The sequence below is a fragment of the Onychostoma macrolepis genome, chromosome 21 (genome assembly GCF_012432095.1).
Source record: "Onychostoma macrolepis isolate SWU-2019 chromosome 21, ASM1243209v1, whole genome shotgun sequence".
Lineage (NCBI taxonomy): Eukaryota > Metazoa > Chordata > Actinopteri > Cypriniformes > Cyprinidae > Onychostoma > Onychostoma macrolepis.
Window position 1 is genome coordinate 16,002,474 of NC_081175.1, and position 108,789 is coordinate 16,111,262.

The 108,789-nt window shown below is 36.5% G+C and overlaps 1 protein-coding gene across 7 annotated transcripts; it reads right to left on the minus strand.

Moving 5' to 3' along the window:
• Positions 1-2,612: 2,612 nt before the first annotated feature.
• gria4b (glutamate receptor, ionotropic, AMPA 4b) lies at positions 2,613-100,108 on the minus strand. Of its 7 annotated transcripts, none has more exons than XM_058758214.1 (16): positions 99,729-100,104; positions 95,344-95,502; positions 45,919-46,158; positions 40,533-40,717; positions 37,411-37,464; positions 36,810-36,968; positions 31,966-32,133; positions 30,877-30,981; positions 28,022-28,132; positions 24,420-24,626; positions 22,649-23,022; positions 13,196-13,394; positions 11,256-11,503; positions 6,012-6,126; positions 5,169-5,306; positions 2,613-4,508 (listed from the first exon to the last, which is right to left on the minus strand). In XM_058758214.1, the coding sequence occupies exons 1-16, from the start codon at positions 99,814-99,816 to the stop codon at positions 4,344-4,346; spliced, it is 2,715 nt and encodes a 904-aa protein (XP_058614197.1). In that variant the 5' UTR covers positions 99,817-100,104; the 3' UTR covers positions 2,613-4,343. The 7 variants fall into 7 exon arrangements, with proteins under 7 accessions (XP_058614197.1, XP_058614192.1, XP_058614191.1 ...); XM_058758209.1 differs by lacking the exon at positions 6,012-6,126 and adding an exon at positions 7,422-7,536 and having other exon boundaries at positions 99,729-100,056; XM_058758208.1 differs by lacking the exons at positions 6,012-6,126; positions 99,729-100,104 and adding exons at positions 7,422-7,536; positions 96,235-96,336.
• Between the last annotated feature and the right edge of the window lie 8,681 nt (positions 100,109-108,789).

Consider the following 108,789-nt stretch of genomic DNA (forward strand, 5'->3'; position numbering starts at 1 on the left):
ACAAATAGTAACTGAGTTAGTAACTGAGTTACATCATTCTAAAAGTAACTAATTACCAGGTAAAGTAACTATTGCGTTACTTTTTAAAAAAAATTTCAAATGTCAAATTTGGGTGCCCCCAATATTAAATATGTTAAATTAATGAAATGGACAATAAAAAGAATAAATTATTATTATAAAACATTGTACATTAATCTACACTATGTATCTACTGACACTTAGTATCAGTCAGTCAAGCATTATAATATAATATGATAATTTTATATTATATGATGATAGTACTTTAGTAATTAGTATGAATGCAAATTTGTCATCAATATAAAACGCACTAAGGATTAATGAGTTGCCGGGTTCATGAATATTAATCACGTTGTCTGCGTTCGCTCGAACTGATTTGCTGAAATCAAAACAGGGACGATAATAGGTGAGCGCCAGCCAATGAGATTGTCGCTTGCGCATTAGTTCCGCCCACTACAAGAGAACCCGGCAGTTCTTAAAAGCTGAAGAATTCAAAATTAACTCCGTTATTTTGACAGGAAAATACAACAAAGAATATCGTTTACATGTAGCGCGTCAGTTCTGCATGTTATGAAAGACTATTGTGCTCTGTATCTTTCTTTGCATGTATGTGAGAGAAAGCGACGGCGAGTCACTAGAGTTTATGGTACGTCAAATACAGCTACACTGCGCATCCATTCAGATGAACTGAACAATTAAATTCTAATATAATAGAGTAACGCCACATTTTATTGTCAGTAACGGTAACGGCGTTGTAAGGGGGGAAACAGTAATTTATTTGATTACTCGTTACTGAAAAAAATAACGCCGTTAGTAACGCCGTTTATTTACAACGCCGTTATTCCCATCACTGTGTATACCACTGTTCACATTATGCTTTTCTTTTTTTTCCTTTTTTTTTGTATTCATAGAATGATTTACATGTTGGATTAAAATAATATATATATTTATATAAAAAAAAAAGACAACCACAGAAATTATTAATGCATGTCAGTATGCTCTTCTGAACGTATCATTTTTGTTACTGTACAAAATGTTTTGTCAGATAACTGTGTATCAAATTAACTGGTTTTATTCAAGTCAAATTATTACTGAATCAACACGGTTACACCTTCAAAAGAAAAAGAGTGGACAGGTAGAAGTTGATAGTGAACGTAACAACTGCACGTATTCATTTTCACTGATTGCGCCATAGTGACCGACGCGCGCACAAACCACAGGCAGGAACGTGCTACAGGAACGTTAACGCAGCACGCATTAATATAGAGGCGGATTTGGATTTCTACATGCTCCATATTTAGGTGAGGCTCCTCACAGCTTCATCCTATTTGACCTTGAGGGTTAATAGTTCCTCGTGGTTTATATATCACTAGAGATCGCCAGGTGAATTTGTCCTAATATAAAGACCTAATAGGCTATACATTTAAAATAATAAATTAGTCATGTTAAGATTCTGAAGCTAAAACCTAAAGATGAATAGACATGAAATGTGGGATATGCACTGTGAGCCCACAAGATAACACATAAACTGATGAGTATCGTACAGAGGTGCACATTTTGAGATGGTCCTGGATGACTTACTCCTCAAGGTCATTATTAGCCTGACTGTCTGTGTTCTAACATATGTACCAACATCTGTTATAGGAGGGCATTTAGGGTTTCAGCACCAACCGCTGTTTTCCTGCAATATTTATTTGTATTCCCATCATGCACTGCTTTGCCCTTTCTGCAAGGATTCTTGTAAGGAAAGAAAATTAGACTATTTACTGTAATGTTAGTGCTTTGTGGTCTTTTTCAGTGACCCCTACAGCATGGCCATTTTTACCATCTGCTCTTCAAAGACAAGTGTACTTCAGACACTTGAATGGTTGAATATTATTCTCAAAAAAAACTGAAAAATAAATTATACAAATAAAAAATGAATAATAAGAACATTGTTTGTTTGTGAATAACATTTCTAAGTAATGAATAAATTCCGTCCCTCAAAAACAATGATCTTTTTGGTCGTACATCAGCATGACTACATGCATTGAGTTTTTAATGAATGCTTTCTGCATGGATATTGATGCAGCCTGCCTATAGTGCCTTTTTATCCTCTCCTAGGAACAATTATTGTCATTAAGCACTTTGGTCTAAAAAAATAAAAAAATAAAAAAGTTGTTTTCTCCCTTTCAGAACATGTCACAGACATCTCAGTGTCAGTGGATCGAACTTTCTTGACCCAAGATCATGTGTGCATCGTATAGTAGATACATACAGTACCAACAACTGTGTGCTATATTGTCTAGTATATATATTATACACACACACTTTGTCTATATATTGAGGAGGGTAAAATAGTCATTTTTACTTGGCTAAGACAGCACAATTATATTTACACACACAAAAAAATCAATAATAATATATAGGTATTGGTTGAGAAAGTACACGAATGCAGCATGATTTTACATGTTGTGTGCAAGTACATGTTGTGTTTTAAGTTTGTGGAACATAAAACTGGGGATTTTTTTTTTTACACAATGGAAGCAAATGGTAACCAAAACGGTTTGGTTACCAACATTATTAAAAAAAAAAAAAAAAAAAGATTGAGGGATGACAGAATTTTCATTTTTTGGGTGACTAATCCAAATAAAGACACAGAGGAGAAATTTCATATCCATTAATATTTTACTAAAAAATGATCAAAATAAATATTTACAATTTTAACATATTAACCTAGTAAGGACACCACTTTCATCACAGCATTAGAAACCATGGGGAAAAAACCTAATGCCACTCTCCAAACAGACTGATCTTCAATATGCATCAGGATCATTGTGTGCGTGTGTGTGTTTTTGAGACAGAATGAGAGAAGGCAGAGAGGATAGAGAGGAAAAAATACAATGAGAGACAAACATATTGTGTGCTTGAGTAAAAGTGCGTGTGTATTTAACCAGATGAGGGGTCGCCGGAACAGGAGGGACCATAAATTGCACTTTCCGATCAAATGCAAGTTAAACAGAACTGGGCAGAGAAAGACTGATGAGTATGGTGTCCTGAAGCTTTGAAATTGTCCACGTACTGTCCTTTCGTCCAGATGTCCGTTGCTACAGTTTTCTGGAGAACATGCTGAAGGCCTGAATGAGGTTACACAGTGTTTTTCATAAAAAAAGGCCAAAGCTGGACTCTGACCATGGCTCTCACGATACAAACAGTGTCTTCAGAGGCGGTCGGTGTTCTGAACACTTTCTATTCTATTTCTATACACGTTTGCGCAGTTAAGTTAGATTCGTTTCTCGTCCGATTGGATTTCATTATATCATTCATAAAGACGTCTGCTCTAAAATGAATGGATAAACATTTAAATACTTCTCAATATTCTCACTTTTTTCAGTAGTCACATAAATCAAAAATAAAATACGCTTCTGTGGAAAAATTAAAACAGTCTAGAGGGTACCATGGTCTACGACTGCACAGTGATTATGCAGGGCATGGCTTGGGAAAGAGCAGCGGCTGAGATGCACTGAGGGTGTGTGCCACATTCCCGAGAATCATGGGCGCATAGGTCACTGGCACTGATAACATGCCCATGTTATTAAATCCATAGAAGTTCATGTACATCTACATATATCAAATCTTTTCCATGTGTGTGTGTGTTTTTATATCGTTTTCTAATCATTATTGCGATGAATCCTTTTTCTAAAGATGATTTAAAAAGAGAATTACACTCTGTCCACTACAGAATCGGCTATTTACAAATTCGTTAAAAAGCAAGCGAGTTGTACAGTCTGCTATTTACAAAAAAATGTAAATAATTTACTTTAGGTATGATTTTATAGAATATATATATATATTTATATATATATATATATATGAACTCTTCTTCACAGTTTATTTAATAAGTATTCATTAATACCATATCCATGTTAACAATACCCTCTCGGGCAAACAAATGCCCATTTTTAGCTATGTTAAGATGTCGAGATGCGGCGTTTCGGTTTGGCGAGGGTTATAGCAGAGTGTTAGAACGAGCAGATCTTTTTTTTCGCCAAACAGCTACCAGTTGAGTTTGCTGTTCTTTCTTCCCACCCGCTTCTTCGCCCTCAAAGGCAGCACGAGTTCTTTGAATGTACATGATGGAAACACAGAAGTCTGTGCGATAACCACTGCACAGTATCTTGTGGTGGCACCCCAGTGCGTAAAGCCGTCAGGGGCCTCGGTTCCCTTTCAAAGTCTACCTTGTCGGCGCGATCGCTCAGCTTGGTGACGTCATTGCTGTAGGGTCGGTTTTCTGATGTCTGTTTTGCGGTCTTGCGGAGTTTAAGGCACTTGAACGTTTTTGGTTTTCACGGTAAGTCGGATGACACCAGAGCCAGTCCGGAGCTCTGCCGCAGTGAGGGGCCGGAGTGGACAGCCTTGGGGCAGTCGGGAGTCAGGACGCGCCCATTCTCGCCCACGCTCCCCGTAATGGACAGGCGCGCCTTGTTCCGCATGGCTTCGGTGAAGGTGAGCTGCGTCCGGAGAGAAAAGAAAGATGGGAACAGGGAGAACTGGAGTCAGCTGTGTGTATTTAAAAAGCCAGAGCATCATTATTTGAAGGAATGCACATTATCAGCAAGCACATACAAAACACCAGATTATGACACAGTTCAGCGATGAAGCGTCTTAAATGCATCTGGCATAGTCCTTCGGAGCCAAAGATTACTTGAAATTCACAACTAGGGGGTTTTTAAGACTATGCCTAGGGTGAAATAATCATCTCAAGCTTGGTTTAGCTATTCCTCTTTAGGTTACCGCACTGGCATGTGATTACAAATGTGTGCAGTCCAGGTACCTCGATCTTCAGCATGCGCAAATATGTGAATGCACGTCTCCGACTTGGAGTACAGGTGGAGGAGACAGAACAAGGACGTCACAAACACAAGAAGCTTTACCACGGCAAGCTACGGCAGCGAAAACAGAGGAGCTCCACTTACGACTGCCGGGCACCTACGTACATCTGACCTCCTACATCTCTACTCCTTCAGTGGCGTAGACGTTGTAACCCTCTCTATATGTGGCTAAACTCTGAGTGCTGTGGGTGGGACTGGGCCCTGGGGAGGGATGGGGGCTGGGGAGGGGGACGGACTGGGGAGAGGAGAGGAAGAAGGGCGACGTTCAGACTGTTCCACCTTCATTCTCTTGGCCTCGTTTCGGGACTTGTAGCAGAACTCGATGAGGGCCACCAGCATGGCCAGGCCCAGGCCCCCGACCAGAATGTAGAAGACCCCAGCCACATTACTGAGGCTGAGGGCCTGTGAGCTCTTGTCCTGGATGTGAGAGGAGGGAAAGGAACAAGAAGACAGGAAGTTAACGCGGCGGGAGCAGAGCCAATGTACACTTGCACGCACACATTCAGAGAACTACTCTATGAATCTACTCGCTACCAAAACACATTCACACACATGTACAGCTTACAGACAAATCAATGCATACTGTATCCTCCCAATCAACCTTTCGCTTGCAGGCTAATCTGAAAAGCTGATGTTTTTGTGGCAACTTCTATCAGGCATCGATGCTTTGACAGCATCTTAAAGGGTGACAATTAGTAAGTAATTACAGGGGATGTTTTCATTTTTCTCTCAAATGGATCGCTAGCTCCACGCTGCGACAGGGTTTTAACTTCTCACTGTGTTCTAGCTTATCTCCACATGTGGCGTGTTTCTCGCTCCACAAAAGTCGGGCTTGCTTGGGTTGTCATGCAAAGAGAAATCAATGGTACGCTCGGTTAAATAAATTTAGGATACCTTCAAAAGCCCAGTCACTTCCATTCCTCTCAGCTACTAGGTTATGTTACTAAAAACAGAGATGCATCTAAGAAGATATTTAGTGTGGAGAAGCAGGGCATGCTGGAACTATCCTGCTTGGTGCACGTCTGAAATCTCCCTACAGATGAGCATGCGCTAGATACTGGTGACTTTCTGCCTCACTGAGCATTAGACAACAGTGATGGTCCCAGACTTGTGGAGACTGACCTTACTTCCCGAGTCCTTGGGTCCACACTCGCCCTTATCGTACCACCATTTGTTTTTCAGCTTGTCTAAGATGCCTGATTCACTCAGTTTCAAAACGGCAAGGTTTACGGGGGTTCTTCAACCGCGCAGAGGAATGTAACACAAATAACATAAATAACATCATAGGACATGTTATTTTATGTTATTCACTCATAACAGCTGACACAGCAGTTGCACTGGCAAAGTGACCGAGCCGAGGGTCCCGTTGTGATACATGTCTCTGTGCTCTATTTATGGGAACAGTGTTTTAGGGCCTGGCACTGGAGCCACAGACATATGAACGGGACCTTGCTCCATCGCTTTGGGTAACGGGCGCATACTGCCACGGCCTGTTTCTCTACCAACGCTGGAGGTAATTACTGTTAAACCACAATTATTGGCGTATACCGTAGGCACCAACCTTTTCATATCCCTCAAACCAAGGTCAATTTAATTTCATTTATATTACAACTCTAATCCATTTTAGTTGTTACATTTATGCTTTTGGCAGATGCTTTTATGCAAACTGGCTTTGTGAAAAAAAAAGAAAAGAAGAAAAGTACCTAAAGTATACTTGCAATATATAATATAATATACTTCAGCATATCTTTAGTAGGACTTCAGCACCACGTCTGCACAATTAAACTGCATTAAGTACAAAATTAGTTGTTCCAGTTTAGCAGACTTTAAGTATACCAGTTTTAGTATACTAAAAGTACAATTGCAGGGTATTTTTATTAAGTACATAAATATGTAAATGTATTTGTAGTATACTTAGTATATTTATTTTTAACTAAGGTATATATATATATATAATTGTATAGATTTTTTAACAAAATATAGAAAATATGTATACAAATTTATGTTAAAAATACAAAAAATGCTTTTATAGTTTTAATGTTTTAGTGCCATTGAAATGTTTCAAATTTTGGATTCTCAATTTTGTATTGTCATTTAGTTTCAGTTTTTCTAATTTTTGTTTTTATTTTATTAAAACTACCTCTGCCTTTGACTTTGGATCATGTCTTTAATACATAATCATAATGCGACACTGCAGCACCTTTCAAAAGACAACGAATGTTCTCTGCATTCCTATAAAAAAATGCAGCTAATGCGCCTCAGGAGAAGAAGAACAGCAGCTAAAGAAACTGGAGGTAAAAAGACGCAACTATTTCAAAGGACAAAAAGTTCCTTGATGAATGCCAGAAGACCGACGAGGGAATCTGTGCCCAGTATTCCAGGCGAATATTTGTGCTCTGACAGTAATTGCGTTCCTCTCTCTCTTCAGGCTAAACAGGGTCAGGATGAAGGTCATGTATGCGCTTGCGCCCCGGCAGATGCTCCCGTTACAGAGGAAACTGTTTACCCGCGTTGGTTGACATAGTGGCTAACCTTCTCACCACCTCCTCCGCTGCCACACTCTCCTTTGTCGTACCACCACTTGTTTTTCAATTTGTCCAACAGGCCTTGTTCATTCAGTTTTAAAACTGCCAGGTTAACTGCACTTCTTGAAACGATAAAACATAGTTTGTCAGTAGCAGCAGTTTGTCATAGTTGAGCAGAATCCAATCAGGTTAAATTAAGAAAGAAAGGGGTGGAAAGTTCTATAGATTAGTCGCCCGGTCCCACCCCACTTCCCCTTAGAAAACACTAAGACACCGAACCACGGAGGACAAACCTCTCTTTTCCTGTTTTCATGTTAATTTACACCAGCCTTATTTGTCTACCCATACTACACACCTCCAGATGGGGGAATGGAAAAGTCAATATCTGCTCTCCACTTTAAACCCCCTCCCCAACCCAAGCTACCCTTATTTCCCGTCCTCACTCAACCGCTTTACTATGCACTCAATATTGCTGAGATGCGCAGAGGGACCTCACAATATTGAATGCCTGTTACTTTCCCTATATGCTGCTTACAGACGGTTTAAATGAGCACTGAGGGTTTAAGCCTCTGAAAGTGCTGAATGAGTTTGATCCTATTCCCCAGACCCCTGCATTCCCATCTCTGGCTCAGCCACAAGAGAGCTGGCAACACAATTCTGCTCCGAAACACCAGACACTATCTTTCCCTGCAGTTCTCAGAATGCTTATCATTCTGTAGATAATATTCTATAAATATAAGCATATCATATAAATTAATGTTATTTTACGTACTTATGACACAAACAATGGGGTCCAAAAGTCTAAAAGACTATGAATAATGCTTCTATTTAGAATTTTTCACTGTAAATCAGCATGGTCTTTGTAAAATATTGAATTAAAACATAAACATTCATATGTCTTTATGCGTGTGTCTATTTCTCTATGACATTCGCCATGATTTGACAATATTCATAATCATAATAAACATATTGTGCTTCAGTGAAATCAAGAATATCTGACCTTTTGAGATGTTATTATTATTATTATTTAATTAATGTTCTTATTTAACAATTAAACAAAAATTGTGCAAAATATAAAATATTTAGTAAATCAAATATTTAATAATAATAATTTTTGTTTTAAAATCAAAATCCTAAAACTTAATATTTTCAATGACAATAAACAAGCAAAGAGCACAATCTTAAATATTTACAAAATCAATTTAGTCAAATTAATTTAAATAAATTAATAAATACAAGTAAATATTTAATAATTTGTTTGTTTTCAAAATCCTAACAATTTATACATTAATAACAATAAATAAATAATTAAACGTGAACTAGATTTTATAATATTTACAAAATTCATAAATTTAGTCAAATAAATTAATAAAGACATATAAATAAATACTTAATAACAGGGATGCACGATATTTATCGGACCGATAAATTATCGACCGATATGGGTGAAAATGACGTCATTTTTATTGCTCCGATAAATAAATGAAATCCGATAACTAGATCCGATAAAGTACGCTTGCTGGTAAATCAATCAATCAGTCCGATTTATCTGAGATTCATCCACTTTCCGAGTGCAAGCGACCGCAGCTTTAAACTGCAGTGACTCTCAGCTTGTGTCGCGCTCATTAGGTCATCATTTGTGAACATGTCTTCGCCTGTCTGGAAGTTTTTCTCGGTGGCAGAGGAGGACAATACCATTGCTATTTGCAACGCATGTTGAGCAAGGATTCCGATAGGAGGAAAAAAGGCATCAAGTTTTAACACAACAAATCTTATATCTCACTTGAAAGGTCGTCATCGCGGTGAAGCTGTATTAAAAGAAAATAATAATTAGGGACTTTAAGCAGCCTCCACTGCTGGAACGGCAACAGCATTCCAACGTCATATTGCACATTCACGACTTCAGCTGCTACTTCATGGCGTTCTACTAGGGGAGAACAGCTGTTTTGCCGTAGTCATTACAGCATGACAGCTTATGTAGTTAAATGTTGCGTTTTATGGTATATTCCATTTAATTCCATCAGTATATGATTATACCATTAGTCTTTCATTTAATCTGTGTTGATTATGTTTTAAGCTAATTTTAACAATTTTATTCGTTTGTCCAAAGATATGTCTTCTGTTAGCAACAGCACCTCAAGTAGCACTGAGACTAAAGATATGTGAAGAGAACAATGTAATTATTGCCTAAACATCCTCCTCATAATCAATCATTTGTATTTAAATAAATGACTGAATGCCACGTTGCGCCGTCTTGTTTAGGTTGCTTAATGATTTTTATGTTCTCGGCTACGTCGGCGTAACAGCTTACTTCCGGTCAACGTAGCCGTTCCATTCGCAGCTGTTGCTTAAAGTCCCTATATAACTTCCTCATCCTCATGCACTAAAAAGGTTGAATAGATGCATTTCTTTATGCATGAAATATTTGAATATAAATTTGTTGTTATTGTGTTGATAATTGCAGATAAACCATAGTTCTGTTAAACCATTTCTGTTAATAAATATTGTGGTGCCTTACACAAAAAGTAAAAACAATTGAAGAGTCAGGACTGATGTTTGCTATTATAGTTAGGCCAGAGCTACTAAAATATCAGTTTAATCAGTGCATCTTAGATTTTGTATTCTCCTGGGGGCACAAACTGCAGATTATATGAAAATTATAATATAAAAATGTGAACTTATCGGTTATCGGTATTGGCCACGAGAAGGACTTAATTATCGGTTATCGGTATCAGTTAAAATTTTTCATATCGTGCATCCCTACTTAATAACAATACTTTTGTTTTCAAAATCCTAATAATTTGTTCAATAACAATGAATAAATAAATAAATAAGTGTGATCTAGAATTTAAAATATTTTTAGAAAAGTCATAAATGTAGTAAAATGAATTTAAATGAATGAATTCATACATTCACATTTAGTAATTATAATAATAATGCATTTGTTTTATTATAAAACTCCTATAAATGTATATTTTCAAAAATAAATAGATAGATAGATAGATCAGTCAATCCATCAATTAATTAATGAATCATTTACATTTATTACTTTTGGACTCCACTGTAAAAGTCTAATCTTGCAAATCTATGATCTAGTTAAGGGTCAAAATGTACATGATGGGAATGATTCAAGAGAGGTTTATCCTGATTGCAGTTTATCCTGAATGCAACATTAATAAACACACAGCCCACAGGAACAAAGAACGGGACAGGGAAAGAATGTAGTGAGATACATCTGAGCTGAGGAGGGGAAGAGAAAGAAGAGCATTAAGGGCAATGTGCTGCAGATCTGAAGCCGAGTGAATCTCCTGCGCTGGTCTGACATCACGACAGCAGGAGAAAAGCCGTTACGCCATTGGACGCTCTTCCCCCCGGTATCATGAGAAGAGTCAGACAGACCGCGGTAACTCCGCAACAAAATGGCTGATCTCGGGAGCTACCGTCATCTGTAACTGACTCTTCTCAACCTTTCTTTACATGTTTCATAGTACTTGTAATGCATTTAAATGTGCGTACCTCTCAGTATAAGTGGGAAAAAGATCAGACCAGGCAGAATATTCACAGGCTTGTCCATTCGTTGAAATTCATGTTCATTGTTAAACATCCAGACATTTCATCTCAAAAATTCAGTGGCATTAACATGCATGCATCAGTTTGAAATTATCTGCTTCAGGTTACATTAAAAACAAACAAACAAACAAACAAACAAACAAATAAACAAAACTGCCCACAAGAACACATAAGAAAAGCAAAAAGAAAAAGAGAAAACTAGAAATAGGCACGCCAGGGAAGGTGGAATACCATAACAACACGTGACATATTGTTATACTACTCCACCCACCTTAACTGTGAGCCCTTAGGCGTCGCCACCCCGTAGCCTTTGGAGTCCAGGTTTCCTCCCACTTTCATGGTGTCGCAGGGTTTGCGCTGCTCCGTGTACTCGTTCATCGTGGACTCCAGCAGGAAGGCGTACTTCCCTTTGGATTTTCTCACTCGTGCCACTCCCTCAGCCGTGGTCTTAGTGAACACCGTGGGCTCGGCAGACTTCATGTAGCTCCACATTTTCTCATAAACGGCGATCTTTGACCTCTGAAAGTTGGGGTAGAGGTGTAGAATGGCAGTGAAGTGTGCAGAGGAAGTGTGGAGGGTGCAGATTATTTGTTAGTCTCTGAATTATTACAGTTTATCGTTTGGAGGTTTAAAGGTTCTCAGCCTTGGGGAGATTTTTTATGAATGTACTGTATTTAATTATGTTAATTATGTAAATTATAAATTATTATACACATTACCGTTCAAAAGTTTGGGGTCTGTAGTTCTTAATACTTTTATTCTGCAAGGACACATTAAATTGATCAAAATCATCAGTAAAGTTACAAAATATTTCTTTCAAATAAATGCTGAAGCTTCTAGTCATCAAAGAATCCTGAAAAGAAATGAATCTATAGAATGATCAGAATCATGTGCCACTGAAGACTGGAGTAATGATGCTGAAAATTAAGCTTTGCAATCACAGAAATAAATCATAAGTATTAAAATAGAAAACAGTTATTTTGAATGTAATTAATATTTCACAATATTGCTATTTTGACTGTATTTTTGATCACATAAATGTGGCATTTGGTAAAAAAACAACAACCCCAAACTTTTGAATGGTTATATATATATATATATATATATATATATATATATATATATATATATATATATACACACACACTATTATAAATAATTTCTTAAATAAAAAGATAATATTAATATTTTATAGTTTTTCAAGTGTCATTTTTTTTTCTTGTCATAAGCTACAGGCATATTTATTATGGAAGACCCTTAATGCCACTGAATAAAAAATGTACAAAAAGGTAATTGCGACTTTTTATCTTTTCTTTTATCTTACAATTCTGTCTTTTCTTCTCTCAATTTTTCTCTCAATTGCGAGTTTATATCTCACTTTATATCTCTTATATCACCTTTTTAATTATAATTTTTTTTTTATTCAGTGGCGGAAACAGGCATCCATAATTTATATACACTACCAGTCAAAACATTTTGAACAGTAAGATTTTTAATGTTTTTTTTAGTTTTTTTAAAATTCTCTTTTGCTCACCAAGCACCAAATATTGTGAAATATTTTTACTATTTAAAAAACTGCTTCAGAAATCATTGTAATATGCTGATTTGCTGTTCAAGAAACATTTATTATTATTATTATTATTATTATCAATATTTAAAACAGTTGATTACATTTTTTTCAAGATTCTTTGATGAATAGAAAGATCCAAAGATCAGCATTTCTCTGAAATACTTTGAAACCACAGCAATAAATTACATTTTAAAATACATTCAAATAGAAAACAGTTCTATTAAATAGTAAAAATATTTCCAAATTTACTGTTTTTGCTGTACTTTGGATCAAATAAATGCAGGCTTGGTGAGCAGAAGATACTTCTTTAAAAAAAACCATTGTACTGTTCAAAAACGTTTGACTGGTAGTGTATAAAATATGCAGCTTTAGTTGTGATTATGTATATGTTGCCATTCAGAATTTGCCAGTTTTGTAATTATGTGTATGAGATCCCAAAGCATATAATTTAATTTTGTTTTAGAACCTAAAAAATTAATTGTGAACCAAACGAGACTGAGAACCCTGGTATACTTTATAAATAAGACCATATGTTCTTTGCTTGGTTTAGTAATCTTCTCGTTTCGGAGTCATTCCCCTTCACCCCCCCCTAAACAAAACAGCGCCGCCCTCCCCTCAACCCATTAGCTTTGGCCACTTACCCTGAAGAACTCTTTGGTGGATCCTGAGTCAAGAGTACCATACGCTATGTCTGTCTGCTTGGCCAGGTCCTCAGCGCTCTCAATGGGCGACACCATCCTCTCCACAGTGAGGAAAGCAGCCAGGTTGGCCGTGTAGGAGGAGATGATGATGAGGGTGAAAAACCACCACACTCCACCCACGATGCGTCCAGATAGAGACCTACACCGCCGGAAAGGAAGATAGAGGAGAGGAAAATGACCATGCAAGGAGGGTTTGAAGGAGTGGTGAATGACAGAGCAATGAAAGAAAGGATAACATTGATTTAAAAAAAAAAGGAAGGAAAACATTGGGGAAAAGGGAGTGAGGAAAACAGGAGGAAAAAAGGAGAGAAATGTTTTGTCAACTTTAAAAAGACAGAATTACTGCTTTAAAATAATTGAAAAATAAAATTTAAAGGATTCATTTATTTAAAAACTCCAAAAATGATGTCGCTTCAAACCTGTATGATGTTATTTTTCCATGTACACTACTGTTCAAAAAAATTTGGGTTCAGTAATTTTTCTTTTTTTTTTTTTAAAGAAATGAATATTTTTATTGAGGAAGGATGCATTAAATTGACCCAAAGTGACAGTAAATACATATATAACGTTACATGAGATATCTATTTCAAATAAATGCTGCTTTACTTTCTTTTCGTCAAAGAAAAATTATATGATAAAGAGATGTTATTATTACCAATAAGAGATGTTTCTTCAGCTCTGAAGACTTTTGAACAGTAGTATAACATAAAAGAAAACATTTCTGAAGAATCTTCACATTGAACTCCATACGACGACAAAAAAAGTAACAAACATCATAAAAGTACTCCACATGACATTAAAATGTTGGAAAATAACTATAAATATACCGCCATTAAATATGGTCAGGTTTGGTCTTGCAACAATGACATCCAACCTGCACCATAGGTGACATATTCAATAACAACTTAAAATATGATCTATTCATCGGTGCATTTGTAATACTTTTACTGTGCTTTTGTTGTTATATTTTCCTTTTTGGAGGTCACTATAAACTTCTTGTTTGGAAAAGAGCTGCATGAAGATTTCAAATTCTCATTTTGAGTTCAACAGATAAAACAACAACATACAGATTTGAAAGGACATGAATTAACAAATAAACGTCAAAACTTTGATTTCTTGCTGAACTCGCTCTTTAAATTCAGGTATCCAGGCAGTAGTTCCTCTATGGTGACCTTACAGAAGCTACTGTAGATCTTCAGTTACTTATAAAACACAGCCTGTCAAAACAGTCTTTCACCACAGTGATCATTTAATTGACTCTGTGTAGGTGAGGGTCTCCTCCACTAAGAGGGAGATCTCTTTGACCGGTTGCCATGAAGACAGAGTGGGCCAGCAGGGACGTTAACCACGAAGGGGGCGAAGTGCTAAAACCCGACACTGTTTAAATTCTCACCTTACCCTGATTATGCAAACCAGTTTACAGGATGGCGGTGCAAAATTTATGCAGGCCTGTCCTTCTTTTTCCGCTGTCAAGGAAACATTTCTGTATTAAGACGCAGTGGTTAACATAATTAGCTTTTAGGAACGGACTCAAAGCGGGCTGTCACCCACCTGAGGTTTGAAGCAGAGCACATTGTGTAACTTGAAATCCACCGCTAATCGCTAACCTGCATGCAGACACACCATTCAAGCCCGGTGACGTCTGAGGATCAGATGTGCCGGGGCTCGCGCTAACCGTGGTTAATCGATTTGACTTCACGAGACAAAGCCAATTTAATAAGAGCCTAAATTGAGTGGACACGAAACCAGTAAGTCACCCCTCGGGCCGCTCCACTGCCCTGCAGCTTGGCATACAGTATCATTCATAAAGACATATGATCCATGAACAAACAGGAATTCTCTCTGGTCCTCATAATGTCATTTCTTGTAAAACAGATCCTCTGATCACAGCTCAATGATAAGAATCAAACTGTCTCTGAAGATTTCACACATACACACAAGCACAAAATAAGCAAACTATCCCTCAAAGCAGCTCATTATCAAAGCAGTGCCATTAGAGTTGCGAAGTGGGATGTGCTACTGTCAGTGAAACCCTGCGCATTACTCACTACGCCGCTTTTATGCAGATTTCCCAGTGAGGAGGACACATCAGCATGCGTGTATTTGAGCGAGAGAATGTTTGGTGAATTTCAATTGCATTCTGAAATGTTAGCAGAGGTAGATTTGTGGAGGGAGTCGTAGAGAGAAAGCAAGTGAGACACAGAGAGAGAAAGGAATGGAGAGACCTTGACATGCCGTAGATAAATGGAAAGGTCACTGCCCGCAGCCACAGTGAGCCTCCGGCATTTTATTTATTCATGGCTTCCTCTCGACTGCTCTGATTAAGATTTAATACCTGCAAATCAATTTCGCCATGCGTGAGACTAGAGTCATTCACAATCACACTCCACATTACTGATGAAATTGGAAAAATAAAAAAAGCAAGCTCTTACATTAGCCCATTAAAAATACATTCATTCCTATTTGGCAGCAATTTCTATCTCTTGGTCGTTGTCAGATACAGCATGTGGCGTCTTCAAACACCTGGATGCCTCAGTGTGGCCTGATCATTAAAGAAACCTTAACGTGTTACTTATTAGAAAACATAACTAATTGCATTACGCTGTAACTTTTTCTCGTTCTGAATAGTTCTTTTTTTTTTACATTGGAAGTGATCCAGTGTTTATTCCCAGAACATAGTTTGTATGTATTGACATATGTGACCCTGGACCACAAAACCAGTCATTAAGGTAAATTAAAAAAATAAATAAATAGGCTTTCCATTGATGTATGGTTTGTTAGGACAGTACAATAATTGGCTGAGATACAACTATTTGAAAATTAAGTAATTAGCAATGCATATTACTAATCAAAAATGAAGTTTTGATATATTTAGGGCATTCAATTTAGAAAATATCTTCATGGAACATGATCTTTACTTAATATCTAATGATTTTTGGCATAAAAGAAAATTCTATAATTTTGACCCATACACTAATGTTGCTATTGCTACGAATATACCTGAGCTACTTATGACTGGTTTTGTGGTTCAGGGTCACATATAGGCTATATATCAGAAATGTTCAAAGGTTGTGATGTCAAAATTAAAATGAAAAAGGAATCTATACTGTCACAGAAATATTAAGCTGTTTTCAACACTGATAATATAAGCACCAAATCTGTATGATTTTTGAAGGATCATGTGACATTGAGGAAAATTCAGCTTTGCCATCACATGAATAAAATAAATTTTAAACTATATTAAAATTGAAAATAGATATTTTTAATGGTACACTGTAAAAAATGGAACGGTCTATATACGTAAAAAAAAATATGGTAACAATATTACACTTAATATTTTTGAGTAGTTTTAAGGCTTGTTTTTTTTTAATGGAATCTACCTGCATGCTGGGAACTAACAATCACCTCTAAAATAAAACTGCAAAATTGAGCTAATTCTCTTCAAATAAATATGTAGCCGCCTTTCCTTAATTTTTTTAAATTTAATCAGTTCCTCAATTCAAGCCTCAAAACTGCTTAAGTTTCCTTTAAAAAAATGAGGAAAACACATCTCTTGGTTTTATTAGTAAAAAGTCCTCAATATTTTCTATACAACACTGAATCACAATTTCTTTAATGAAATACACTCACTATTTTTAATTATCACCTTAATTTTTTTAATGAAAATTACAAGACCCATGATTCATTTTTTACAGTGTAACAATATTTCACAATGTTCTGCAAATGCAGCGTTTGTTGAGAGCAAGCCTTCTTTCAAAAACATTACAAACTCTAACAAAAAAACTTTTTAACAGTAATACATAAAATATATATACTATTATAAATATTTATTAAATCAACAAAAATAAATGAATTAGTTTTTTTCAAGTGCAAATAATTTTTATTGTCATAGACTACACTTCCATATAAAATGAACGGCTTATTTTACACATTCTAATATTTTTATGACACATTTCTTCGTATTATTAGTGTTGAAAACTGTTTAACATTTTATGGAAACCATGAAATATTTTTTTCAAGATAGTTAAGAACAGTATTATTATTATTAAAAAAAAAACTATTTAATGCATACTTGTTGACTAGAAGTATTAATTTATTAAAACAATTCTTACTGACCAAACTTGGTAGTGGTTATATTTTCATGTACAACAATTAATTTACACTGTATAAGAAATTGTAATCCAAATGTCATATAATATTAATATTAATGTTATATAACATTATCCTCAAAACCCTTTTTGAAAAGTCTTTTTCTTTTCCTTAATTTCCATGAACCTCCTAGCACCCACCACCTGTCAGAAAGCCCCTCAAAGTTGCATTTCATGACTTATTAATGTACAGTAGAATGAGTGCATTTACACAAGTATCAAAACCACAGGAAACAATGTATATCTCTCTGTACCATTTTTGACAAAAACATCTTAACAGCTGGCCTTTTTATTTTCATGCACAACAAAACAGAAAACAAGACTCATGCTGATTGCCATGACAACAGCAAAATTTAGGACGGCCGCACCTGTGAGTTCAAGGGCAGAGAAATCCACCGCTGCTCTGAGACAACAGCCAAATTCAAATAACCAGCTTGACTGGATTCCACTAAAACCATTCGTTTTTCGAAAATAAATCCAGACGTCACCGATAAGCATGACACACTCTCTAGTCTAGAACAATACCCATCAGCTTCTACAATGCATGTCATAAGCACAATTGCTTCCAACATGGGGAAAGAGAGGTTTTCAATTGCACTTGTCTACAAATGAATTACATAAAACAAAAAAGTTATCTTATTTGAAAAGGTCATATATTATATGGCATAATTTCACTGGAAAACAAGTCATCTAACTATGTCACGTGCATTACTTGTAATGCAGCACATAACGCGTGCTATTTTGGGCATGTGTTTCATCTGTGTATGGTCATAAATCCAAAAAGGAAATTACAGTTCAAGGGTATCAACTTCTATCCCAGAGTGTCTTATGTAGATAAATGATTTGTGGGCTGAAATGATCATTTTGGCATGAAGAAAACCTGGGGCAAAGCTTCCTCTGCTGTAGCGTAATCTCCTTTCTCTCATTTCCGTCACTGTTACAGCACTGGCCTGGTGAGTCAATCATATCCTTACATCACTCCCATGATCTCTCTCTCCTCCTAGCCCTACAATCATTTCCAAGCCATCTGAGGAATAAAAGAAGTCAGTGAATAGAGGCAATTATTGGAGCAAGATCGACCATAAAATACAAAAGTAGGGGCAGAAGAAGAAAGCAAGAGAGAGACAAAGTGTCTCTCAAAGAGACAAAGGAAAATTGTCCTTTGACACAAAAAAAAACACGTTTGTGTGTCATAGGTGCAGAGAAAAACTAAAATCATAGCTTTTTTTGATCAATTTTCCATACATCCCCTCCTCTCTTTATATCCAGTTAAGTACATGCTACACCTGCAAACACAAAAATCCTTGAAAACATTCGTCAGCTTCACACAAACTCGAATAAATATTACCCAGTCAGTGCAAGCGAAGCACTTCAAGGACTTGAAAAGGTTTTATATAAGGGCTGCGACACAATCTTACATGCCGCATACCGAACCTATGACTATCATTAGCATATCTTAATTCCCCATGATGCAATTTCAAGAGGCTTCATTCACCGAGGCTGTGTGTGTTCGAATCTGAAAATGAGTTTTTTTTTTAATCTTCCCATGTCTGATAGGGTCCGCTGCCCACATGCATTACAACTACAAAATCACTGCAATAGTGCACACGCCAGATGCTGGCTGTTTCCGAGGCTCAGGAAGCTGCTCTACCTGTCTGCTGATGGCACCTGCCAGCCCGCCTGAGCCAAAAACACGACAGGGAAAACAGGCAAGAGTTATGACCCTGTCCGGCCCCATCACACAAAACGCCCTCAGCATTTTCATACCCCATCATTCCCACATCATCCTCATCAATCATCTTCCTTACAAACTGTTTTACTCGCTGTGGAAACTGTGAACAAGGAGGATACACGGAAGAGAGTGGTGCTGAATGAAACTGAATTAATTACATGTAGCTCGACTGTAAGAAATGCATTAAAATAAGATGACTCAAAATGACAAAATCAATGCCTCACTCTGAAGTGCTGTGTTTATGAATCAATATTTCGATGGAGATTCAAGCTCGAACTGAGCACCGTCTTATTACACAATCAAAGTTGAAGTGTGTAATTTCAGCAGCACTAAAAATAATAACAGATAACAGAGACCTGAAATCAAATCTCTTAGAACGGGACTTTTGAAACTTTGATCTCCTTACTAAAATATAAAAGTAGCAATATATTTTCCTCTATAAAGATTGATCAATAATGTGTGAGAAAAACAGTAAGAGTGATATTAAGAAGACAACAAGATCATCTCAAATTTGAATAACTGGTTTGACATTCAACTAAACAACAACAACAATTATGAAAATTATTATTATTATTATTAAAAAAAAAAAAATAATAATAATAATAATAATAATAATTAATAATAATATTTCTGTATAAAGACTTAGAAATACTGTGATGATGACCATAAAATGTAATATTTTACTTATTATTCTTAAGTTCAAATGATAATAATAATAATACTTATTATTATTATTGGTGTTGCTGTTGTTAATAAAAATTACCCTAATCTAAATCTGAAACAAATAATTATAATAATAATTATTATTTTCCTATACAGTATAAAGACTCATTAATACTGTATGATAAAATTAATAATTGTGATATTATGAAGACAACATGATGATCCCAAAATTAAATCACCTAGACAACATTTACTTTGCATGAAGATAAATGTGTATCTTTATTTCTATACTAAAAAGGACAGTGACAGGGAAAACTACTACTTTTTCCCCCAACAAATAATTGTGCAGATTTGGTTAAAATTTCTTATTGTTAAAATGCATAAAAATAAAAATGGTAAAATATTAGTATTTTCTCTCAAACTCCCCCTCTTAGACACCTGCTTTACGAGCCCCTGGAAATCTCATGGACATCAGTATTAAAACCCCTGTCTTAGCCTATGATCTGTCTTGTGACAAATGGGTTTGGCTCCACTGTGCTCCACGGAAATGGAATGTGAAAATTAATATGAAATCAATCAAAAAAAAAAACTTTACTGCAGGGCAGTACAGTCCTGTGGGAAAAGAGAAACTATCTTAACGTCGAAAAATTACACACTTCAACTGTTAAATATGCATATAACTATCAAGTGCATAAGAAAAAGAAAGCAAATCTGCACATTTGAATAACCAGTAGGCTACTAGACAGAGAAGAGGAGGAGGAGGAGGAGGAGGAGGAGGAGGAAAGGACAAGTACCGACACCCGGGTAACGCTGCTGTGCAACTGCGTCATCTTGTCTAAATCAAGAACATTGAGGTAAAGGCACATGCTGACTAAAGAGAATTAATGGAATGTTCTAAAGAAAATGAATGGAAGTGCTTTTTTCCGCTTTTCCTGTCATTTATCATTGGCTCCTATCCAACTCATGAATCTTTATTAGTTATATGCAAAAACGATGAAAGCATGATTCTTATAAGTCCTAAATGGTTCCTCTTAAGCCAAATCAAAACCATAGGCCCTCTACAGCGCTGTGATGTACAGGCTATAGAGCAGAAGAGATAGACGCTATGGTTTTGACGGCTCTCTAAGTACCTGCTGTCTTCCGCCATGTGCTGTGCTTTTTACTGCTCTTCTCTTCCCCTTGGCCTGTCATGAGTGATTTCTTATCTGGTGGGGGCTGAAAAATAAAGCCTGTTTTTTTCTCTCTTCTCTTGATAACACTTCTTAAAGAGCTCTATCGTGGTCATGCAGGTGCTTATTACACAGAGAAAAGAGAGGGCGAGTGGGGGTGCGAGCGAGAGCCGGCGCTGCGGTGAGCCTGATGTTAAACCCGCAGGCGAAGGAAGGAGCAAGAGACAAATAACAAAAACAAACTGCCACACAGAGTAACGATGAATGACTAGCACATTTCCTGTGAGACTCCTGTGAGAACTAGCCGGAAGGACAGACGGGCAAATGTGTGGACATCAAATGGGACGATGAGCGATCGGACTGTTCCGCTGGACCCCAGACCCCCCACTTGCTTCACTGATGGTAAAATTCATCAAGGTGCAAAGTGGAATGACACCTCAGTTACTTACTGAGGAACCGGAGAGACAAAGTGTGATGTATTCGGTAAACACAGAGTACAACATGTTCAAGGGATAATTCACCCAAAAATGAAAATTCTGGCATCATTTATTGTTTTCAAAAACTGTTTGACTTTCTTTCTTCTGTGGAACACAAAAGAAGATATTTTGAGGAATGTTACAACTGCTTTTGTACGTACAATGAAAGTCGATGGGTTCCAAAACAACTTTGGTCTTAATTGACTTCATTGACAAGAAGTATTTCTTTTTGAAAGGTCTGGAATAACAACTATTTTTGTTTTGTTGTTTTTGGGTGAACTGCTCCTTTATGACTGACATTTGCTACATACAAATGGAATATGGCCATATCTATAAGTACGTTTACATGCACTCCATTCAATTTGACACATTCAAAATGTATTTAATTTGTTTAAATATTGTCATGTACACTACCGTTCAAAAGTTTAGGGGCCATAAGATGTGTGTTTTTGAAAGAAGTCTTTTATGCTCACCATTTATTTGATCAAAAATAAAGAAAAATAGTACTATTGTGAATAATATTACAATTTACAATAAGGATTTTCTATTTTGAAATGTAATTTATTACTGTGATGGCAGTGCTGAATTTTCTGCAGCCGTTACTCCACTCTTCAGTGTCACATGATCCTTCAGAAAGTATTCTAATATGCTGATTGCTGCTCAAGAAATATTTCTTGTTATTATCAATGTTGAAAATGGTTGTGCAGCTTAATTTTGTGGAAACCAGGATTCTTTGACAAATAGAAAGTTCAAAAGAACAGCATTTATTTAAAATGGAAATCTTTTGTCACATTATAAAACACATTACTGTCAATCTAATCTGAATAAAAGTATTTCTTTAAAAGAAACACCTGGCACCCGAAACTTTTGAATGGTGGTGTATATTTGAGAAAATCACACTAGCTTGATTATAACTGCATGTAAACGTTCTTAGTGATGGTTGCGACTGGTTGTTCCTCACTCCCCAAAGATTCAAAGCAGATATAATGAATAAACAGCAAGTGTTAATGCAAGTTCTCCCACTTGGCTGCTCCTCCATGTTCTTTAATTCAGATTCGTCATCAAATCACTATGGAAACTACAGCAATGACTCTATTTCAGGTATCAGATATTACCATATCAATGACATTATCTGTATTAATTCCCACTGCAATATACTTTTTTTTTTTTTGTAGTAGTGGTGGTGGTGGTTTGAGTTTGCTGACCTGGGCGAGATGTCGCAACCCTGCTGCATGAAGGCTCCAAGGGAGAACCAGAGACTGTTGAAGATCCCGAACTCATTGGGGGGCTGGTCGCTAGGCAGACCGTCAGTGCCCTCCTCGGGCTCCTCGGTGTGCCACTCGTACGGGCTGAAGCGGCTGACCAGGAAGAGCACCACGCTCACGCCGATGTAGGCGAACACAATGCACATCCAGATCTCGTAGGCCAGTGGGTCCAGGAAGGAGAAGACACCCGGTTTGGATTTCTGGGGCTTCTTTATCATGATGGAGATGCCCAAACTCATGAAAGGTTTCGAGAAGTCAATGACCTCCTCCCGGACCAAAGTAATAGTCAATGGGGCCACAGCGATTTCCGCTTTCTAGAGCAACAGAAAAGCATTTTTTGATTCTATAATCACTCCAAAATATGCTTGCTTACAAGCAAAATAGACATAATGACTTTGCTAAGTTTATTAACTGAGCCATTTGATTGGATAAGCTAACACTAAATAATTGCATACAAAGCTGAGATCTATTTCAACATTATACTTAGAGAAGAAAAGAGCGAATAAAAAGAGAAAATAAAGCATAATCTGCCGATTCCCACCTCTCTTCACATCATATTTTATAACTTCTCTAATTGAACAAGGCTTTGCATATTAATGCCAACAAATCCAAGGAGTTAATCCAAGAGGCTTAATACTGAGGTTTGGGGGAGAAGGATAAACTAATCAATGCAGAGAAGAAAAAAAAAGATGCTTAAAGCAAAAGACAGAAAAAAACTGTAGAGTCTAAAGTCGGGCTGCACATTTTGCTGCATGGTAAATCCAAAAACTAGATTATTGTTGGTGACTTAGTGACACTTTAGGCCTCGGCAGGACGGCGCAAGACTAATCCAAAAAAGAAATTAAAGTTTCTCATAACTGTTCGACATTTTCAAGAGGAAGAAAAAACTTTTGGGCTGTGTGTTTTCTGGTGCTCAGCAAAAATCTACAAGATGACAAGCACTGGCTGTATGCAGTGCTCATTAATAAACATCAGCCTCTGAAAGGTTGGTCTTTCTTTCTTTTTTTCTTTGTTCACCAGACACAGAACTAAAAGTTCACAATGAAAATTGCTTAGATTTTTATCTCAAATTCTCATCAGGCATTTGTTCTTAAAATCCATACACTTAGTATTTCCATTTTGAACTGTATAAGCAGTGTTGGGGAGTAACTAGTTACATAATTACGTTATTTAACTGCAAAATAAAGGTAACTGTAATCTGTTACAGTTACTGAGAAAAAAGTGTAATTAAATTAGCTACTTATGAAAATGTTAAAGATTACAAAGGGTAATCCCAGATCCAATTCTTTCCCAAATTGCATTGAATGATCTGAAATATGAGACTCCAATGTTTCAGGATTTTAGGACACAGAATAGGACACGTTTATTTTGATAACTGTTTTATTTCCTATTTAGTTTTAAGTATATGCCTATATTTTTTAAGATTAACTGTTTTTTCCCCAAAGCATTGATAGATACCAGTGTTTCCTGTCATATCAATGCAAAGATTTGATTTAGAAAACAGTTTCATAGCTATCAAACTATATCTTGTTATGATTTTAAATCTGTATTTAACCGCAGAACGATCTAAAAGTTAAAAAAGAGGTTTTAAAGTCTTATTTTGTGGTGGCGGAGCTTTAAAATTTGTGATGTAGGATTTTGAGAAGCATGTCATCTATAAATCTCATGCATAAGTCAGAACATTGCAAAAAGTAAGAAGAATATAATTTACCCCGTACACCAGCTCCCCAACCATCCCGTTCCAGATCTTTGTCTCTGGGTCCCGAGCTCCATACTTTCCATCAGGCACGATGGAGATCTTATACTTGAAACCAATGTGTTTAGCAATTTCATACGCCAGATCCACGCAGTATCCCTCATATTGCTCGTTCCCCTCATACATCTCCCAGTTCTTCTTCAGCATTACATACGGCCCTTCCTGAATGAACAAAACAACGAAGTACTTTCAATTGGCAACATGTCACACTTTCGAAAACAAGTAAAAATGATTAAATTTCCATGTTGTTGCATTTAATTTGTATTCTATATTCTAAATATGATGTATTGCGTAGTTATAGACGAATAAAGCTGTTGTAGTAGCGGTATTAAAGATAATTACAGTCATTATGATTGATTTGCTATTCAAATGCTAGCCATAAGAACATATTGCTTTTGTTTTAAATTGACATGAGTCAAAATTCTCCCACATAAAACCATCAAAACCAAGGATTTTCATTCAGGGATAAATGTTTTAACGCTTAAGAAAGGGTGTATGTATGAAACCATAACAAAGCATTCATACAAGCATTAAAATATAACATAAAGCATGTGTGCTGTACATGATTCAAAGCAATGATAACTGACCCATAAAATTCACAACCACAATTTATTACAATCGCATGCCTTTATCAACATTTGAACAGCAAACTGCTATTGCAAACCTGTCACACGCAACGACACAGAATTTTCTCCTAACTATCGCTGAAGCGTATAAGGGATCACAGTTCAGAGGACAAAAAGAAACATTTGCGCAGGAAAAAGCCACACCACGAACACAAACGGTCATTTTTAGTCATCAGTATGATGTACTGTCATAACAAACAATTTCTAACACAATACAGGTGCTATAGAGCAGCAAATAAAAATGTTTACTTGCAAGGTGATGGCAGAACATTTACATAAAAATCCTGAAAACCTGCTTCCCTTTTACAAATATTTTCTAAGCCATATGGCTGGCCTAAAATGATGAAAGGCAGAAAGCCCAGTAGGGAGAATTAAATATTTCACACACAGCAAATAGAGCTCTCTGCACTGAATGTCAACAGAAGATCCGTTTCATCTCAAATTTGTTTGATGTATGAGAATGCAACCTTCTCCTAAAATCTTTTTTACAAGCATAGGGCAGTGTTGTTCCTGGTCAGTATTTTTCTACAGGTAAAAACCGAAAAAAAATAGCAGGTAATGCCTCAAGGAGGGTGATCTGTACTGCAAGAATCATGTCATGCAAAATCATGTCTTACAAATACCACATAAAACATCTTCATCGCTCATAGTCTCTAAACTTAAAGGGATAATTCACCAAAACTGGAACCCATTTATACACCATTTGAGTTTCAAAACCCACGACTGACTTTTTTCTGTGGAATACAAAAGGAATGTCCAAGCTGCTCTTTTTCACACAATGAAAGCGAATGATGGCCAAGTTAAATTTCATTCTGTGGTCTTCAAAGTCATTACTTTCCTTGTGTTTTTGTTGGACAGCTCTATTCTCTATCCACCTTCATTGTATGTCCAAGCTGCGCTTTTGCACGATTAAAGTGAATGGTGACCAACCAAGATTTTGAGAGCAAGATTTTCCATTTAATATGATCAGCAACTTTTAATTGAATTCAAATAGCATTGAATACTTTTATGATGCATTCATGGTACTTTTTGGTCCCCAACCACCTTCATTGTATGGAAAATGAGCAGCATGAACATTCTTCAAAACTTTTTTGTATTCCACATTAGAAAGTCATGCAAGTTTGGAAACATGAGGATCAGCAAACAATAGCTAAGTTCCCATCCAAAGTTACGAATTAAACTTGTGCGCAAAATTGGAATATTGCATAAAACATTTACAAATAAAGCACCATTTCCATCCAGTGAGTTAAAGAGAACAAAATTGTCACTTCCTGATTAAGTTACGCTAAAAAAGAAAAACGGTATTTTCTGCAGTAGGAGAAGGCACTGCATATCAAATGTTTTGTATACAATAAATTACGAGCTTCAGAGTGCGCAGACGAAACGTGGTAATGTTATTCTATATTCGGAGCCTGCTGTTTGGGAGCGCAGTTCTGGGAGTTAATTATAATAAAGCACTTTGACGAGGCTTTGCTCAAGCATTTTAGAATGTCAAAGCTAGCATTTAATGCACTATGCAATGAGATAGGTCCTTTAGTTAGTCCAGTTTTATGCTGTCCCATTGCAAAGTCACATGTCTTTTTTGATGCGCATTAAGGAATTTATTTGGTAAAAGTGTTTCCATTGTAGTTTATGTGCATGTTTTCTTACAGGATACAAAATTGATCAAACTTAGTTGAACGCATACGTTTTTATGCAGATTTTTAGAATTTATGTGCATCTTGGCGTTTCCATCCAGCGTGTGTTTTTAATGTGATATCCCAAAATGCGCAGAAAAATAGGTGGATGGAAACATAGCTAATGATCATTTTCTTTTTTTGAGTGAACTGTCCCTTTAAAATGTATAGAGCATAATGTAAAAATGAGAATTCCTTATGAATATCCATGATATGCTTTGAGAAGTCTTAATGAATGCAAAGGGGCAGTAATGATGATTTTATATACAGTATGCTATATACAAAACCTGCATGCTATAAAAACCTGGTCCTTCTGTTTGCAAAACAAGTGATTTAAATTCTAAAGTAAAGACTTTGTTTGGCTTCCATGGGTCCATCCAGTTTTCCAGTTCTGGCAACACTACAGGTCTTCTCCATTCATGATTGAGTTGCTTATTAGAGCTTGTCTTTGTCTTCATCCACGCCTTGATTTCTCATTGTGGCTTTATTTTGGCTCAGGTAGTAGCATCCATGTTTTTACCCTCAGTTCTGATTTGTCTCTCTGTCTGTCGGAGCTTCAGTAAGCGCTTGATTTCACCTCTGCAGAGTCCATCAGCTGTTCAGTTTCTTAATAAGGGGTTCCTCACCAGGGGCTGAAAAGAGGAGGATTTGGCTTCAGGTGCGACACTCCAAAACCTTAGCATTTAGTAAATATGTGTCCATTACATCCTTGAATCAGTGCATATACATGGACGATACTTTCATTTATGATCTCCAAAATATAATACAGAATGTGTCCCATTCATGCAGTGTTTCAATTCACACATAAGATTACAGTTGACAAAATGAACAAAACAAAATACAGAGAGTTCAAGACACCAGTTCTGGTAACTTTGACAGTACGTGAGAAAGGCAGATGATGCACACGGCGTGTTCACGATGCCATGACAGCACTGTTGAGGGATGCTATTCAGCACATGTAAAAACATTTGGGTTATCTGAATGGACAGCAGTATGACTGACAGGTCACACAGAGAGAAAATGCGCTATGATGAACAGCACGGCGCAACTGTGAATTTCTGCAATGTTTGCAGATTGGAATCTTTGTGTGTGCAGGTTATGAAGAAATTCATCGCCATTGAGAAATGTTCATTTTTTCACCGTGTGTATGAGAGGGACTCTTGGTATATGGAAGCTTTCAGATGAAGGACAAACACCACAAGTTATTTTATTGTAAAATGTGGCAAATAAAGTCTCAGGAAATGCTGCTACTCACCATGATAGTCGTTACAACCACGGTTCTATTCTCCATGCCAGACGTTTCATTGGGAAGCAAGGCTTGGTCCTGGGTCAGAACCAATTTATCAGCATCATTCCAATATCCAATCTGGAGATGGGACAAAGATGAGAATGAGACTCCAGACCCAACTGAGAGCAAATGAATACATGCAAGCTTGCCCATATGGGTAAATGTGCGGAAAGTATTTTGTCTAAACCGTGCTAAACGGTCACATTTTATTTTAAAGGGATAGTTCACCCAAAAATTAAAATTTGATGTTTATCTGCTTACCCCCAGGGCATCCAAGATGTAGGTGACTTTGTTTTTTCAGTAGAACACAAACGAAGATTTTTAACTCAAACCGTTAATGCCGTGCACACGCTCAGGGCAGTTGGACATAGTGGTGTATTAGAGGTAAAAAATGATAAAAATACTGTTCAGTTTCTTGCACAAACCGATCGTTTCGTGTCTTAGGACATCAATGTATCGTCACGAGCCGCAGGGTTTAATTTGGATTTGTCTGTGCATGTTTTTTTTACTCTCAAAGATTGTGTGCCCATTGACTTGCATTATATGGCTGACAGACTGCAACGGTTTAAGTTAAAAATCTTTGTTTGTGTTCTACTGAAGAAACAAAGTCACCTACATCTTGGATGCCCTTGGGGTAAGCAGATAAACATCAAATTTGAATTTTTGGGTGAACCAAAATTGGAAGGTCCAATTCTCGCTATTAACAAACCAATAACTACCACTTTTGCTTCAATAAACTCCTAATCTGATGCTTAATAGCTAGTAAGGTAGTTGTTAAGTTTAGGTATTAGGTAGAATTAGGGATGTAGAATATGGTCATGCAGAATATGTGCTTTATAAGTGCTAATAAACAGCCGATATGTTAATAATAGGCATGCTAATAAGCAACTAGTTAATAGTGAGAATCGGTCCCTAGACTAAAGTGTTACCAGCTAAACTATTTATTTTTCATCTTTACACTTTTGCCATTAACATTCATTGTAAGGACAAAAATGTTTAAAAATACATTTAAAATATCTTCTTTTGGGTTTCAAAGAAGAAAGTAAGTCGTCATGGGATTGGACGGACAAGCGGTGAGTAAACTATCCATTTAAGACTTGTTTCAGAGTAAGGACACTACCGTTTAGGATCAGAATTTTTTTATAAAAGAAATTAATACTTACTAGTTAGAAGTGACAGAAAGCTATTTATAATAGTACGGAATATTTATATCTCTATTCCATTTATCAGAAAATCCTGAAAAAAAAAAAAGTATCACGTTTTCCAGAAAAATATTCAGCAACGCAACTGTTTTCAACGCTGACAATAATAAAAACAAATATTTCTTGACTGGAGTAATGCCTTCTGAAAATTCAGCTTTTCCATCATATAAACTGCATTTTTTTAAATGTAACAAGATTTCTCAATATTACTGTTAATCAAATAAATGCACAAACGCATTTATAAATCTTACCAACACAAACTTTTGAATGGTAGTGTATCTTCAATATAAGTGTATTGTGTCTTTGACTGACAGATTTTCTTTGTCTTATTTCAAACATTGCTAAATTTATTTTATAAGTGTTTATGTAGATGCTAAAGACGAATGTTGTTATTTTGTGTGGTTTAAGAGCACGGTGTCACCGTGTGTAACATTTTGCTGTGGGTTGATAAACTGTCAGGCTGAGGAGACGTGAGCAGCGGCGTGTGCCCGTGTCCTTATGAGACCCAGATGAACGGGGAAAAAAGAAGAGCCAGGCTCCAGTATCTGCCTAAAGCAAGGCTCACGACCGACTGATAAATGAGTGCCAAACCCTGGCGGCTCGTTCCTGTGCTCCCCTCCTCCTCCTTTTCCCATCACTCTTCCTCTGGTGCACTGCTCAACAGCAGCCAGGAGCCGCCACACTCCATAAAGCACACCAGAGGCAGAGGGCTCCCCATAACTTTAGAAGAAGGTGTGTGACACGAGACCTTACGGTACGTACATAGCTCTGCTGCTAAAGCCACCAGACCATTCACGGCGAACTTTGTGCATTATTTAAAAACTGTACATTTGGTTGCAATTAACTACAATTTTGCAAACAGTTTGAGAACAGACTATTTGAATATAAATCCACTCTCTTATTTTTATGTCCCTCACATTGAGACTGTTTCTTAACTAAATATAATATGAACAGATTTATTCATTTGATTTCCCACAATCCCACAGGGGCATGATGGTCAAAGCCTGCTTGTCAAATAGCCCACTCGCTCCATCAGCTAACGTGGGTAGAGAAAACACTGTCTCACGGGAAATACTGTGTGGGAGATTTGGTGCCAGAGTAGAAATTATGACCGTTTCTGTAAAAATTATCATCCATCGTTTGTGTGAGTCTTAATGATTCATATGGGTTTATAAGGCAGATAAAATGGCTGTAAAACACGATACCGTTTGTAAAATTTGCAAAAACATGATTTTCACCATGTAAAGAGATCCATAAATGCATGAAATGGGAATGCGGTGGTGAAGTTCTGTAAGAGACTTACAAGATGTTACATTGTACAAAAGAAAACGCTGACTATAAAATAATAAAGACTCATCAGGGTCTCCTGGGATTGTTCTCGCAGAAACAGCTGCATCAAGTGAAGCACAGAGCGTTAAGCACATCAAGAAAGACAATGAATTACACCGAAATGACACTCGACAGATGTAGAGAGACAGACCAAAAGCAAAGCATGATTACGCTTTCTCAGAATCAAAGATAAATCTAGACAGAAATCACCCAGACAAGCACTTTTTAAGTCAGACATACAATATCAAAGTGGAAGAACTACCAATGCTTGATACAAGAATGACTTCTTACCCTTCTGGGGCCATTACTTTTTAATTCGAAAACATCCATAGTGTAGTTGACTCTGCGCCCATAGTGGTCGAACTGGACATTTCCTGTTAATCCTTGGAGGCGCACCTGGATTGCAGTGATAAACAATGTAATTACAGGTTATCCAACCACTGCAAAGCACCTCAAAACACATTCATTTACACATTCACTTGCTTTCTTGAACTTTAACATCTCTTTCTTCTGGAGGTATTACCCTACACCAGTGTTTCTCAAACAGGGGTCCATCTAAAATAGACATAAAATCCTTTTAACCATGAACAAAAATCTAAAAATCTGAAAACCAATGCAATATATACAGTAGAGCCAAATCATCAGCAACTAAACTGTTGAGTTTACAGCAGGACTAAATATAAATACACAAAAGGATCATAAATTCTGCCCGGACTCTTTTAGTGACGAGGCAGCAGAGCATGTTAAATGTGAGAGAGACAAACTCAAATTTATTTCTTATCTACTGTATCTGTATATAATTAAAAGCAATTAAGTAATTTCCTGCTGATATACATGATAGTTATTTATAGTATTTTTACATGTTTGACATGCACGTCCTAATCACTGATGCATATATAAGTTCAGTTTTTTAGATTACTGTGACAGTATTTACATGGTACTGTAAATATCAAGTATTATTGAATGTTAATCAATGTCTTTTATGTATTTGTTTGTGAGGTGGGTTGTTGGGGTCTGAGAACAGTTTGTCCTTTTAAAAATTTGACACACACATTTCTCATCTTTCTTTCTCTCACTGTGTCTCTATCCGTCTTGTTTTCTGCCACTCTCTCCTGTTTGGTTCTCGCTTTCTCTATCCTTATAGTTTCCTCTGTTACACCTTTCCATTTCCCCTGTCATTTTCTACCTTCCATCGATTCAAATTTGGGCATTTCACATTTTTCAGATTTTTGATTACTGTTCTGTTCAGCCTCAGCCCTCTGTCACCTCACAGCCATGTTTTTCCACATTTATTTCTGTCTTCCTCCCATTGAAACGCTGCACAAAGCACCTCTTCCCCATCTCATACAAAGCCTGCGTTTGCTCATCTGTGCATGTGACCTGTTTGAGTGTGCGCTCCATGTCGATGCCCTGGTTCCAGGGGGCAGCGGGGTTGGCAAGGCAGTCTCCAGCGTTGCCCCTGCGGGAGATGTCCACCTTCTGTCTGCGAAGGTTCCTGAAGGCTTCTGCCATCACCATCACTCCGTCATATGTCAGAGCAGAAGTGTACTACAGAAACAGAGGGTCATGGAAAGATCAATATATACATATACAGTAACACTTCACTGTGAGATGTGAAACTAACTGAGCAGTGTCCACATATATAGGAAAGTGCCTGTCAATTCAACTGTGTAGTAGTCACTATGCAAAATTCCACTGTAGAATAATATGGCGATTGACCAATCAGAATCTGTTACTCCAGCATAATGTTATTTATAAGTGCTTTGCATATTCACTTCAGTGTCTGTACTATACCAAAATCAACCTGACTACATCAGGTTTATACTAATGAACGCCATTTTTAAAAAAGGCTGGCGTCCTCATGAGCAGAAGACAACCAAGTGGAATCATAGGGGACAGTAGTCTGTGTTTTGCAGCTGCATCAAAGGAGGGAAAAAAACAAAAACAGAGCAGTGGACAAACCAAAAACAGCAAGAAAAAAAGAGGAGAGCACATGCTTGTCATTGCACATATTAGGAGCAGACAGAGCATGTGAAATCAGTGAGCTCTGACACAGTAGCTGTGAGGCACTTCCTGCTCAGTCTCTGGTGGGTGGGAGTCGGGGGAGGGCCGGTCAGCTGCTATCAGAGGCTGCCCTGATTGCACCAATAAGTGGCTTGTGCTCTTTCTCTCTGTCTCGCTGAGATAAACCGGCACGGAATGAATCACTGCAGGCAACGCATGGTATTTTTTACAAAGAAACACGCGTGTGTCCTTCAGAGGCCTGATGCTTCGTGCCCTTGTTTTTCATCTGCTGTTGTGTTTCTTATTGCTATTTTAGAGAGTCTGACGTGGTTTGTTTCATCACACTGAGTCAGATGAGGTCACCTGAGTTAAACGTACATATATGCACACTGTTACAGGAAAATACCCCTCTGTGTTCAGAATGTCCCACTTGCTTGATGGTTGACGGTTGAAAGAAGCCACTCTGTCTGTGCTGTGAGAGGGTTTTTGGTATTCCATCAGCAGATCTCTAGTGTAATAGCTGGGACTCTTTGTACCGTTACAAACACAACACAAAACACACAGAAAGACCCCTGGGCTACAATGGCATACAGGGAGCAAGAGATGGAACGACAGAGTGAGTTTGAAATAGAGAGAGATAACAGGAGATTTAAGAAGGTATTTAAAGAGATAGTTCATCTAAAAATTGTTTTTGTCATTATTTGCTTACCCTCATGTGATTTCAAACCTGAATGCTATTGTTTTTCTGCATGCATGTACCCCACCATTCAGAAATTTGGGTAAGATTTGTTAATGCTTTTAAAAGAAGTCTCTTGTGTTCACCAAGACTGCATTTAATCAAAAATACAAAGTAAAACAGTAATATTTTGAACTATTACTGCAATTTAAATAATGGTTTTCTGTTTTCATATTTCGAATTTATTCCTGACGTGGCAAAGCTGATTTTTTTCAGCCAGTCTTCAGATTTCTTTAGAAATCTTTTTAATATGCTAATTTGGTGCTCATTTCTTATTATCAATGCTGAAAACAACTGTGCAGCCTAATATTATGGATAATGTTTTTTTTTTTTTAGTATTCTTTGAATAATAGAAAGTTCAAAAGAACAGCATTTACTTAGAAACATAATAAATGTCTTTATGGTCATATTTGATCAATTTAATGAGTCCTAGCTGAATAAAAGTATTAATTTCTTTCAATAAAAAAATCTTGCTCACCCCACATTTTTGAATGGTTATAAAAGCACCATAAAATAGTTTAAAAGCCCTTTTGTGAAGAATGTGAAGAAATTTGGGTCACTGCTGAGTCACATCAGTCTGATTCGTGAATGACTTTTTAATAAACAAATTTCAGAAATTGGATTGAACAATTTGTTTATGAATTAAACTGCTCTGGTTCTCATTTAGACTTTTTTGTTAATTTTTAAAGAACTGAAGTGGTCACTGTGTATATATATTTAATGGAAATTAATGACTCTCATAAAGTAAATAATTACAGGATTTTCATTTTTGAGTGTACTATCTCTTTAAGGCAATGTTTTTAAATTGAGTCTACCCACCGTTTCATGGCCCGACATTAATTATCAAAGATAACAGGACTATCTTTTGATTCCCGCAGGACAGAAAGGAAGTACTGCAATAGATGCAGTTGAATCACTCCGACTAATGCCCTGTGCTCCCCAAAGCCCTAAAAACACATGGATTGATCCCTGGAGAAGATGTGTCCTCACTAGACAGTGCCTTCGGGACTCTTCCGATAGCCTCAGCAGGAAAGGCTAACAGCTCGGAGATTTTACGAGGTTTTGGGGTGTCAGTCGTGCTGCTGTCTGAGAAGGGCTTATGGGAGTAGCTTAAAGTATTTGGGTTGAAAGACGGAGCAGCCGAGTCGAAATACCACAGGGCCAGTCTGTGAGAGTGTATATGTGGATCCGTGCATGTGTTGACATGGTTGGACCACAGCATCTCATTTACACCCAACAGTGTCCCTCCCCAGCATCCTGCTCTGGCCTGCAGTGTGCAGTGAGGAGCAGCCGCCTGGTAAAGCGATGTCCCCTCAGGCCACGCCTAAGGGATTTCCATTCCTGCGGCGCATCACCGGGTGGAGATCAATGCAACCGCCCTCCAAAGAATGTCATCCTCATGGGGCCCCAAGGGGAAAGTGAGTCCCAGTAAAAACGGATCAACAAAGACCTTGCTTTCACGACGCAGACATGAACAGGCATATCAAATCACGAGCACGATTCTTCTGGTGAGACGAGGATGAATGAAGCAGCTTATGATAATGTAGGTGTATAATTCACAGTACGGGTCGAAGTGATACGTTTGTTACACAATGTTTCTCTTCTGTTTTTGAAATTCCAGTTCTGGTATAAAATGTGCAGTTTATATTTCTTGTGACTGTGTGCCATTCTATCTTTCTTTTCTTATTCTATCAACCCATCCTTTCTTCCTTCATCTCTCCTTCCATCCATTATTTCTTTCTTACTGCTTATTTCTACAAACTAAACCACCAACATTATTCATCCCTTCTTTCTCCATTCATCTATCCTTCCATCCATTCCTCTTTCCTTTCTTTCACAAACCCAACCATCCATCCAACCATCCTCCCTTGCTTTTTCTGTCTCTATTTCTTTGCTTCCTTCTACCCATCATCATTTTTCCTTTGTTTATATTTCGTTCTTTCCTTCCTTCATTCCACAATCCCAACCACTCACATCTATCCATCATTCCATTCATTCATCCTTCCTTCGTCCATCCATTTATCCTTCCTTCCTTCAACAAGCCCAACCACTTTCCTTCCTTCTTTCCTTCCACCATCCATCCCTTCCTTTTTCCTTTGCCTATATTTCTTTCTTACTCTCCTTCCTTCATTTCACAAACCAAACCACTCACATCCATTCATATTTAATCCTTTCTGTCCTCCTTCATCTATCCTACCATACATCCTTTTTCTTCCATCCATCTATCCATCCATACTTTCACCAACCCATCCTCATTTCTTCCATCCCTTCCTTTTTCAGCTGTCTATATTTCTTCTTCCCCCATCCTTCATTCTTTCCTTCCTAAAACCCATCTGTCCTCCCTTCCTTTTTGTGTCTATTTCTTTCCTTCCTTCCACCCATCCCTTCATTTTTCCTTTATCTATATTTATTTATTTCCATCCTTCATTCCACAAACCCATCCACTCACATCTACCCATCCTTTCATCCATTCATCCTTCCTTCCTTCCTTCCTTCCTTCAACAAACCCAACCTCCCATCCTCCCTTCAGTCGTTTATATTGGTTTCCTTCTTCCAACCATCCATCTATCCCTTCCTTTTTTCCTTTGTCTATATTTCTTTCTTTCCTTCCTTCCTTTCTCAAACCCAACACCCACATCAATTCATACTTCACATTCACCCTTCTCTCTTCCTTCATCTATCCTTCCATCCATCCTTTTTCTTTCACCAACCCATCCTCCTTAGTTCCATCATCCTTTCCTTTTTCAATTGTCTATATTTATTTATTTCCATCCTTCATTACTTCCTTCCTCCCTAAAACCATCTATCCATCCCTTCCTTTGTTTATATTTCTTTCCTTAATTCCCTCCTGCCACATGCTCCTTTTTCTTCCTTTTTGCTTACATTATTCATCCATCCTTTCCTTTCATACACCTACCATATCATCCATCTTTCATTTCTTCCACCCACTTATCCTTCCTTTCACCATCCATCCTACCTTTCTTTCATCTTTTCTTCCTTACTTCCACCTATACTTTTTTCCTTCCTTGGACTATCCATCCATCCATCCTTCTACCCATGCTTTCTTCGTTCCTTGATATTCATCCGTCCGTCCGTCCATCGATCCATCCATCCATCCATCCATCTATCCATCCATCCTTTCTTTCTTCCTTCCTTCCATGCATCCTTTCTCCCTTTCTTGCTGACATTATCCATCCATCCTTCCTTTTTCCCTTCTACCAACCCAACATTCTCCCTTCCTTGGTTACATTATCCATCCATCTATCCATCCATCCATCCTACACTTTTTCCTTACGCTGACCCGTTCATCCAAAATGTTAAATCTTTCTGCCTTACAACCACTGGATTTGATCATCAGACTCATTCCAGAGATTCAAGTGTTTTCTCAAAGTGGCTGGAGGGACTCAAACAGGGTGTTTATGCATTTTTGCTAATGTATCTGATTCAAAGTGCTTCCACACTGTACTGGACCGTGCGACCGTACCTTGGGAGGAGCGTCAGAGCCAGGATACTCGCGCTGGTCCAGCTTGTTCCATCGCTGCATGAGTTTAATAACCATGGGATTGCTGAAGTCCACCAGCTGAAAGCCTGTCACATTGGCTCCCCCATGCATGAAACGCTCCAGATTGATGTCCTTAAAACCCTGCCAGAGCAAAGAAGGGGAAAGAGTAAGAAATACAGAGGGGAGATTATTAAAACGTAGTTGGCAATGCAGCGCTACGATAAGAGAAATTCCACAAACATTCATATCCAGCTCGCCTCTGTGAGCCAATTCCGTGCACAGCCAGAGAGCAGCGAGAGAGAGCACGCTCTGCAGCTCGCAGCATCATTAAAACACTGTCACCACCGCTCACACTGGAATACGAATTAGTCTCTCAAATTGACGTATCTTGCTTTAAGAAAAGCGAGGATTAAGAAAGAAAAAGAACCAGCGAGGGCAGGAGACAGAGAGGCAGAGACAACTAGAGAGAGAGAGACCAGTGGAGTGGAGAGGAATATGTAGAAAGTAAGAGATAAAACAGAATATGAAAGGAGGACAAGCTGACAGAGAGAATAAGGCGATAAAGGAATACAATTTAGCTCACCAAATTTGCCATGATGTAATGGTAGCCTTTGACATGCTTGCCGACACTCACAATCTGCGGAGATAAACCAGACATTGCAGTGAGGGCAAATCTTAAAAGCAAATACAGTTGTCGGCATTCACCCAGTATATGAATGTACAGCAGTGCTGTAAGCCTTTGGGAAAGCAGAATTCTGCTGTTATTAATTATTTCTAATCAAACAGGCTGCCTTTTCCCATAATGCTCTGTAATTTGAGGAATATTGAAGCAAACACCAGCAAGAATATCGTAAAATGATTTTGACAGCTACAAAATGTTGCAAAAGGAAATATCAAGGGATCAATTTGCAGGGAATAAAGAAATATGCCCTTCTAATGTGTCATTTCTGCAACTGAATTACTTGAGGAAATCTGTTCTTTGTTCCCTCAGGACCTTGTGCTTGTGAATGTTTAATTCTGTTTAGTTAACCCTGATGCACAGTGTACAGTACAGTTTATAGACCTCTACAAATATTTTTAACCATTCTGGGTGTGGTGTTGCATTACCTTTGAACCTGTCCCATAATTGTCTATGACTGTGTATTTTATATGACTTTGTGTTAATACATAACACACATTTAAAATAAAATAAAACAAAACAAAAAACAAAACAAAATACCTCTAGAATGTCTGTCTTTTTTTTTTTTTTTTAGGAAATACAGAAAGGTAAAATATAAATATAATATAATATATATGTACATATGTACAGTGTATATATATATATATATATATATATATATATTAGTGGTGTCAATCAAATAAAAAATTAATTAAATTATTAATTAAAAAATAATTAAATCGCACATTTTTCTGAAATTAATGACAGAAAGCCAGCACTGATGTACGACGGCGTTTTAGTGTCACGTTAAAAAAATATGAAAAATCTAAGATTACGAGATTAAAGTCGTAATATTGCCAGAATAAAGTCGAAATTACGAGAATAAAGTTGAAATATTACGAGAATAAAGTCGAAATGTTTCGAGAATAAAGTACAAATATTATGAGAATAAAGTTGTAATGTTTCGAGAATAAAGTCGAAATACTACGAGAATAAAGTCGAAATGTTACGAGAATAAAGTCAAAATGTTTCGAGAATAAAGTCGAAATGTTTAGAGAATTTAAATAGTAGAAATTAAAGTTATAATATTTTGAGTGTATAGCCTACATTGCACATGGAAATGGCCTGCATTGAGAGCACCGGGAGAAGTTGCCAGGCCATCGGAATTGATTTGAATATTGTTGCGTCCGAGTGGCCACATCATCTTACTGGGATGTCAATTTTAAGAACTCGCGGAAACAGCTTAATATCAAGAATATGATATTTATTAACAGACGGAACAGGAACAACTGTTTATCTTAACATCAGCTCACACACTCAATCGACATTCCTTTGGGGGCGCTGTAGCTCTCTTATTTAACCCTTTTTTAATACACTACAAATATATGTGGGATTATTAGCAGAAATCATACCATGTGTCATACTCGCGGGGACAGTATGCTTGGAAATAATATTTCATGTCTTCCATTGCATTCGTTATTTGTAGTGCGCCAGCCACCCAATAGCACTAGCTAAAGCTTTGTGCTTTTAGTGCATTAAAAAAAAGTCTCAGCTTTCAAAATCAGTTTTATAGCGAAACACATTATGTGCTCCCAATCCGGGCCATTTGCATGCGCAAAAGGCTAGAATAGCCTTAATATCTCAAAATATTATAACTATAATCTTTATTCTCAAAACATTTCGACTTTATTCTTAAAACATTTCGACTTTAATCTCGTAATATTTCGACTTTATTCTCGTAATTTTTCGAGAATAAAGTCGAAATATTACGAGAATAAAGTCGAAATATTACGAGATTAAAGATTATAGTTATAATATTTTGATATTTTAATCTCGTAATTTTAGATTTTTTTTTTTAACGTGGCACTAAAACGCCGTTGTACTGATGCCAATACTGATTTCTCTATAAAATTGAGAGCTATCAATTTTAACATTTATTAGACTTTTAAAAAATTACTTCTAATTTAAGTGAACTTAAAACAATCTTCACATAAACCCATTATAATAAATGTCATATTTACCTGTGCCCTTCAGCAGAAATATACAGAAATTGAAATGATCAAACACTAAATACTAAATTAAATATAGATGAATCCTTAAAGCTATAAAAGTTATTTTTTTCCTTTTTTTTTTTTTGTTGTTGTTTGATTAATAGACATCACAGCAGCTGGTTATTAGGTTATTTTGGCTGTTATTTCTTTAAGAGCTGATGCTGCTGAACGTGACATGGCTCTGACAAGCATCATATTTTCTCTCAACTCTTTTTACCTTTTCTGACCCACTTCAGGTCTTAAAGTCTCTATTAATGAGCTGACGAGTTGAATTGGGTGTGTTAGGTGAGGGAGACAGTGCCGGGCTGTTCCAGGACAGTTTTGAAAACCATTTCATAGACATGTTCTTAAATGTTACTTATATAAAATATATTACATGCACGCACAGTTTTAAGGCAGCTTGAATCACCTTTTTGGTAACATCATGACTTAACTAACCACGACATTGCATGCGCGTTGTTTATTTCACGCTTTGATATGAAATGATACAGGCTACAGCGCGCCCGCACCTTTGTGCGTGCAATTGAGCACGCGCTGCGAACACAGTACCGTTTCCGCACTCGTTCGACTCGCGCCTACCGCTGAAGTGAAGTGGAGCACACGTCTGAAATGTCTCCTATTTGATGTGGTCGTAAAGACGTTCTGTAACTGAATAAATGTACTTTTTGTGAAGAGAAAAAGTGACAGAAACAGCAGTTATGAGTGGGGTGAACAACCCTAGCTCCGCCCCTGCTTTAAATATTTTTAACACGCTAAACTGAAAATATTAATCGCCTGCATCAACGCTGTAATTTTGACACCACTAACATATATATATATATATATATATATATATATATATATATATGTATATGTATAATTTTTTTAAAATATATAAATCATGACATCATGATACAGTATTTCAATATTTCAATTACATGTTATTTGCCTTTTTTTCATACAATAATTTATGCATTCGGCATTGCTTTTGACTTGACAACCATCCTCTTATCTCACCTGTTCCAGCATGTTGTTCAGTCTCTCTGCCTCCAGGTCTATAACAAACGTCTTTTCCTGCCTGCGGTCCAGGTCTTCGAGAAGCTGCCGGTAACTGGCATCATTAAAGTTCTCGACACATATGGCGCTGACCTGCCAACCGTTCTGGCCCGCCTTTTCCATGATAGCCTGCAGTATCGCATACCCTATGACAAAAAAGTTACAGCGAGGCATTTGATCAGCATGTGCATCAAACCACCGAAGGCTTGAACCATTGAGCCGCGGCTCTCATTTATTCAGAAAGGATGTGATTTGTGGCATTGTCAGTGAGTCATTCCTGCACCAGTGCGGTACTCTCTCATCTGCAACTGCAGGCCTGTGAGCGATCACATGGCACAGATCGTAGGGCACTGATACGGACCTCCTGTCCTTCCATGCGGACTCATTTTAGGCCTCGATCCCCACAAAGCTTACAATCCCAGAAGCCTGAACAGTACACAGATAAATGGACAAATTTGGCATCTCTTCGGTTGCATGAAACGAATCTCCTGCATCCCTAAAATAGAAGTGATACACATGTCGGTTAAATTGGAAGACAGTAAGAGCTGCGTTTTGTCACCTCCTCCAAGGTGTGATTGAGGCTTCCTGAGAGCTCCATTATGGCGCTTGTGATTCTAGCTACTGGCCTCAGTGCTGCTTGTACTAATCAGACAGGGCTGGTGTTGGATATGTTAATCTAGCTGTTTGAAATAGGCACTCGGAGCCTCTGAGGCCCACTTGACTCCAAGATGAGCAGATGTCCCTGTAAAACGGACCCTTATGGTCACAATCAGAATTTGGCAATGCAGCTCTCTCGACTCCACTATTTAATAGATTAACCTGTGCTTGATCTGGCAACCCTTTTGCTCAATCGGGTATCTGTTTGCTACCTGCTTCTACCCTAAACTGCCAAATGGGGCGGTATTTATGCTAATATATGGGTCTATCTATGTCCAAGATAAAGAAAAAAAAAAAAACATGAACATATTTCATTACACTGTATATATAAAATAATACTCAATCACTCAACTTCACCCAAAAATGATTATTTTGTCATTATTTACACCATCTTGTCATTTCAAACCTGTATTTTTTATTTTTTTGTCCATTCATTGAAAGTCAGTAGGGTTCAGTGCTGTTTTGGCCTCCACTAACAAAAATATATTTCTAAATATCTAGGTTATGTAGAAGTAAATCAGAAGTAAGTCAAAAGTTTGGAATGACATGAGGGTGAGCAAATTATGATAATTAAAGCTTTATATATATATTATATATATATATATATATATATATATATATATAATAAAATTAATTTTAATTCATGTTTTAACACGTTTTTATATAAACTAATAGATAAAAAGATAAATAAATGAGTATTACAAACACTGAGACATGTTAGAACTGCATTTAAACCATTTGTGTAATTGGCAGATGCTTTTATCCAGAGTGTTTTAAGGTACATGTTTTATTGGCATGTGTGAAAATCAAATCCACAACCTTGATGTTTCTACCATCATGCTCATACCAGTTGAGCTACAGGAACATTATACATTAAATGCTGGCTGAGCAACCACAGTGTTTACCAATGCCCTGATGCTCTCAGGATACGTGTAACATAAATAGCTATAAATTAGCATATCAAAGCACTGTACATTATGGCTGATGTGGACATTTTAACATGCCAGTATGTTAAACAAACAGCAATCAGTCAAGTAGGCTGATTACATAAACATTCGCAAGCAAACGTGCCCAACTGCACGCACTAAACCTGCTCTAAACTCTCAATATCTGCAGACACCTGCAGTATCGACCACTAAATCTGCCATCTATTTCAAATCACAGCCTCTGCTGCTAATAATTCAAGCCCCCCAGTGGAGAATCCAGCTCTGATTAATAGCTGATAAATCAGTTGCTTGGGGTGTCATGTGCATATGTGAATATCCATGTATGTGCAAGAACCAACCAGAACCAGAATCAGCATTAGAGCTGCCAGAATCCTCCCTTCCCCCTCATCTCCCATCCAGCCCAGCAGGGGGAAGCAGCCCTGTGTGTGTGTGCGTGTGTGTGTGTGTGTGTGTGTGTGGTAGTCAGAGGTAGAGAGAGAGAGAAGGGATGGGGAACAGACCATGAAAATGCAGTGAAGTGCCAACCTCTTACACTAAACCATTCATCATGTCCACATCCCGCTCAGATTGTATCTGTTCAGAAGCTCTCACAGCACACTGAGTCTAAAGTAACTCAGCCAGTAGTCTAAACAAGGACCATCAGGACAAAATCTGTGCTTTTCAAGAGCTCCAAAGCACTAATATTGGCCAACTGGTAGGACTCATAAAATTATACCCTGAATGTCTTCTGACATTTGTCGCAATCATTTCAGAAGTGAGGAAGGCAGAATGTTCACAGTAGGAGTGTTTTTTCTGCCCACTGACCAAGTTTTGTAATGTTCTTTTGTCTTAAATGAATGCATTGTTTTGTATTCGATTCAAATTCAATTCAGTTTTGTATTCAATTCAAACGGTTATTAATTTATATGTATGTATATATATATATATATATATATATATATATACAGAATATATATATATTACACACATGCTCAACAACAATAAATAGCTTTGTTTTTATTCCAAATATTATTATTATTGTCATTATTATTAACAGCAAAAAAAAAAAATAATAATAACCATTATATTATAAACACACATTACTTATACTAAACATACTCTATATTAATACACTGCTTTGCAACCATAAACATTCTGTAGTTTTTATTCCAATTATTATTAATTTACATATGTATATATTTATTTATAATTAAGACAAATAAAATAACAAACACACCAGTTTATTATTATTGTTACCAACAATGTAATAATAATAACGATAATAATAATAATAATAATAGAAAACTATTATTATTTATTATTTTGTTATTATTATAACTATTATAATTATTACATATAATATTAAATTTTTAATTGTTATCATACAATTTTATTACATTTACTATATTTTATAATATTGCTTTTGCTGCTGTTTAATACAAGCAATGAACCTCTCAAGGCTGTGCATTACAGAAGGCATCACCAATAATTTGTATGAAATGTATCATTCTATATGACAGGAAATCTATTTTAAACGTGTTTTAAAAGAAATAAAAAAACAATGTGTGGAGAAGTTGGTCCATGCTCCACCTATGGATCTTATAATGGTACAATATAACAATGGATGGGCAAACATTACTTCCCTGTAGAAAATTCACTGTGGCTTTTTGTTCTATATAAAAAAAGGCTTATTTACTGTATAAGCACTTGATAAAGTAGAAACAAGGTAATGCTCTAATTCTGCTAACATTTCAAAAATATTTGATTAAACTCACCATATGGAAACTTTGCAAATAAGTGGCCATATGGGATGTGAAGGAAAAACACATGCCTGTGGCGGATGTGAGAAGACCAATCATAGAAACTCTAAGAAATCTGCACATCAGGAACATTCGTGAAATGACAGAGAGGAGCGCGTATTATACACGCACAAGACAACACAGATCACTTGTGTTATTTATAGGATACTGTGCAATGAGCTCTTATGATTTACAGATTCAGAAGACAGGAGGATATTGTGCTCGTCTTTCAAAGGAAGTCGGTGCATTTCAGAAGTCTGTCAGACCTAAAGCCACAGCTCACCTCTGGGGCTCCTGGGATAGTCTCAGTCTAGCACAGCAGAGCAAGACGAGAAAAGAAAAGACATTGATGGAGAGAATGGGAGAGAAAGACAAGTAAGAAAGAAACAGAGTGACTGTGATTCTGACCAACAAACTGCTCATTAGTGTAACAGAGAGTTTAAGACCTGTCCCTGCTCTCCAAAGAATAAGCCTCTCTTTTAATAACAGGCTCCTTGGAAATAAAATTCTGAGTGACTCTTACTCACCTGACTCCATGAGGCAACCAATAAAGTAGAGTTTACATTGTAAACTCATCCACACATTGATCAAAACCTGTATGACTTTCAATCTTCTGTGGAACATAAAAGGTTTTTTTCTTAAAGCATCATAAGTGATTCATACGACTCCTTATGACTATATTCTAAGTCCTCTGAAGTCATGTCAGGTTTTTCTGAGGAACGCTATTCTCTTAAAGTCTTGACATCTGCCCCTAGATCTCTTTGAAAGTTCAAGACAGTTCATTCAAGAACTAGCAATGACAGATTCCTATCTTTTTTTAACGAATTAGTTGATTAATTTCTGAATCTGACTGATTCTGTTCTCTAATTCAACTTACTGACTCACTTGTCAGTTAACAGCCTTTGGAGAGGAAGATTATCCATCCTTTTTAAAGCTTTAAATCTCCGTCCTCATTCATTGTAATTGCATGAAAAAAGTGACCAGCCAGATTTGTGAACTAGATCAATTGGTTCACTGAAAAGAACTGACTCAAAAGAACACAAATCAGATAGGTTTGATTCTCAAGTTTGGATCACCAACTCAAAAATGACAAATTTGGGTTTGTTGTATACAAGAATTGTATAGCTTCACACTTTATGGTTCTTCCTATGGTCCTTTTTTATCCTTTTTGGAGCTTGGTCACTATAAACTGATGCTGTATATAAAATAGCTGTGTGAAGGCACTTCAAAAATTATTCTGTATGTGTTTCATGGAAGATAGAAAGTCATACAGGTTTGGAAGAACAGATTAAGTCAAATATGACAGAATATTAGCATTTTTATTTTTGGTGAACTGTTCCTTTAAAGGAACAGTTCACCAAAAATAAAAATGCTAAAATTCTGTTTACTAACTCTCATGTTGTTCCAAACCTGTAGATTAAGACATTATGCAGTACACCATTTAAAATTCAAGTCTATATGTATGCTTATTAAAAACTTCCATTGGCACTTAAAGGGTTACTCCATCCGTGTGGCGCAGCTGACACAGTACAGCATATGCTATTTGCGTCCAGTGGATACTCTCCAAAATGGTGCTACGGTGACGTGGAGGAGACGAATTGTTGAATAAAGTCGTTATTTTTGTTTTCTTTGCGTACAAAAAGTATTCTCGTAGCTTCGTAAAATTACGGTGACTTTTTTTGATGTAACAACGTTTTTGACGATGTCTTTCATACTTTTCTGGGCCTCGACAGTGTTATTTACTTGGCAGTCAATGGGACAGTCACAAGCCTTCCGGTTTTCACCCAAAATATCTTAAATTGTGTTCCGAACACGAACAAAGCTTTTACGGGTTTGGAAAAACAAGGGGTTAAGTGATTAATGACAAAATTTTCATTTTGGTGTGGAGTAACCCTTTAATTACATTTCGCAAATTATCAAATGGAAATGTGCATTAACGTGAGTGGGTGTGTTTTATTGTCTTACCCCTGTCGGTATCGTAGAGAAAGACAAATCGATTCCAGTCATAGTGGTCTAGCAGGCTGAGAAGGGCCCCTCGTATGGAGGGCCGCAGCTGTAAGACGAACTGGCTCTCGCCCTCGGTGGGAAAACTGGGCGTGATGAGAGAGATGTGCAGCGCGCCGCAGAAGGACGTTAGCGTGTGAACCGACCTCTTGTCGTACAGGCCGAAAATGGCGAACACGCCCCGCGAGTACTGCGAACAGACTGCAAAACACAACAACACAGAGGAAGAGAGAGAGTTAGATGCTTAAAAGATTAATTACATAAAACCCGAGGGAGTGCTGAACGTTTACTTCACTTTAGAACAGTAGCTTACGGTAGTGTTTACGTTAGGGCTTTTCCGTAGGTGTTTGAAATATTAATGAAACAGCCTGGGAAACTCTTTCACCACCTGAATAAGTATTTATTCTTTACATGATTTCTATTAGCAGGTCAACTTATTTTTGTAGCTCTTAATGTTACACAAGAATGGCTGATTTACAAAATACAAAAGTAATGGTTTAACACAAGCCATTTATTTATTTATTTTTTGTAAGTGTAATGTTAATAAAAATGACACCCATGCAACACATGATTATATTAATTATTACCAATACAAAAAAAATAAAAATAAATAAATAAATATATATATATATTTTTTTTTTTGATGTTATGATGATAACAAATAAATGGTCAATAATAAAATGTATTTTGATATAAATAAAATCACAAATTTTATATATGAATACTTTAAAAGTAATTTTCAAAGTAAAATCCAACATTTTAAATGCTAGAAGTAAATTAGGCATCAAAAGCACTGATATAAAGTATGAAAAAGTAATTTTTGAGATTACATTTAACATTGTCATTAAATTATTTTATTTTATTTTTAAAAGAATAACTTTAAGGGAGCAGTAATGATCTTTAATATCTAAACACAAATATATATTATATCTAAATGTAAAAATATGGAAAATCTTTAACAACATACTAATTTAAAAATAAACTTAAATGTACTTAAAAATAAACTTCTGCAATACTGGTTGATAACCTATGAGGTACGTACACACAAACACACAATACTGTTCAGAAGTTTGGGGTCGATAAGATTTTTAAAAAATAAATTAATACTTTCATTCAGAAAGACTGCATTAAATTGATCAAAAGTGACAGTGAAGACTTATAATTTTACAAAAGATTTCTATCTCAAATAAATTATGTTCTTTTAAACTTTCTATTCATCAGAGAATCCTGAAAAATAAAAATAAAAATGGTTAATATTTATATGAATAAAAAACAACTTTCTAAGTAAAACTGTAACAACATGTCACAATATTACTATTTCACTGTATGTTTGACCAAATGCAGTTTAAATGAGCGTAAGAGACTTAGCAATCTCATATACTGTGTATACAGTATAAGCTAACGGAACCATGCTAAACAGCTAAAACTTGTCCCCTTGATTTAACACTGGAAATAGGCTACAGGTTGCTTGCTTTCTAAATGGGCTTTCCACAAAAAACACAGAAGAAAGAAAATTGAAAATTGGATCAGTTCTATGTGGACTTGCTCATTATTGAGTCAGAGCTGCATCTGTAAAAGCCTGCAGTTTCCAATATACACTTTATATGCTGTATGATAATGAGATCCACGCTGCTCTCCCTGTGTTTTTGCAATTCTGAGAAACTTCAGTGGCTGCTGAGGCAATGTCTGATCTACTGCCTCAGTCTGAAGTGAGTAGTTAAGCAGGCCTGTCTCTGAAAATGTCTCTCATGTCTGACAGTCTTGCAGTTATTGTCAGTTTTCTCCTTTTCATATTTCTTTCTTGCAGCAAGTCCGACTTCTCAGCTTTGAAGCTTAACTGCGGCACGCTAATGGAAAAACCACCTGGCTTTGATGATTTCCGTTTTCCCGTTTCTGTTCTGAACAAACAGCCAAAAAGACAGCAGCATGTCAAAACTAACAACTCGCAATGTACACTCATGGCAATGAGGGCATTCTTGTCATCGTACACAGGCTCGTTTAATCTATGGTATCGTAATTACATATCGCTGAACGCACAGCATCTGAAGTGCTTTGTCGTAGTTAGTTATTTTTGTATGATTCTGATTGGCACTAGCATGTGTCTGAAAGTAATTGTGGATTATTAGCAGGATCTCATTGTGCCGTAAGTATAGGCTCTTTGATCATGGATGTGCTAAAAGCACTATCTCCATGACTGCACACAGACTACATCTGCCTCGGATTGGGGGAAGGGAACGGAAAGACACCTGGATCTGACGGTGGGAAGCATCATTCCCACAGAGAAGCAGAGGCTAGTCACACACACACTTCAATATACAGAGCCAAACCAAGAACATACAGGGTTTCCAAACCTTTTTTGTCTCATGTACAGCCTCGTTATTAAAGTGCCCCTATTATGGATTTTTGAAAATCTTGTAATTACCTTGTAAGACAGCTGTAAGTGAATGAAAACACCCTGCAAAGTTTTAAATCTGAAAGAGCACCGTGTATAATGTTATTGTCTGTCAAAAGAAAGAGTTGACTCTGAATCATTAAAACGAGTCGTTTTTAAAACGAATCTTAAGCCGTTTCATGCTGATGTCAAAATGAAACATTAGCATATTGCCCGCCCACTTATTGCCACTATTTACCGCTGTTGGAGCGTTAAGAATAGCCGTTTCCCTGGTAACGGCTGTACACAAAGCAGCACTGCTCACAAACACTGCTTTAAAAGAAATCGACCAATCGGACCAATCACCGCAGATTAGCGTCACGCAAAGGAGGGGTTAGGAAAAATGAATCGTTGAGTTGTTGAGAAAATATTCAACAGCTGAGCGGAAATAAAAGTATAAAACCTTTTTTAACATTATGAATGCCTTTACTGCTTTTACTTTTGATCAATTTAATGCATCCATGCTGAATAAAAGTATTGATTTTTCTGAAAAAAAAATATTACACATGACCACATGTTTGAACAGTAGTGCATAATTAATTTTTCTATCACAATATTTAATGTTGTCATTGTTTAAAAGATCCTATTTAATAATAATGTTAATGCCACAAGTGCCATACACACAAATTACATGCCGTACATTATTGTTTTCTTTCATCAAAAACAACAGATAATTAAATTACTATTATTATTTTAACATATTATCATTATCATATATTCTTTTTCTTATGAATTTCCCTGCGATACACATACCTGTGGTTGGGAATCACTGCTCGTGTTTGCTCCTGTTATTTGCACACTAGTAGAAACCACACACACAGTCAGCTCACACACCGTCATGCCCTTCAACATCTGCACTCCACTTAAACAATTTTGTCTGAGACCTGCATACCAAGTCAAACGCCATAGGCTGGATGTTTATCCAATCAGGGAGAGAAATAAGATTGCGGCAGATTTTTCACACTGCAGTCGCTCTGTTCCACCTGATTTGCACAGTTAACCTTCTTTTGAATGCTGCTGAGTACATTCTCTCATGCCATTCCACATATCCCAAATGAATATCTGCCACAAAAATGAGCACAAAGAGAACAGTATTGTCTGAACTTCCCCAATTTTACTGTCAGTTTCCTGTCATCCCAATCCGCACAGCTCTAGGACACAGAAAATCATATCCCAGCACGCACAACACTGAATCCTAAATATAAAACAAGCTGATCATATTTCTGTAATTAAATTTATTTGCCAATATATAATAAAAAATGTCTAGTGTTATTGTTTAAAAAGTCTTATTTCGACTATTATAAATACTGTGATGAAGTATGGTATACTGTAAACTACTAAAAGACAGTTAGTCATCAACACGTTGTTATGAAATGTTCGTAGCGTCTTTCCCTCAAACGAATGCTTGTCGATTGATCATGACATGAGTGTATATAAAACAATCTGAAACGACTGACAGTTGCTGTATTGAATTGCGCTATAAACACACACATTTAAAACCTGCTTATCTTTATTTGTACAATACATACAGGGCCTAATTACAACTCTGGGTTTGCTGGAAAATGACAATGACAACACTGATTATATTAATTATACATTACAATCCTGGCCAATATAATAACCCGGTAATAATTTCATGTTCTGGCTGATAACTGAAAAATAGGCAATATTAAAATACTACACTTTAAGAAATAAAATTACAAATGGTATTTATGAAAACAAAAAGTAAAATCAAATGTTTTAAATGCTACAAGTGAATTTCGATATAAAGTATGAAAATTGGACATTCATTTTGATATTTGCTAAAGATCACATTTAACAGTGTTGTTAAAGATGAACTTTAAAGGGATAGTTCACCCAAAAATGAAAATTCTGTCATTAATTACTCACCCTCATGTCATTTTAAAGCTTTGTTCATCTTCGGGAACACATATTAAGATATTTTTGATGAAATCTGAGAGCTTTCTGACCCTCCATAGACAGCAATGCAACTACCATGTTCAAATCACAGAAAGGTAGTAAGGACATCATTAAAAAGTCCATGTGACATCAGTGGTTTAACCTTAATGTTATTAAGCTACAAGATCTTTGCAAACAAAAAGTAGGCCTATTCTCGTAGCTTCATAAAATTATGTTTGAACCAATAATGTCACATGGACTATTTTAATGATGTCCTTACTACCTTACTGGGCCTTGAACATGTCAGTTGTGTTACTGTCTATGCAGGATCAGAAATTTCTTAATTTGTGTTCTGAAGATGAACGAAGGTCTTATGGGTTTGGAACAACATGAGGGTGAGTAATGAAAGAATTTTAATTTTTGTGTGAACTATCCCTTTAAAAGGGCAGTAGATGATAGCATCTCTAATATCTAAACATCTAAATACAAATATATCATATCTAAATGCAAAAATAGGGGAAATGAGCATGAAGAATTAAGTATTTGAAGTTGTCTGATATTCATCCATTATTTATCTACAAAATAAAACTCTGAAATCTGAAATTCTCTAAAGCAGCCAGTAACTGATTTTGTAGCAATGTATGCTGTACATTCAAAATATATCCGTATATAAAACTAATGCTCAGACTAATGCTTGTCGACTGATCGTGACATAAGCATGCATCCAAAACAAAGCGTGAATGCTGACAGTTGCTGCACTGAATTGCTATATAAAGCCACTATAAAGCAATCAATAATCAAATAAATAAGAGAACCCGAGACTGGTAAATAATAAACATGGGACCTTTCGTAGAAGCTATACATAGAATATTCTTTCTTTCCTACGAGCCTAATAGGTTTTTGGACATTCCTTTTTTTAAAAGCACAGAGAAACAGGGACATTTCCAAGGACAACTCCAGCCGAGGGAAAGGCCACCAAAAAATAGGCCCGGTCACCACAGTGTCAAATGCATCGTTAATGACAACTGAAATTCAATGTTTTAATAAACTAGAGACGAGTTTCACAAGCAGACAGGGCTTTGGGGGAAACTAGTTATATTTTTTAATCTCACCTTGGTCTTGGGACTACATAAATGTGTTTCAGTCACACTTCCCCTGTCTGCAAGGCTGGATATCTACTAAAATCACCACATACATCCCCGGGGAGAGAGAAAGTGGGGGTGGGGTGGAGGTGTATGCGCTAAAGGGGACACGGAGGCTGCTTGTAGCAATCAAGACTGCAATTACGTTAGCAAGATTCGCACCAAACGCTCCTCCAGTCCAGCAACCCCCCCTCTAAACACCCGAAACTCCAGCTTAGTTGTTTTCTCTGTCAGACTGACCTTTTTAAAGGGACCACGTCTCTTTAGGAAAACAACCCAAGGAAGGTTTTATTTGACATTATCAAAAAGCCACAGCTCAGATGCCCTTTCTGTGTACTCTGGATACTGTAAACACACAGTGTTTCAAGCAGAGCCGTATGTTTCCCCTTAGGAGTGAAAAGAAGGGTTTGTTTTTAATAGACTAGATTTTATCAACTGTTCTATTAAAGAGAGTTCCGTTTGAGATGCCGCCACTCTACAATTGGCAGTTTCCTCACTGAAATGGTCCATTTCGCTATGGCCCACACTACCAATGACCCCTAAAGCGCCTCTACCAACATTCCACTCAAACGAACAAGCAGGTCAGTGCAGTTATCCCACACTTCCATAATCGATGGATGTCTGTGTGTGTGGATCGCGCCATTAACATTCTGTTTTATATAACATCAAGCACATTTAAAGGAACAGTTCACCCCAAATTCTGTCATTATTTTCTCACCTTCGTGTTGTTCAAAACCTGTATGACAGTTAGTGGATCCCAGTGTTGTTTTGTACCCTGTAGACTTTCTTCAGAGTTACATTCTGAAGAGTCTTTTCTTTTGTGTTTCACAGATGAAACAAAGTCATACAGGTTTGAAACTGCAGGAATGTGAGAAAATAATGACAGAATTTTAATTCTGGGTGGATTTTGAAGAATGTTTTTGTCTGTACTAGGGGTGTGCAATAATGACAAAAAAAGAAGATATTTTCTGGAATTCTTTTGATGACGACAATTACGATATTTTGCTGAGCATGTTACTGTGTTGGTATTTTGGCAGGTTTAGGACTGCTGTGGACAGCTGACTCCCAAAGCTTGACATTCTTCATATTTTGTCCGGTGATTAGTTTGCAGAAATAATTTACAGGAAAAATTAACTTTTCCAATAATTAATTTTCTAATTTTTAAAATTGAGGCCAATTTTTCTTACCTAGCTAAATGTATGCATCATCTTTTGTGTCAAATAGTAAGACACTATAGGGCAGTTACCAATCAAATTAAATCATTATCAACAGATTTTGTGTTTGCAATGCAGAGATGGCACAGAATCTGGATCTGAAGTGGCATTTAGATGCATTTACACAGACTGTTTAATTCAGGAATCAGGACATGAATGCAGTTAACCTGCAATTACAAATGTATAAATAATGTTTTGATGTTTTAAAAACAAAATGTTTAATAGTGGTATAAACCCAGAATCGCCAGTAGGTGGCGGCAAATCACTGCATGAGTGAGTCATTGAATCATTAATTCAACCTAGTTCAACCGATTACCATTTTGTGTTGCTCAGAGACGAAAAACAGCTCTGCTGTGGCTTTGTTTGGAACTAATTTTGTTGATGAAATATAGCAAAAACAGGAACTTGTGTCTAAAATGTAAGTCAGTTAATATTAACTTGTTTATTCGAATGTTTTATTAAATCAATATCACATTTGCAAAAAAAAAAAACATACTCCTTAGTGATATTGACCATATCAGATGATATAAATATAAAAAGACATAAAAGTCATACGGGGACATATTTTCCCCCTTATCTTAAATTTGGGGGGAATTCTGAATGTATGTTAATAGACTAATGAAAGCGTGAACTCTTAAGTGTGCTCAAGCTTAGTCTAACGTACATCTCATAGTGTATGCGTGCACTCTCTGGGTGCATTTTCGTTTTGTTTTTGCGATATATATACTTGATAATCTTAAATCACATATTGTTTAAACAACAATTACTTTGTTATGGTAGATGATATATATCGCACACCCCTACAATGAAAATCAGTGGGGTTTAAAACAATATTGGACCCCATTGATTTTCATGGACTGAAAACACAGTCATTTTTCAAAATATCTTCTTCTGCGTTGCACTGAAGAAAAAATACCATGTATGTTTAACGACATGAAGGTAAGAAAATAATGACAATTTTCATATTAGGGTGAACTGTCCTCTTAATCTGACATTGCAGCCATTGCAGTGCTAGCCTTTTTTTCACTGATTTACAACATGTCTAATTCTGTTCAGGTTTATATGCCAAAAGCTTGACATCACCAATAGCTAGTGTGGATATTATATAGGCTAGTGTTGCAGGTTAGCATCTGTGCATCTGCGAAATGAATGTTCCCCAAAGGTGAAATAAACACGCTTTTGGTTTAATTCATATGATCCATACAGGAATCTGATTTACGATGCAATAACGTCTCGCAGGTCTTGACTTCTACCTCCTCTAGTCGGACACATAAACAGCCTAGCGTACGTGAGGGGGGCGAGGAATAAGCAAAGCTCGGCTGACTTCTGATTCTATGTAAACCATGAACTGCAGAAAAACAGATCCCGCTTTCCGCTTCACGCATGACCGCCGCTGACAGCTTCACTCGCAGTGCGCTTGACTTCATCTCCCACAATGCCTCTGGGACAGAAAAGATGGATTAGGTTTCCCTGTCTGCCCGGTCCCTCTCCTTCAGACCAGAACCTTAGAGATTATGACAAAAAATGCAGAAAAATAAGACGAAAAAGCAGCAACCGTTCCATAATAGAGGAACTAGTAGAAAGGTGAAGATGGATCTTGATTTCACACCCTTTTAAAGGCAGTTTAGTGAGAAGTTTCAATCTGAAAGGCCATGGCGAGCATCCTTCAATACATGACTGCTTTATCAATACTAATGGCCTAACCCATCCTCTGGTCACATGAGGAAACCTAACCTTTCTAAGGGCTAAACTGCTACCTGTCACTATGTAAGAGATATGGACATTTATTCCTGATTTTATTGTAAAGGTGACCGGGGAGAGCTGTAACATGGGATGAGCCATAACATAATCAGTTTATCCAAATAACGTATGGTGAAAATTTAAAGGCAAACCAATGCAATGTGAACAACTTGAGGAAATTTTGATGCAAAATTCTATTGATTCCTATTGAAATAATTTTACAGCATCAACACTGTTATTGAACAGATTTGAACTGGGCTGAATAACAACACTGTTGCCTTCTCTAGAGCTGTTTTTACATTTCATGATTGAACTTTACACGGTTATTGAACTGAACAATATCAAGAGTAAACAGACTTAAGTTGAATAATTACACTATTATCTTTTTAGAGCTGCTTTAGAGCAGAATTTGAAGTTTGCATCATTGATTCTGCTATTTTCCTGTTTGTTATAGTTTAAATAGAGTTCATTATTATTACAGAAGCTGATTTGAAACCATCTGTATTGTACGAAGTGCTACAAGGTGTATTGACTTGAAATTACAGTTTTTCACCAATGAAAATTCGCTGAACAACAATAAATGTGACCGCACCTTTAGAACCGAGCTACAGGAGTGAAATCTCATGACTTTATAGGTGAAAGTCACTGTGTAAATAGGAACTAAAGGACAAAAGAAACAATTCGATGAAAGAAAGTTTAATTTCATGCTTATTAATGGATGTTAAATGTCATCCACACAAGCTTTTCATCTGCATGCTAAAAATCCACATTGAATAGAAATTCGATCTTCTGTTACCTAGTTGCAAGCACTTGATAAAACAGATTCGATTTCTCTCCTGAGACCAGTGTGTTCGATATTTATAGAAAAATCATAGAGTGGCTGAATGAGATTTTTTTATGACATTGAAGCACAACTGTACAGATCGAGACAAGAGAGAGTGTCAGCGTCATTCAAGCACTCAAACACGCACTGTGACTAATGCTGGGTGACAAATGAATAAACTAACACTTGTTAGTGACATTTACGAAATTCGTCATCACAGGCATTAATGGTGAGAGGCGAAAGAGAGAGAAAACATTTGTGCCATCTCTTCCGGAAGCAACGGGAATCACGTCAATGAAGCCTGAGGTGTACACCTGTAACATTAAGCACTGCGGTTTACTCCCATGACCTCACATCCTGTTGATGTCATACTCAATGCTGGCATTTAAAAAAAAAAAAACTGAACGAAAACACTTGCGAGAAAGTTGCTACGTGGTTTCTGAAGACATTTTTACATAAATATATCTGTTACACTGAATGATAATGGTTATTATTAGTTATTTGGCACTTAACTTGCATTTATGTATATTAAATCACTTTTGTAAATTTAATTTGATGCAGCCACCAAATTGGGACTCGTCTTTGACCCATATACATACATTTTACGCATATAACTGTATTAACCTAAAATACAATTCAGTTTTTCAGTTGTTCATCGCTGCCAGCTACTCTACTAAAGGAGACACTGTCTTTCCCATAATTCAGTCTGTTTTTATGATAGTAGACACCAGTAAAACATAGCTTTGAATACTTGTGGAACAGTGTGTGCTTGTGCTGCACAATGAAGCTCTTCCCCTGTTCCTCCAGATCCAGACATCAGTGAATCATCGGCACGCTGATGTTTATCTAAGCAATCAGACGATACATATTCATATCCTCTCGCGATGATGACATAACACGAGCAAAAGGGCCCGAGATGATAGCAAAAGTTGGCATTTACATATCACAGTTGATTCCTAAAAGTCACTTCCTGTCTCTCTGAGACGTGCCGTCTCTCTGTCTCTTTTCCTTGACACTGCTCAGACACCGCTTCCTCAGTTCTTGACAAATACTGTTCTCTCTCTTTCAACATTTCTCCTGCTCTCCTCTACGGCTGAATGCCAGGGTGTGCCTTGCAGGGAAAAGCTGGCCCATTTCTCTCTCTCTCTCTCTTTTCCTCTTCTTCTATCCCTCGCTCTGGTCTCCACCGTAGTTGACGCCTCTCTTGTTCCTTCTGTTGCCTGTCTTGTGTCTCTATCCTTTACTCCTATTCTTTTGTTGTAGCTCTCTGTATCCTTTGTGACTCCATTTTTCATCTGCTATCTTTGTGTTCTTTCTGTCTTTTCTTTTGTGCCTGCTCTCCCTGACTGCTCCTCCTCCACCTCCTCCTCTCTCTTTCTCGCTCTCACTCTCTCATGTTCGCATTCACATCGCTTCCTCAGAGAATTCTTTCCTTTTATATATTTATTTATTTACTCATTCATACAGCCTTAAACTGCGCGCTGAGCTTAAGAGAGAGATAGAAAAAAGCAGTCAACAAAAAGCTTCCACCTAGTCTTGCCTCTATTTAAACCTGAAGTCCATTTACAGACACAAAGCACAATATCAGTGAGCGGCACCTAAACCAGATGCAGGATTATCTTTGCCACTGAATGAAAGAAGCAAGAGAGAGAAAGACCAGAGCAGACACAGATATAAAGAAAAAGAAAACATTTCCCCAGAAAATATTACTTTTATAAGAACGGATAAAAGTAGGGTATCTGATGTATAAAAAAAAGTCCATGGACATGTTATGCATCAGCTGCTTATGTTTTTAAATAAACATCTTAAATGTATTAAATATTAAAAGTAAAATTCAAAAATTAAAACTGTAATTAGATTTAATTTACATTTAAAATTTAATTATATCAATTACATTTATATATTTTTTAAATTAAAATGTATATATTAAAAATAAATAAATTAACTCACATTAAAATTTAAAACTTAAAATAAAAATTTAATTCCCAATTGAGGTACTTGGAAAATTTTTAGTTTTACTTAATTTTAATAATTAAAATAATTTTTCCTCTAGTGTCTTCTTAAGAAAGAAATTGCCTAATACATAATAAAGTGTAAGTGACTGCCACCTATAGATGTGGATGAAGCATCATGCAATAGCTAGTTCAGGCACTTTGTAGAAATATTTGATTTGACACTCATACTGAATTTATTGTAAATGAAAATGTTCGAGTCATCCTATAATATGACAAATAAAATTTTACAAGTACAGTTATTCCATGCAATAAAGTTACATACATAATAATTATAAAAAGATTCATAAAATGCCGTATAAAATGGAGTAATGCAGATCATACTGCTGGACACGTCAACCATATGCATCATTTTATATGGCGTCCAGTTAAATCATGAAACAAAATGCAAACACTGTCATCTACTATTTACTACCAACCATTTAATTATCAAAAAAGTAAAAGATGACATTAAATTATTTATGCATAACCTAATTAATATTTCATAAGGCAAGCTTTTGCCATTCCGTGCATTCTTTTAAAACAAAGTAAAGCCCACGATGACCTTAAAAAAGGGCATGTTGCAGTGTCTGGAAAGTCACAGGAGGGATGTAAAAGAACTCCATATAATGTGTATTGGTGAGTAAATATGAGAAAGGCTCTCAGGGTGCCCTGCACGCCTTGGGGATGTTATTAATTCAGCCCACTCTTAAATTAAATCAGCACAAAAGAGAGGAGGAGGAGGATGTTAGTCTGCAATGCTCTGGGATTTGGGTCTAGACACACAAACACACACACAGACTCCTCTGTCCGAAGACGATTGGTTTTTACAACAGAAACTGTCAGACCCACTCACTCTCAGAGGTGCAACTCCTCCTCAACACTTTCTAAGAGTACTGTGGGAGAAACATCTCCAAATCCAAACTATACTTCATATAAAGCTACTAAAATAGTCTTAAAGGGGTCATGACAGAAGAAATCAAATTAGTTTTTTTTTGGATATAAGAGGTTTTTGTACCATTAAAACATCCTGTAAGTTTCATAGCTTAAAACGTACTCCTCATTATAAACAAAGCATTTATTTAACCAAGCTCCAAAAACAGCTCATTTGGATCTTAGGTGCAAGACGACGTCACCCGGGTACAAACATTTGCATAAACACTGACACTTGATTACACTGAATGCGAGTGTTGAATAGAAATTACAATGACTGGCGATATCTTGCCTACACTGGATACAGTTTACAGATGCGCGTTCACTTTCAGACACAGTCCACGTGCTTGAGTCTGTCGTCAGTACAAATGTAGTGAAAGAACGTTTGCTTTGACACGTTTGGTTTAAACAGTTCGTTCGTGTCTTCGTACAGATATCAGAAGGATCCCAGCACAAGTGGTTAGTTTATTTTTAATAGCATCCTGGATTGTGTCTGAGGACTGTTCAGAGCATTTTGTTTTGTAAATGAGGCACAGTGTCATGGAGAGTTCACAAAGAAACATTTGTTAAGAGATGAAGCGGTACTATATGTGACTGCAGCTGCAGCATCACAAACCACAAGTAAATGATTTCACAATACTTTGTCTGGAAATGACACTCACATGCAATAGCGAGGGGGCGTTGAGAATGTTTCCTATGCAATTAGCCAATCATAACAGTGGCTTATTCCTGACAACCCTGAAAGGTCCCGCCCCTTAAAATAGGTAGTTTTAGACAGAGGGTCAGAATGAGGGTTGAAAATAATAATTTTTCCACATATTTATTCGTTTTTGTGCAAAAGACCTCATTAACATTATAAATGAACCTCAAGGAACATATTAAAATAATAAAATCCATGTCATGAACCCTTTAAACTATATTATACCATGGTCTGTCTGAATACTAGATTCTGATTGGCTGGCAGGTATGCAGTAAAACTGTTTAATGCATAGGTAATTAATTCCAAGTCAGTTTAATCACGGCTCTATATTAACGTGCTGCTTTAATTGACACACACAAACCCACACACATTACTCGCACACAAACATACACACACAGAGACAGACAGAGAGAAAGAGGTCGGAGATCACAGATGGCTCTGCACATACAACACTGCCCCGCGATTTAAAATAGCCAAGATGCTAGATCGCTATATTATATTCCTCAGCAACGAGGTGGTAAAATAGCTGTTTTTGAAGTAACAGTTGTTTGTAGAGAGACACATTGATGCAGGTTACGCACACACAACTGTCATCTCTCTCTCTCTCTCTCTCTCTCTCTAAATCAATTGATAATTAATTCAAATAAATGTTATAATTCATTCAAACAAATGCTATAATTCATTCAAATAAATGTGGTCTTACCACACTATTTCATCTCTGTGTCTGATTTGCAGCAGGCAGAATGCTAGAGCTAACGAGCCGTAACGTGACGGGGAAAAAAAACATCATTTTTACTCTGGTCAAATATTGCGCTGCAAACATAATTAACAGCTGGCAATGCTGGCAAATGACCATGGTATAAGCGGGATAATGTACGGCTAGCTGTGCACTAAACGATTTTAATGCACTTTGTGGAGGTTCATGGCCTCCACATCATGTTCATTTCCAGTTTTATTTGTGGCTTAGACAGAGATTACTTCACCCCAAAATGAAACTTTAATCATTTACTAAACTAACTTCTTTCTTCTGTTGAACATGGGTAAACAGTTGATGTACCCCATTGACTTCAATAGTATGGAAATAATACTATGGAAGTCAATGGAGACCAGCAATTATTTGGTTCTTTTGTGTTCAGCAGAAGAAAGAAATTCATCCAGGTTTAAAGGTGAGTAAATGATGACAGAAATTTCATTTGAACTATCCCTTTAAGTAGCCAAAGTGACAATCAAAATGGAATAGTTGGTTTAAATAGAACCATTCAGTTACATAAGCTGTATGTTCCGCTGTAAGGTGCTGCTTTTTCAGAAGAGACAGAGAAAGGTTATGGCTTCTGTGGCACAATTCAGATCTAGCACGATACTCTTTTAACCTCATACATGGGCAGCGTTCCATGGCAGCGATCAGAGTGAGAAGAACAAATTATACCAGCCATCCTGATTCACAGCCCTCCTCCGCCGGCCAATCACTTACCCTCATTCCCCAGAGTCACATGCTGTCATTCTTTCAGCCTGTCAATCAGAAATGCAGTCTGACACTGCATGTACAGTCAGGACCTTGTTATTTTACAGAGGAAAACATGAAATACGCAGACATGTTTATTAGCTTTCAAAGACACAGGTGAATCAGAATGACAGGAATCAAGCCTTCAGATCAAATTTATTGAAATATTATGCATTATGAAAGGTTTTGCTAAACTGGCTGAAAATAAAAGACATTTTGGTGTATAAATATACAACTATTAAAACTGCGAGAACCTATTTAGGTGGGTTTATAAGCTAATAAGTTATGCTAGGTTATTTAGTAAGAATCTTCTTTCACTACTCCTAAAATAATGAATAAAAATAGCCTACCAAATAACCAAATACATAAGTGATGCATTTCTAATGACAATTTTTTTTATAAATAAATAGTCAGTCGATCGAGATTCAAACATTCCACATCAAAAACCACAAACTCTAAAAGCTAATTAAAAATATTGCAAATTATAATATGTGCAAGTGTTACAAAACGTGCAAATTCACTCAAAAGGTTTTGTATAGAGAATTTGATTGAATTTGTGCAAACGTTTGTGGAAAAATTGACTTTGTAATAGGAAAAATTAATATTTCAGGATCATTTCAGTCATTAGATAAAAAAACAGCAGGTTCTGTCTCACTCGTTTTTAATCGTGAATACCAATGCGAGATTCATTTGCGCTTGTGTCACTAATTCAAATAAATCCATGATTTTCTATTTCAATCCTTGCTAATTACAGTCACGGTAATTAGCTTGGAATACAAACAGCACAAGGCTGGGATATTTACAAAGCCACAGAAAGGAGAACAAAGGGACGTGTGGCATTTTTTTTGACACTGGCACACAGCCACGCTGCTTTCCTCAGCTATCGGGATGAATTTCTGCCCTATTTCTGTCCAGTCTGCTAGTCTTCTATAAAGCATTTCTGAGACGGTATACATTTATTTTCACATCTATCTCTTTGCTTCCTCTTGGCCTTGTCTCCCTCTATATTCTCTTTTTTCTGTCGCCTTTTCTATTTCGGCACTCTCTTGTTTTCCATTTCCACCTCTCAAGTTTAGATAAACATGACAATCCATGTCAGCCCTCGCCATCAACCCTCTTATAAACTTAAACCATTCAATGGTCCTCTGTTGTTCTCGCTCTGAGAGAGAACATCATGATGGCTGTGGAAACAGAGAGATCCAGGCCTGTCTCGTTCTGTGCGGATCATTAAGGTCCCATTGACACACACCACCCCAACCTACTGATGTACAGAGCCATACAGGCACTCAACGCAGTCGGTCGCACTTAGCTTGATTAGCACTGCCTGCTCTAATTAGCGCAGGAAGAGGGGCAGCGATACACCTCCTGCTTCAGTTTATCCAACTCAAACTGTAAACTGTGTGAAGCATCACAATCAAGTGCTAAAGATTACACGACTGATCCAGATATTATTTCTCAGGAGTTCATTGTGCCAACACTTACAGATACAAACATACGAGTTGTGCGTGATTCTCAATTTTCAATTAATGCAACTGAAAGAATTAAAGCAATTAAGGAAATTTACATAACTGCTGGATCTGTAATTTTTAACTAGAAAATGGTTTGTTGTGACAGAATAATGTCTGAGAGGTTACAAATATTTACAATAAAAACTCTTGAAGTATAGGCTAAGACTCACAAAAAGACTGAACGCTATTATAGACTGATGGACGGACAGATGGATAGATAGATAGATCCTTTTTGGAAGTCTGACATGTCACCGAGCTTTGACGATAGAACAACAGAACATGAGAATGATAGAACAACAGAACAATAGAACGATACAACATAAGACAGAATGGTAGATGGCGCAATAGATAAAACAACAAAGTAATGGAACAATAAACAATAAAATGATGGAATGATATAATGACAGACAGAACAAAAGGACAACAGATTTAATGACAGATAAGAAGGACAGAACATAGAATGAGAGATTTAATTATGGATTGAACATTAGGACGTTAGAATGATAGCCAGAACAACAGACAGACAGGCTCCTTTAAGGACTCAGCGGAGGCAGACAGATTCCTCTCTCAAGTAAGGTCATTTGTTGGACTAAAAGGATGCATGGCAGTGCTGTTGAAGGACTGGATGACACAGCAGATGAACAGCTAAAATAAAACAGTAATGAGAAACAGAGAAACTAGGCTGTATTAAAAGCTAAAATAAAAGCTAAATATTATGTATTTGGGTAAAATGAGCTGTTCAAATAATCGTGATTTTAATGGTAAAAGACTGTAAAAATTCTACGGTAAAAACCTATTAATTGGTTAATGGTAAGTTCCCTTACTTTACTGTATATGGTGTAAAACTGTAATGGACATTTCATTTTATGGTAAAATGCAGTTTTTTTGGAAGTGGAAAAAGAACGTATAAGTGAAAAACAGTAAAAAAAAAAAAAAACGTAAATTGACATTCCCAGAATTCCCCATTTCACATTACACCCATGTCACATTACACACATTAGAACTTTTTCTTCTTCACTTTGTCTTACCTGTTATGTTCATTAGGATTGTATGTTACATCTCATGTTGTTAAATTAATGTTTATTGCATTATTTATTACCTGAGTTACCATGATGGTGTTTAGTATTTGTGTAAATGATATATGTAGGTTAGTGTTTTCTTTTTCAGCTTGTGGAAAAGTTGTTTGTAATGAGCTTTGGTTCATCATGTGACTTTCTCATCACCACCTGCTTTTGGTGGTTATCAGTTTATTATAAATGTACTAAACAGATTTCAGTATTTTAATAGGTTGCTATATTAACATTATATCAGTTAATGAAATAAGGTTTTTAAATCTGTAAAACCTAAAATGTTGCAACCATATTTTTTTTACAGTAAAATTTCTGCAACCACAGTTGCCAGTTTTTTACTGTAAATTTTTTACAGTGTGGGTATAAAGATCTGAAAGTGCAGACCTAATGTTGGCTGGACCAGATGGAGCTAGTCCTATTGGACAGAGCCCAGTGACTAAAGAACTGTGACCACAGCCTGACACCAGCCCTCTGATACTGCAGATATTAGTGCTACTGACTGAACAGACTCCCACATCATTTGATCCTAGTCAGTGAGGGAACACTGAATGAAGCCTATTGACTGAGCATAGCCAATAATACACTGTACACAGACACAAGAGAGAGAGAGAGAGAGAGAGAGAGAGAGAGCTGCATCCCTTGACAGCTCTCTTTCTGATTCATAGCAAGCTTTGTAGAACAATATGCACTCCTGCTTTCACCAGATTACCACATTAGACAGAGGCATTGTCGAGGATGTTTTGAATATATTTAAAGCAGAAAACCCCTCTGTGTTCTGATAAAGAGCCCAACAGGCTCTAATCTCCAACATTTCCCCTTTCTGACTCAATGCCTGATTCAATGTCTGAATCCATAATGTTATGCTCTCGAAATATGGTGAAGGAGCAACAAAATATTAAAGATATGGCTGTATTATGTATGTTATTACATCAATGTGGAGAGAAATTTTCTCAGTCAGCATCAAGATAAAGGTTTGAGATTCCTTTGGGTAATGAGTTTGTTACAAACACAGGGCTGCACTCAAGTTAGCAGAAAAAAAGCTTCAATTGACTATCCAGGCTAGAGTGCATCATTTATGAGCTGGATCTGAATTCAAAATTCAATTCAGATTGGTTAACATTTTCATAGGAGCAAAAATGATGAACCGCATTTTAATGTTTTTATATATATTGTGGAGATATTAGAATGATTTCAGTTTTCTTTATAAAAAAAAAATAGGATTTTAAGTCATAACATATGATACCACTAATTCACAAAAACATACATGTCAGCCATTTATAACCATGCAGTTTTTAACAATTTTTCAATAAAAACATAAAGCCAGCTACACAATTTCCCTTCTCAGAAATTTGAAAATGAAAAAACACAAGATCAACATATATCAACAGGGCAAGTGACCAACAACTGACCAAAAATGTCCCCACACTACCAACCAATACGGTTTACCCCTAATACATCATTAGCGATGTATTTTACTCATTCAGTCCGTAAACTAAAATGAAAACCTCCTAAACACATGGTTTAAAACAAATAGTCTTTGCTCTGATTGTTCCTCTCATCATTCAGTTAAACACACTGCATGTGTGTCTAATTAGCTACATGATCTCCACAGGATTTAATTATGTAGCAGCTCTGCAGGAGAAAACAGAGATATTTTGTTTGTCTGTGGCACCACAGCATAACTAAAGCTGATGTGTGGTTTCTAGCTACTGGCATTTTGAGCCAAGGAACGAGAATAAATCAGGTGTGTCTGGAACACCAAATTAGGCCACTGCAATGACCCAATGAGGACAACATCCCCCCAAAACATTTTGTTCCATTGTTTATCTTACTGGGGTTTTTTTCAGCATAGTGTCTTCTGTATTTTATTATGTGCGTATATGTGTGTAAATAATACTGTGTAGTACACTTATGTGTGTGCGAGTCTGAGGATATAGCATTAATATGATTGATTCTACCACGCGCCAACAGGTTTACCCCATGGGTGAATAACTGTGTGTGTTCCTCCTGCTGATCTTGGTGCTGTGTGTAGTACATGTGCAGGAGAAGGTGGGGAGCAGCAGTATCTTCTGGCAGTGTACACTGCTGATCACCTCTAAAAGCAGCGCTCAGGGCACTTCCTACATAAAACAAAGCATTTGCACAAACATGAATACGGCCCACTGTAAAACGTCTGAGAAGAAAATCACACCGGCTTTATATTATATTTAATCATGCAGCTTTTATTCCAAGCATAAGAGGAACTGTACAAGAAATTTATCATATATAGACCAAATAATATTGGCAGAACAGTACTGAATATAGTAAACACAAGTAACGCAAAAGCTAGAACAGAGCATATGTCTGTCAAATGTCTGCTACAAAGCCATATTTACCATATTTGCATATGCAAGGCTTTAGGAGAATTTAGGAGAACATTTAAAATTTCGGATGCACAATAAAGATATAATAAATGACATAATAATTATGTCATTTACAGACCTACTTTAAACTGTATATTCTAATATATATGTACTGTAATGAAAAGAACATTGTGCTGATATTAGTAAAATCTTGAATAATATGTGAATTAAATGCCATATAGAGTTTACTGTGCAACTGAAGTACTGATATCAACCAGGGGAAAAAACCTGGGGGACTTTTAATTCTAAACAAGCCCAAAATACATTAGGACTTTTATTTTGATGAGAAAAAAAAATGCACCATCTTCTACATATTACACATCAAACTGATTGTGAAATACTCTGAAATCGCAACACAGTGGAACGCATAATGTGCAGTACTCCTATTAATTTCATGAAATCATAACCTTTTTTAAAATAATCACAGGGTGTTTCACAATTCCTGAATCTCCAAAATGTAAAACCGCTTAAATGATAAAGACATTTATTATACCATTTAAGACTTTTTATGACCTTAATTGTCATAAAACTGAGGGACTTTTTTTTTATTTGCACATATGCCCCTAAGCATATTTTATGGTCACTCTTTATTTTAAGGTCCAATTCTCTCTATTAACAAACCATTAACTACAACCTTTGCCTCAATAAACTCTCAATTTGCTGCTTAATAGTTATTAAGGTAGTTGTTAAGTTTAGGTACTGGGTAGGATTAGAGATGTAGAATATGGTCATGCAGAATATGTGCTTTATAAGCACTAATAAACAGCTAATATGTTAATAATAGGCATGCTAATAAGCAACTAGTTAATAGTGAGAATTGGTCCCTATACTAAAGTGTTACCTATTTAAACCCTGCCCTGCAACTAGTTGTTGTCATAGAAAATTAAGAATGAACAAGATACTATCTCCACTAACTCTCCAGATGAGAGTGTTTGACAGATACTAAAAAGACACTGGGCTGGCTGGTGCACTGAGAAGCTGTTGAGACACTTACGACAGATTTCATGCGAACACACTGTTCCTTCACATCTCTTTCTGTGTGTCACAGCTGAGGACTGCACCTTGCGCAGATTTTGTACAGAGCACTAGCTGAAAAGATGTCATGGTCAAGGACAGCTGTCTCAAGCAAACAGACTGGTCTTAGTCATTCCTAGTTCAATTCTCAGAAAAACAGCACTCTTGGTGGACCACTTACACTACAGCTCATAGTGTGGCAGACACTTTACACGAACTCAGTGAAAGGTCAGTGAAAGAAGGCACTTAACCTTCAGAAAATCGTGAGCAACCACCACAAGAGGTCAAATTAAATATTACATGAGCTGCTTTCTGTTTAATTTTATAAGATGTATGCAGTTTCTGAAACCTTGATACTATAACTACAAGATTTCGTTTTCTAAAATCAAAATTAAAAAGATAAAATGCATGTATTATATATTTATGTGTATTTATTATATTCATAATTATTTAATTTATATATTTTTATACATTTTTTAAAGAAATTAATACTTGTATTCAGCAAGGGCACATTAATCGATAACACTTTATTTCGCTTTTTTTATTATCACTTTATAACACTTTAGACATTCTACTAGCAGTAAGTAACTTTGCAACTACATGTCAACTAGCAGTCATTAGAATATTAGTAGACTGTCTGTTTAATATCTTCTAACACTTTATTTTGATGTGTCCACAACATACAACATACTGACTATGAGAAACTTTGCAATTATATGTCAACTTATTCTACTAACCCTAAACCTACCCTAACAGTCTACTCTGAGAGTTAGTAGATATGTAGTTGCAAATTAATGAGAATTAGTAGACATGTGGTTCACATGTACAAAGTTACTTATAGTTAGTAGAATGTCTAAAGTGGACTATCAAAATAAAGTGTAACTCACTAATCAAATGCGACAGTATTCTAATTTCTATTTCAAATAAAGAGTTTCTACTTCAAAAGAAAACTTTTTATTAATTTTTTTATTTCAAAATCTCAGCGCAACTGTTTTCAGCACTGATAATAATCATAAATGTTTCTTAAGCACTAAATCAGCATATTAGAATAATAATAATCTGAAGGCATTGAAGACTGGAATAATGACTTCTGAAAATTCAGCTTTGCCATCACAAATTAAATTGCAGTTTAAAATACATTAAAATAAAAAGTTATTTTAAATTGTAATAATATTTTACAATATTACTGTATTTTTAATCAAATAAATGCAGCTTTGGTGAGCATAAGAGACTTGTTTCAAAAACTAAAAATCCTGCCAACCCCAAACTTTTGAACAATTTATATTATGTAAATAATCTTTTAATATACACATTTTTTTCTTTTTCAACATGCAAAAGTTCTTACAGCCTAAAACAACAACTTAAATTTCATGCTAGAAAATCTTATTGTCATCTAATATCTAACATACCCAGTTCTTACAAAAAAAAAAAAGTGTGGCGTGCCTCTAATGCTTTCAAATAAATTTATGAGACACTAATTTGTACCCTCTTCATGGAAAGCGTCAGCAATAGCATAGTGCAGAGCGCATCTCAGCGAGCACTTCCTGTGTCCAGTGGTGGCAGGGCTGTGCGGCACGGCCCCGGATACAGAGGTACTCCAATGAGTCACAGCCTCTATAAATCTTTATCAGGGCCAGACAGTGCGCCTGTGACCTCATTATGGACTGTAACGAGCATTATCGACACCGTTTGGGCCCGGAATTTATCTCTCTCTGTACCACTGGCCTAAGCTCATAAACACACACAACGCCAGGGCTTTACAAAGACTGAGGAGTGTAAGTCAGCCTTTACTGGAACTCCACTGTGCCAGTAAAGCACTATGTCAACCCCTAACTGTGCAACGACCATTCACGGACCCTGCACAAAGAGACATGCCCTGCTGTTGCCTATTCTTTTGTCTGTGACTAATGATAAAAATCCCATTTATCCGAATGGCCTTTTCTCTTTCGAAAACCGAGAGAGCTGGGCTAAAAATAAACATTGATTACATGAAGCATGGCGAGACTCCTGCCGCTCTGAAATGGAAGAAACGGGAGGCTGCATGTAGCATCTCCACTTCGAGCCATGCTTTTCAACACGTAGTGTTCAAAGACAAGAAAAAGTGAAAATAACATTCATACAGGGATGCAATACCTAGGGACACCTGCACTTCTGTCCTCCAGGCTGGCGTGAGGTGACCGATGCAAACGATTAGCGCTCTCCTGCCTCTTTGGTCCTGATGGGATGACCTCATCACCATGGAAACACTTTTTACAGCTCTAAAAGGAGCGCTTTTTGTACCTGTAATTGCCCCGTGTGCATGCACCCCAAAGCACACACAAACACAGATTCACACTTGCATCATTATTCACGTTCAGCTGCTCTCTCTCACACATTCACATAACACTGTCTTAATATAGAAAAATCACTCTCCTTGCCGTGCGTTTTCCACTGCATTTTTGCCAAATGAGCTCTTACATGCATGTCTAGCAAGATCTGTGGAGCTACAGCTGAGTTCAAATAATTGAGAGAAGCAAGGAATGATGTTTGTCAGGAAATTTGTTTTTGCAAAACCTGCAGTTGACAATTAAAAAAAAAAACCCTTGTGAATCAAACTAAATTTCAAGTAGAATTTTTTGGAATAATTTTTTATTTAAAAATCTGAAATAATATTTGTGTTGCTAATAAATGGAAATTCTATTACAATTTGTCAATGCGATTTGTCATAAAATGAAGAAATACTCTCTTAAAAATAAAGGTTCTTTATTAACCTTTCAAATGCAGAAAATGTTCTTTGTAGTCAAAAAAGGGTCTTTAGATTTTTAAAATGTTCTTTAAAATGGTTCATTTAGGAACTGTTCACTGAAAGGTTCTTTTGGGAACCAAAAATGGTTCCTCTATGGCAGGCATCCTCAAATCTGGCCCACTCCTGCAGAGTTTAGCTCTAACCCTAATCAAACACACCTGAGCATGCTAATCAGAGTCTTCAAGATCATTAGAAAATCACAGGTATGTGAGTTTGATCAGGGTTGGAGCTAAACTCTGCAGCAGATTGGCCCTCCAGGGAAAGATTTGAGGAACCCTGCTCTATGGCATCACTGCAGAAACACCCTTTTGGAACCTTTATTTTTAAGAGTGTAGTTTACCCAAAAATGAAAATACCATCATTTACTTACCCTTACGTTGTTCCAAAACTATATGAATTTCTTTCTTCTGCGGAACATAATAGAAGATATTTTGAAGAAAGTTGGTAACAATTTTTGGTAGCTATTGACCTTCATACTGGGGAAAAAAAATACAATTGAAGTCAATGGCTACTGTCAGTTGTTTGAACATAAGTTGTTTGAATAACGTTGGTAAACAAACACGGGCCCTATCACACACTCAAATCTGGTCTAAAGTCTAAAGTCAATGGCGCAATATTTTGTTTTGTTATTTAAAGAGTGCGTTAGTAGAAAATGCGCCTCTGGGCGGGTCCACAACGCGTTCACTTTGCTTATTACACACAGGGACACGCAGCAGCACACAAAAATGCCAAATATTACAAATTAAATGATTACAGTGAAAAATAATATTATTGTGTAGGCTACATATAGGGCTGTCAGTGACAGCCTGTCACGATAACTACTTTTTGTTGTGCGATATATTGCACCAAAATTAATTGCGATAAACTATATTATTGTCATTTTAAGACAGTTTTATTTCACTAATTATATAATTACAGTATGACAATATAATAGCATAATAATGCAAGTACACTCTTTCAAAGAACATTTTATTCTTAAGAATATTTAGACATTGGAACCGGAATGTGAAAAAAAAATATGTTAAATAAATAAAACAAATACCGACTTATTCACGTTAATTGGCTCTCCTCTCTCATTCGGCTTAAAGCCAAAATGTTCCCACACCGGAGCTGAAGATTGCGGCTTTGAAACCAAGTCCATTGGGACTTGTTCTTCCTAACTGGCTGTAGTTGTCACGAAACATTTTATAACGCAGTGGGTTCACGCCTTCTCTTCACCTGTCGCTGTCCGCTCTGTGTGCGTGTGTGTGGGGGAGATGCTGCCTAAGCCCCGCCTCCGCCACAGTTCACGGACTTAATTAACCTCTGAATCTGTGGTGGCATCACGGAATCGCCGAAAATTCCCTGATGGGCTCACAGAAAAAAATCCGTGATGGGCTCACAGAAGTGATACCAATGTAAGTCAGTGACAGGCATCAGCCGTGCTCCACACATGGATCCACTGGTTCAACACTTTAAATAGGAAACCCTTAGCATCAATATGCCGACGCGATACTGGGAAATTTATCGTCATCATTATTGTTCAGAACTGGGTAGGTTTAGGGTAGGGGTGGGTCAGGTACTCCAGTGAAAGTCACTCTTTTTACCTGGTCCGATGCAGCGCTGGTGTTGAACCAGTGAATCCGTGCATGGACCACAGCTGATGCCTTCTGTGAGCACATCACGGAATTTTCGGCGATTCCGTGATGCCTCCACAGATTTGGAGGTTAATTAAGTCCGTGAACATTACACGGAATTCTGTGAGATCAGGTTGGCAGATGAGATGACAGAGGCAGCGCAATCGACTAAAATGTTGGTGATATTCATTTTTATGTAAAAAAAATAATATAATCATTATTTTTAATTATAAAAAATGATCAGTCGCAATATATCGCGGCACCAAAAATGATCGCGCTCATTTCCATATATCGTGCGATAAGTCGATAAATCGACTATCGCGACAGGCCTAGCTACATAAATATATAAATGTCATACATGTCATAATGGATAGTCATTGCGTGTATCAGAATTAGCCTATCTATTTGCTCGCGCATGAGCAGATCCGTTTGCTCTCTGGAGATGTGTTCAGTCTGTGTGCCTTAAAATTCCGCCATTTAAATAGCGAATCCGCCATGGTGCGAGCAACTCGCTCTTAAAGGGAATGGGAGATGAGACTCTGATTGGTTTATTGCACATTATGCCCCAAAACACACCCATTACTAATTAAGAGAATAGGGCCAATCCTTTTAGACCACGCACTGGGAGCGCCGACTGTTTTTCCCATTGTTATACTAGCAAAAGTGGATTCGGAAATGCCCTAAGTGCACCTGCGCCGTGCGTTCTAGACCATGCGCTTAGATCGTCAAAACAGATCCCATTGACTTCAATGGCTACCGTCAACTGTTTGATTACCAACATTCTTCAAAATATCTTCTTTTGTTCTCTACAGAAGAAAGACATTCATATAGATTTAGAACAACTTGAGGGTGAGTAAATGATAAAGATTTTCATTTTTGGGTGAACTATCCCTTTAAATTTGAAGGGATTGCTCCTTGTGGTGACCCACGGGTCAATGCTTACAAGCAGAAGAATGACTGCAAGTCATACAATGATCTGTCAGGGTCATTTGTCCCACAGGTCGAGTCTTTTTGAACAAATGTGTTTTTCGGGGAGGCTTTGATTGACAGCTCTTTTCTAAGGGCAGAATGGAACCGCATACCGAAATAGAAAGAAGCCCCATTATGACCTCACTGTGTTCTGAGTAACCAGAAGCATCAACTGAAGAATGTGAACCACATGCCCCCAGAAGATTTCTAAGCCAAACAGTACACTTTAAAACAAAAGTATTTTTGATAATTATGTTTAATTAAGCACAGTTATAGCAGATATAAAAATTTGTTTTTCTGAAATGTTATGGCTGTAATTGCTTTGATGTCTAAATTTAGTTACTCCAATCAAGTCTCTCATCATCTAGCAACCCTCTAATTGTCCAAACCTTTATAACCAAATACAAAATTATTTACATTACATTTACATTTAGTCATTTAGCAGACACTTTTATCCAAAGCGACTTACAAATGATGACAATGGAAGCAATCAAAATCAACAAAAGAGCAATGATATTCAAGTGCTATAAAAAGTCTCAGTACACTTAAAGCAGTACAGGAAGCAAGGTTTGTTTTTTTGTTTTTTAAATTATATAATAAAAAGAAAAACAGATAGAATAGAAAAAGAATAGAGCAAGCTAGTGTTAGAGGCCTTTTTTGCTTTTGTTAATTGTATAATAAATAAAAAGAAAACAATTTTAATATACATTTAATAATATTAATTAATAGTATTCATATTAATAATATACTATTATTTTTAGAATAAAATAAAATAATTTATAAAATGTATAAATAAAAAATATTTATTGTATACTTTTATTTTCATATAAGCAACCATTTTTTTAGACAGTTTTTTAATTTTTTAGAAATTGTTTTTTTTTTTTTTTTTATATGTTCAAATAGAAAATTATAATAACATTTTAGAACATTACTGTTTTACTGTACCTTTCAGCAAATAAATGCAGCCTTGGTCAGCATAAGAAATTTCTTTCAAAAACATTAGAAAAATCTAACAGACTCCAAACTTTTGAACAGTATTGTATATATAATATACTGTATAAAATATATTTATAAGGTCAGAAATTAAACCTTCGTCTCACATGCAAATCAAAAAATCTAACAACAAATTACAGTTCTTAATTACACAAAGAATTTTCTTTCATTTGGTCACGTCTTATCTCGCTTAGTGAAAAAAATGAGGTAAAAAAATAAATAAAAATGTACAACCCTGTAAGTAACCTTTTAATCCAGACAGAACATGAAACCAGTGCCAAGTCGACTTTTAAAATTCATTAAAACAATGGGATTAGATTCTTCTTTCATTGGATGCAGGGAGCAAGTACCTTGTGTTAAACAAATCAATAAGCACTCTATAAAGTTTCTCCCTAGACAGACTAACAAACCGCAGTAGAGAATCATAACTGGCTTTAAAATTCTCAAACACAAACCATCATTTGACACATACGCTTCATTAGCCAAGAAAGCGAATTATTACACTGAGAGTCTTACAACTCTCAAGTTATTCCTGATATGAAACATATTCCTATAAAGCCAGTTGCGCAATCGGTCACAGCACCCTCGCGTGCGAGCCTGTGTGTGGGCTAAAACGTAAGCGTGTCTGTGTATTCGGCTGCGGCTCATTCACTCTGCAGCCGAGCCCTGCCGTGTAATTGGAAAGCACCCATCTCTACACAGACTGGCGCCCTGCCCACGGCCCATATAATTGAAAGTGTGCTGTGCGTCGTAAGTCCAGCATGGCTGTGGAACACAGGCCTTTCACAGCAGCTGTTCGTCTGCCTGCACCGTAATGACAAAGCACTGTGGACCTGGGCCGTGTGGAGGCCATTCCTCTTCCTTTTGATATGTGGACTCATAAAGTCAGCAGTCTAGAGTAATATATACTGTATAGTTCTGCCGTATGTACTCACATTACATATTTATGTATAAAGATAATGGCTCTTCATAACATGGTACATATTAAACAGATCATAGAAACAAGGCACACAAAGTGATGTAACTAATCAAAAGCCCGAATTCTTTGATTACAAACAAAGGTTAATTACATGACATGTAGATTAAGCGAATTAACCCCTTTTAGCAATTTCTGCACAACAAAAGAATGAAAAAAGGAAAGGGAATTCAAAGGCATTACTTGATTGTGGCAGAAATATTTTTAAATAAAATATAAAATTCTTCTTCTATATTTTTTTCCACTTTCCAATCAAGTTTGAAATATTTTTAATTGTTATGGTGTATGCACACCAAAAGTGAACTTAATTATTTGCTCGAGTAGATTACACATAAATCAATGCAAAGACACGAATTGGGCTAAGTGTTTGTCGCAAACGCGTGCTCTTCGCCTCCATGCGAGTTGAAAAATGTCAATGCGAGCAGAAAATTTGCATTACGCGTTGTCACGCAAGCCAATCAGAAAAGAGCTTATTGATATATCCGGTTGTATCAGAAAATGGTTTTTACTGTTTTCATTCGTGCAAGTGACACCAAAAACATCCCGCGAGTAATCTAGAGTGAGTAACGCAATGCAAATATTGGTGTGAAAAATGTGTGAAACATTTTTGTTTTTCAGCCTCTCGTTTCAAAAGTGCCATATTTTCAAGATGCTGTGTGATTTTTTGTCTATATTTGATCATATTTTTATGTTTATTGCATTAAATCACTGGAATAGTTCACCCTAAAATGAAAATCTGCTGAAAATTTACATCAAATAGTAAGTGTTATGGAATTTTTACTGTTTTTTTTATCAGAAATGGTGGTTTAAAGTTAAAAATGTCTTAATATCTAAATGTATTTTCACTTCACAAAACATGAATTGATGGACTGGATTATTGTTATGTTTTTATCAGCTGTTTATACTCTCATTCTGACCGCACCCATTCACTGCAGAGGATCCAGTGGTGAGAAAGTGATTTCTAAATTTCTCCAAATCTGTTCTGATGAAGCAAACACGTCTACATCTTGGATGGTCAGGAATAATTTTGAACATTTTTATTTTTGAATGACCTTCAACATTTTAAATTGACATTCCTACAAGTAAACCAATGATTAATGATTAGTAATAAAACAACAAGGGTTGAAAGCGGCTGCACAGGGACTGAGGTCAAAGTTCAGACCTCACATTCTACATTTACTACAGTGCCTCTATTTATTGTCTGGATTTAGTGAGCGAAGGACACTTGGGATCTCAGCAGGCCACTGAGGAAATCCCGTCGGTCATTCTGCATGTTATGAGATAACGCCACAGTGGCCGAGGCCGTTTATCAATGTAGCCTGATGATTTAGGAGTACAATTTATGGGATCTTCAAAAGAACAAATGAATTCATATCGCTCAATAAAAATGACTGACTGCTCTGACTGCAGAATGGATTAGGAAACATCTACGTTTACCACTGCAGAACATGTAAGAGAAATTATAAATAAAAGAGCAATGCTTTACTAAACAAGAGACAGATGATGCCTTAATATGCTTATATTTAGGATTGCCTATGCAGCATTATATCAGACGTGATTACCATGCAGAATAGACACCTGGTTGCTTTGTGTACAGGACGATGCGGCAAATCAAGCGTCTCCCCTGATAGCTTATCTAGCCAACTTTGAGCATAGGCTATAAATGTCCATTCTCCTAAGGTCTATTTAAACTAATCTAGTATATTATAAGTCATAATAAGCTGAGAGGATAATTAGCAACTGAAGTGCTGCGAAGACCCCAGAGGAATATCATGCCTGGCCTTATAATATCCAGAGTCTGTGTATTTACTGTATTAATGTCTTGATCAATACAGCCAAAGCTCAGCTAAAAGACAACTTTGGAGATGGACTGAAATCACTATATTTTAATGTCCTTAAACCCAAATCAATCAGCCATATTTGGGAGTTTAGGCTATTTTTACATTTAAGCAATATGGTATTGCTTTTCTATAAACACAAAGCTAACAATGAGAGAGGCCTATGGGAATAGTCTATGGGAATTTTAATTCTATGGGAATAGCGAAGTTCGCCACAGCTATAACCAGGGCCAGCCCAAGCCTTTATGGGGCCCTAAGCAGAATTTCATTTGGGGGCCCCTCGGTGCTGCCAATATGACTGGTTATTGTCAAAGCTTGATTATTCACACACTATAAATCTAACACACCCATTATTAGTTTTGTTTGTTGTAGCTTTGTTGCTTACATCATACCATTGTTTGCCTGGCATGTTTTTACCCTTCTGTGATTTTTCATTGTAACAGTTGCAAACTTACAAGAGTGGTCAGGTGTTAATTTGCACTTTAACATTCAAAGTGTTAATGTATTAAGTGGCATACTTAATGTGGTGTACTGAAAAGTAGTTAAATAAACCAGCAGACAATGCATTTACAGAACAGAATGTTATTGTAACAAAATAAATATTAATCGAAGTTGTTCTTTTATTGCAAGTCATACTTTTTTAAATAATAAATATCAAACACAGCAGAGAGCATCTGTACATATAAAAAAACAGCTCTTAATCTATATCTAGCTAATTGAGGCATAATGATATTGGAATATAATAGCAAAGACACGCTAAGGTATCAGTTTATGAAACAAAAGCTTATTTTTATTACAAAAATATATAACCAGGAAAGTTATTTTTACGCAGAAGACAACAACTTTCATCTAAAACTAAGTAAAATGTTATATTATAATATATTAAGAAGTCTATTTGCTGACATTTTGATGTTCAAACATGAACTTCCCTAAAACAAAAAGATACAGGCTATGCAAATTAACTGGGGTCTGACCTGATCAGGAGTGCGTTTCCCAAAAGCAACTATGGTCGCAAGTTCTGTCTTAGCTAACGATGGTTTTGAGAAACGCACCCCTGATTTGTGCCACAAAACCCCCATGTTGAATTTGTCCACCCTCCACCCCCAAAACACCATAGATTTTAACCCTTTGATGCGCCACGCGGCTGGCTCTGAGCCAGAGAAAGACGAGCTCAGAAAAAAGAAAGAAAAAAGAAAGACGCCCTCAGTGCTTTTCATATTTCATAACTGTTCAGTGTTTTCAACCGAATAAAGTTTATTTTAGGTTTCAGACATTTAAATACACTTCAATTAAGTAAAAAAGACTTGTTTGGAATAGAATGAAAAATAATAGTTTGTTAAATAGGCTACAGACTGATTTCTATAGAAAGCGGCAATATTTTAAGAAGTCTATTTGCCATTTCAATTACGATGATGTGTTTTATTCCTATCAAATACATATTGTGTAGGTTACTACAAAGTTTACTCTGTTTTTCTCTCAGCTAACTGGTCACCACTTGATGTCATTGAAATGAGAAATATATCAATTTACGTGATGTTAATCCGACAGATCCACAGGGCAGTGTCCAGAGCATATTATCGACATAATCATTATTATTGTGCCTGCATGACACGTCGCTTTGGAAATAATACAATTATATGTATAGATTATTTCATTTAATATTGCGCTTTCGTATAATTACCACAGTCCACTGACATAATATATCACGAATTAAAATAAAATGAAATAAACATGTAGGCTACTCTTGGGGGCCCTCTGGTGGCCACGGGGGCCCTAAGCAGCCGCTTAGTTCGCTTATGCCTTGGGCTGGCTCTGGCTATAACGATAATAACACAGAGGAACAATATTGTTTGAATCACTTTCTGAAAGATGTTTTTCCAGCTGATGAATGATAAAAACATTGACAGCCAATCAGAATTCACCCGACTTTAAAGAGCTCATGTATTTAAAGTGGCAGTCGACAAAACTACAGCGTGCGCTTAGAATACACAGAACGTTAGTGTGTGTTTGTTATGAGCAACACACAATAATTGTGTTTAGATCCTGAATGAATCAATGTTTAGAATTAATTGTTTTAGCAAATGATTCAATGACTCACTCATAAAGACAGTCCCTGCATCCAAATATGCCTACTACTATATAGTAGGCAAAAAACAGTATGTGAAAAGAGTATAATTTCTGAATGTATAAAACAATATATGAAAAGTACGGACAACCAGTTTTCTGTAACAATTTTGGTACCATAGCAAAAACTATTTTATTTAGCCTACTTATTTAATTAAAAAAAAAAAAAATTAGCTAGGCCCTATCTGAAAAAAAATCATTAAATAAAATTAGTTAATTATTAATGCTATTAATAATTATGAGTAAATAATTTGTTAAAACATTTGCATGTAGCCTTCAAATGTTTTTCAATTATGAAAACACTGCATGAAAAGATCAAATGTAAGTAATAAAATAAATGAAACACATTACAGGCAACAGAACAAGTCAACTGCATTGCAAGACATAAACAGATTAATTTTCACGTCATTTTTTTGTCCCATTCATTTCCACATCAAACATTGAAATTTCAGATTTATTTCCATATTTTCATAGAGCTGTCATTCCTTAAACTTTTTAATGTCTGCTTAGCAGCATGAAAAATAAATGTTATTCAAATTAGGAGGGTTATATACAGGAAATGAGCAAAGAGCGCTCCCTTTATAATCAATTTCAGTTCACACACAGCACAAGCTCACTGACTGAGTAAAAACTCCTGTTACAATAAAGCTATCTGCCTATACTGTGAAATGCATCTCTACTTTACTGTCTATTGTGTTCATAATTTGTTAGTAATAGCAAAAAGAGAACTTCAAACTTGAGCAGATTCTGACTTAAAAGCCTCTGATTGGCTATTGCATTCACATGCTCAAAAAACATGCACGTGATTGGCTGCAATTATCAACCCTGCAACTTTGAAACAGAAACCGTTTTCACGAAGCACTCACACAAATACAGGAACATTTAAAAGTATCAAACTATTAGCGAGTACTGGATCGACCAGGTACTCCATACAAATGATACCATGGAAAGGTTGGAATTATGTTTTTCAAATTTATGTATCGACTTAATACCAGTACTTTTGAAAACACAGACAGTATGCAATTTTAGACACAGCTAGTCCTGAATAAATATGCATTTTTAAATGATTCATTGACTCACTCATACAGACATTCGCTTGTCACCACCACCTACTAACAATGGAACCGCAAAAAGTCACTAAAAAATCCCACCACTCATACACTGACTTGACAGTTAGTCTGTAATATGCAAACTCAGACGAGCTGAATGACATAAACAATGAAAAGACCTAGTGCTCTTGGAAAGCAGCTCAACCAATCAGATTCAAGCATTATATAATGATAATCAGATTGTATAATGATTCTTTTTCAGTAGCGATTCAGAAAGTGCCATGTTAAATGACTCATACTCAGGGAGCAGACAGGAACAGGAACTTCTGTTCAGTTTGATCTATGAACATGAAACTTCACTAACAGCATCGCTGATCAAATCCCAGCTTGTATCTCTTTTGCTTTGCTTCTTTCAATTAAAAGCTCTGAATTATGTGTCGACCTTTTTGTATCCTCTTTTAAATTACTGTTTCATTGCATCTTCCTGTCTAATTTTAGTGAAGAGCTGATGCTGCCAAAGAAAAAAAAAAAGAGAAACGGCAGTGAGGAAGGTTGGGGCAGTACACAAGAGAGGCTTCTAGTCTAACTATCTAAGTAATTAACAGTAAGCAACGGAGTTCACACAAGTCCTCCCTCCGTCTACACCTCCCCCATTAGAAGTGTCAAGGGAAAGGGTAGTTACATAACCAACTCAACAAGGTGGGATATAATACGGCATAAAAAAGGAATAAATTAAACATTTATTTCCTGAAAAACCGCAGAGTGGATCTTACGCAATCTGGCTAACAATTTAACATTTGATCAGAATATCAAAAATTGTGCCAGTCATAATCGGGGTTAAAATCGATAATAGATGCAAAGAGAACTGCACAGACAAAAGCAATTGATAATAATGCAAAAAAAGAAGAAGAATGTAATAAAAGAAAAAAAACAGCAAAGACCTGGTAATTCTGAAAATTAGATAATCTGCAGATCATTTTAATTATTTACAAAAATGTAAAAAAGATGATGTTAAAGGGTATCGAAAAGCTATTTTTTCAAACACTTTACCTACAATAATGTACACATTGGGCAAAAAAAAAAAAAAAAACGTAGAAATGTAGAAATGTTGCCTTGGCAAGTAACTGAAATAAGTTTAAATTGAAGTAGTAAAATTAAAAAACGAAATACTAAAAGTATAAAACTGAAATAAAAAAGCTAAATACAAATATATATATATATATATATATATATATATATATATATATATATATATATATATATATATATATATATATTAAAACCATTACAAAAGCACATAAAATAAAAACAATATATTTAATCTTATTCAAAATATCAATAAATATTATAATAGTATATAAATACTAAAATAATACTGTATTCCTACTGCTGTCCCTTGAGCGTTACGATTTCTTCCATTCAGTTTTCACATCCTTGTCTGTTGTTACTCTTTGTTGGTCAAGTTCAAAAGGGAAATATTATAATTCCAGTGCACATAACTGGGAAATCCAAACGATGCCTGGAATAATAAACCTGTCTGGTCCTGTACTCTGTGCCATTCCTCACCACCAGGCACTTATTCATCTTTTCTCCTGTGTCAGCTCTTTGTTGCATTATCCATCCTTCCATCCATAGCTTTTCATTTTGCTGTCTACACCTCTCCATCATTCTGACTCGCTCAAACACAGAGGTGGCTGACTGACTCATATCAAGATGGAGGTGTGTAGTGCTGATACAGTGGCTGCAGACGAGGCTGGTGCTACAGGCCATGACCGATCAAACGTTCTGGTCATGCCATATGGCAACTGACAGATCTAACAAACAAATAAAAACAATCTTAAACAAAATCTTACTTCATAGCAAAAAATGGCTGCTTATGTCATGCTGTTCTGTCATTACCCAAGAAATGTGATTCAGTTATAAAAATAACCAGAGACGATGCATATATCTTACTTATCAATTGCTGCTATCTGAAGCACGGGGCAAATAGGGACTGCTGGGAATGAGGAGATCATATTCACTTCATATTCCTCTGAAGAATAGCGACACAAATGGAAATAAGCCAGCAGAGGCCATATTTTGTAGAAATACTTTGTGACTCCATCTTGTTTAAAGCCATCATCAGTCATGGCAAATGTATAATCAGCATAATCAGGATGACTCTTAATTGCATTGATGACAATCCAGAGACCTCATCAAACTTGATTTTACCAATCTCATTGTACTGATTCTGCCAAGTTTCCTGACTTTTGTCCAGCAAAACCAACACAAAACCCTTATAATGCGTTATTTAGGATTCCATTACTTATAAAGGCCTCATTTTTAATGTAAATGTTGGTACTTTTTTAATTTAAATGCGCACTGCTTACTGTGGTGAAAAATAAGGTAGTTAATGATAACAAGACAGAGGAACACTATTGTTGGAATCACTTTCAGAACATATTTTTTCTAGGTAATTAATGATAAAACATGACTTTAAAGAGCTTGAGCATTTAAAACAGCAGATGATAATAATATCCATAACATTATTGTGTGTTGGTGTGGACGCTAATATATTTATCTTTATAGTTTTGTCCTTGGTGCAAATAGGCCTTCTTTATTTATTCGTTATTCGTGACTTTCTTTCTTTTGTGGAACATAAAAGATCATTTCAGAAATGTCTCAATGTGTTTTTATCTATACAACGGAAGTCAATGGTCACCAAAACTGTTACCAACATTCTTCAAAATAACTTCTTTTATGTTCCACAGAAGAAGAAAAAAAGTCATACAGGTTTGAAACAACATGAGGGTAAGTAAATAATGACAGATTGTTTTGAGTGAACTATGCCATTAATAAGTACTACCATTGGCCGTTGACAAAAATATCTATACTTGTTTATTAGTAACATACATATAATAAAATAGACTGAGCAATTTTCAAGCAAATTTACACATTTAAAGTGGTGACAATATCCAAAAATTTTTAAAGTTTTTCTTCTACTGAACTGGGAATGCGTAAGAGTGGCGTTATGGTGGTCCAGCATAAAATATTTCCTTCATGAGTCTGCCCTGACCCCTACTAACATCCACAACCACGTGCAAGGAGACCGTGCGTCTGTGTTTCCCCTGTAGCGGTGGTCTGATCCACTGGCAAAAATCATGAAAGGAGGCTGACAAAGCACTGGACCTGCCAGAGGAGAGTTGACGGACAGCCACCCCGTCCCCAGCATCAACCCATCCCTGCCTGCCTGTCGTCCTTGTGCGTGGGTCTAAGGTGATCCATCATTCCAGCCCCGCCGTGTTTCTGAAGCACAGCTTGAAGGACAGAGGAAGGTGCCATAGGTACGAATCCCACGGGGAGAGAAAGGGACTTTGAACGAGGTTCAGAGGGTTTCCAATCTATCGGCTCTACCTGGCCTCAACGGAGACAGCTGCTCAGTGAAGCGAACACTTTGAGGCACATACAAAGGCTCTAATCTGTGGAGATATTGGCGCAGCACTAAGATAAATGCAGTAGAGCCCACTGAAAAGAATCCATAAAAAATATCTGGCCTCGACAAACACGCTAGTTAACAGATTTCTCAAGTGCGCTTTGGGAAACAACCAAGCTTTTTTAATCATGGGGAAAATTTAATTTTGATAAAAAAAAATAAAAAAAAACGACTGCTCTGTGAGAGCTGAATACCAGAATAAAATGGTCCAATAATGTGAAAACATACTGTCCAATTCATTTTGGTATCAGTGCTGAGAAGTAGTACCTATTTAGAACCTAAACTCAACACAATACTGTTCAAAAGTTTGAGGTAAGATCTTTTGCTTACCTGCACTCATAGGCGTAAATCCCGGGGGGGACGGGGGGGACAGGACCCCCCCATCTGAGGCTTGTCCCCCCTAAAAATATCATTACAAGTGACTCTGTGTATTGGAAATAATATAATGGACATATACTTAAAATAATTGTGTGATTAGTAAAACAAAATAAACGCAAAAAAACGTTTTAAGTTCAAAAATGTTTTGATTCCCCCCTCCCTTTCCTCACAGTGGTTTGGTCCACTGCCTGCTTTCCTTCTTTACCGATACACACACACACACACACACGAGTCCGGTGAGAGAGAGCAAGTTAATTATGTGTAAGTAGGCTGTCAAGGCTATTTTATTCTCTTTAAACATCGGGTGAAATTATTCTTTATCTTTAATACAGATGATGCTGGATCATAAATAAATTAGTCATGACAAAAAAATTATGACATCCGATGTATTTTCTATGAGCGATTATAAGTTTGACAAGCTTAATATCGTAGATATCACCCACTACAACTAACATGGCGATAAGCCTGTGTGTGAACTGATATTAGGCTAATATTGTAGACCTATGTGTTGGGTTTCGTTCACTATGATGTTAAGTGGCAGATCAGTGGGTTTAATGCGGTTGAATTAATGCGAAAGAGACGAAACCTAAAATACTATGGATGACGCAAAATAATAATTATAATATGACCGCGTGGTGAACCATGAACTCATATTTAAACACGGCCTCCATGTTATGTACACATGCTGTGTACACATATCTATCCTTGTAAGTACAATTTTGGCTGTATTATTTGTGTCCCCTTCAAAAATTGCTCTTGAGAAATTTTACGTTTATTGTTCCCCCCTACTGTCAGATGAAATTTACGCCCCTGCCTGCACTTATTTGATCAAAAACATAGTAAAATCTGAAATAATGTGAAATACTTAATTTTTAATTTGTGAAAAAAATAGTTTTATATTTTAATACATTTTAAAATAAAATATATTCCTGTGATGACAAAGCTGAATTTTCAGCATCATTACTCCAGTCTTGAGTGTCACATGATCCTTCAGAAATCATTCTAATATGTTGATTTGCTGCTCAAAAAACATTTTGGATTTTCAGTGTTGAAAAGAGTTTTGCTGCTTAATATTTTTGTAGAAACTGTGAATAGGTTTTCCAGGATTCTTTGATGAATAGAAAATTAAAAAAAGAACAGCATTTATTTGAAATAGTTTGTAACATTGTAAATGACTTTACTGTCATTTTTTATTCATTTAATGCATCCTTGCTGAAGAAAAATCTTAAAAACTACTAGAAATAATAAATAATATCTTTATAAATAAATATTTAAAAATATCCTGTTCCATTAAATAGCTTCAATGCAGTTCGCATTTTCGTTAGTAGTTCGTAGTGTTTTGGACATCCCTGTGTGTTCTCTGCGCTGTCTGGCCATATTAATGTCTCGTTTGAGGAAACCCTGCACCGCTACATGCCGCCCTTCCTCTCCAACATTCCCAAAAGCCCAAACAGTCGCCTCCATCCCTTCATTATTTACAGATCCTCACCGGAACTCATTCAGATTGACGCCGGAGCCCACTGAAGCAGGAGGATCGAACCAAACCCAAAAATACTGCCCAGGATCCTCAGAGAGCCAGCCGCCCGAGACTTTCAATCACGAGGTGAATCCCAACCACTTAAAGGGTGTCCAGAGCCCTGCCTCCAGGGGAGAAGAGAGGAAATGGCTCAGCAGAGTGCAAAAAGAGACTCTACCACGCATTTGCTAAAACATGACTTTTGATGAAGAGCGAGAAAAAAGTAATGAATACACAATGTAAAACAACAACAGAGCCGGGGTTTTCTAATTGGAGTTTGGGGACTCCAAGAAGGCTGCAAGGGGTTACAGATTTGTAACAGATATGCTATGAATTCATTAATTTATCTGTTTGTTTGTTTGTTTGTTTGTTTGTATATTATACCAATTTTTCAGTGTAAAAAATGCAAAATAAATCAAATTTAACATCATGTTTTCTAAAGACTGGTCAGAACAGAAGTCATAAGAGTAGTCATAATTATTTTATTCTACTGCCAGCAATAATTTTATGTTTCATTTCAGGTTTACAAATGTAAACTAATGGTGGATAGAATAAAGAAATCTTACTAAAAAGTAAATATTTTCCAGATATTTTACACACACACACACACACACACACACACACTGTATAGAATTTAAATATTATGTAAAATATGACATACAAATATATTCAAATACATATTTTCAGGTCTTTATGCATAAAAATATATAGCTGTCTTTGTAGTTGTAGGTTTCAACATATCAAGGAGATCAATATATCTCCCTGGCATCAAAATGTTTAAAAACACCCAATAGAGACAAAAGGAGAATTTCCTATTTTGACACAGCTTTAAATTATTGACAAATCTTTGTCAATACACATATCAGTCAATAAAAGTAGAATTGGAGCTGCAAGTAGAAAGCATGACTCTCCATCAAACAACTTGAGATCACTGGAGATTTTCACCCCCTCTTCGCTCTCACTGCAGATGGCCGCAGGATACAACTATTGATTCAGGAATTACAGTGAGACTTATGCAAACATTAGACCCACGCATTAATGAGCAAGTTGATGAAAGACACACTGTAAAACTGAACAGTGAAATGAATGAAAATGAAATGATTTAATTTCACTCAAATAATAATGAAAGTTCATTAGACTTAATTGAAATAAGTTCTGTAAACTCAAAATGTTGTTGTAATAAGGTGAACTTAAAATGATTGCGTTTTCCAGTTCCCAGCATGCTTTGCATCAGACAACAAGGAAAATAAATGCAGAAATTAAGTGTTATTTTTTTTTGCACAAGATTAACATAGAGAGACACAAGTTAGTACTTAAATGTTGTGTTATGTTAAGATTTACATAGATTTCTGTTATGTTGGTTTTGTAGTGTTACCATTGTGGTGAAGAGTAGAGCCTGTGGTTAGGTTGAGGATGGATAGAAAAACTTAAAGACTATATATACTGCATGTTGTTTGACTATTTACATGCAAGTGTGTCGTGAGTCTTTTAGATAACTACATTAGTGTGCCAGTGCGCTGTTTCAAACTAGCACTTAACTATAAATATCTGAATGAATGTGCTGTTTATGGAAGCAAGTTGTATATAATTATCATTGTGATCAGTGGGGTGGGATCATGGAAGTGAGGCTTGGATTGGCTCCCATGGCTCTCAGCCCTGCCCCACTTGTCATAAAAATTTTAAGCTCTACTAACTTAAGAAAATTGAGTTTGTTTACTCTTATCGGATTTTTACAGTGCAGACAGAGAGTTACCATGTTGAAATACTATATGCATGATATAGAAAGAGTGAGACAGAGGGAGGAACAGCGATATGGGATGGATTCTGTTCACAGAGGGATCCAATCTGGAGAAACAGTCCCCACAAGCCCCTGGCTATTTTCGTCACCACTTGGCTTGTGCAGTTTCTCTCTGTTTTTTTTTCTTTTCGGTTAGCCAAACCCCCTGGAAGAGAAAGCCTTCTGAGAGAATGATGGGGACAGAGGAACATCGTGGCTTTAAACACACACATGGACACAGTCCTATCTGTTTGGCACATAATCTTCTCTGTTGACAGACCAAACAAAGCAAAGAGACTCTTGCGGGAGTTCATAGAGGCCTGATTGAAAGCTTCATACATTTTAAAACCAGATGGAGCAGAACAAAGGCGCTGCTGAAGATATTATTTTGCACACTGTTTCCATACAGTTTTACAGCTCCTCCCATTATACCCTCTAACAATCTGTTCAGAGCATTGTGTCTCTGATCTGAATTGACAAATGAAAGAGTGCAATAAATGAAAGAGCATATACTTGCACACTAAATATGAAGTACATTGTCTCTGTACCACTAACGGCACCAAACAGAACTGCACATAATAAGAAAAAGGGCAACTCAAGGGCACTTAGAGGCTGTCAAGGGGGTCTGAAAAATAATGTCTCATGGTTTGGCAAGTAGTCTCAACCCAAACTCGTGCCATTGGTTGAGCCAGAGTCAGTCAGCTTGTTGTGGAGTGCAATGGTGTAGATATTATCATTTTAAACAACATCAAGGTCAATAAAAACAAAGCCAGAATCAGTCTACAGGGCTCCAGACTAAAAAGAAATAAATTACTAGGGAGCCACAGGCTTCTAAAATGAAAACCTGAAAAGTCAAATGACATTTTTAGTTTCCAATAGTGAAACCTCACCTATAAATTTATTTGACTTATTCAATTTATTTTTTATTTAAATTACAGTTCTGTCATTATTTACTTACCTTCATGTCATACCAAACCCATAAAGGTGAAGTCACATTTACTGTTAATCTGTGAAATTTTGTGAGCAGAATCCAGTCATTTTAATATGAATTCAGACTCTCGGGAGTTTCGTGTGGCGTTCGCTCGTCTTCAAGTTGGTCATGCGCTGATCGACAGAAATGCAAAATGTCACTACTGTGACTACACCTTTAGACTTGGGTTATTTTTAATGAAATTTAGAAAGATCCAAAAAGGTCATAAAGGTATTGTAAAACAAATCCATACGAAATGAGAAATTTAATCCATGTCCTATAAAGAAATATGAGCGATAGGGTGCATCAAAAAATCTACTTTCACTTAGGCCCTAGCATAAAGTCATTCCACTCAGGTCAGACAGCAAATTTGCAATATATAAAAGAAATAATAATATTTTTTTTGTTGTTGGATCCTTTTTTGTGCTCTGCATTTAACCCATCCTAGTGCACACACACAGCAGTGAGTAGTGAACACACAACCAGTGCAGTGGGCAGCCATTTGCTGAGGGAGCCACTTGCTCCCACACCTGGGAGCAAGAGGGGGTTTGGTGCCTTGCCCAAGGGCATCTCAGTTGTGGGTAATGAAGGTGGAAGAGAGAGCTGTTCATTCACTACCTCCACATACAAGTCCTGCCATACTGAGAATCAAAGCCGCAACCTTTGGGTTACAAGTCTGACTCTCTAACCATTAGGCCACAAGAGGGAAAATTTGGCTACAATGTGTATTACTTGTAATGGCGTGCATCAGATATAGGGTCGAAATTTTGTATTTTTGTACGCAATATTTCAGATCTGATATGTCAAACTCAATATTTTGGCCAAAATTGAAAAATTATTATTTTTGCTGTTTCAGATACTTTCAGTAGCTAAAATTTTGGTTCATCACTACTTTCCAAATTACAGAATGAATCTAATTAAACAACTAAGTCACAAGCAAGTGACTTCAAATCAGTTTCTTAAATCTTTTTGGCTGGCCCATTAAAGGGAGAAGAACTGTTGAGTTAAGGTAATATTTTTGTTTTATTTGCGCACAAAAAGTATTCTCATAGCTTCATAAAATTAAGGTTTAACCACTGATGTCACATAAACTAGGCCTATTTTAACGATGTCCTTAATACCTTTCTGGGCTTTGTGGTAGTTGCACTGCTGTCTATGCAAGGTCAGAAATCTTTTGTATTTCATCAAAATTATCTTATTTTGTGTTCTGAAGATGAATGGAAGTCTTATGGGTTTGGAACGACATGAGGGTGAGTAATTAATGACAGAATTTTCATTTTTGGGTGAACTATCCCTTTAAAAACAATTCAGAGTTATTTGTTTACAAAACCTGAAAAGCTAAAATTTGAACTGAATTATTTATTAATTTTTTTTTAATTTTGTGTCTCATTTGTGACCATTTTACACCAAGCCCTACTCTAGTAGCACAATATTTCAGATATTTGAGCTATCTAATACAGCATAAGACTCTGGGGTAAGAATAACTGGAAAACACCAGAGCAAACGTACAAATCACAAACATTTTACTTGCTGACCTCTTTATAAACCGTTTAAAAGCACCAATAACACTTCATCCAGCTGCCGTGCTTATATTATAAAGCAGCATTCACTCATGTGGCGCTTCGAGTAAATAGGTTGAGCGTGGCTCTGTGGAGAGGGGCATATGCCCATGTGGCGATGCTATCATGCACACTGATACGACGGTAGGAAACAAACTTGTCTCGGCTATGACTGAATTACACAAAAAGAGGCTTGTATCAGCACTATGCTGCTGAGTTAACATACCCACTGCCGAGAAGCTGAAAACATGCCCACTTGCACGGCTGTCCTAGAGGTCACACAAATCCCTACTATGCAAAATTGCCCCTCGCCCTCCCCAAAAACATGCATTTGTCATTCCCCGCTTAATTTAACAATTGACTGTGTAAAATAACACTGCAGGACTGAGAGGATGGAGGGAAAGAAACAGGCGGCTGAAAGCAGAAAGATCATTGGGAGCGAATAATCTGTCCTCTACTCATCCTCCCGTGGCAGCGATGGCTCCCCAGCGAGGAATAAAAGCCATCATGTGCAACACACTGTAAACAGAGCTGCAGACAGCCACAGAGGAAGGAAGGAAAGGCTGAGACGCCGAGGATGTGGCACTCCACATCAGACCGCTGGTAGTTTGACTACTACACAAGCAGGGCTGCCGCTCCTCTGCAGTGATTTACACTGCGCTCAAAATGGCGAGTGACGGACCGAGCGATTAATCAGTTTAACTGAAACCGATTGTTCATACACAGTAATAGGACAGGAACTTATCAGGCTGGCTCGAATTACCACGACGGCGGCGTGTGCGTTTAATCTGCTGAGAAGGTTAAATGGGCTATATAAATTTCAGACAAATTCATCATTATCGCTCAAGGGCCGACTCTATCATCAGGGACAGGTCTCAGAGTCTGGAGAACACAGCATGTTATGACACCGGATGAGGAGTGTAAGGATTTGTGCAGTGGCGAGGAGGTGTTGACGGGAAGAATAGCGCGTCTGATAACATAAATGTCAAAATAAGGAAAACGAAGATCAAATGAAATCGCTTAATGAGAGCGGGAAACTGAAAGTTTGGAGGGATTGGAGGGATTGTCCTTTTTGTTTAAAACAGCCACAATACTTTAGTCACATCTATAAAACATGATTTACTACTTGGTAGTCGGTGCTCAACAGGGCTCAACAGTAAAGATTTTTTCCCAATTGGTTCAGTAGTTCTGATTTTCACTGGCCTAGAGAATATTTACTTATTTGATGTATTTATTTGCCATAACAACATAGTTGTCTGCAACATATTTATACACACACACACACACACACACACACATATATATATATATATACACTGCTGCTCAAAAGTTTGGGATCAGTAAGATTTTTAATGTTTTTTAAGGGAGTCTCTTCTGCTCATTAAGGCTGTATTTATTCGATCAAAAATACAGAAAAAAACAGTAATATTGTTTAATCTTATTGCAATTTCTAATATTGGTTTTCTATTTTATTATACTTTAAAATATAATTTATTTCTGTGACGCAGCGCTGAATTTTCAGCACCATTACTCCAGTCTTCAGGGTCACATGATCCTTCAGAAATCATTCTAATATGCTGATTTATTATGAGTGCTGAAACTGTTGTGCTGCTTCATGTTGTTTTTTTGGAACATGTGATACTTTTTTCTTTGATTCTTTGATGAATACAAAGTTAAAAAGAGCAGCATTTGTTCAAAATAGAAATCTTTTCTAACAATATAAGTCTTTACTATGACTTTTTATTCATTTAACACATTCCTCCTGAATAAAAGTATTAATTTCTTTAAAAAAAAAAAAGAAAGAAAAATGTACTGACCCCAAACTTTTGAATAGCATTGTATATTGCAACACAAAATTTCTTATTTTTTAATAAATGCTGTTCTTTTTAACTTTTTATTAATCAGAGAATCCTAAAAAAAAAAAAAAATATCACAGGTCCCAAAACAAATATGAAGCAGCACAATGGTTTGATTATAAATCAGCATATTAGAATGATTTCTGAAGGATCATGTGACACTGAAGACTGGAGTAATGATGCTGAAAATTCAGCTTTGATCACAGAAATAAATTATATTTTTAAGTATATTAAAATAGAAAACTGTTATTTTAAATTGCAATAATATTTCACAAAATGTATTTTTGATCAAATAGATACAGCCTTGATGAGCAGAAGAATCTTCTTTAAAAATATTTAAAAATCTTACTGATCCAATATTAAATCCCCTTTATTTTTATGTCAGGAAAAAAACGGAACACAATAATACAACGTAATTACCTAATTAAGTATTTAGTAGTAGCCGTTGTACTTGCATGAAATAAAATGTACTTACCATGTAACTTATGGAACAGCCTGTAATTACAGTTTGTAATTATGTAGATGTAATAGGCAGCTACTGTTACACAGCTACTTGTACACTTAAGTACAATTTTGATACATTTTATTTTAAGTAGCTTATGCCTGTGTAATATTCTGTAAGTTTAATGTAATTAGAAAGGTATTACATGTATTTAAGCTGTGTACTGTTGGGTTAAATCAAACTAAGGTGCAGCTGGATAAGGTATACAGTATAGATACACATGAAGTACACTTAAGTACAATCTTGATACACTTTATTTTAAGTAGCTTATGTTTGTGTAATATTATGTAATTGTAATGTAATTAGAAATGTATTCCATGTATTTAAGCTGTGCACTGGTGGGTTAAATCAAACTAAGGTGCAGCTGGATAAGGTGTACAGTATAGATACACATGAAGTACACTTAAGTACACTCTTGATACACTTTATTTTAAGTAGCTTATATCTGTGTACTTACATTTATAATTACATTGTATAAAGTCTGCAACACATATGTAACAATCGGTTACATGAGTAGCTGTGTGACAGACTCGGTCTGTTACATATGTGTAACAGTAGCTGCCTCTTACATCTACATAATTACAAACTGTAATTACAGGCTGTTCCATAACTAAGTTACATGGTAAGTATATTTTGTTTAATGTAAGTACAATGACTACTACTAAGTACTTAACTAGGTAATTACTCTGTATTATGGTCCCCTTAAAATAAAGTGTTACCTGTTATATATATAAAATCTGCAGTACATATATACATACAAGGAATAAATACTTGAAATATATTTGATTTAGTAAACAGATAAACAAAGGGATAAAAACAGTGCGACAGGTAACGTAGCCTATATAGGCTATGTTATGCTGAGTTTCAGTTCATTTTTGTGACACACTTAATTTGTTCACAGAAAGGAAACTGAAATGGCAGAAAGCGACATCCTATTTGTTTTCTTTATTTTACAAAAGTACAATGTTTTGTTTTCATTGTGAGTGTACACAAATAAAAGTAGACCTTTTACAGTGATGCATTATTAATAAGACAATAAATGACAGGACTGTTTTAAGTTGATTCTGCTGGTATAAGGAAACAATTTAAGTGATAGCGCGCGCACACATGACAGCTAACTTGACAGCGCAGTTGGTACTTTATCAATAAAATACAATAAAATACAGTGAACCAAACATCAGCTCGCCCGTGTCACCGTTGGAACGCGACTGAAGTACAAAGCCTATAATTTACATAATGAATAATAGTTTTGCATTCAGATACATCGCAAATATGGAAATATAATGGAATATTTGGATTTGTGCCAAATGAGAGAGGTAGGATACATGAGCACAAAGCTCCATTTCGTGAACAGTTGAGGTCAATGGTCACTGTCTTGGGCTTTGTTTTCAAGTGCGCAACTCATGGCATTCGCCTGTTCTTCTGCTGGTGGTTATCAAACAGTGTTGCATTACTGCGGGCGCCCCCTTCTGGATTGAGGGTGAATTGCCTGTATTCGTTGTAAGGCCTCATGCACCGAACCGAGATGTCCGTACCGTGACGGTTCGGTACGAATACATGTATCGTTACACCCGTGAAATATATATATATATATATACATATATATACATATATACACATATATATGTGTATATACACACACACACACACACACACACATATCTATACAGTGGGGCAAAAAAGTATTTAGTCAGCCACCAATTGTGCAAGTTCTCCCACTTAAAAAGATGAGAGAGGCCTGTAATTTTCATCATAGGTATACCTCAACTATGAGAGACAAAATGAGAAAAAAAAATCCAGAAAATCACATTGTAGGATTTTTAAAGAATTTATTTGCAAATTATGGTGGAAAATAAGTATTTGGTCAATAACAAAATTTCATCTCAATACTTTGTTATATACCCTTTGTTGGCAATGACAGAGGTCAAACGTTTTCTGTAAGTCTTCACAAGGTTTTCACACACTGTTGCTGGTATTTTGGCCCATTCCTCCATGCAGATCTCCTCTAGAGCAGTAATGTTTTGGGGCTGTCGCTGGGCAACACGGACTGTCAACTCCCTCCAAAAATTGTCGATGGGGTTGAGATCTGGAGACTGACTAGGCCACTCCAGGACCTTGAAATGCTTCTTACGAAGCCACTCCTTCGTTGCCCGGGCGGTGTGTTTGGGATCATTGTCATGCTGAAAGACCCAGCCACATTTCATTTTCAATGCCCTTGCTGATGGAAGGAGGTTTTCACTCAAAATCTCACGATACATGGCCCCATTCATTCTTTCGTTTACACAGATCAGTCGTCCTGGTCCCTTTGCAGAAAAACAGCCCCAAAGCATGATGTTTCCACCCTCATGCTTCACAGTAGGTATGGTGTTCTTTGGATGCAACTCAGCATTCTTTCTCCTCCAAACACGACAAGTTGAGTTTTTACCAAAAAGTTCTATTTTGGTTTCATCTGACCATATGACATTCTACCAATCCTCTTCTGGATCATCCAAATGCTCTCTAGCAAACTTCAGACGGGCCTGGACATGTACTGGCTTAAGCAGGGGGACACGTCTGGCACTACAGGATTTGAGTCCCTGGCGGCGCAGTGTGTTACTGATGGTAGCCTTTGTTACTTTAGTCCTAGCTCTCTGCAGGTCATTCACTAGGTCCCCCCGTGTGGATCTGGGATTTTTGCTCACAGTTCTTGTGATCATTTTGAGATCTTGCGTAGAGCCCCAGATCGAGGGAGATTATCAGTGGTCTTGTATGTCTTCCATTTTCTAATAATTGCTCCCACAGTTGATTTCTTCACACCAAGCTGCTTACCTATTGCAGATTCAGTCTTCCCAGCCTGGTGCAGGTCTACAATTTTGTTTCTGGTGTCCTTTGACAGCTCTTTGGCCATGGTGGAGTTTGGAGTTGGACTGTTTGAGGTTGTGGACAGGTGTCTTTTATACTGATAACGAGTTCAAACAGATGCCATTAATACAGGTAACGAGTGGAGGACAGAGGAGCCTCTTAAAGAAGAAGTTACAGGTCTGTGAGAGCCAGAAATCTTGCTTGTTTGTAGGTGACCAAATACTTATTTTACCGAGGAATTTACCAATTAATTCTTTAAAAATCCTACAATGTGATTTTCTGGATTTTTTTTTCTCATTTTGTCTCTCATAGTTGAGGTATACCTATGATGAAAATTACAGGCCTCTCTCATCTTTTTAAGTGGGAGAACTTGCACAATTGGTGGCTGACTAAATACTTTTTTGCCCCACTGTATATATATAATTTTTCTAGAAACATTTATATTTTTCATGAATTTAAGTTTTCTTTACAAAACACTTTTGTGACAAAAAGATTTACTATAAAACTAAATAAAAATACTTGAATAATTCTATTAAATGTAATGAAAATACAAATAAATTTATTAGAAATTTTTACAAAAAGAAAATTACACAGCATAAACTCTAAATAAATAATAAATAAATTTAACTGGAAAACAGAAGCATACAGTGCAAAACATCTCTCACTGACATTCATTCTCTCTAGAGAGCATTTAATTCGACCAGAATTGTGTAGTGCAATATGAGTCATCAAAATATTCATTATTTTCCTCCAAAATATTCCTCCAAATGTGTGTATCTGCTTCAATCAGTTGTACTCCAGACGGCTTTAAAAGTAACAGAAAAGCTGTAAAACTCCCATTTTGATTGCATGGGGTTTATGATGCTGTCTCTGCTAGAAGTTAAAGAAATACATTTCTTGTGTAGCATATTTTCAAACTTTCCACAAAACACAATTGCCTGGGAAGCACAGGTCTTCATATCACTTCATATCAGAGCACAGTAGATAACAAGAAAATAAGGAACACTGTATGCTGTGGTTAGAGCTGAGCATTGAACATTACGTGACGAAAATAGCAACTGAACTGGGCACAAGGAGGAAGAACCGGAAGTCTAGTCACAACCGTGGCTGATCTTCACTATTACCCTCTGACACTATGTCAAAAACCACTAAGCATGATGGGAAATGGCAAAAAGACATTCGGGAAAATATGGTGCACCTTAATGCGACATCATCATGGATCTGGCTTGATGGACAATCACCATTCTGGCCCACAGGCCTAAACATGGGACCACAAAGCAGAAACACCAGAAGGGGTTTACAAACAAACAATGTCAGACCTAGACTGTATTACTGCGAAATCTGAACACAAACACAATTTATGCAATGCCAGCACATATGTCAGCAGAACACACGCAAATACATTCAAACATTCACACACATGAACACACAGTGAGAATGCCCGGGTCAGGGCATTGGGGGAAGGGTGCATACACAAATATATCGTACACTACATGCACTTAGTCTGTATTTGTGCCAGCTGAGAGCCGGAGGACAGATTTCACAAAGAGACACCAGTGCTGACTGGATGAGGGCCAGGCAATCCCTATCACAATGCATGGAGGGCCTGGACTGTTTCTGTTCAGTTCACATCGCAGGTATGATTATCAATGGCTTAAACGGTTTGCTATTCAAATAGGACTTAATCCAAACCAACTCTAGGTCCACTAACAATATCACTTAATGCACTTTCTCTATTTCTCTAGCTGAAACAGCATTAATGTAAATATCCAGTATGCAGCTTCAGGTTGAACTCACAGGCATTGGTAACAGCAAAGCTGTTGGCAGTCTCAATGTTGTCCACGTGGGGTACCAGGTTAAAGGGGGCCTCAGATGCATTAGGGCTTGTGTTGTGAAGAAAAATGGCCAAGCGAAAGGCAGTGTACTCCTGATCTGTGTTCCTGATGAACAGCCCACCTGCAGGAGAGAGAGAGAGAGTGTAGCGAAAAAGAAAGAAGAGAGGAGGAGAAGTGAAAGAGAGGGGGAAATAACACATTGCACCAAAAACGTCATATAGAAAACTGGTTAAGAAGAAAGAGATATGAGTACAAAAAAAAAACACATGGTTCAAGGATACTGAAATTCAAGTAACATGCCACATTAGATGAGTCAAGTGCACACTTGCACACTCCAGTGAGCTTTCACAGGCGAATAACCCCATTATGCACATATATGACATCTCTCTGGAAGATTCAAATAAAGATTGTGTACAATAAAATTGCCATTATTATTCACGGTGAAAATCCATACTACATTCACCAAGAAAATGCATGCAGTTTTACTTAAAAGTATTGCCAAAATTAGGTCTTCAGTGCTACAACGACTAATCGATAATGAAAATACTCGTCAAATTTCATTATTGATCTGCGTCTGCTTGTCGTGCACGGAGAAACTCTATTAGTGCAGTCACTTTACAAAAATGCATTTTCATGGAAAAATGCATATAAAAATAACCAGTGGTTGAAGCCACAGTCACAGAGCATGCAAACTGCTGAGGGGAAAGCGCACGACCAAAGATATCGAAAGCATGAAGTGCACTTTATATTAAACGATTCCAAAGCGGCTCATAAACACAGGTTGATGTAACAGGTGCTTAGGCAGATGCGTATGTTGTAACTTAAGAGTTGTTTTTCCCAGCGCAAAACTTGCCCTTTCTGGTAATATTCTTCTCTGTGGGTGTCTGTCTGAATATATAGCGCGTATTTCTGGGTGCTGAGACCTGAGAACAAGCGACATACATTTCAACTTCTGGTTTATCTGGGTGCGCGAAAACGTGCGCATGCGCATAAACCAGATGGGACGCAATGCAAGTTTAATTGAAATCCTACGTGTAAATCAAGCAATTATTATTATTATTATTATTATTATATCAGAACAGTAACTCTGATGGGATTATAACATGTAATGGGATCTAGAACATCCCTTTATTACATTTACAGGAAAACGATTAGAACGTTCATGCAGAAATGTCCTGCTTTATAACTGTGACCAGAGTTATATATATATATATATATATATATATATACATATATATATATATATATTAGGGCTGTCAAAACGCAAATTCACTTTAACGGCACTAATTTTATTAACGCGCGATTAACGCAGCGCGCATTTTCTGTTTGATCCGTGGCCTAACAGTAGTTGGAGAAATGGAGATGCACAGTGTTGTGTCCCGAGAATTAGCTACTTTTCAGACTCCTGTAGCGACTTTTTTTTTTTTTTTTTAATTTCAAAAAGCGCCGAGCGACAAATCTTTAGGGTTTTCCCAAACTTTATTTAGTTTCTGAGACTCAGCGGTACTGCCGCGCGTGCGCGAGGTCTTGCCTTCCCAGAGCGCGCGCACACCTCTTTCTCTCTCTGTGCCGACGGCTCGATTATAAATCTGGATTTTTGTGCAGATTAATGTCTTAGAAGGGAGAACTATGTAGTCTTAATGGGTCGCGTTGCAGTCACTATTTCATATTAATTCGGTTGTCTGGCAACAGAAACAGTAAAATATATAAATGAAAACAGTTTTATTGAGAATTTAGCTGCATCGGAACACAGCATGTGGGCACAGAGAGGCAAACAAATGTAATAATAGCCTAAATGATGTACATTTTCATGTTCAGAAGAAGTGAGCTGCCCTGTCCTGCGAAAATGTAAACAGGTTTGTGTAAGTAAATTGCTCAGTGCAAAGAAAGAGAAGTAATGAGAACCTGGCATTTCTATGTTCTTTTTTCATGTGTCCAATAGACATGAAAAAGTTCTTTGAAAAACATCTATGACCTTTGAAACATGTCTAGTCTTCATGCTCTATCTTGACTATGGTTTCACTAATAATAAACATATAGGCTACTGCATCAAGCATCCATATCTGTCCATGCCCATGTTGATTAGAGTATTAAAAACTAGAAAAGTATTAATTTAAGGTACATTTAGAACAGATAAAAATGTGCGATTAAGTTGTGATTAATCACGAATTAAATCATGCCAATCATGCGATTAATCACGATTAAATATTGAATCGATTGACAGCCCTAATATATATATATATATATATATATATGAGTCATTCTTCATTTGTGGTGGCAAGTGGTGTCCCTCTATTTACAACAGTTGAAATAAACTTTAAATAGCCTACCAATTAATCATAAAATGTTTGCATGTTTGTATTATGTGGGGTAAACACAATTTGTGCACTGTTAATATTTACATTTGTTGTTTTAAAATACATATTTAATTGAGTTTTAGAGATTGCATTTGTAACAAAATATGGATGTTCCCGCCATACCTTAGAGAGGTATCATGGAATGTAATTGCAACAATATAACATTTTTAACACAAATAAAGAGGTTATATTGTGAATTTTATTACCTAACATGTACAATTTTATTAAATTGTTTAAAAAAAATACATATTTTGCTATATTTAAGAAAAAAGCTGTGTTCCCCAAATTCATGTTTGTGGTGTTACAACAATGGATGTCACCCCTTTAAGAAAAGGGAGAATTCTATTTGGACTACTTCCTGTGTGTAAAGGTCACTGCAGGTTCTGGTTGATCTGAGGGGTGCATGGGGAGTACATTCTTTCTTATTAATTTTCTTAAAGTTAGCTACATTTCTGACAATTTCATGTGTCGTACTTTATCAGTGTCTGTGGTGTTATGTTGATAACTTGCAGATCTGACATATTTTGAGCAAAATTTTGATAAATACATACTTATTAATATTTCCTAAATGTCCCCTGATCTTGAAATCATCATGGTGGCAGCCTCCATTTTAGAAAAGTCTGGATTTAGGCTGATTTGTCTGTTGTGTTACTGTCTGTGGTGTTACTGTCTTTCCTGGTAACACCACAGAGCTAGTAACTTGCAATATAAAATCTGTGGTGTTACTTCAAAATGACATAGACATAAGTGGCTGTGTCACCAGTGTTTGATTGAAATTATTTAAAAATAAAAATGTTCTTAAGCTTTTATTTGAATGGATATCACATATTAAACTAATTTTAAATGCATAGCAATACATTTTATTAGGAAAAACAAAGAAGAATTTTTACAAATTCTGCCTCTCATTTGCCACCCCAAATGAAGAATGACCCATATATATATATATATATATATATATATATATATATTAACACCTTTTTTTCCCCACATTCCAGAGTGGGTTTCTCTCACTGTAGTGGGTGGGGAGCATGTAATGGAAAACCCGGAGTGTAGCTACAGAATGCTTAGAGCAAGGAACTATCTATTGCTCCATTCCAGTTCCACTCTGGCTTTTAATCCGCACGTTGCTTGGTGACACAAAAAGCTTGACACTTTGGCTACTTTTGGAACAATTTTCGTTGGCTAAAAAGAAATACATAGCTTACTAACTGGCTATTTTCTGTCAGAGTTACTCAGTATTAATTCAATTGTTTCAATAATCAGTCAATGATAATGTATAAACATGCAAAATGTAAAAGGCAACAAAACACCTCCCTCAATGCCTGAAATGTCACCACATTGAATTTCACACAAGCACTCAAATTTGACTGTAAATTTGATGTATTTTTATAGTGTGATTATGGCATTCTACTCCTCAGATAACAGGACACTTTACATAGGCTATTCTCAGTCAAACAATAAGAGAGATCAGTAATCTCACAGGCACCAGGCGTCTCAGGGCTTATGACATAGAGCTTGATGCAGTATTGGAATAAATTAAACCACTTTCCATTGACTAGGTGGTAAACTGATGTTTAAGTCGCTTTGTGATTAGACTAAATATCCAAATTATTTTCATTTTAACAATCATTCATTTATAAATAAATAAACTTTCACTGCGTTTGTGCCCTTGTTCAGGATGATCCACCTTCAGAACAACATCCCGTTTGAGCCACGGAAAGCACTGCAGTGGTGCCATAACCAAAACGTGGCACAATGATCTGGTTGACAGCTAAAAACAAACAAACAAACAAAAAGTATCCAAAAAACTATTTCCTCCCAAAATTACCCGTTGCTGTCATACAACAAAACCTACTTCCAACCGCATTATTTGCGCACTGACATTCGCAGTTGACCCCAATGCAGACGGTCTTGTTTTTGTCATTCAACTGACACAGTTTAAAGCACTTAACGTGAAGCTCGTGTATTTTAGATGAACCGCCGTACTTACCGATTTGAACGCTGCTCGGAAAAGCACCCATAGTAAGTCCCCAAACGCAAGAGAATAGCAGTAAAAGCTGATTACAAGAAATCCTCATTTTGTTAGTTCAAATTTGTGAGAGACATTGAGGATGACGTCAGTTGGGTAAAGGACAGAAAGGAGAAACGTTGTTAGAAATCCATTCTTGCCGGGTTTTTCCCCTGCAGTGGCACGAACCCTGGTGCGACTCCGTCCGGCGGTAGACGGTCCACATGCAAGATGGGGGGAGCGCGACAGCGGTGGGCAGTGTCTACATACACATACACACTCATCACACATGCGCCTTCTCTACACCATCACACACACACACACACACACACACTCATTCTCGCGGGGGTTCGTGTGTTCATTCTCTTTCAGAGCCGTATTCCGAGACAGCACAGGCGACTTCTCGTCCTCAGCCGTGCGAAAGCTCAGTTATAACGCGACCAACCTTTCGGTTGGACTGTCCCGATGAAACAAAAGCTAAGTTACACTAGTTAGAATACATGGTGTTTTTGCTGTCAGATGTGTAGTCCAGAAATTTTGCAGTAATGTATGTGCGTTATTTTGGTTTGAAATTCACAAATGAGTGACATAACAAACATTGACTAATAGTAAGCTATTCATAGGTTAAACCAATTTAAACCGAAAATTCCATCAGATAAACCAAGTGCAAATGAGCTAAATCACTATCATTGACCCTCGTGAGGTGAAAGTAATTGTAAAAATCGGATTTGTGGAACAAAAAACAATTCGGGGTTAAGAAAGTATAATTTCACATTTAGGCTAATTTAATTTGTGATCATGTTGATTGATGTTAAATGTCAGAACTGAATCAGTAAGTCCAGTGACCCTGGACCACAAAACCTGTCATAAGGGTCAATTTTATGAAATTGAGATTGGCACATCATCTGAAAGCTGAATAAATAAGGTTTCCATTGATGTATGGTTTGTTAGGATAGGACAATATTTAGCTAAGATACAACTGTATCTGGAATCTGAGGGTGCAAAAGTATTGAGAAAATCGCCTTTAAAGCTGTCCAAATGAAGTTCTTAGCAGTGCATATTACTGATCAAAAATTAAGTTTTGATATATTTAAGGTAGGAAATTTACAAAATATCTTCATGGAACATGATCTTTACTTAATATCCTAATGATTTTTGGCATAAAAGAAAAATCTATAATTTTGACCCATACAACGTATTGTTGGCTATTGCTACAAATATTCCCATGCTACTTACAGTATGACTGGTTTTGTGGTCCAGGGAAACATATAACATCCACAAATCATGGCTGAGGGAGGGTTGTGACACATTCCCGTGTATTTTTATTAGATATTATATCAAAGTTTGAGACACATGGCTCAGAAATACTAAATTTAGACACTGAAACTAAATGTTACAGGACAGAAAGCAAATGGCAGACATGAGACTTTGAAATAGATTAAAGACATTTAACACATTTTGTTGACATTTAATGAATGACCACTGACTTTTCATTTTCTGGTCTTTAACTCCCCATTCTCTTTAGTCCCATAAATCATAAATCATACTGTTCATCACTGTCGTGGCAATTTTAAATAACTCTCATCAGCATAAGAGACAAACTCACTCTCAATTGTCTTTTAAAGGTTTTATTCTTTGCAAAGAAGGTCAACAGTCATACAGACACACACAGGTTTCTGCAGAGTGCGACAAAGAGGGAGGGTGCTCCTCCACCTTATATCTCTTCCCTACTCAAGGTTACAAACTCTTAACAGCTGTACTTTTCCACACATGGTAAGAAAGTTGAAAAAAAACACTCTACTATATCATACTTCTAAAGCTCATTCCCCCTATATTTAGGCCCCAAACCATATCTCATTCTTACTTCATAACAGTTCTAAGTAAAGCATGCACTACATAATGTTTCATAAGCATATAGAATCACACAGAAATCAATATAAATTCATTTTTCTTGAACATCACAATCTCCATTTCCTCATTTTCTATATTAGTCTTACTGCTTCAGTAAAACCTCTTGTGTTTAAGGAATGCTGTCAGTGAAAAATGAGCAGAGGGTTAGTGACATTTGGTTTTGTACAAATGCATTGATCGTACTGTTGTCAAAAAGCGACACTTTTAAAAATAAAGATTCCAATTAGAATGCCACAACTTGTTAAGTTGCACAGTCAAGTTCCACTGGTGCTTTAGTGAACCTATAACAAAACTTTTTAATGTTCAAAGAACCATATAGCTCCATTATAAAAGTTTTTACCGGTGAATATGGTTGTGAAGCAAGTAACCATTTTTAAGAGAGTACTTCAAGTCTATTGAGACACTCTGACTGTATTCTCTCAAATACCATCTAAGATGGCTTTAAATGAGTAAATTCTTTTAAAAGTGACTTTTAAATGTCACTTGCAGCCGTTTGTCCTCCCTCAGAAATTTGAATGGGCAAATCAATTAGGCAGCTTTAACCAACCATGGCATTCACTGTGCGTGAACAGACTTTCTGGAGAGTGGCGTAGACTGCAGTGTCTCTGTCCAAGGTCCTGAATCTATGCAGCCCTATTGAAATTCAAAACAGAGTTTGTGCAAGATATATTGACTTCAACTTCTGTTATCTCCATAAAGAAGTGACAATATTTACATTTTTGACAAGCTTTTATATTTTAAAGAAATAGTTCACTCTACAATTGTTTACTCACCCTCAAGCCATCCAAGATGTAGATGAGTTTTTTCTTCATCAGAACAGATTTGGAGAAATTTAGCATCACATCAATTGCTCACCAGTGGATCCTCTGAGGTGAATGGGTGGCATCAGAAAGAGCGTCCAAACAGATGCTAAAAGCATCACAATAATCCACAAACAGCATGATTCCAGGCCATAAATTAATGTCTTGTGAAGTGAAAAGCTGCTTTCTCCATTGAAAAACTTGTCTTATCTGAATCAGGAGCACATTTTACAAGCGAAAACAGTCCAAAACAGTTCTAAACAAATATGTGGGTATTTTGATTATGGTTGGACTATTTCACTCGAGGAAGCATTATTAAGGAAAGTTAAAGATAAAATGCCTTAATGATGGATTTCACTTCGCAAGATGTTGATGAGTCGATTGGATTACTTGTGGATTATTGTGATCATTCTGATGGCACCCATTCAATACAGGGGATCCATTGGTGAGCAAGTGATGTAATGCTAAATTTCCCCAAATCCAATGAAGAAAGAAACTCATCTAGATCTTGAATGGATCATTTTTGGATCAACCATTCCTTTAAAATTGATGTTCTGGTGTCATATTGAATGTATACGCTCCAAATGGCATTTCACAACATTTAACGAGCAATTATGGAGCGACTCTGACACAGCAAAACAAGGCGTCTCATTAACAGACACATATTTAGAAAAGTAACAGTCATAAAAACAAACACAATTTGCTAATAATACATAAACAGGGGGAGAAAAAACATTGTGGTTTATATGGCGTAATTTTGCATTATTTATTAATTGCAAGTCTGAAATGGTTTGAGATTTTTGTAACCCCTTCCATTTTTTTATTCATGAATTTTGTGTTTCTAAACTCTGTGTTTCTGTTTGTGTACTGTTTAACCTGAAAAGCCTGCAATAGGCTAATTGTGACAACATTCTCTGCAGGTCATCATAATACTTTTTCCCATGATAGGTTGCATTATACTTGTTCCCAGTTAAAGATCGTGGACACAACATTTCTTTTTTTATCAGACTGGTGGTAAATGAGGTGTCCAAAATCATTAGTCTCTCTGCCTTTTTCATATACCCAGATGCTGGTATCTCAGCAACTCTCAAGAAGTCAATTGCATCGCCTGTTTGGCTGAACTACAAAATTAAATTGGCTCGACTGGGTCGTAAGATTGGGTCAATGCAACATCATAGAGACTGCTGAAGGTTCATATTAGATTCCTCATTTTTGTGACTAACTGGCAACACACTGGCTTCCTTGGACTGAGAGGTCTGCTTCATTTTGGAGCCATTCGTATGGGTACAGTGCCTTATCTTTCTATCATTGTCTTATGGCTTTGTAATGGCTTTGCATTACTGTTCTGTTTGATCTTGAAACTGATTCTTGCACAGTGCTACGAGTCCAACACAGAAACAAGAATCCAAACAGTTGATGTATTATGAATCACTATGTTTAAGGAATTACATCTTCGACTGAAAATCAAGGCATTCAGAGAAAGAGATCAAGTGACAATGAGCCCAATGATTCTGGCTCTTCCTATCTTGCACATCCTCATATTCATAATATTTAGCCTGCGGACAAACCCAGAGCCGAAATGAGATCAGTCAGTTTGCACCGAGAAGGATGTATCAATGATTAATTGAATTTCCTTGCATTTTTGAGGAATGTCTTTAAAAATTCACGGGTAAATCTATTGACGGCACCCCATTGTGAATGCATGATGGGTTGGGAGCTTGTTAAAGGCGTATGTGCAATGTCAAGTGTGCTTTAGTCTGGTACAAGGACTTCTGCTGCTGAAGTCTGCGAACACCACCCTGCCGGCTTTATCTCATGTAAATCCCTTTGCAGCAGAATGTATTGATGCAGAAATAGTTACAGCACAACAGAAGGCACAAACCTTCTAGACTCACGGTGGGTCGTGATGGATAAAACAAATGGATTTGTACAAACCTGCAGTTGATAGGTGGCGAATGCTAGTGCGCTGATGTAAACTCATATCCGTGGATGGATTCATTGGAATTACAGTCACTAAAGTAGATCAATGATTGATGTGGGCCTCATGAGATTTTTCTCAGTGCAGATGGCTTGAATGAGAAATGCTGCTGTAGGTCTATGGCGCGGCCCCTCGGGGGCCTGTGGGGGAGCGAGGGGCTTTTGATCAGCAATCGGTGCTCAGGGGTCTTCTCTCGGACATAGGGCAGCCTAATATAGGGAAAAGGGCAAACTCTGTAATTTCACGCATTGATCCGCTGCCGCTATCTCTGTCCATGTCCAACTGAAGCCTACTACTGATTTAGTAACCAATCACACTCGCACACAGGGTCAAAAATAAACTTTTTACCACAACTGCAGGCTTCAGTTTTTCGCTGTAGTTAATACAGGTAGTGCTCACCACTTTTATGCATGCTTTTTTAAGTTTGAAAGATTTAGTGAATATTCATTGTAACTGCACAGAAAATCTCTCCTTTGGTGTTCTGCAAAATAAAGTAATATGAGGATAAATTACGATTCATATAATCATTATTTATCTCTATTAATAATAATATATATATATATATATATATATATATATATATAATACAAAATATTGGATAAATAGAGGATAATATAGGATAAATAAAGATTTATATTATTATTAATTATTACCATTCATATTTTATATATATATATAATGGTACTTTTAATTACCATTATTTATTCATTTATTAAATTTTTCATATAAATAATATTCCTTTTAAGAACATCACAAGGGACAATCATTTAAAATAATTTAATATAATATATGTTTTTGGCATTCAAAATACAAAAAGTAATATGAGGATGAATACATTGTGTGATTTTTAGTATTGTTTAAAAAAAAAATTTTTTTAATGAATTTTAAATATTAGCATTTTAGCATCATTTATATATATATAATACATTTAAAACAATACATTTAAAACAATTTGTTTTTTGCTGTTGTATTTGCACAGGCTGCCTCATAAATGCCACAAGCCATTCTCTCTCAAAGCACCTCACAGCACCGGATTCCCACGTCTATGAAAAAGTGTGTATATGCATGTGGGTGTTTTCACATCTGCTCTCTATGCAGAAGTACTTTCTCCCCTTTCATAAACAATAACTCCTTGTATCCCATGTGTTTAGAGAGCCAGGCAGGCCCAGCAGCATTTCAAACACATGACATTTTCCCTGGGAATGTGTAATTGTACCAGTGTCGTCACTCTTCTGTTGCCTCGCTCATTTTTGCTGGTTGCTCCAAGGGATGAGCTGAGTCAGACGAGTTAAGGGGAGGGATTGGGGGTGGGGTATTTTTAGATGGCATTTACCATTTACCCACCACCCCCCTCAGGGATCAGCACCTGCATGGGAGGAAATACGAACAGTGATGTATATGAAAGGAGGAGCAGTAATCAGCCAAATAAACAAAGGAAGGAATAATGCGCATGCACGGGTAAAGAATAACACCATGAATAATAGAGTGGGATGGGAGGTGCACAAGAAAATTAAAGGCTTGATTGAACAGCTAGACATTTCATACATCGAGACCACTAATTTAATGCATTATCTCTGAAAATGAGATGAGGACATTGGGGCAATCTGTTTATCTTGGCAGTTAACGCATTAACCATGCATATATTTTGGTCCTGTAGCAAATATTTTGTGTACTAAATTGTTATTATTTACTATAATAAAATAAAATATAAATAATAATTATAATATTTTAATTTCTTAAATAATAAAATGTATTTATTTTGAAAAATAAACAAATATATGAATAAACATTCCATTTTTAAAATAAAATAAATATATAAATAATAATCAATAAACAGTTAATGTCTTTCCTTTAATTTCCTAAATAATAAAATGTTTGATTTATTTTAAACAAATATAATATAATAATAAACAAATTATTAACAAATTTATAATAAACAAATATATGAAATACATTCCGTTTTTAAAAATATCATAAATAAATAAATAAAATATAGAATGACAATGATTAATAAACAGTTAATATTTGTAATCTATTGAATAATAAAATGTATTTATTTTATATAACAAACAAATACATAAATAAGCATTCCAATAAATAAAATAAAACAAATATGTAAATAATAATCAGTAAACTGTTTATATTTTATTCATTTTTCTGTAATAAACAAATATATAAATAAACATTAAGTTTTTATGTAAAAATAAATATATAAATAAATTAAATGAATACATAAATGATAATCAATAAACAGTTAATATTTTAATTTCTTAAATAATAATATGTATTTATTTTATATAACAAATATATTAAAAAAATAGTTTTTAAATCAAATTTTTATATCACAATTATTATGAATATTACATATTATTATTATTATTATTATTATTAACAATATTGATTTATTATATAAAACAAATAATTACACATTTTCAGGCATAAATAATATTTCCTGGTAAGGACATTACAAGGTGAATTAATTGAAGACAAAAAACAAACATTTGCAGCTAAAATGATTTTGGCATTCATGCCTAAATGAATTTCTTCTCAGCAAAAAACATCACAGAGCTAAACATTTTTTGTCAGTATGACTCGTCTCATTCATTTTCATTGTACTGATGTCTAACCCTTTCTCGTCTTTGGGTCTCTGAGTGAGTGTGTGAGGAGAGTTAACGTAGCACTTGCTTGGCACACTTAACGATTTATTGACTGACTGATTGATTGCTTCAGTCTTACACCCACAGGCTAACACCTGCTATACAGGCAGTGTACTTCTGTGAAGCGTAACATTTTAATTGAAGTCTTTTAGACTCTTGCACTCTCTTTCTCACACTAACACACACACAAGCTACAGGAAGCCACTGCTGTCCATCAGCTCTGCAGTAAGCAACCGAGCTCCTCATTCACATTTGCAAATTTCCATTTCCACATGACTCTGTGGCCTTGTTTTTCACAATGAAAGAAAATAAAGGCCTTACCTTTGCTGCCTGTCAGAGAAGCTTACTAGCTTTGTCGCCTCTGAAGACAGGAGATAATGCGCAAGAGAAAATGAGGCAGCCGTGTGTCAGAACGCAGCAGAGACGCATTAACCTCTGCAAGTCACAGGCGCAGCAAAGACTAGCCTCTTTCTCTCTCCCTCTGCTTGTCACTTTTTCTCTTATTTCCTTTCTGTTTCTTTCTCTCTGATAACAGATCAGCACTTCTTGCAAGACTAAAAAGAAAATCCCATGGGCACCCTGTACTGTATAATACCAAAATGACCTTCAAATGGTGAGACGACATGATCAGCAAGCATGGGCAGGACAGTGTGTTTCATGTGATTCTCAGGTCCTTTAAACCTCTCTTTTTGTTCCTGTATCTCCCAAGACTGCCAGATACAACGCAGGGTGGATGAAGATGAGAATAATCGTGAGATCTGCTGGCACATACTTCACTTCCATGTTTTGCTCTATGAATTTTCCTTATCGCGGACAGCTGGCTCACCAACGCTCTGCTGCCAGGTTAGCAGACAGTTCAGTTGGGGTTTTCTGTTCACCTCAATCTTCATTCTTCTATCTGAGCTTTCTATGTTTGTCTGTGACAACGTATTTCAGTTGCAGTGGTCGTGTTATCCAGTGACAGATTGGGAGAAAAATGTATTTAATTAAGGCTATTTTTCTACCTATTTTATTAAATAACATTATTGATTACGCAGCTCTCTGGAATATTTGATTCTTATTGGTCAATCTCGCCATCCAGTGTTCTGAAATTCTATTTCTCACCATCATCCATGGTAGCACTAGCTGGTATATAATTCTACTAGTCTGAGCTCAAATTTGCAATGCAACAGAAGTAGCAACAGATCTTTCCTTCCAAATTGTGATGCACAACCAAGTGAAACAAAACAAGAAAAAGAAAATGTAGCACGGGGACTTTTTTCAATTCATCGGTTGTTGATTGGATGGAGGCGCATCTGAACACAAGCTCGTTGTCGATTGTAAGAAAGGGACTAAAGATTTAAGTGGACTAAATAATTGAAGTTTGTATGAATCCATACAACTTGATTTGTATGAAAACATATGATTTTACAAAAATAGTAAGCAAGAAGGTCCAATCCTAAACCTAACTCTCAAAGTGACTTATAAAGTCATTGCATTTTTGCCCCTTTCTGGGCCTTGAATGTTGCAGTTGTTGACTCTGCTGTCTATGGAGGGTCAGAAACTCTCGGATTTCATCAAAAATATCTTAATTTGTGTTCCGAAGGTGAACGAAGATGTTATGGGTTTGAAAGGACATGAGGGTGAGTAATTAATGACAGAATGTTCATTTTAGGGAGAACTAAGCCTTTTAGCTAATATAAAATAAATTCAACTAT

What these genes read in the sequence shown, in the direction of transcription:
- gria4b (XM_058758208.1), bottom strand. Translation starts at nt 96,325, where the DNA reads ATGTATGTCGCTTGTTCTCAGGTCTCAGCACCCAGAAATACGCGCTAT. An exon ending in TGAACAACATGCTGGAACAG is followed by an intron (nt 37,465 to 40,532) that starts GTGAGATAAGAG and finishes TTATCTCCGCAG; the next exon opens with ATTGTGAGTGTCGGCAAGCA. An exon ending in GCGGAGGAGGTGGTGAGAAG is followed by an intron (nt 5,307 to 7,421) that starts GTTAGCCACTAT and finishes TCTCACATCCAG; the next exon opens with GACAAGAGCTCACAGGCCCT.